We start from the raw sequence: 144,179 nt of genomic DNA on the forward strand, positions 1-144,179 counted from the left end.
AACCACTTCAAACAGTTGTGTGTGGAAGCACTTCAAACAGTTGTGTGTTCAACCACTTCAAACAGTTGTATGTGGAACAATTTCAAACTGTTGTGTGTGGAACCACTTCAAACAGTTGTCTGTGGAACCACTTCAAACAGTTGTGTGTGGAACCACTTGAAACAGTTGTGTGGAACCACTTCAAACAGGTTTGCGTGGAACCACTTCAAACTGTTGTGTGTGGAACCACTTTAAACAGTTTTTTTTGTGGAACCACTTGAAACAGTTGTGTGGATTCACGTCAAACTGTTGTGTGTGGAACAACTTCAAACTGTTGTGTGAAACCACTTCAAACAGTTGTGTGTGGAACCACTTCAAACTGTTGTGTGGAACCACTTCAAACAGTTGTGTGTGGAACCACTTCAAACAGTTGTTTGCGGAACCACTTCAAAAAGTTGTTTGTGGAACCACTTCAAACAGTTGTGTGTGGATCCACTTCAAACTGTTGTGTGGAACCACTTCAAACAGTTGTGTGCAGAACCACTTCAAACAGTTGTGTGTTCAACTACTTCAAACAGTTGTGTACGGAACCACTTCAAACAGTTGTATGTGGAACCATTTCAAACTGTTGTGTGTGGAACCACTTCAAACAGTTGTGTGTAAAACCACTTCAAACAGTTGTGTGGAACCACATCAAAGAGGTTTGTGTGGATCCACTTCAAACTGTTGTGTGTGGAACCACTTCAAACTGTTTTTTTTTATAACCACTTCAAACTGTTGTGTGTGGAACCACTTCAAACAGTTGTGTGTGGATCATCTTCAAACTGTTGTGTGGAACCACTCCAAACAGTTGTGTGTGGAACCACTTAAAACAGTTTTTTTGTGGAACCACTTGAAACAGTTGTGTGGAACCACTTCAAACTGTTGTGTGTGGAACCACTTCAAACTGTTGTGTGGATTTACTTCAAACAGTTGTGTGTGGAACCACATCAAACAGTTGTGTGCGGAACCACTTCAAACAGTTGTGTGGATTTACTTCAAACAGTTGTGTGTGGAACCACATCAAACAGTTGTGTGCGGAACCACTTCAAACAGTTGTGTGTGGAACCACTTCAAACAGTTGTATGTGGAACCATTTCAAACTGTTGTGTGTGGAACCACTTCAAACAGTTATGTGTGGAACCACTTCAAACAGTTGTGTGTGGAACCACTTGAAACAGTTGTGTGGAACCACTTCAAACTGTTTTTTGTATTACCACTTCTAACTGTTGTGTGGAACCACTTCAAACAGTTGTGTGTGAAACCACTTCAAACTGTTGTGTGCGGAATCACTTCAAACTGTTTTGTGCGGAACCACTTTAAACAGTTGCGTGTGGAACCAATTCAAACTGTTTTTTGTGGAACCACTTGAAACAGTTGTGTGGAACCACTTCAAACAGGTTTGAGTGGAACCACTTCAAACTGTTTTTGTGGAACCACTTCAAACAGTTGTGTGTGGAGCCACTTTAAACAGTTTTCTGTGGAACCACTTGAAACAGCTGTGTGGAACCACTTCAAACTGTTGTGTGTGGAACCAATTCAAACAGTTTTTTTGTATAACCAATTCAAACTGTTGTGTGGAACCACTTCAAAATGTTGTGTGGAACCACTTCAAACAGTTGTGTGTGGAACCACTTCAAACAGTTGTGTGCGGAACCACTTCAAACAGTTGCGTGTGGAACCACTTCAAACTGTTTTTTTGTGGAACCACTTGAAACAGTTGTGTGGAACCACTTCAAACAGGTTTGTGTGGAACCACTTCAAACTGTTTTTGTGGAACCACTTCAAACAGTTGTGTGTGGAACCACTTCAAACTGTTTTTTTATGGAACCACTTGAAACAGTTGTGTGGAACCACTTCAAACAGTTATGTTTGGAACCACTTGAAACAGTTGTGTGGAACCACTTCAAACAGTTGTGTGTGGAACCACTTAAAACAGTTTTTTGTGGAACCACTTGAAACAGTTGTGTGGAACCACTTCAAACTGTTGTGTGTGGAACCACTTCAAACTGTTGTGTGGATTTACTTCAAACAGTTGTGTGTGGAACCACATCAAACAGTTGTGTGCGGAACCACTTCAAACAGTTGTGTGTGGAACCACTTCAAACAGTTGTATGTGGAACCATTAAAAACTGTTGTGTTTGGAACCACTTCAAACAGTTATGTGTGGAACCACTTCAAACAGTTGTGTGTGGAACCACTTGAAACAGTTGTGTGGAACCACTTCAAACTGTTTTTTGTATAACCACTTCTAACTGTTGTGTGGAACCACTTCAAACAGTTGTGTGTGAAACCACTTCAAACTGTTGTGTGCGGAATCACTTCAAACAGTTTTGTGCGGAACCACTTTAAACAGTTGCGTGTGGAACCAATTCAAACTGTTTTTTGTGGAACCACTTGAAACAGTTGTGTGGAACCACTTCAAACAGGTTTGATTGGAACCACTTCAAACTGTTTTTGTGGAACCACTTCAAACAGTTGTGTGTGGAACCACTTTAAACAGTTTTTTGTGGAACCACTTGAAACAGCTGTGTGGAACCACTTCAAACTGTTGTGTGTGGAACCAATTCAAACAGTTTTTTTGTATAACCACTTCAAACTGTTGTGTGGAACCACTTCAAAATGTTGTGTGGAAACACTTCAAACAGTTGTGTGTGGAACCACTTCAAACTGTTTTGTGCGGAACCACTTCAAACAGTTGCGTGTGGAACCACTTCAAACAGTTTTTTTGTGGAAACACTTGAAACAGTTGTGTGGAACCACTTCAAACAGGTTTGTGTGGAACCATTTCAAACTGTTTTTGTGGAACCACTTCAAACAGTTGTGTGTGGAACCACTTCAAACTGTTTTTTTTTGGAACCACTTGAAACAGTTGTGTGGAACCACTACAAACAGTTGTGTGTGGAACCATTTCAAACAGTTGTGTGCGGAAAAACTTCAAACAGTTGCGTGTGGAACCATTTCAAACTGTTGTGTGTGGAACCACTTCAAACAGTTGTGTTTGGAACCACTTCAAACAGTTGTGTGCGGAACCACTTCAAACAGTTGCGTGTGGAACCACTTCAAACAGTTGTGTGTGGAACCACTTCAAACAGTTGTGTGTGGATCATCTTCAAACTGTTGTGTGTGGATCATCTTCAAACTGTTGTGTGGAACCACTCCAAACAGTTGTGTGAGGAACCACTTCAAACAGTTGTGTGCAGAACCACTTCAAACAGTTGTGTGTGGAACCACTTCAAACAGTTGTGTGTGGAACCACTTCAAACAGTTGTGCGTGCAACCACTTCAAACTGTTGTGTGTGCAACCACTTCAAACAGTTGTGTGGAACCACTTCAAACTGTTTTTTGTATAACCACTTCAAACTGTTATGTGCGGAATCACTTCAAACTGTTTTGTGCGGAACCACTTTAAACAGTTGCGTGTGGAACCAATTCAAACTGTTTTTTTGTGGAACCACTTGAAACAGTTGTGTGGAACCACTTCAAACAGGTTTGAGTGGAACCACTTCAAACTGTTTTTGTGGAACCACTTCAAACAGTTGTGTGTGGAACCACTTTAAACAGTTTTTTGTGGAGCCACTTGAAACAGCTGTGGAACCACTTCAAACTGTTGTGTGTGGAACCAATTCAAACTGTTTTTTTGTATAACCACTTCAAACTGTTGTGTGGAACCACTTCAAAATGTTGTGTGGAACCACTTCAAACAGTTGTGTGTGGAACCACTTCAAACAGTTGTGTGCGGAACCACTTCAAACAGTTGCGTGTGGAACCACTTCAAACTGTTTTTTTGTGGAACCACTTGAAACAGTTGTGTGGAACCACTTCAAACAGGTTTGTGTGGAACCACTTCAAACAGTTGTGTGTGGAACCACTTCAAACTGTTTTTTTTATGGAACCACTTGAAACAGTTGTGTGGAACCACTTGAAACAGTTATGTTTTGAACCACTTGAAACAGTTGTGTGGAACCACTTCAAACAGTTGTGTGTGGAACCACTTAAAACAGTTTTTTGTGGAACCACTTGAAACAGTTGTGTGGAACCACTTCAAACTGTTGTGTGTGGAACCACTTCAAACTGTTGTGTGGATTTACTTCAAACAGTTGTGTGTGGAACCACATCAAACAGTTGTGTGCGGAACCACTTCAAACAGTTGTGTGTGGAACCACTTCAAACAGTTGTATGTGGAACCATTTAAAACTGTTGTGTGTGGAACCACTTCCAACAGTTGTGTGTGGAACCATTTCAAACAGTTGTGTGCGGAAACACTTCAAACAGTTGCGTGTGGAACCATTTCAAACAGTTGTGTGTGGAACCACTTCAAACTGTTGTGTGTGGAACCACTTCAAACTGTTTTTTTGTGGAACCACTTGAAACTGTTCTGTGGAACCACTTCAAACTGTTTTTTTGTATAACCACTTCAAACTGTTGTGTGGAACAACTTCAAACTGTTGTGTGTGGAACCACTTTAAACAGTTTTTTTGTGGAACAACTTGAAACAGTTGTGTGGAACCACTTCAAACTGTTTTTTTGTATAACCACTTCAAACTGTTGTGTGGAACCACTTCAAACAGTTGTGTGTGGAACCACTTTAAACAGTTTTTTTTGTGGAACAACTTGAAACAGTTGTGTGGAACCACTTCAAACTGTTGTTTGTGGAACCACTTCAAAATGTTTTTTTTTTGTGGAACCACACAATTTCTCCTGACTATCAACCTGCTGTGATGAACACCAGCGATCAAATAGAGAAGCTTTATCTCGACCAAATTCAACAAAAGTTTGCCGCTCAGTTTTCTTTAAGTTCCTAAACTTCTGTCGATATTTTTCAGGGATCAGCTGATAGCACCTCAGAACTGATGCTTTCACCACATCGTAGTCACCGCTCTGCTCCACTGTTAGCGATAAGTAAACCTCCTGCACTCTTCCCACTAAAACGCATTGCAGGAGGAATGCCCATGCAGTTTTTGACCAATTTAAGTTGGTTGCGACACGCTCAAAGTGTGGAAAATATTTTTCCACATCTCTTTCCACAAAAGGTGCCACAAGTCGAATGTGGCGAGTGACATCAAAGGAATTAGGGCCAGAAGGAACGACGCCTTCCCTCTGGGCCTCGATTTCTAACTTTCTTAAAGCCAGTCGGTTTTCAAGTTCAGTCTCATCGGCATGTGCTTGCATATGCTCCCGCTCAAACTCAATTTGCTTCTCTTTGATATTTAACTCTCTCAATCAAATCTGCAGCTCTAATGCCTCTGTAGATACGGGAGATTATTTCTCTATAGGCAAAATGCCCTGACTAACCAAAGCAGCTTGTAAGACGGCTTTGATTGTGTCTTTGGTGCGCTTTACAGCAGAGGTGAGCTCAACTTTATAAGTTACTGCCAAATTCAGCAACTGCTCTTTCGAAAATTTAAAAAGTAACTCATTAGAGGGTTCTTTAATAAAATCTTCCCCTGGCATTATAATTAAACCGCAAAAAGGATGCTTAAGAGTGCACCAAAGTCAAGGGGGGGGAAAAAGTATATAATAAGAGAACACTTACCAAAGCAGTTTAACTGCAACAAAGCTACAGTACAAGGTAGCAAATATCTAAAGTGGTCAAACAAAAAGCACAATATAGGCTACAAATGACCACAAACTTTAATGTCCACCCACAAAATGTATTCAATACGCTCATATAATCCCAAGACGAGCGCTCACTAAATAGTCAATATGCCACAATATATCACAAGCTATACAACTAAACGAAAGGTATTCTGATAGGCAAAATGTTGTCTAACTACTCTCACTAACTATACACAAAACCAAAACAAAATCCTAAATACCTACGTATCTTCAGTGGCTTACTCAGCTCGAGGCATCCGAGTGCCCCCTCCTGAGATATCCACCAAAAATAAAATAAACCTCGACTAAACAAATAAACAGACAAACATAATTGCCTACCAGAATACTCACCAAAATGGTGTAGCTTTCAGAAGTTCAGAACCACTTCAAACAGTTGTTTGTGGAACCACTTCAAACTATTGTGTATGGAATCACTTCAAACAGTTGTGTGCCGAACCACTTCAAACAGTTGTGTGTGGAACCACTTCAAACTGTTGTGTGTGGAACCACTTCAAACTGCTGTGTGTGGAACCACTTAAAACTGCTGTGTGTGGAACCACTTCAAACAGTTGTGTGTGGAACCACTTCAAACAGTTGTGTGTGCAACCACTTCAAACAGTTGTGTATGGAACCACTTCAAACAGTTGTATGTGGAACCATTTTAAACTGTTGTGTGTGGAACCACTTCAAACAGTTGTGTGTGGAACCACTTCAAACAGTTGTGTGCAGAACCACTTCAAACAGTTGTGCGTGGAACCACGTTAAACAGTTGTGTGTTCAACCACTTCAAACAGTTGTGTACGGAACCACTTCAAACAGTTGAATGTGGAACCATTTCAAACTGTTGTGAGTGGAACCAATTCAAACAGTTGTGTGTGGAACCACTTCAAACAGTTGTGTGTGGAACCACTTGAAACAGTTGTGTGGAACCACTTCAAACAGGTTTGTTTGGATCCACCTCAAACTGTTGTGTGTGGAACCACTTCAAACTGTTTTTTTTGTATAACCACTTCAAACTGTTGTGTGGAACCACTTCAAACTGTTGTGTGAAAACTTTTCAAACAGTTGTGTGTGGAACTACTTCAAACTGTTGTGTGGAACCACTTCAAACAGTTGTGTGTGGAACCACTTCAAACAGTTGTGTGCGGAACCACTTCAAACAGTTGTGTGTGGAACCACTTCAAACAGTTGTGTGTGGATCATCTTCAAACTGTTGTGTGGAACCACTCCAAACAGTTGTGTGTGGAACCACTTCAAACAGTTGTGTGCAGAACCACTTCAAACAGTTGTGTGTGGAACCACTTCAAACAGTTGTGTGTGGAACCACTTCAAACAGTTGTGTGTGGAACCACTTCAAACTGTTGTGTGTGCAACCACTTCAAACAGTTGTGTGGAACCACTTCAAACTGTTTTTTGTATAACCACTTCAAACTGTTGTATGTGGAACCATTTCAAACTGTTGTGTGTGGAACCACTTCAAACAGTTATGTGTGGAACCACTTCAAACAGTTGTGTGTGGAACCACTTGAAACAGTTGTGTGTGGAACCACTTGAAACAGTTGTGTGGAACCACTTCAAACAGGTTTGCGTGGAACCACTTCAAACAGTTGTGTGTGGAACCACTTCAAACAGTTGTGTGTGGAACCACTTCAAACTGTTGTGTGTGCAACCACTTCAAACAGTTGTGTGGAACCACTTCAAACTGTTTTTTGTATAACCACTTCAAACTGTTGTATGTGGAACCATTTCAAACTGTTGTGTGTGGAACCACTTCAAACAGTTATGTGTGGAACCACTTCAAACAGTTGTGTGTGGAACCACTTGAAACAGTTGTGTGTGGAACCACTTGAAACAGTTGTGTGGAACCACTTCAAACAGGTTTGCGTGGAACCACTTCAAACAGTTGTGTGTGGAACCACTTTAAACAGTTTTTTTGTGGAACCACTTCAAACTGTTGTGTGGAACCACTTCAAACTGTTGTGTGGAACCACTTCAAACAGTTGTGTGTGGAACCACTTCAAACAGTTGTTTGCGGAACCACTTCAAACAGTTGTGTGTGGAACCACTTCAAACAGTTGTGTGTGGATCCACTTCAAACTGTTGTGTGGAACCACTTCAAACAGTTGTGTGCAGAACCACTTCAAACAGTTGTGTGTTCAACTACTTCAAACAGTTGTGTGTGGAACCATTTCAAACTTTTGTGTGTGGAACCACTTCAAACTGTTATGTGTGGAACCACTTGAAACAGTTGTGTGTGGAACCACTTGAAACAGTTGTGTGGAACCACTTCAAACTGTTTTTTGTATAACCACTTCTAACTGTTGTGTGGAACCACTTCAAACAGTTGTGTGTGAAACCACTTCAAATTGTTGTGTGCGGAATCACTTCAAACTGTTTTGTGCGGAACCACTTTAAACAGTTGCTTGTGGAACCAATTCAAACTGTTTTTTGTGGAACCACTTGAAACAGTTGTGTGGAAGCACTTCAAACAGGTTTGAGTGGAACCACTTTAAACTGTTTTTGTGGAACCACTTCAAACTGTTGTGTGTGGAACCACTTTAAACAGTTTTTTGTGGAACCACTTGAAAGAGCTGTGTGGAACCACTTCAAACTGTTGTGTGTGGAACCAATTCAAACTGTTTTTTTGTATAACCACTTCAAACTGTTGTGTGGAACCACTTCAAAATGTTGTGTGGAACCACTTCAAACAGTTGTGTGTGGAACCACTTCAAACAGTTGTGTGTGGAACCATTTCAAACTGTTGTGTGTGGAACCACTTCAAACAGTTGTGTGTGGAACCACTTGAAACAGTTGTGTGAAACCACTTCAAACTGTTGTGTGCGGAATCACTTCAAACAGTTTTGTGCGGAACCACTTTAAACAGTTGCGTGTGGAACCAATTCAAACTGGTTTTTGTGGAACCACTTGAAACAGTTGTGTGGAACCACTTCAAACAGGTTTGAGTGGAACCACTTCAAACTGTTTTTGTGGAACCACTTCAAACAGTTGTGTGTGGAACCACTTTAAACAGTTTTTTGTGGAACCACTTGAAAGAGCTGTGTGGAACCACTCAAACTGTTGTGTGTGGAACCAATTCAAACTGTTTTTTTTGTATAACCACTTCAAACTATTGTGTGGAACCACTTCAAACTGTTGTGTGGAACCACTTCAAACAGTTGTGTGTGGAACCACTTCAAACAGTTGTGTGCGGAACCACTTCAAACAGTTGCGTGTGGAACCACTTCAAACTGTTTTTGTGGAACCACTTCAAACAGTTGTGTGTGGAACCACTTTAAACAGTTTTTTGTGGAACCACTTGAAACAGCTGTGTGGAACCACTTCAAACTGTTGTGTGTGGAACCAATTCAAACAGTTTTTTTGTATAACCACTTCAAACTGTTGTGTGGAACCACTTCAAAATGTTGTGTGGAACCACTTCAAACAGTTGTGTGGATTTACTTCAAACAGTTGTGTGTGGAACCACATCAAACAGTTGTGTGCGGAACCACTTCAAACAGTTGTGTGTGGAACCACTTCAAACAGTTGTATGTGGAACCATTTCAAACTGTTGTGTGTGGAACCACTTCAAACAGTTATGTGTGGAACCACTTCAAACAGTTGTGTGTGGAACCACTTCAAACAGTTGTGTGGAACCACTTCAAGCTGTTTTTTGTATAACCACTTCTAACTGTTGTGTGGAACCACTTCAAACAGTTGTGTGTGAAACCACTTCAAACTGTTGTGTGCGGAATAATTTCAAACAGTTTTGTGCGGAACCACTTTAAACAGTTGCGTGTGGAACCAATTCAAACTGTTTTTTGTGGAACCACTTGAAACAGTTGTGTGGAACCACTTCAAACAGGTTTGAGTGGAACCACTTCAAACTGTTTTTGTGGAACCACTTCAAACAGTTGTGTGTGGAACAACTTTAAACAGTTTTTTGTGGAACCACTTGAAACAGCTGTGTGGAACCACTTCAAAATGTTGTGTGTGGAACCAATTCAAACTGTTTTTTTGTATAACCACTTCAAACTGTTGTGTGGAACCACTTCAAAATGTTGTGTGGAACCACTTCAAACTGTTTTTTATGGAACCACTTGAAACAGTTGTGTGGAACCACTTCAAACAGTTATTTTTGGAACCACTTGAAACAGTTGTGTGGAACCACTTCAAACAGGTTTGTGTGGAACCACTTCAAACTGTTTTTGTGGAACCACTTTAAACAGCTGTGTGTGGAACCACTTCAAACTGTTGTGTGGAACCACTTCAAACAGCTGTGTGTGGAACCACTTCAAACTGTTGTGTGGAACCACATCAGACTGTTGTCTGTGGAACCACTTCAAACAGTTGTGTGCGGAACCACTTCAAACTGTTGTGTGTGGAACCACTTCAAACAGTTGTGTTTGGAACCACTTCAAACTGTTGTGTGGAACCACTTCAAACAGTTGTGTGTGGAACCACTTCAAACAGTTGTGTGTTCAACCACTTCAAACAGTTGTATGTGGAACAATTTCAAACTGTTGTGTGTGGAACCACTTCAAACAGTTGTCTGTGGAACCACTTCAAACAGTTGCGTGTGGAACCACTTCAAACAGTTTTTTTGTGGAACCACTTGAAACAGTTGTGTGGAACCACTTCAAACAGGTTTGTGTGGAACCACTTCAAACTGTTTTTGTGGAACCACTTCAAACAGTTGTGTGTGGAACCACTTCAAACTGTTTTTTTATGGAACCACTTCAAAATGTTGTGTGTGGAACCAATTCAAACTGTTTTTTTGTATAACCACTTCAAACTGTTGTGTGGAACCACTTCAAAATGTTGTGTGGAACCACTTCAAACTGTTTTTTATGGAACCACTTGAAACAGTTGTGTGGAACCACTTCAAACAGTTATTTTTGGAACCACTTGAAACAGTTGTGTGGAACCACTTCAAACAGGTTTGTGTGGAACCACTTCAAACTGTTTTTGTGGAACCACTTTAAACAGCTGTGTGTGGAACCACTTCAAACTGTTTTTTTATGGAACCACTTGAAACAGTTTTGTGGAACCACTTCAAACTGTTGTGTGGAACCACTTCAAACAGCTGTGTGTGGAACCACTTCAAACTGTTGTGTGGAACCACATCAGACTGTTGTCTGTGGAACCACTTCAAACAGTTGTGTGCGGAACCACTTCAAACTGTTGTGTGTGGAACCACTTCAAACAGTTGTGTTTGGAACCACTTCAAACTGTTGTGTGGAACCACTTCAAACAGTTGTGTGTGGATCCACTTCAAACAGTTGTGTGTGGATCCACTTCAAACAGTTGTGTGTTCAACCACTTCAAACAGTTGTATGTGGAACAATTTCAAACTGTTGTGTGTGGAACCACTTCAAACAGTTGTCTGTGGAACCACTTCAAACAGTTGTGTGTGGAACCACTTGAAACAGTTGTGTGGAACCACTTCAAAATGTTGTGTGGAACCACTTCAAACAGTTGTGTGTGGAACCACTTTAAACAGTTGTGTGCGGAACCACTTCAAACAGTTGCGTGTGGAACCACTTCAAACAGTTTTTTTGTGGAACCACTTGAAACAGTTGTGTGGAACCACTTCAAACAGGTTTGTGTGGAACCACTTCAAACTGTTTTTGTGGAACCACTTCAAACAGTTGTGTGTGGAACCACTTCAAACTGTTTTTTTATGGAACCACTTGAAACAGTTGTGTGGAACCACTTCAAACAGTTATGTTTGGAACCACTTGAAACAGTTGTGTGGAACCACTTCAAACAGTTGTGTGTGGAACCACTTAAAACAGTTTTTTGTGGAACCACTTGAAACAGTTGTGTGGAACCACTTCAAACTGTTGTGTGGATTTACTTCAAACAGTTGTGTGTGGAACCACATCAAACAGTTGTGTGCGGAACCACTTCAAACAGTTGTGTGTGGAACCACTTCAAACAGTTGTATGTGGAACCATTTCAAACTGTTGTGTGTGGAACCACTTCAAACAGTTATGTGTGGAACCACTTCAAACAGTTGTGTGTGAAACCACTTCAAACAGTTGTGTGGAACCACTTCAAACTGTTTTTTGTATAACCACTTCTAACTGTTGTGTGGAACCACTTCAAACAGTTGTGTGTGAAACCACTTCAAACTGTTGTGTGCGGAATAATTTCAAACAGTTTTGTGCGGAACCACTTTAAACAGTTGCGTGTGGAACCAATTCAAACTGTTTTTTGTGGAACCACTTGAAACAGTTGTGTGGAACCACTTCAAACAGGTTTGAGTGGAACCACTTCAAACTGTTTTTGTGGACCCACTTCAAACAGTTGTGTGTGGAACCACTTTAAACAGTTTTTTGTGGAACCACTTGAAACAGCTGTGTGGAACCACTTCAAAATGTTGTGTGTGGAACCAATTCAAACTGTTTTTTTGTATAACCACTTCAAACTATTGTGTGGAACCACTTCAAAATGTTGTGTGGAACCACTTCAAACTGTTTTTTATGGACCCACTTGAAACAGTTGTGTGGAACCACTTCAAACAGTTATTTTTGGAACCACTTGAAACAGTTGTGTGGAACCACTTCAAACAGGTTTGTGTGGAACCACTTCAAACTGTTTTTGTGGAACCACTTTAAACAGCTGTGTGTGGAACCACTTCAAACTGTTTTTTTATGGAACCACTTGAAACAGTTTTGTGGAACCACTTCAAACTGTTGTGTGGAACCACTTCAAACAGCTGTGTGTGGAACCACTTCAAACTGTTGTGTGGAACCACATCAGACTGTTGTCTGTGGAACCACTTCAAACAGTTGTGTGCGGAACCACTTCAAACTGTTGTGTGTGGAACCACTTCAAACAGTTGTGCTTGGAACCACTTCAAACTGTTGTGTGGAACCACTTCAAACAGTTGTGTGTGGAACCACTTCAAACAGTTGTGTGTTCAACCACTTCAAACAGTTGTATGTGGAACAATTTCAAACTGTTGTGTGTGGAACCACTTCAAACAGTTGTCTGTGGAACCACTTCAAACAGTTGTGTGTGGAACCACTTGAAACAGTTGTGTGGAACCACTTCAAACAGGTTTGCGTGGAACCACTTCAAACTGTTTTGTGTGGAACCACTTTAAACAGTTTTTTTGTGGAACCACTTGAAACAGTTGTGTGGATTCACTTCAAACTGTTGTGTGTGGAACCACTTCAAACTGTTGTGTGAAACCACTTCAAACAGTTGTGTTTGCAACCACTTCAAACTGTTGTGTGGAACCACTTCAAACAGATGTGTGTGGAACCACTTGAAACAGTTGTTTGCGGAACCACTTCAAACAGTTGTTTGTGGAACCACTTCAAACTGTTGTGTGTGGATCCACTTCAAACTGTTGTGTGGAACCACTTCAAACAGTTGTGTGCAGAACCACTTCAAACAGTTGTGTGTTCAACTACTTCAAACAGTTGTGTACGGAACCACTTCAAACAGTTGTATGTGGAACCATTTCAAACTGTTGTGTGTGGAACCACTTCAAACAGTTGTGTGTGGAACCACTTCAAACAGTTGTGTGTTCAACCACTTCAAACAGTTGTATGTGGAACAATTTCAAACTGTTGTGTGTGGAACCACTTCAAACAGTTGTGTGTGGAACCACTTGAAACAGTTGTGTGGAACCACTTCAAACAGGTTTGCGTGGAACCACTTCAAACTGTTGTGTGTGGAACCACTTTAAACAGTTTTTTTGTGGAACCACTGGAAACAGTTGTGTGGATTCACTTCAAACTGTTGTGTGTGGAACCACTTCAAACTGTTGTGTGAAACCACTTCAAACAGTTGTGTGTGGAACCACTTCAAACAGTTTTTTGCGGAACCACTTCAAACAGTTGTTTGTGGAACCACTTCAAACAGTTGTGTGTGGATCCACTTCAAACTGTTGTGTGGAACCACTTCAAACAGTTGTGTGCAGAACCACTTCAAACAGTTGTGTGTTCAACTACTTCAAACAGTTGTGTACGGAACCACTTCAAACAGTTGTATGTGGAACCATTTCAAACTGTTGTGTGTGGAACCACTTCAAACAGTTGTGTGTGGAACCACTTCAAACAGTTGTGTGTGGAACCACTTCAAACAGTTGTGTGGAACCACATCAAAGAGGTTTATGTGGATCCACTTCAAACTGTTGTGTGTGGAACCACTTCAAACTGTTTTTTTTTTGTATAACCACTTCAAACTGTTGTGTGTGGAACCACTTCAAACAGTTGTGTGTGAAACCACTTCAAACAGTTGTGTGTGGATCATCTTCAAACTGTTGTGTGGAACCACTCCAAACAGTTGTGTGTGGAACCACTTAAAACAGTTTTTTTGTGGAACCACTTGAAACAGTTGTGTGGAACCACTTCAAACTGTTGTGTGTGGAACCACTTCAAACTGTTGTGTGGATTTACTTCAAACAGTTGTGTGTGGAACCACATCAAACAGTTGTGTGCGGAACCACTTCAAACAGTTGTGTGTGGAACCACTTCAAACAGTTGTATGTGGAACCATTTCAAACTGTTGTGTGTGGAACCACTTCTAACTGTTGTGTGGAACCACTTCAAACAGTTGTGTGTGAAACCACTTCAAACTGTTGTGTGCGGAATCACTTCAAACTGTTTTGTGCGGAACCACTTTAAACAGTTGCGCATGGAACCAATTCAAACTGTTTTTTGTGGAACCACTTGAAACAGTTGTGTGGAACCACTTCAAACAGGTTTGAGTGGAACCACTTCAAACTGTTTTTGTGGAACCACTTCAAACAGTTGCGTGTGGAACCACTTCAAACTGTTTTTTTGTGGAACCACTTGAAACAGTTGTGTGGAACCACTTCAAACAGGTTTGTGTGGAACCACTTCAAACTGTTTTTGTGGAACCACTTCAAACAGTTGTGTGTGGAACCACTTCAAACTGTTTTTTTATGGAACCACTTGAAACAGTTGTGTGGAACCACTTCAAACAGTTATGTTTGGAACCACTTGAAACAGTTGTGTGGAACCACTTCAAACAGTTGTGTGTGGAACCACTTAAAACAGTTTTTTGTGGAACCACTTGAAACAGTTGTGTGGAACCACTTCAAACTGTTGTGTGTGGAACCACTTCAAACTGTTGTGTGGATTTACTTCAAACAGTTGTGTGTGGAACCACATCAAACAGTTGTGTGCGGAACCACTTCAAACAGTTGTGTGTGGAACCACTTCAAACAGTTGTATGTGGAACCATTTCAAACTGTTGTGTGTGGAACCACTTCAAACAGTTATGTGTGGAACCATTTCAAACAGTTGTGTGTGGAACCACTTCAAACAGTTGTGTGGAACCACTTCAAACTGTTTTTTGTATAACCACTTCTAACTGTTGTGTGGAACCACTTCAAACAGTTGTGTGTGGAACCAATTCAAACTGTTTTTTGTGGAACCACTTGAAACAGTTGTGTGGAACCACTTCAAACAGGTTTGAGTGGAACCACTTCAAACTGCTTTTGTGGAACCACTTCAAACAGTTGTGTGTGGAACCACTTTAAACAGTTTTTTGTGGAACCACTTGAAACAGCTGTGTGGAACCACTTCAAAATGTTGTGTGTGGAACCAACTCAAACTGTTTTTTTGTATAACCACTTCAAACTGTTGTGTGGAACCACTTCAAAATGTTGTGTGGAACCACTTCAAACTGTTTTTTATGGAACCACTTGAAACAGTTGTGTGGAACCACTTCAAACAGTTATTTTTGGAACCACTTGAAACAGTTGTGTGGAACCACTTCAAACAGGTTTGTGTGGAACCACTTCAAACTGTTTTTGTGGAACCACTTTAAACAGCTGTGTGTGGAACCACTTCAAACTGTTTTTTTATGGAACCACTTGAAACAGTTTTGTGGAACCACTTCAAACTGTTGTGTGGAACCACTTCAAACAGCTGTGTGTGGAACCACTTCAAACTTGTGTGGAACCACATCAAACTGTTGTCTGTGGAACCACTTCAAACAGTTGTGTGCGGAACCACTTCAAACTGTTGTGTGTGGAACCACTTCAAACAGTTGTGTTTGGAACCACTTCAAACTGTTGTGTGGAACCACTTCAAACAGTTGTGTGTGGAAGCACTTCAAACAGTTGTGTGTTCAACAACTTCAAACAGTTGTATGTGGAACAATTTCAAACTGTTGTGTGTGGAACCACTTTAAACAGTTGTCTGTGGAACCACTTCAAACAGTTGTGTGTGGAACCACTTGAAACAGTTGTGTGGAACCACTTCAAACAGGTTTGCGTGGAACCACTTCAAACTGTTGTGTGTGGAACCACTTTAAACCGTTTTTTTTGTGGAACCACTTGAAACAGTTGTGTGGATTCACTTCAAACTGTTGTGTGTGGAACCACTTCAAACTGTTGTGTGAAACCACTTCAAACAGTTGTGTGTGGAACCACTTCAAACTGTTGTGTGGAACCACTTCAAACAGTTGTGTGTGGAACCACTTCAAACAGTTGTGTGTGGAACCACTTAAAACAGTTTTTTGTGGAACCACTTGAAACAGTTGTGTGGAACCACTTCAAACTGTTGTGTGTGGAACCACTTCAAACTGTTGTGTGGATTTACTTCAAACAGTCGTGTGTGGAACCACATCAAACAGTTGTGTGCGGAACCACTTCAAACAGTTGTGTGTGGAACCACTTCAAACAGTTGTATGTGGAACCATTTCAAACTGTTGTGTGTGGAACCACTTCAAACAGTTATGTGTGGAACCATTTCAAACAGTTGTGTGTGGAACCACTTCAAACAGTTGTGTGGAACCACTTCAAACTGTTTTTTGTATAACCACTTCTAACTGTTGTGTGGAACCACTTCAAACAGTTGTGTGTGAAACCACTTCAAACTGTTGTGTGCGGAATAATTTCAAACAGTTTCGTGCAGAACCACTTTAAACAGTTGCGTGTGGAACCAATTCAAACTGTTTTTTGTGGAACCACTTGAAACAGTTGTGTGGAACCACTTCAAACAGGTTTGAGTGGAACCACTTCAAACTGTTTTTGTGGAACCACTTTAAACAGTTGTGTGTGGAACCACTTTAAACAGTTTTTTGTGGAACCACTTGAAACAGCTGTGTGGAACCACTTCAAAATGTTGTGTGTGGAACCAATTCAAACTGTTTTTTGTATAACCACTTCAAACTGTTGTGTGGAACCACTTCAAAATGTTGTGTGGAACCACTTCAAACTGTTTTTTATGGAACCACTTGAAACAGTTGTGTGGAACCACTTCAAACAGTTGTGTGTGGAACCACTTCAAACAGTTGTGTGGAACCACTTCAAACAGTTGTGTGTGGATCATCTTCAAACTGTTGTGTGGAACCACTCCAAACAGTTGTGTGTGGAACCACTTCAAACAGTTGTGTGCAGAACCACTTCAAACAGTTGTGTGTGGAACCACTTCAAACAGTTGTGTGTGGAACCACTTCAAACAGTTGTGTGTGGAACCACTTCAAACTGTTGTGTGTGCAACCACTTCAAACAGTTGTGTGGAACCACTTCAAACTGTTTTTTGTATAACCACTTCAAACTGTTGTATGTGGAACCATTTCAAACTGTTGTGTGTGGAACCACTTCAAACAGTTATGTGTGGAACCACTTCAAACAGTTGTGTGTGGAACCACTTGAAACAGTTGTGTGGAACCACTTCAAACTGTTTTTGTGGAACCACTTTAAACAGCTGTGTGTGGAACCACTTCAAACTGTTTTTTTATGGAACCACTTGAAACAGTTTTGTGGAACCACTTCAAACTGTTGTGTGGAACCACTTCAAACCGCTGTGTGTGGAACCACTTCCAACTTGTGTGGAACCACATCAAACTGTTGTCTGTGGAACCACTTCAAACAGTTGTGTGCGGAACCACTTCAAACTGTTGTGTGTGGAACCACTTCAAACAGTTGTGTTTGGAACCACTTCAAACTGTTGTGTGGAACCACTTCAAACAGTTGTGTGTGGAAGCACTTCAAACAGTTGTGTGTTCAACCACTTCAAACAGTTGTATGTGGAACAATTTCAAACTGTTGTGTGTGGAACCACTTCAAACAGTTGTCTGTGGAACCACTTCAAACAGTTGTGTGTGGAACCACTTGAAACAGTTGTGTGGAACCACTTCAAACAGGTTTGCGTGGAACCACTTCAAACTGTTGTGTGTGGAACCACTTTAAACAGTTTTTTTTGTGGAACCACTTGAAACAGTTGTGTGGATTCACGTCAAACTGTTGTGTGTGGAACCACTTCAAACTGTTGTGTGAAACCACTTAAAACAGTTGTGTGTGGAACCACTTCAAACTGTTGTGTGGAACCACTTCAAACAGTTGTGTGTGGAACCACTTCAAACAGTTGTTTGCGGAACCACTTCAAAAAGTTGTTTGTGGAACCACTTCAAACAGTTGTGTGTGGATCCACTTCAAACTGTTGTGTGGAACCACTTCAAACAGTTGTGTGCAGAACCACTTCAAACAGTTGTGTGTTCAACTACTTCAAACAGTTGTGTACGGAACCACTTCAAACAGTTGTATGTGGAACCATTTCAAACTGTTGTGTGTGGAACCACTTCAAACAGTTGTGTGTAAAACCACTTCAAACAGTTGTGTGGAACCACTTGAAACAGTTGTGTGGAACCACATCAAAGAGGTTTGTGTGGATCCACTTCAAACTGTTGTGTGTGGAACCACTTCAAACTGTTTTTTTTGTATAACCACTTCAAACTGTTGTGTGTGGAACCACTTCAAACAGTTGTGTGTGGATCATCTTCAAACTGTTGTGTGGAACCACTCCAAACAGTTGTGTGTGGAACCACTTTAAACAGTTTTTTTGTGGAACCACTTGAAACAGTTGTGTGGAACCACTTCAAACTGTTGTGTGTGGAACCACTTCAAACTGTTTTGTGCGGAACCACTTTAAACAGTTGCGCATGGAACCAATTCAAACTGTTTTTTGTGGAACCACTTGAAACAGTTGTGTGGAACCACTTCAAACAGGTTTGAGTGGAACCACTTCAAACTGTTTTTGTGGAACCACTTCAAACTGTTGCGTGTGGAACCACTTCAAACAGTTTTTTTGTGGAACCACTTGAAACAGTTGTGTGGAACCACTTCAAACAGGTTTGTGTGGAACCACTTCAAACTGTTTTTGTGGAACCACTTCAAACTGTTGTGTGTGGAACCACTTCAAACTGTTTTTTTATGGAACCACTTGAAACAGTTGTGTGGAACCACTTCAAACAGTTATGTTTGGAACCACTTGAAACAGTTGTGTGGAACCACTTCAAACAGTTGTGTGTGGAACCACTTAAAACAGTTTTTTGTGGAACCACTTGAAACAGTTGTGTGGAACCACTTCAAACTGTTGTGTGTGGAACCACTTCAAACTGTTGTGTGGATTTACTTCAAACAGTTGTGTGTGGAACCACATCAAACAGTTGTGTGCGGAACCACTTCAAACAGTTGTGTGTGGAACCACTTCAAACAGTTGTATGTGGAACCATTTCAAACTGTTGTGTGTGGAACCACTTCAAACAGTTATGTGTGGAACCATTTCAAACAGTTGTGTGTGGAACCACTTCAAACAGTTGTGTGGAACCACGTCAAACTGTTTTTTGTATAACCACTTCTAACTGTTGTGTGGAACCACTTCAAACAGTTGTGTGTGAAACCACTTCAAACTGTTGTGTGAGGAATAATTTCAAACAGTTTCGTGCGGAACCACTTTAAACAGTTGCGTGTGGAACCAATTCAAACTGTTTTTTGTGGAACCACTTGAAACAGTTGTGTGGAACCACTTCAAACAGGTTTGAGTGGAACCACTTCAAACTGCTTTTGTGGAACCACTTCAAACAGTTGTGTGTGGAACCACTTTAAATAGTTTTTTGTGGAACCACTTGAAACAGCTGTGTGGAACCACTTCAAAATGTTGTGTGTGGAACCAACTCAAACTGTTTTTTTGTATAACCACTTCAAACTGTTTTGTGGAACCACTTCAAAATGTTGTGTGGAACCACTTCAAACTGTTTTTTATGGAACCACTTGAAACAGTTGTGTGGAACCACTTCAAACAGTTATTTTTGGAACCACTTGAAACAGTTGTGTGGAACCACTTCAAACAGGTTTGTGTGGAACCACTTCAAACTGTTTTTGTGGAACCACTTTAAACAGCTGTGTGTGGAACCACTTCAAACTGTTTTTTTATGGAACCACTTGAAACAGTTTTGTGGAACCACTTCAAACTGTTGTGTGGAACCACTTCAAACAGCTGTGTGTGGAACCACTTCAAACTTGTGTGGAACCACATCAAACTGTTGTCTGTGGAACCACTTCAAACAGTTGTGTGCGGAACCACTTCAAACTGTTGTGTGTGGAACCACTTCAAACAGTTGTGTTTGGAACCACTTCAAACTGTTGTGTGGAACCACTTCAAACAGTTGTGTGTGGAAGCACTTCAAACAGTTGTGTGTTCAACCACTTCAAACAGTTGTATGTGGAACAATTTCAAACTGTTGTGTGTGGAACCACTTCAAACAGTTGTCTGTGGAACCACTTCAAACAGTTGTGTGTGGAACCACTTGAAACAGTTGTGTGGAACCACTTCAAACAGGTTTGCGTGGAACCACTTCAAACTGTTGTGTGTGGAACCACTTTAAACCGTTTTTTTTTGTGGAACCACTTGAAACAGTTGTGTGGATTCACTTCAAACTGTTGTGTGTGGAACCACTTCAAACTGTTGTGTGAAACCACTTCAAACAGTTGTGTGTGGAACCACTTCAAACTGTTGTGTGGAACCACTTCAAACAGTTGTGTGTGGAACCACTTCAAACAGTTGTGTGTGGAACCACTTAAAACAGTTTTTTGTGGAACCACTTGAAACAGTTGTGTGGAACCACTTCAAACTGTTGTGTGTGGAACCACTTCAAACTGTTGTGTGGATTTACTTCAAACAGTTGTGTAAGGAACCACATCAAACAGTTGTGTGCGGAACCACTTCAAACAGTTGTGTGTGGAACCACTTCAAACAGTTGTATGTGGAACCATTTCAAACTGTTGTGTGTGGAACCACTTCAAACAGTTATGTGTGGAACCATTTCAAACAGTTGTGTGTGGAACCACTTCAAACAGTTGTGTGGAACCACTTCAAACTGTTTTTTGTATAACCACTTCTAACTGTTGTGTGGAACCACTTCAAACAGTTGTGTGTGAAACCACTTCAAACTGTTGTGTGCGGAATAATTTCAAACAGTTTCGTGCGGAACCACTTTAAACAGTTGCGTGTGGAACCAATTCAAACTGTTTTTTGTGGAACCACTTGAAACAGTTGTGTGGAACCACTTCAAACAGGTTTGAGTGGAACCACTTCAAACTGCTTTTGTGGAACCACTTCAAACAGTTGTGTGTGGAACCACTTTAAACAGTTTTTTGTGGAACCACTTGAAACAGCTGTGTGGAACCACTTCAAAATGTTGTGTGTGGAACCAATTCAAACTGTTTTTTTGTATAACCACTTCAAACTGTTGTGTGGAACCACTTCAAAATGTTGTGTGGAACCACTTCAAACTGTTTTTTATGGAACCACTTGAAACAGTTGTGTGGAACCACTTCAAACAGATATTTTTGGAACCACTTGAAACAGTTGTGTGGAACCACTTCAAACAGGTTTGTGTGGAACCACTTCAAACTGTTTTTGTGGAACCACTTTAAACAGCTGTGTGTGGAACCACTTCAAACTGTTTTTTTATGGAACCACTTGAAACAGTTTTGTGGAACCACTTCAAACTGTTGTGTGGAACCACTTCAAACCGCTGTGTGTGGAACCACTTCAAACTTGTGTGGAACCACATCAAACTGTTGTCTGTGGAACCACTTCAAACAGTTGTGTGCGGAACCACTTCAAACTGTTGTGTGTGGAACCACTTCAAACAGTTGTGTTTGGAACCACTTCAAACTGTTGTGTGGAACCACTTCAAACAGTTGTGTGTGGAAGCACTTCAAACAGTTGTGTGTTCAACCACTTCAAACAGTTGTATGTGGAACAATTTCAAACTGTTGTGTGTGGAACCACTTCAAACAGTTGTCTGTGGAACCACTTCAAACAGTTGTGTGTGGAACCACTTGAAACAGTTGTGTGGAACCACTTCAAACAGGTTTGCGTGGAACCACTTCAAACTGTTGTGTGTGGAACCACTTTAAACAGTTTTTTTTGTGGAACCACTTGAAACAGTTGTGTGGATTCACGTCAAACTGTTGTGTGTGGAACCACTTCAAACTGTTGTGTGAAACCACTTAAAACAGTTGTGTGTGGAACCACTTCAAACTGTTGTGTGGAACCACTTCAAACAGTTGTGTGTGGAACCACTTCAAACAGTTGTTTGCGGAACCACTTCAAAAAGTTGTTTGTGGAACCACTTCAAACAGTTGTGTGTGGATCCACTTCAAACTGTTGTGTGGAACCACTTCAAACAGTTGTGTGCAGAACCACTTCAAACAGTTGTGTGTTCAACTACTTCAAACAGTTGTGTACGGAACCACTTCAAACAGTTGTATGTGGAACCATTTCAAACTGTTGTGTGTGGAACCACTTCAAACAGTTGTGTGTAAAACCACTTCAAACAGTTGTGTGGAACCACTTGAAACAGTTGTGTGGAACCACATCAAAGAGGTTTGTGTGGATCCACTTCAAACTGTTGTGTGTGGAACCACTTCAAACTGTTTTTTTTGTATAACCACTTCAAACTGTTGTGTGTGGAACCACTTCAAACAGTTGTGTGTGGATCATCTTCAAACTGTTGTGTGGAACCACTCCAAACAGTTGTGTGTGGAACCACTTAAAACAGTTTTTTTGTGGAACCACTTGAAACAGTTGTGTGGAACCACTTCAAACTGTTGTGTGTGGAACCACTTCAAACTGTTGTGTGGATTTACTTCAAACAGTTGTGTGTGGAACCACATCAAACAGTTGTGTGCGGAACCACTTCAAACAGTTGTGTGTGGAACCACTTCAAACAGTTGTATGTGGAACCATTTCAAACTGTTGTGTGTGGAACCACTTCAAACAGTTATGTGTGGAACCACTTCAAACAGTTGTGTGTGGAACCACTTGAAACAGTTGTGTGGAACCACTTCAAACTGTTTTTTGTATTACCACTTCTAACTGTTGTGTGGAACCACTTCAAACAGTTGTGTGTGAAACCACTTCAAACTGTTGTGTGCGGAATCACTTCAAACTGTTTTGTGCGGAACCACTTTAAACAGTTGCGTGTGGAACCAATTCAAACTGTTTTTTGTGGAACCACTTGAAACAGTTGTGTGGAACCACTTCAAACAGGTTTGAGTGGAACCACTTCAAACTGTTTTTGTGGAACCACTTCAAACAGTTGTGTGTGGAACCACTTTAAACAGTTTTCTGTGGAACCACTTGAAACAGATGTGTGGAACCACTTCAAACTGTTGTGTGTGGAACCAATTCAAACAGTTTTTTTGTATAACCAATTCAAACTGTTGTGTGGAACCACTTCAAAATGTTGTGTGGAACCACTTCAAACAGTTGTGTGTGGAACCACTTCAAACAGTTGTGTGCGGAACCACTTCAAACAGTTGCGTGTGGAACCACTTCAAACTGTTTTTTTGTGGAACCACTTGAAACAGTTGTGTGGAACCACTTCAAACAGGTTTGTGTGGAACCACTTCAAACTGTTTTTGTGGAACCACTTCAAACAGTTGTGTGTGGAACCACTTCAAACTGTTTTTTTATGGAACCACTTGAAACAGTTGTGTGGAACCACTTCAAACAGTTATGTTTGGAACCACTTGAAACAGTTGTGTGGAACCACTTCAAACAGTTGTGTGTGGAACCACTTAAAACAGTTTTTTGTGGAACCACTTGAAACAGTTGTGTGGAACCACTTCAAACTGTTGTGTGTGGAACCACTTCAAACTGTTGTGTGGATTTACTTCAAACAGTTGTGTGTGGAACCACATCAAACAGTTGTGTGCGGAACCACTTCAAACAGTTGTGTGTGGAACCACTTCAAACAGTTGTATGTGGAACCATTAAAAACTGTTGTGTTTGGAACCACTTCAAACAGTTATGTGTGGAACCACTTCAAACAGTTGTGTGTGGAACCACTTGAAACAGTTGTGTGGAACCACTTCAAACTGTTTTTTGTATAACCACTTCTAACTGTTGTGTGGAACCACTTCAAACAGTTGTGTGTGAAACCACTTCAAACTGTTGTGTGCGGAATCACTTCAAACAGTTTTGTGCGGAACCACTTTAAACAGTTGTGTGTGGAACCACTTTAAACAGTTTTTTGTGGAACCACTTGAAACAGCTGTGTGGAACCACTTCAAACTGTTGTGTGTGGAACCAATTCAAACAGTTTTTTTGTATAACCACTTCAAACTGTTGTGTGGAACCACTTCAAAATGTTGTTTGGAAACACTTCAAACAGTTGTGTGTGGAACCACTTCAAACAGTTTTGTGCGGAACCACTTCAAACAGTTGCGTGTGGAACCACTTCAAACAGTTTTTTTGTGGAAACACTTGAAACAGTTGTGTGGAACCACTTCAAACAGGTTTGTGTGGAACCATTTCAAACTGTTTTTGTGGAACCACTTCAAACAGTTGTGTGTGGAACCACTTCAAACTGTTTTTTTATGGAACCACTTGAAACAGTTGTGTGGAACCACTACAAACAGTTGTGTGTGGAACCATTTCAAACAGTTGTGTGCGGAAAAACTTCAAACAGTTGCGTGTGGAACCATTTCAAACTGTTGTGTGTGGAACCACTTCAAACAGTTGTGTGTGGAACCACTTCAAACAGTTGTGTGCGGAACCACTTCAAACAGTTGCGTGTGGAACCACTTCAAACAGTTGCGTGTGGAACCACTTCAAACAGTTGTGTGAGGAACCACTTCAAACAGTTGTGTGCAGAACCACTTCAAACAGTTGTGTGTGGAACCACTTAAAACAGTTGTGTGTGGAACCACTTCAAACAGTTGTGCGTGCAACCACTTCAAACTGTTGTGTGTGCAACCACTTCAAACAGTTGTGTGGAACCACTTCAAACTGTTTTTTGTATAACCACTTCAAACTGTTATGTGCGGAATCACTTCAAACTGTTTTGTGCGGAACCACTTTAAACAGTTGCGTGTGGAACCAATTCAAACTGTTTTTTTGTGGAACCACTTGAAACAGTTGTGTGGAACCACTTCAAACAGGTTTGAGTGGAACCACTTCAAACTGTTTTTGTGGAACCACTTCAAACAGTTGTGTGTGGAACCACTTTAAACAGTTTTTTGTGGAGCCACTTGAAACAGCTGTGGAACCACTTCAAACTGTTGTGTGTGGAACCAATTCAAACTGTTTTTTTGTATAACCACTTCAAACTGTTGTGTGGAACCACTTCAAAATGTTGTGTGGAACCACTTCAAACAGTTGTGTGTGGAACCACTTCAAACAGTTGTGTGTGGAACCACTTCAAACAGTTGTGTGCGGAACCACTTCAAACAGTTGCGTGTGGAACCACTTCAAACTGTTTTTTTGTGGAACCACTTGAAACAGTTGTGTGGAACCACTTCAAACAGGTTTGTGTGGAACCACTTCAAACTGTTTTTGTGGAACCACTTCAAACAGTTGTGTGTGGAACCACTTCAAACTGTTTTTTTTATGGAACCACTTGAAACAGTTGTGTGGAACCACTTGAAACAGTTATGTTTTGAACCACTTGAAACAGTTGTGTGGAACCACTTCAAACAGTTGTGTGTGGAACCACTTAAAACAGTTTTTTGTTGAACCACTTGAAACAGTTGTGTGGAACCACTTCAAACTGTTGTGTGTGGAACCACTTCAAACTGTTGTGTGGATTTACTTCAAACAGTTGTGTGTGGAACCACATCAAACAGTTGTGTGCGGAACCACTTCAAACAGTTGTGTGTGGAACCACTTCAAACAGTTGTATGTGGAACCATTTAAAACTGTTGTGTGTGGAACCACTTCCAACAGTTGTGTGTGGAACCATTTCAAACAGTTGTGTGCGGAAACACTTCAAACAGTTGCGTGTGGAACCATTTCAAACAGTTGTGTGTGGAACCACTTCAAACTGTTGTGTGTGGAACCACTTCAAACTGTTTTTTTGTGGAACCACTTGAAACTGTTCTGTGGAACCACTTCAAACTGTTTTTTTGTATAACCACTTCAAACTGTTGTGTGGAACAACTTCAAACTGTTGTGTGTGGAACCACTTTAAACAGTTTTTTTTGTGGAACAACTTGAAACAGTTGTGTGGAACCACTTCAAACTGTTTTTTTGTATAACCACTTCAAACTGTTGTGTGGAACCACTTCAAACTGTTGTGTGTGGAACCACTTTAAACAGTTTTTTTTGTGGAACAACTTGAAACAGTTGTGTGGAACCACTTCAAACTGTTGTTTGTGGAACCACTTCAAAATGTTTTTTTTTTGTGGAACCACACAATTTCTCCTGACTATCAACCTGCTGTGATGAACACCAGCGATCAAATAGAGAAGCTTTATCTCGACCAAATTCAACAAAAGTTTGCCGCTCAGTTTTCTTTAAGTTCCTAAACTTCTGTCGATATTTTTCAGGGATCAGCTGATAGCACCTCAGAACTGATGCTTTCACCACATCGTAGTCACCGCTCTGCTCCACTGTTAGCGATAAGTAAACCTCCTGCACTCTTCCCACTAAAACGCATTGCAGGAGGAATGCCCATGCAGTTTTTGGCCAATTTAAGTTGGTTGCGACACGCTCAAAGTGTGGAAAATATTTTTCCACATCTCTTTCCACAAAAGGTGCCACAAGTCGAATGTGGCGAGTGACATCAAAGGAATTAGGGCCAGAAGGAACGACGCCTTCCCTCTGGGTCTCGATTTCTAACTTTCTTAAAGCCAGTCGGTTTTCAAGTTCAGTCTCATCGGCATGTGCTTGCATATGCTCCCGCTCAAACTCAATTTGCTTCTCTTTGATATTTAACTCTCTCAATCAAATCTGCAGCTCTAATGCCTCTGTAGATACGGGAGATTATTTCTCTATAGGCAAAATGCCCTGACTAACCAAAGCAGCTTGTAAGACGGCTTTGATTGTGTCTTTGGTGCGCTTTACAGCAGAAGTGAGCTCAACTTTATAAGTTACTGCCAAATTCAGCAACTGCTCTTTCGAAAATTAAAAAAGTAACTCATTAGAGGGTTCTTTAATAAAATCTTCCCCTGTTGCCATTTTTACACGAAACAATGGTTAAAATGCGCACCAAATTCAAGTACCAAATTTATAATTAAACCGCAAAAAGGATGCTTAAGAGTGCACCAAAGTCAAGGGGGGGAAAAAAGTATATAATAAGAGAACACTTACCAAAGCAGTTTAACTGCAACAAAGCTACAGTACAAGGTAGCAAATATCTAAAGTGGTCAAACAAAAAGCACAATATAGGCTACAAATGACCACAAACTTTAATGTCCACCCACAAAATGTATTCAATACGCTCATATAATCCCAAGACGAGCGCTCACTAAATAGTCAATATGCCACAATATATCACAAGCTATACAACTAAACGAAAGGTATTCTGATAGGCAAAATGTTGTCTAACTACTCTCACTAACTATACACAAAACCAAAACAAAATCCTAAATACCTACGTATCTTCAGTGGCTTACTCAGCTCGAGGCATCCGAGTGCCCCCTCCTGAGATATCCACCAAAAATAAAATAAACCTCGACTAAACAAATAAACAGACAAACATAATTGCCTACCAGAATACTCACCAAAATGGTGTAGCTTTCAGAAGTTCAGAACCACTTCAAACAGTTGTTTGTGGAACCACTTCAAACTATTGTGTATGGAATCACTTCAAACAGTTGTGTGCCGAACCACTTCAAACAGTTGTGTGTGGAACCACTTCAAACTGTTGTGTGTGGAACCACTTCAAACTGCTGTGTGTGGAACCACTTCAAACAGTTGTGTGTGGAACCACTTCAAACAGTTGTGTGTGCAACCACTTCAAACAGTTGTGTATGGAACCACTTCAAACAGTTGTATGTGGAACCATTTTAAACTGTTGTGTGTGGAACCACTTCAAACAGTTGTGTGTGGAACCACTTCAAACAGTTGTGTGCAGAACCACTTCAAACAGTTGTGCGTGGAACCACGTTTAACAGTTGTGTGTTCAACCACTTCAAACAGTTGTGTACGGAACCACTTCAAACAGTTGAATGTGGAACCATTTCAAACTGTTGTGAGTGGAACCAATTCAAACAGTTGTGTGTGGAACCACTTCAAACAGTTGTGTGTGGAACCACTTGAAACAGTTGTGTGGAACCACTTCAAACAGGTTTGTTTGGATCCACCTCAAACTGTTGTGTGTGGAACCACTTCAAACTGTTTTTTTTTGTATAACCACTTCAAACTGTTGTGTGGAACCACTTCAAACTGTTGTGTGAAAACTTTTCAAACAGTTGTGTGTGGAACTACTTCAAACTGTTGTGTGGAACCACTTCAAACAGTTGTGTGTGGAACCACTTCAAACAGTTGTGTGCGGAACCACTTTAAACAGTTGTGTGTGGAACCACTTCAAACAGTTGTGTGTGGATCATCTTCAAACTGTTGTGTGGAACCACTCCAAACAGTTGTGTGTGGAACCACTTTAAACAGTTGTGTGCAGAACCACTTCAAACAGTTGTGTGTTGAACCACTTCAAACAGTTGTGTGTGGAACCACTTCAAACAGTTGTGTGTGGAACCACTTCAAACTGTTGTGTGTGCAACCACTTCAAACAGTTGTGTGGAACCACTTCAAACTGTTTTTTGTATAACCACTTCAAACTGTTGTATGTGGAACCATTTCAAACTGTTGTGTGTGGAACCACTTCAAACAGTTATGTGTGGAACCACTTCAAACAGTTGTGTGTGGAACCACTTGAAACAGTTGTGTGTGGAACCACTTGAAACAGTTGTGTGGAACCACTTCAAACAGGTTTGCGTGGAACCACTTCAAACAGTTGTGTGTGGAACCACTTCAAACAGTTGTGTGTGGAACCACTTCAAACTGTTGTGTGTGCAACCACTTCAAACAGTTGTGTGGAACCACTTCAAACTGTTTTTTGTATAACCACTTCAAACTGTTGTATGTGGAACCATTTCAAACTGTTGTGTGTGGAACCACTTCAAACAGTTATGTGTGGAACCACTTCAAACAGTTGTGTGTGGAACCACTTGAAACAGTTGTGTGTGGAACCACTTGAAACAGTTGTGTGGAACCACTTCAAACAGGTTTGCGTGGAGCCACTTCAAACAGTTGTGTGTGGAACCACTTTAAACAGTTTTTTTGTGGAACCACTTCAAACTGTTGTGTGGAACCACTTCAAACTGTTGTGTGGAACCACTTCAAACAGTTGTGTGTGGAACCACTTCAAACAGTTGTTTGCGGAACCACTTCAAACAGTTGTGTGTGGAACCACTTCAAACAGTTGTGTGTGGATCCACTTCAAACTGTTGTGTGGAACCACTTCAAACAGTTGTGTGCAGAACCACTTCAAACAGTTGTGTGTTCAACTACTTCAAACAGTTGTGTGTGGAACCATTTCAAACTTTTGTGTGTGGAACCACTTCAAACTGTTATGTGTGGAACCACTTGAAACAGTTGTGTGTGGAACCACTTGAAACAGTTGTGTGGAACCACTTCAAACTGTTTTTTGTATAACCACTTCTAACTGTTGTGTGGAACCACTTCAAACAGTTGTGTGTGAAACCACTTCAAATTGTTGTGTGCGGAATCACTTCAAACTGTTTTGTGCGGAACCACTTTAAACAGTTGCGTGTGGAACCAATTCAAACTGTTTTTTGTGGAACCACTTGAAACAGTTGTGTGGAAGCACTTCAAACAGGTTTGAGTGGAACCACTTCAAACTGTTTTTGTGGAACCACTTCAAACTGTTGTGTGTGGAACCACTTTAAACAGTTTTTTGTGGAACCACTTGAAAGAGCTGTGTGGAACCATTTCAAACTGTTGTGTGTGGAACCAATTCAAACTGTTTTTTTGTATAACCACTTCAAACTGTTGTGTGGAACCACTTCAAAATGTTGTGTGGAACCACTTCAAACAGTTGTGTGTGGAATCACTTCAAACAGTTGTGTGTGGAACCATTTCAAACTGTTGTGTGTGGAACCACTTCAAACAGTTATGTGTGGAACCACTTCAAACAGTTGTGTGCGGAACCACTTGAAACAGTTGTGTGGAACCACTTCAAACTGTTTTTTGTATAACCACTTCTAACTGTTGTGTGGAACCACTTCAAACAGTTGTGTGTGAAACCACTTCAAACTGTTGTGTGCGGAATCACTTCAAACTGTTTTGTGCGGAACCACTTCAAACAGTTGTGTGTGGAACCACTTTAAACAGTTTTTTGTGGAACCACTTGAAAGAGCTGTGTGGAACCACTTCAAACTGTTGTGTGTGGAACCAATTCAAACTGTTTTTTTGTATAACCACTTCAAACTATTGTGTGGAACCACTTCAAACTGTTGTGTGGAACCACTTCAAACAGTTGTGTGTGGAACCACTTCAAACAGTTGTGTGCGGAACCACTTCAAACAGTTGCGTGTGGAACCACTTCAAACAGTTTTTTTGTGGAACCACTTGAAACAGTTGTGTGGAACCACTTGAAACAGGTTTGTGTGGAACCACTTGAAACAGGTTTGTGTGGAACCACTTCAAACTGTTTTTGTGGAACCACTTCAAACAGTTGTGTGTGGAACCATTTCAAACAGTTGTGTGCGGAAACACTTCAAACAGTTGCGTGTGGAATTATTTCAAACTGTTGTGTGTGGAACCACTTCAAACAGTTGTGTGTGGAACCACTTCAAACAGTTGTGTGCGGAACCACTTCAAACAGTTGCGTGTGGAACCACTTAAAGCTGGGCATACACTGTGCGATTTCTATGGGTTTTCAGCAAGGTTACCTACTCACACTGTACGAGTAGATCGCATGAGATGTAAAGCCAAAGCTCACGATTGATGCGCTCTCACAAGCGCGTCTTGACTGCTCACACTGTACGGGTGAAAAATGCGCAATAAAACCCGCGTGGCGACGATACCATGGTGTATTAGAGAGGTAAATGCATCAGCTATTGATATCAAGAGGATTTTGAATTTATGTATAAAATTATTATTATCATTAGAGTAGGCCTACTTTTATTATTAAATTGATATTACATTAATTTGCCCCCTCCCCCAACAATAATGCATAATCGACACGCTGCATAATAAAATAATAGATAGATTACTCCTCACTATTTAAAAACATTTAGCCCGATTAAACAAGGAATTATAGGTCTATAATTATATGATTATAATGTCAGAACACTGCAATAATAATGTCTGTCTCAATGAAAAGTAAGAGCAGATTTATCTAAAAACAACTTGTTTAACACAAAATGGGCCTACTTCTCTTCTATTTTTTTCTCACAATATTGACCAAAATAAAAATATTAAGAAAATAAATAAGAAAGAAATAGGCTACGTTATCAGTATGTTGAATTACATTTATCTCTCGTTGTCTGAGAATATGCGCCGAAAGCTTGTCAGATTTTACTTTCACTTTCTGTAGTGAATAATTGACTGGGTTTGAGACTGCGTTTAAACTGCGCATTGCGTGATATCCACTGACTCGCGTTCATGAAGAAAAAGAAAACATCGCAATATGACATTGTGTCAAGATGGACAACGGTTCCCACTTTCCGTCATAATAAGATTAAGTAGGCCTAGGCTAAATATTAATTAATATTGAAAAAATAAAAATAAAATGTGAAAGTAAAACAAGTAGGCTAAATTAATAATTAACTAGCAAAATGAATAAGATGCACTGGATATATACAACACAAACTGGAGGCACAACAGTTTACTTAATTTCTGCTATTTGATAGCTGCCTACATAATTAAAGATCTCCCTCTTTTCGTTTTCTTCCTTAATGCTTTTAAAAATTAAATGGTTGAACTTCTGCTTTTCGCGCAGGCGCAGTGAGGGGAAATAGGGCAATCAGTTCGTGGCTTTGCTTCAACTGTGCGATAACCTCACGAGGGGCGAGCAGAATTTCTGACATGCCAGAAATTCATCCGACCATCCGATTCCCGATCGTGAGAGGTTTGTCGCCCCTCGTTTCCCCCTGTACACTGCACGAACACCTCGCGACAAACGACGCACGATAAATCTGAAAATCGGCCCGACCCAAAAAAGAGTCGCACGAGTCAGAATTCGGCTCGAAATCGGACGAAAATCGCACAGTGTATCGTTACACTTAAACAGTTGTGTGTGGAACCACTTCAAACAGTTGTGTGTGGATCATCTTCAAACTGTTGTGTGGAACCACTCCAAACAGTTGTGTGTGGAACCACTTCAAACAGTTGTGTGCAGAACCACTTCAAACAGTTGTGTGTGGAACCACTTCAAACAGTTGTGTGTGGAACCACTTCAAACAGTTGTGTGTGGAACCACTTCAAACTGTTGTGTGTGCAACCACTTCAAACAGTTGTGTGGAACCACTTCAAACTGTTTTTTGTATAACCACTTCAAACTGTTGTATGTGGAACCATTTCAAACTGTTGTGTGTGGAACCACTTCAAACAGTTATGTGTGGAACCACTTCAAACAGTTGTGTGTGGAACCACTTCAAACAGTTGTGTGGAACCACTTCAAACTGTTTTTGTGGAACCACTTCAAACAGTTGTGTGTGGAACCACTTTAAACAGTTTTTTGTGGAACCACTTCAAACAGCTGTGTGGAACCACTTCAAACTGTTGTGTGTGGAACCAATTCAAACTGTTTTTTTGTATAACCACTTCAAACTGTTGTGTGGAACCACTTCAAAATGTTGTGTGGAACCACTTCAAACAGTTGTGTGTGGAACCACTTCAAACAGTTGTGTGCGGAACCACTTCAAACAGTTGCATGTGGAACCACTTCAAACTGTTTTTTTGTGGAACCACTTGAAAAAGTTGTGTGGAACCACTTCAAACAGGTTTGTGTGGAACCACTTCAAACTGTTTTTGTGGAACCACTTCAAACAGTTGTGTGTGGAACCACTTCAAACTGTTTTTTTATGGAACCACTTGAAACAGTTGTGTGGAACCACTTGGAACAGTTATGTTTGGAACCACTTGAAACAGTTGTGTGAAACCACTTCAAACAGTTGTGTGTGGAACCACTTATAACAGTTTTTTGTGGAACCACTTGAAACAGTTGTGTGGAACCACTTCAAACTGTTGTGTGTGGAACCACTTCAAACTGTTGTGTGGATTTACTTCAAACAGTTGTGTGTGGAACCACTTCAAACAGTTGTGTGCGGAACCACTTCAAACAGTTGTGTGTGGAACCACTTCAAACAGTTGTATGTGGAACCATTTAAAACTGTTGTGTGTGGAACCAATTCAAACAGTTGTGTGTGGAACCATTTCAAACAGTTGTGTGCGGAAACACTTCAAACAGTTGCGTGTGGAACCATTTCAAACAGTTGTGTGTGGAACCACTTCAAACTGTTGTGTGTGGAACCACTTGAAACTGTTTTTTTGTGGAACCACTTGAAACTGTTCTGTGGAACCACTTCAAACTGTTTTTTTGTATAACCACTTCAAACTGTTGTGTGGAACCACTTAAAACAGTTGTGTGTGGAACCAATTTAAACAGTTTTTTTTGTGGAACAACTTGAAACAGTTGTGTGGAACCACTTCAAACTGTTGTGTGTGGAACCACTTCAAACTGTTTTGTATGGAACCACTTCAAACTGTTGTGTGTGGATCCACTTCAAACTGTTTTTTTGTGGAACCCCTTGAAACAGTTGTGTGGAACCACTTCAAAATGTTGCGTGTGGAACCACTTCAAAATGTTTTTTTTTGTGGAACCACACAATTTCTCCTGACTATCAACCTGCTGTGATGAACACCAGCGATCAAATAGAGAAGCTTTATCTCGACCAAATTCAACAAAAGTTTGCAGCTCAGTTTTCTTTAAGTTCCTAAACTTCTGTCGATATTTTTCAGGGATCAGCTGATAGCACCTCAGAACTGACGCTTTCACCACATCGTAGTCACCGCTCTGCTCCACTGTTAGCGATAAGTAAACCTCCTGCACTCTTCCCACTAAAACGCATTGCAGGAGGAATGCCCATGCAGTTTTTGGCCAATTTAAGTTGGTTGCGACACGCTCAAAGTGTGGAAAATATTTTTCCACATCGCTTTCCACAAAAGGTGGCACAAGTCGAATGTGGCGAGTGACATCAAAGGAATTAGGGCCAGAAGGAACGACGCCTTCCCTCTGGGCCTCGATTTCTAACTTTCTTAAAGCCAGTCGGTTTTCAAGTTCAGTCTCACGGGCATGTGCTTGCATATGCTCCCGCTCAAACTCAATTTGCTTCTCTTTGATATTTAACTCTTTCAATCGAATCTGCAGCTCTAATGCCTCTGTAGATACGGGAGATTATTTCTCTATAGGCAAAATGCCCTGACTAACCAAAGCAGCTTGTAAGACGGCTTTGATTGTGTCTTTGGTGCGCTTTACAGCAGAAGTGAGCTCAACTTTATAAGTTACTGCCAAATTCAGCAACTGCTCTTTCGAAAATTTAAAAAGTAACTCATTAGAGGGTTCTTTAATAAAATCTTCCCCTGTTGCCATTTTTACACGAAACAATGGTTAAAATGCGCACCAAATTCAAGTACCAAAATTATAATTAAACCGCAAAAAGGATACTTAAGAGTGCACCAAAGTCAAGGGGGGAAAAAAGTATATAATAAGAGAACACTTACCAAAGCAGTTTAACTGCAACAAAGCTACAGTACAAGGTAGCAAATATCTAAAGTGGTCAAACAAAAAGCACAATATAGGCTACAAATGACCACAAACTTTAATGTCCACCCACAAAATGTATTCAATACGCTCATATAATCCCAAGACGAGCGCTCACTAAATAGTCAATATGCCACAATATATCACAAGCTATACAACTAAACGAAAGGTATTCTGATAGGCAAAATGTTGTCTAACTACTCTCACTAACTATACACAAAACCAAAACAAAATCCTAAATACCTACGTATCTTCAGTGGCTTACTCAGCTCGAGGCATCCGAGTGCCCCCTCCTGAGATATCCACCAAAAATAAAATAAACCTCGACTAAACAAATAAACAGACAAACATAATTGCCTACCAGAATACTCACCAAAATGGTGTAGCTTTCAGAAGTTCAGAACCACTTCAAACAGTTGTGTGTGGAACCACTTCAAACTATTGTGTATGGAATCACTTCAAACAGTTGTGTGCCGAACCACTTCAAACAGTTGTGTGTGGAACCACTTCAAACTGTTGTGTGTGGAACCACTTCAAACTGCTGTGTGCGGAACCACTTCAAACAGTTGTGTGTGGAACCACTTCAAACAGTTGTGTGTGCAACCACTTCAAACAGTTGTGTATGGAACCACTTCAAACAGTTGTATGTGGAACCATTTCAAACTGTTGTGTGTGGAACCACTTCAAACAATTGTGTGTGGAACCACTTCAAACAGTTGTGTGCAGAACCACTTCAAACAGTTGTGCGTGAAACCACGTTAAACAGTTGTGTGTTCAACCACTTCAAACAGTTGTGTACGGAACCACTTCAAACAGTTGTATGTGGAACCATTTCAAACTGTTGTGTGTGGAACCAATTCAAACAGTTGTGTGTGGAACCACTTCAAACAGTTGTGTGTGGAACCACTTGAAACAGTTGTGTGGAACCACTTCAAACAGGTTTGTTTGGATCCACTTTAAACAGTTTTTTGTGGAACCACTTCAAACAGCTGTGTGGAACCACTTCAAACTGTTGTGTGTGGAACCAATTCAAACTGTTTTTTTGTATAACCACTTCAAACTGTTGTGTGGAACCACTTCAAAATGTTGTGTGGAACCACTTCAAACAGTTGTGTGTGGAACCACTTCAAACAGTTGTGTGTGGAACCACTTCAAACAGTTGCATGTGGAACCACTTCAAACTGTTTTTTTGTGGAACCACTTGAAACAGTTGTGTGGAACCACTTCAAACAGGTTTGTGTGGAACCACTACAAACTGTTTTTGTGGAACCACTTCAAACTGTTGTGTGTGGAACCACTTCAAACTGTTTTTTTATGGAACCACTTCAAACTGTTGTGTGGAACCACTTCAAACAGTTATGTTTGGAACCACTTCATACTGTTTTTTTATGGAACCACTTCAAACAGTTGCGTGTGGAGCCACTTCAAACAGTTGTGTACGGAACCACTTCAAACAGTTGTATGTGGAACCATTTCAAACTGTTGTGTGTGGAACCACTTCAAACAGTTGTCTGTAAAACCACTTGAAACAGTTGTGTGGAACCACTTCAAACAGTTGCGTGTGGAACCATTTCAAACTGTTGTGTGTGGAACCACTTCAAACAGTTGTGTGTGGAACCACTTGAAACAGTTGTGTGGAACCACTTCAAACTGTTGTGTGTGGAACCACTTCAAACTGTTTTTTTGTGGAACCACTTGAAACTGTTCTGTATAACCACTTCAAACTGTTGTGTGGAACCACTTCAAACAGTTGTGTGTGGAACAGCTTTAAACAGTTTTTTTGTAGAAACCACTTGAAACAGTTGTGTGGAACCACTTCAAACAGTTGTGTGTGGAACCACTTCAAACAGTTGTGTGTGGAACCATTTCAAACAGTTGTGTGCGGAAACACTTCAAACAGTTGCGTGTGGAACCATTTCAAACTGTTGTGTGTGGAACCACTTCAAACAGTTGTGTGTGGAACCACTTCAAACTGTTGTGTGGAACCACTTCAAACTGTTGTGTGTGGAACCACTTCAAACTGTTGTGTGAAACCACTTCAAACTGTTGTATGTGGAACCATTTCAAACTGTTGTGTGTGGAACCACTTCAAACAGTTATGTGTGGAACCACTTCAAACAGTTGTGTATGGAACCACTTCAAACAGTTGTGTGTGGAACCACTTCAAACTGTTGTGTGTGGAACCACTTCAAACTGCTGTGTGTGGAACCACTTCAAACAGTTGTGTGTGGAACCACTTCAAACAGTTGTGTGCAGAACCACTTCAAACAGTTGTGCGTGGAACCACGTTAAACAATTGTGTGTTCAACAACTTCAAACAGTTGTGTACGGAACCACTTCAAACAGTTGTATGTGGAACCATTTCAAACTGTTGTGTGTGGAACCAATTCAAACAGTTGTGTGTGGAACCACTTCAAACAGTTGTGTGTGGAACCACTTGAAACAGTTGTGTGGAACCACTTAAAACAGGTTTGTTTGGATCCACTTTAAACAGTTTTTTTTGGAACCACTTCAAACAGCTGTGTGGAACCACTTCAAACTGTTGTGTGTGGAACCAATTCAAACTGTTTTTTTGTATAACCACTTCAAACTGTTGTGTGGAACCACTTCAAAATGTTGTGTGGAACCACTTCAAACAGTTGTGTGTGGAACCACTTCAAACAGTTGTGTGTGGAACCACTTCAAACAGTTGCATGTGGAACCACTTCAAACTGTTTTTTTGTGGAACCACTTGAAACAGTTGTGTGGAACCACTTCAAACAGGTTTGTGTGGAACTACTTCAAACTGTTTTTGTGGAACCACTTCAAACTGTTGTGTGTGGAACCACTTCAAACTGTTTTTTTATGGAACCACTTCAAACTGTTGTGTGGAACCACTTCAAACAGTTATGTTTGGAACCACTTAATACTGTTTTTTTTATGGAACCACTTCAAACAGTTGCGTGTGGAGCCACTTCAAACAGTTGTGTACGGAACCACTTCAAACAGTTGTATGTGGAACCATTTCAAACTGTTGTGTGTGGAACCACTTCAAACAGTTGCGTGTGGAACCATTTCAAACTGTTGTGTGTGGAACCACTTCAAACAAAACAGTTGTGTGGAACCACTTCAAACTGTTGTGTGTGGAACCACTTCAAACTGTTTTTTTGTGGAACCACTTGAAACTGTTCTGTATAACCACTTCAAACTGTTGTGTGGAACCACTTCAAACAGTTGTGTGTGGAACAGCTTTAAACAGTTTTTTTGTAGAAACCACTTGAAACAGTTGTGTGGAACCACTTCAAACAGTTGTGTGTGGAACCACTTCAAACAGTTGTATGTGGAACCATTTCAAACTGTTGTGAGTGGAACCACTTAAAACAGTTGTGTGTGGAACCATTTCAAACAGTTGTGTGCGGAAACACTTCAAACAGTTGCGTGTGGAACCATTTCAAACTGTTGTGTGTGGAACCACTTCAAACAGTTGTGTGTGGAACCATTTCAAACAGTTGTGTGGAACCACTTCAAACTGTTGTGTGTGGAACCACTTCAAACTGTTGTGTGAAACCACTTCAAACTGTTGTATGTGGAACCATTTCAAACTGTTGTGTGTGGAACCACTTCAAACAGTTATGTGTGGAACCACTTCAAACTGTTGTGTATGGAACCACTTCAAACAGTTGTATGTGGAACCATATCAAACTGTTTTTTTGTGGAACCACTTGAAACTGTTCTGTATAACCACTTCAAACTGTTGTGTGGAACCACTTCAAACAGTTGTGTGTGGAACCATTTCAAACTGTTGTGTGTGGAACCAATTCAAACAGTTGTGTGTGGAACCACTTCAAACAGTTGTGTGTGGAACCACTTGAAACAGTTGTGTGGAACCACTTCAAACAGGTTTGTTTGGATCCACTTTAAACAGTTTTTTGTGGAACCACTTCAAACAGCTGTGTGGAACCACTTCAAACTGTTGTGTGTGGAACCAATTCAAACTGTTTTTTTGTATAACCACTTCAAACTGTTGTGTGGAACCACTTCAAAATGTTGTGTGGAACCACTTCAAACAGTTGTGTGTGGAACCACTTCAAACAGTTGTGTGTGGAACCACTTCAAACAGTTGCATGTGGAACCACTTCAAACTGTTTTTTTGTGGAACCACTTGAAACAGTTGTGTGGAACCACTTCAAACAGGTTTGTGTGGAACCACTTCAAACTGTTTTTGTGGAACCACTTCAAACTGTTGTGTGTGGAACCACTTCAAACTGTTTTTTTTATGGAACCACTTCAAACTGTTGTGTGGAACCACTTCAAACAGTTATGTTTGGAACCACTTCATACTGTTTTTTTATGGAACCACTTCAAACAGTTGCGTGTGGAGCCACTTCAAACAGTTGTGTACGGAACCACTTCAAACAGTTGTATGTGGAACCATTTCAAACTGTTGTGTGTGGAACCACTTCAAACAGTTGTCTGTAAAACCACTTGAAACAGTTGTGTGGAACCACTTCAAACAGTTGCGTGTGGAACCATTTCAAACTGTTGTGTGTGGAACCACTTCAAACAGTTGCGTGTGGAACCATTTCAAACAGTTGTGTGTGGAACCACTTCAAACAGTTGTGTGCAGAACCACTTCAAACAGTTGTGCGTGGAACCACGTTAAACAGTTGTGTGTTCAACCACTTCAAACAGTTGTGTACGGAACCACTTCAAACAGTTGTATGTGGAACCATTTCAAACTGTTGTGTGTGGAACCAATTCAAACAGTTGTGTGTGGAACCACTTCAAACAGTTGTGTGTGGAACCACTTGAAACAGTTGTGTGGAACCACTTCAAACAGGTTTGTTTGGATCCACTTTAAAGTTTTTTTGTGGAACCACTTCAAACAGCTGTGTGGAACCACTTCAAACTGTTGTGTGTGGAACCAATTCAAACTGTTTTTTTGTATAACCACTTCAAACTGTTGTGTGGAACCACTTCAAAATGTTGTGTGGAACCACTTCAAACAGTTGTGTGTGGAACCACTTCAAACAGTTGTGTGTGGAACCACTTCAAACAGTTGCATGTGGAACCACTTCAAACTGTTTTTTTGTGGAACCACTTGAAACAGTTGTGTGGAACCACTTCAAACAGGTTTGTGTGGAACCACTTCAAACTGTTTTTGTGGAACCACTTCAAACTGTTGTGTGTGGAACCACTTCAAACTGTTTTTTTATGGAACCACTTCAAACTGTTGTGTGGAACCACTTCAAACAGTTATGTTTGGAACCACTTCATACTGTTTTTTTTATGGAACCACTTCAAACAGTTGCATGTGGAGCCACTTCAAACAGTTGTGTACGGAACCACTTCAAACAGTTGTATGTGGAACCATTTCAAACTGTTGTGTGTGGAACCACTTCAAACAGTTGTCTGTGGAACCACTTGAAACAGTTGTGTGGAACCACTTCAAACAGTTGCGTGTGGAACCATTTCAAACTGTTGTGTGTGGAACCACTTCAAACAGTTGTGTGTGGAACCACTTGAAACACTTGTGTGGAACCACTTCAAACAGTTGTGTGTGGAACCACTTCAAACAGTTGTGTGTGGAACCACTTCAAACAGTTGCATGTGGAACCACTTCAAACTGTTTTTTTGTGGAACCACTTGAAACAGTTGTGTGGAACCACTTCAAACAGGTTTGTGTGGAACCACTTCAAACTGTTTTTGTGGAACCACTTCAAACTGTTGTGTGTGGAACCACTTCAAACTGTTTTTTTATGGAACCACTTCAAACTGTTGTGTGGAACAACTTCAAACAGTTATGTTTGGAACCACTTCATACTGTTTTTTTTATGGAACCACTTCAAACAGTTGCATGTGGAGCCACTTCAAACAGTTGTGTACGGAACCACTTCAAACAGTTGTATGTGGAACCATTTCAAACTGTTGTGTGTGGAACCACTTCAAACAGTTGTCTGTGGAACCACTTGAAACAGTTGTGTGGAACCACTTCAAACAGTTGCGTGTGGAACCATTTCAAACTGTTGTGTGTGGAACCACTTCAAACAGTTGTGTGTGGAACCACTTGAAACACTTGTGTGGAACCACTTCAAACTGTTGTGTGTGGAACCACTTCAAACTGTTTTTTTGTGGAACCACTTGAAACTGTTCTGTATAACCACTTCAAACTGTTGTGTGGAACCACTTCAAACAGTTGTGTGTGGAACAGCTTTAAACAGTTTTTTTGTAGAAACCACTTGAAACAGTTGTGTGGAACCACTTCAAACAGTTGTGTGTGGAGCCACTTCAAACAGTTGTATGTGGAACCATTTCAAACTGTTGTGAGTGGAACCACTTCAAACAGTTGTTTGTGGAACCATTTCAAACAGTTGTGTGCGGAAACACTTCAAACAGTTGCGTGTGGAACCGTTTCAAACTGTTGTGTGTGGAACCACTTCAAACAGTTGTGTGTGGAACCACTTCAAACAGTTGTGTGGAACCACTTCAAACTGTTGTGTGTGGAACCACTTCAAACTGTTGTGTGAAACCACTTCAAACTGTTGTATGTGGAACCATTTCAAACTGTTGTGTGTGGAACCACTTCAAACAGTTATGTGTGGAACCACTTCAAACAGTTGTGTATGGAACCACTTCAAACAGTTGTATGTGGAACCATTTCAAACTGTTGTGTGTGGAACCAACAAATTCAGCAACTGCTCTTTCGAAAATTAAAAAAGTAACTCATTAGAGGGTTCTTTAATAAAATCTTCCCCTGTTGCCATTTTTACACGAAACAATGGTTAAAATGCGCACCAAATTCAAGTACCAAAATTATAATTAAACCGCAAAAAGGATACTTAAGAGTGCACCAAAGTCAAGGGGGGGAAAAAGTATATAATAAAAGAACACTTACCAAAGCAGTTTAACTGCAACAAAGCTACAGTACAAGGTAGCAAATATCTAAAGTGGTCAAACAAAAAGCACAATATAGGCTACAAATGACCACAAACTTTAATGTCCACCCACAAAATGTATTCAATACGCTCATATAATCCCAAGACGAGCGCTCCCTAAATAGTCAATATGCCACAATATATCACAAGCTATACAACTAAACGAAAGGTATTCTGATAGGCAAAATGTTGTCTAACTACTCTCACTAACTATACACAAAACCAAAACAAAATCCTAAATACCTACGTATCTTCATTGGCTTACTCAGCTCGAGGCATCCGAGTGCCCCCTCCTGAGATATCCACCAAAAATAAAATAAACCTCGACTAAACAAATAAACAGACAAACATAATTGCCTACCAGAATACTCACCAAAATGGTGTAGCTTTCAGAAGTTCAGAACCACTTCAAACAGTTGTGTGTGGAACCACTTCAAACTATTGTGTATGGAATCACTTCAAACAGTTGTGTGCCGAACCACTTCAAACAGTTGTGTGTGGAACCACTTCAAACTGTTGTGTGTGGAACCACTTCAAACTGCTGTGTGTGGAACCACTTCAAACAGTTGTGTGTGGAACCACTTCAAACAGTTGTGTGTGCAACCACTTCAAACAGTTGTGTATGGAACCACTTCAAACAGTTGTATGTGGAACCATTTCAAACTGTTGTGTGTGGAACCACTTCAAACAGTTGTGTGTGGAACCACTTCAAACAGTTGTGTGCAGAACCACTTCAAACAGTTGTGCGTGGAACCACGTTAAACAGTTGTGTGTTCAACCACTTCAAACAGTTGTGTACGGAACCACTTCAAACTGTTGTATGTGGATCCATTTCAAACTGTTGTGTGTGGAACCAATTCAAACAGTTGTGTGTGGAACCACTTCAAACAGTTGTGTGTGGAACCACTTGAAACAGTTGTGTGGAACCACTTCAAACAGGTTTGTTTGGATCCACTTTAAACAGTTTTTTGTGGAACCACTTCAAACAGCTGTGTGGAACCACTTCAAACTGTTGTGTGTGGAACCAATTCAAACTGTTTTTTTGTATAACCACTTCAAACTGTTGTGTGGAACCACTTCAAAATGTTGTGTGGAACCACTTCAAACAGTTGTGTGTGGAACCACTTCAAACAGTTGTGTGTGGAACCACTTCAAACAGTTGCATGTGGAACCACTTCAAACTGTTTTTTTGTGGAACCACTTGAAACAGTTGTGTGGAACCACTTCAAACAGGTTTGTGTGGAACCACTTCAAACTGTTTTTGTGGAACCACTTCAAACTGTTGTGTGTGGAACCACTTCAAACTGTTTTTTTTATGGAACCACTTCAAACTGTTGTGTGGAACCACTTCAAACAGTTATGTTTGGAACCACTTCATACTGTTTTTTTATGGAACCACTTCAAACAGTTGCGTGTGGAGCCACTTCAAACAGTTGTGTACGGAACCACTTCAAACAGTTGTATGTGGAACCATTTCAAACTGTTGTGTGTGGAACCACTTCAAACAGTTGTCTGTAAAACCACTTGAAACAGTTGTGTGGAACCACTTCAAACAGTTGCGTGTGGAACCATTTCAAACTGTTGTGTGTGGAACCACTTCAAACAGTTGCGTGTGGAACCATTTCAAACAGTTGTGTGTGGAACCACTTCAAACAGTTGTGTGCAGAACCACTTCAAACAGTTGTGCGTGGAACCACGTTAAACAGTTGTGTGTTCAACCACTTCAAACAGTTGTGTACGGAACCACTTCAAACAGTTGTATGTGGAACCATTTCAAACTGTTGTGTGTGGAACCAATTCAAACAGTTGTGTGTGGAACCACTTCAAACAGTTGTGTGTGGAACCACTTGAAACAGTTGTGTGGAACCACTTCAAACAGGTTTGTTTGGATCCACTTTAAACAGTTTTTTTGTGGAACCACTTCAAACAGCTGTGTGGAACCACTTCAAACTGTTGTGTGTGGAACCAATTCAAACTGTTTTTTTGTATAACCACTTCAAACTGTTGTGTGGAACCACTTCAAAATGTTGTGTGGAACCACTTCAAACAGTTGTGTGTGGAACCACTTCAAACAGTTGTGTGTGGAACCACTTCAAACAGTTGCATGTGGAACCACTTCAAACTGTTTTTTTGTGGAACCACTTGAAACAGTTGTGTGGAACCACTTCAAACAGGTTTGTGTGGAACCACTTCAAACTGTTTTTGTGGAACCACTTCAAACTGTTGTGTGTGGAACCACTTCAAACTGTTTTTTTATGGAACCACTTCAAACTGTTGTGTGGAACCACTTCAAACAGTTATGTTTGGAACCACTTCATACTGTTTTTTTTATGGAACCACTTCAAACAGTTGCGTGTGGAGCCACTTGAAACAGTTGTGTGGAACCACTTCAAACAGTTGCGTGTGGAACCATTTCAAACTGTTGTGTGTGGAACCACTTCAAACAGTTGTGTGTGGAACCACTTGAAACACTTGTGTGGAACCACTTCAAACTGTTGTGTGTGGAACCACTTCAAACTGTTTTTTTTTGTGGAACCACTTGAAACTGTTCTGTATAACCACTTCAAACTGTTGTGTGGAACCACTTCAAACAGTTGTGTGTGGAACAGCTTTAAACATTTTTTTTGTGGAAACCACTTGAAACAGTTGTGTGGAACCACTTCAAACAGTTGTGTGTGGAGCCACTTCAAACAGTTGTATGTGGAACCATTTCAAACTGTTGTGTGGAACCACTTCAAACTGTTGTGTGTGGAACCACTTCAAACTGTTGTGTGAAACCACTTCAAACTGTTGTATGTGGAACCATTTCAAACTGTTGTGTGTGGAACCACTTCAAACAGTTATGTGTGGAACCACTTCAAACAGTTGTGTATGGAACCACTTCAAACAGTTGTGTGTGGAACCACTTCAAACTGTTGTGTGTGGAACCACTTCAAACTGCTGTGTGTGGAACCACTTCAAACAGTTGTGTGTGGAACCACTTCAAACAGTTGTGTGCAGAACCACTTCAAACAGTTGTGCGTGGAACCACGTTAAACAATTGTGTGTTCAACAACTTCAAACAGTTGTGTACGGAACCACTTCAAACAGTTGTATGTGGAACCATTTCAAACTGTTGTGTGTGGAACCAATTCAAACAGTTGTGTGTGGAACCACTTCAAACAGTTGTGTGTGGAACCACTTGAAACAGTTGTGTGGAACCACTTAAAACAGGTTTGTTTGGATCCACTTTAAACAGTTTTTTTTGGAACCACTTCAAACAGCTGTGTGGAACCACTTCAAACTGTTGTGTGTGGAACCAATTCAAACTGTTTTTTTGTATAACCACTTCAAACTGTTGTGTGGAACCACTTCAAAATGTTGTGTGGAACCACTTCAAACAGTTGTGTGTGGAACCACTTCAAACAGTTGTGTGTGGAACCACTTCAAACAGTTGCATGTGGAACCACTTCAAACTGTTTTTTTGTGGAACCACTTGAAACAGTTGTGTGGAACCACTTCAAACAGGTTTGTGTGGAACTACTTCAAACTGTTTTTGTGGAACCACTTCAAACTGTTGTGTGTGGAACCACTTCAAACTGTTTTTTTATGGAACCACTTCAAACTGTTGTGTGGAACCACTTCAAACAGTTATGTTTGGAACCACTTAATACTGTTTTTTTTATGGAACCACTTCAAACAGTTGCGTGTGGAGCCACTTCAAACAGTTGTGTACGGAACCACTTCAAACAGTTGTATGTGGAACCATTTCAAACTGTTGTGTGTGGAACCACTTCAAACAGTTGCGTGTGGAACCATTTCAAACTGTTGTGTGTGGAACCACTTCAAACAAAACAGTTGTGTGGAACCACTTCAAACTGTTGTGTGTGGAACCACTTCAAACTGTTTTTTTGTGGAACCACTTGAAACTGTTCTGTATAACCACTTCAAACTGTTGTGTGGAACCACTTCAAACAGTTGTGTGTGGAACAGCTTTAAACAGTTTTTTTGTAGAAACCACTTGAAACAGTTGTGTGGAACCACTTCAAACAGTTGTGTGTGGAACCACTTCAAACAGTTGTATGTGGAACCATTTCAAACTGTTGTGAGTGGAACCACTTAAAACAGTTGTGTGTGGAACCATTTCAAACAGTTGTGTGCGGAAACACTTCAAACAGTTGCGTGTGGAACCATTTCAAACTGTTGTGTGTGGAACCACTTCAAACAGTTGTGTGTGGAACCATTTCAAACAGTTGTGTGGAACCACTTCAAACTGTTGTGTGTGGAACCACTTCAAACTGTTGTATGTGGAACCATTTCAAACTGTTGTGTGTGGAACCACTTCAAACAGTTATGTGTGGAACCACTTCAAACTGTTGTGTATGGAACCACTTCAAACAGTTGTATGTGGAACCATATCAAACTGTTTTTTTGTGGAACCACTTGAAACTGTTCTGTATAACCACTTCAAACTGTTGTGTGGAACCACTTCAAACAGTTGTGTGTGGAACCATTTCAAACTGTTGTGTGTGGAACCAATTCAAACAGTTGTGTGTGGAACCACTTCAAACAGTTGTGTGTGGAACCACTTGAAACAGTTGTGTGGAACCACTTCAAACAGGTTTGTTTGGATCCACTTTAAACAGTTTTTTGTGGAACCACTTCAAACAGCTGTGTGGAACCACTTCAAACTGTTGTGTGTGGAACCAATTCAAACTGTTTTTTTGTATAACCACTTCAAACTGTTGTGTGGAACCACTTCAAAATGTTGTGTGGAACCACTTCAAACAGTTGTGTGTGGAACCACTTCAAACAGTTGTGTGTGGAACCACTTCAAACAGTTGCATGTGGAACCACTTCAAACTGTTTTTTTGTGGAACCACTTGAAACAGTTGTGTGGAACCACTTCAAACAGGTTTGTGTGGAACCACTTCAAACTGTTTTTGTGGAACCACTTCAAACTGTTGTGTGTGGAACCACTTCAAACTGTTTTTTTTATGGAACCACTTCAAACTGTTGTGTGGAACCACTTCAAACAGTTATGTTTGGAACCACTTCATACTGTTTTTTTATGGAACCACTTCAAACAGTTGCGTGTGGAGCCACTTCAAACAGTTGTGTACGGAACCACTTCAAACAGTTGTATGTGGAACCATTTCAAACTGTTGTGTGTGGAACCACTTCAAACAGTTGTCTGTAAAACCACTTGAAACAGTTGTGTGGAACCACTTCAAACAGTTGCGTGTGGAACCATTTCAAACTGTTGTGTGTGGAACCACTTCAAACAGTTGCGTGTGGAACCATTTCAAACAGTTGTGTGTGGAACCACTTCAAACAGTTGTGTGCAGAACCACTTCAAACAGTTGTGCGTGGAACCACGTTAAACAGTTGTGTGTTCAACCACTTCAAACAGTTGTGTACGGAACCACTTCAAACAGTTGTATGTGGAACCATTTCAAACTGTTGTGTGTGGAACCAATTCAAACAGTTGTGTGTGGAACCACTTCAAACAGTTGTGTGTGGAACCACTTGAAACAGTTGTGTGGAACCACTTCAAACAGGTTTGTTTGGATCCACTTTAAAGTTTTTTTGTGGAACCACTTCAAACAGCTGTGTGGAACCACTTCAAACTGTTGTGTGTGGAACCAATTCAAACTGTTTTTTTGTATAACCACTTCAAACTGTTGTGTGGAACCACTTCAAAATGTTGTGTGGAACCACTTCAAACAGTTGTGTGTGGAACCACTTCAAACAGTTGTGTGTGGAACCACTTCAAACAGTTGCATGTGGAACCACTTCAAACTGTTTTTTTGTGGAACCACTTGAAACAGTTGTGTGGAACCACTTCAAACAGGTTTGTGTGGAACCACTTCAAACTGTTTTTGTGGAACCACTTCAAACTGTTGTGTGTGGAACCACTTCAAACTGTTTTTTTATGGAACCACTTCAAACTGTTGTGTGGAACCACTTCAAACAGTTATGTTTGGAACCACTTCATACTGTTTTTTTTATGGAACCACTTCAAACAGTTGCATGTGGAGCCACTTCAAACAGTTGTGTACGGAACCACTTCAAACAGTTGTATGTGGAACCATTTCAAACTGTTGTGTGTGGAACCACTTCAAACAGTTGTCTGTGGAACCACTTGAAACAGTTGTGTGGAACCACTTCAAACAGTTGCGTGTGGAACCATTTCAAACTGTTGTGTGTGGAACCACTTCAAACAGTTGTGTGTGGAACCACTTGAAACACTTGTGTGGAACCACTTCAAACAGTTGTGTGTGGAACCACTTCAAACAGTTGTGTGTGGAACCACTTCAAACAGTTGCATGTGGAACCACTTCAAACTGTTTTTTTGTGGAACCACTTGAAACAGTTGTGTGGAACCACTTCAAACAGGTTTGTGTGGAACCACTTCAAACTGTTTTTGTGGAACCACTTCAAACTGTTGTGTGTGGAACCACTTCAAACTGTTTTTTTATGGAACCACTTCAAACTGTTGTGTGGAACCACTTCAAACAGTTATGTTTGGAACCACTTCATACTGTTTTTTTTATGGAACCACTTCAAACAGTTGCATGTGGAGCCACTTCAAACAGTTGTGTACGGAACCACTTCAAACAGTTGTATGTGGAACCATTTCAAACTGTTGTGTGTGGAACCACTTCAAACAGTTGTCTGTGGAACCACTTGAAACAGTTGTGTGGAACCACTTCAAACAGTTGCGTGTGGAACCATTTCAAACTGTTGTGTGTGGAACCACTTCAAACAGTTGTGTGTGGAACCACTTGAAACACTTGTGTGGAACCACTTCAAACTGTTGTGTGTGGAACCACTTCAAACTGTTTTTTTGTGGAACCACTTGAAACTGTTCTGTATAACCACTTCAAACTGTTGTGTGGAACCACTTCAAACAGTTGTGTGTGGAACAGCTTTAAACAGTTTTTTTGTAGAAACCACTTGAAACAGTTGTGTGGAACCACTTCAAACAGTTGTGTGTGGAGCCACTTCAAACAGTTGTATGTGGAACCATTTCAAACTGTTGTGAGTGGAACCACTTCAAACAGTTGTTTGTGGAACCATTTCAAACAGTTGTGTGCGGAAACACTTCAAACAGTTGCGTGTGGAACCGTTTCAAACTGTTGTGTGTGGAACCACTTCAAACAGTTGTGTGTGGAACCACTTCAAACAGTTGTGTGGAACCACTTCAAACTGTTGTGTGTGGAACCACTTCAAACTGTTGTGTGAAACCACTTCAAACTGTTGTATGTGGAACCATTTCAAACTGTTGTGTGTGGAACCACTTCAAACAGTTATGTGTGGAACCACTTCAAACAGTTGTGTATGGAACCACTTCAAACAGTTGTATGTGGAACCATTTCAAACTGTTGTGTGTGGAACCAACAAATTCAGCAACTGCTCTTTCGAAAATTAAAAAAGTAACTCATTAGAGGGTTCTTTAATAAAATCTTCCCCTGTTGCCATTTTTACACGAAACAATGGTTAAAATGCGCACCAAATTCAAGTACCAAAATTATAATTAAACCGCAAAAAGGATACTTAAGAGTGCACCAAAGTCAAGGGGGGGAAAAAGTATATAATAAAAGAACACTTACCAAAGCAGTTTAACTGCAACAAAGCTACAGTACAAGGTAGCAAATATCTAAAGTGGTCAAACAAAAAGCACAATATAGGCTACAAATGACCACAAACTTTAATGTCCACCCACAAAATGTATTCAATACGCTCATATAATCCCAAGACGAGCGCTCCCTAAATAGTCAATATGCCACAATATATCACAAGCTATACAACTAAACGAAAGGTATTCTGATAGGCAAAATGTTGTCTAACTACTCTCACTAACTATACACAAAACCAAAACAAAATCCTAAATACCTACGTATCTTCATTGGCTTACTCAGCTCGAGGCATCCGAGTGCCCCCTCCTGAGATATCCACCAAAAATAAAATAAACCTCGACTAAACAAATAAACAGACAAACATAATTGCCTACCAGAATACTCACCAAAATGGTGTAGCTTTCAGAAGTTCAGAACCACTTCAAACAGTTGTGTGTGGAACCACTTCAAACTATTGTGTATGGAATCACTTCAAACAGTTGTGTGCCGAACCACTTCAAACAGTTGTGTGTGGAACCACTTCAAACTGTTGTGTGTGGAACCACTTCAAACTGCTGTGTGTGGAACCACTTCAAACAGTTGTGTGTGGAACCACTTCAAACAGTTGTGTGTGCAACCACTTCAAACAGTTGTGTATGGAACCACTTCAAACAGTTGTATGTGGAACCATTTCAAACTGTTGTGTGTGGAACCACTTCAAACAGTTGTGTGTGGAACCACTTCAAACAGTTGTGTGCAGAACCACTTCAAACAGTTGTGCGTGGAACCACGTTAAACAGTTGTGTGTTCAACCACTTCAAACAGTTGTGTACGGAACCACTTCAAACTGTTGTATGTGGATCCATTTCAAACTGTTGTGTGTGGAACCAATTCAAACAGTTGTGTGTGGAACCACTTCAAACAGTTGTGTGTGGAACCACTTGAAACAGTTGTGTGGAACCACTTCAAACAGGTTTGTTTGGATCCACTTTAAACAGTTTTTTGTGGAACCACTTCAAACAGCTGTGTGGAACCACTTCAAACTGTTGTGTGTGGAACCAATTCAAACTGTTTTTTTGTATAACCACTTCAAACTGTTGTGTGGAACCACTTCAAAATGTTGTGTGGAACCACTTCAAACAGTTGTGTGTGGAACCACTTCAAACAGTTGTGTGTGGAACCACTTCAAACAGTTGCATGTGGAACCACTTCAAACTGTTTTTTTGTGGAACCACTTGAAACAGTTGTGTGGAACCACTTCAAACAGGTTTGTGTGGAACCACTTCAAACTGTTTTTGTGGAACCACTTCAAACTGTTGTGTGTGGAACCACTTCAAACTGTTTTTTTTATGGAACCACTTCAAACTGTTGTGTGGAACCACTTCAAACAGTTATGTTTGGAACCACTTCATACTGTTTTTTTATGGAACCACTTCAAACAGTTGCGTGTGGAGCCACTTCAAACAGTTGTGTACGGAACCACTTCAAACAGTTGTATGTGGAACCATTTCAAACTGTTGTGTGTGGAACCACTTCAAACAGTTGTCTGTAAAACCACTTGAAACAGTTGTGTGGAACCACTTCAAACAGTTGCGTGTGGAACCATTTCAAACTGTTGTGTGTGGAACCACTTCAAACAGTTGCGTGTGGAACCATTTCAAACAGTTGTGTGTGGAACCACTTCAAACAGTTGTGTGCAGAACCACTTCAAACAGTTGTGCGTGGAACCACGTTAAACAGTTGTGTGTTCAACCACTTCAAACAGTTGTGTACGGAACCACTTCAAACAGTTGTATGTGGAACCATTTCAAACTGTTGTGTGTGGAACCAATTCAAACAGTTGTGTGTGGAACCACTTCAAACAGTTGTGTGTGGAACCACTTGAAACAGTTGTGTGGAACCACTTCAAACAGGTTTGTTTGGATCCACTTTAAACAGTTTTTTTGTGGAACCACTTCAAACAGCTGTGTGGAACCACTTCAAACTGTTGTGTGTGGAACCAATTCAAACTGTTTTTTTGTATAACCACTTCAAACTGTTGTGTGGAACCACTTCAAAATGTTGTGTGGAACCACTTCAAACAGTTGTGTGTGGAACCACTTCAAACAGTTGTGTGTGGAACCACTTCAAACAGTTGCATGTGGAACCACTTCAAACTGTTTTTTTGTGGAACCACTTGAAACAGTTGTGTGGAACCACTTCAAACAGGTTTGTGTGGAACCACTTCAAACTGTTTTTGTGGAACCACTTCAAACTGTTGTGTGTGGAACCACTTCAAACTGTTTTTTTATGGAACCACTTCAAACTGTTGTGTGGAACCACTTCAAACAGTTATGTTTGGAACCACTTCATACTGTTTTTTTTATGGAACCACTTCAAACAGTTGCGTGTGGAGCCACTTGAAACAGTTGTGTGGAACCACTTCAAACAGTTGCGTGTGGAACCATTTCAAACTGTTGTGTGTGGAACCACTTCAAACAGTTGTGTGTGGAACCACTTGAAACACTTGTGTGGAACCACTTCAAACTGTTGTGTGTGGAACCACTTCAAACTGTTTTTTTTGTGGAACCACTTGAAACTGTTCTGTATAACCACTTCAAACTGTTGTGTGGAACCACTTCAAACAGTTGTGTGTGGAACAGCTTTAAACATTTTTTTTGTGGAAACCACTTGAAACAGTTGTGTGGAACCACTTCAAACAGTTGTGTGTGGAGCCACTTCAAACAGTTGTATGTGGAACCATTTCAAACTGTTGTGAGTGGAACCACTTCAAACAGTTGTGTGTGGAACCATTTCAAACAGTTGTGTGCGGAAACACTTCAAACAGTTGCGTGTGGAACCATTTCAAACTGTTGTGTGTGGAACCACTTCAAACAGTTGTGTGTGGAACCACTTCAAACAGTTGTGTGGAACCACTTCAAACTGTTGTGTGTGGAACCACTTCAAACTGTTGTGTGAAACCACTTCAAACTGTTGTATGTGGAACCATTTCAAACTGTTGTGTGTGGAACCACTTCAAACAGTTATGTGTGGAACCACTTCAAACAGTTGTGTATGGAACCACTTCAAACAGTTGTATGTGGAACCATTTCAAACTGTTGTGTGTGGAACCAACAAATTCAGCAACTGCTCTTTCGAAAATTAAAAAAGTAACTCATTAGAGGGTTCTTTAATAAAATCTTCCCCTGTTGCCATTTTTACACGAAACAATGGTTAAAATGCGCACCAAATTCAAGTACCAAAATTATTATTAAACCGCAAAAAGGATACTTAAGAGTGCACCAAAGTCAAGGGGGGGAAAAAGTATATAATAAAAGAACACTTACCAAAGCAGTTTAACTGCAACAAAGCTACAGTACAAGGTAGCAAATATCTAAAGTGGTCAAACAAAAAGCACAATATAGGCTACAAATGACCACAAACTTTAATGTCCACCCACAAAATGTATTCAATACGCTCATATAATCCCAAGACGAGCGCTCACTAAATAGTCAATATGCCACAATATATCACAAGCTATACAACTAAACGAAAGGTATTCTGATAGGCAAAATGTTGTCTAACTACTCTCACTAACTATACACAAAACCAAAACAAAATCCTAAATACCTACGTATCTTCAGTGGCTTACTCAGCTCGAGGCATCCGAGTGCCCCCTCCTGAGATATCCACCAAAAATAAAATAAACCTCGACTAAACAAATAAACAGACAAACATAATTGCCTACCAGAATACTCACCAAAATGGTGTAGCTTTCAGAAGTTCAGAACCACTTCAAACAGTTGTGTGTGGAACCACTTCAAACTATTGTGTATGGAATCACTTCAAACAGTTGTGTGCCGAACCACTTCAAACAGTTGTGTGTGGAACCACTTCAAACTGTTGTGTGTGGAACCACTTCAAACTGCTGTGTGTGGAACCACTTCAAACAGTTGTGTGTGGAACCACTTCAAACAGTTGTGTGTGCAACCACTTCAAACAGTTGTGTATGGAACCACTTCAAACAGTTGTATGTGGAACCATTTCAAACTGTTGTGTGTGGAACCACTTCAAACAGTTGTGGGTGGAACCACTTCAAACAGTTGTGTGCAGAACCACTTCAAACAGTTGTGCGTGGAACCACGTTAAACAGTTGTGTGTTCAACCACTTCAAACAGTTGTGTACGGAACCACTTCAAACTGTTGTATGTGGATCCATTTCAAACTGTTGTGTGTGGAACCAATTCAAACAGTTGTGTGTGGAACCACTTCAAACAGTTGTGTGTGGAACCACTTGAAACAGTTGTGTGGAACCACTTCAAACAGGTTTGTTTGGATCCACTTTAAACAGTTTTTTGTGGAACCACTTCAAACAGCTGTGTGGAACCACTTCAAACTGTTGTGTGTGGAACCAATTCAAACTGTTTTTTTGTATAACCACTTCAAACTGTTGTGTGGAACCACTTCAAAATGTTGTGTGGAACCACTTAAAACAGTTGTGTGTGGAACCACTTCAAACAGTTGTGTGTGGAACCACTTCAAACAGTTGCATGTGGAACCACTTCAAACTGTTTTTTTGTGGAACCACTTGAAACAGTTGTGTGGAACCACTTCAAACAGGTTTGTGTGGAACCACTTCAAACTGTTTTTGTGGAACCACTTCAAACTGTTGTGTGTGGAACCACTTCAAACAGTTGTCTGTGGAACCACTTGAAACAGTTGTGTGGAACCACTTCAAACAGTTGCATGTGGAACCATTTCAAACTGTTGTGTGTGGAACCACTTCAAACAGTTGTGTGTGGAACCACTTGAAACAGTTGTGTGGAACCACTTCAAACTGTTGTGTGTGGAACCACTTCAAACTGTTTTTATGTGGAACCACTTGAAACTGTTCTGTATAACCACTTCAAACTGTTGTGTGGAACCACTTCAAACAGTTGTGTGTGGAACAGCTTTAAACAGTTTTTTTGTAGAAACCACTTGAAACAGTTGTGTGGAACCACTTCAAACAGTTGTGTGTGGAACCACTTCAAACAGTTGTATGTGGAACCATTTCAAACTGTTGTGTGTGGAACCACTTCAAACAGTTGTGTGTGGAACCATTTCAAACTGTTGTGTGTGGAACCACTTCAAACAGTTGTGTGTGGAACCACTTCAAACAGTCGTGTGGAACCACTTCAAACTGTTGTGTGTGGAACCACTTCAAACTGTTGAGTGAAACCACTTCAAACTGTTGTATGTGGAACCATTTCAAACTGTTGTGTGTGGAACCACTTTAAACAGTTATGTGTGGAACCACTTCAAACAGTTGTGTATGGAACCACTTCAAACAGTTGTGTGTGGAACCACTTCAAACTGTTGTGTGTGGAACCACTTCAAACTGCTGTGTGTGGAACCACTTCAAACAGTTGTGTGTGGAACCACTTCAAACAGTTGTGTGTGCAACCACTTCGAACAGTTGTGTATGGAACCACTTCAAACAGTTGTATGTGGAACTATTTCAAACTGTTGTGTGTGGAACCCACTTCAAACAGTTGTGTGTGGAACCACTTCAAACAGTTGTGTGCAGAACCACTTCAAACAGTTCTGCGTGGAACCACGTTAAACAGTTGTGTGTTCAACCACTTCAAACGGAACCACGGAACCACTTCAAACAGTTGTATGTGGAACCATTTCAAACTGTTGTGTGTGGAACCAATTCAAACAGTTGTGTGTGGAACCACTTCAAACAGTTGTGTGTGGAACCACTTGAAACAGTTGTGTGGAACCACTTCAAACTGGTTTGTTTGGATCCACTTTAAACAGTTTTTTGTGGAACCACTTCAAACAGCTGTGTGGAACCACTTCAAACTGTTGTGTGTGGAACCAATTCAAACTGTTTTTTTGTATAACCACTTCAAACTGTTGTGTGGAACCACTTCAAAATGTTGTGTGGAACCACTTCAAACAGTTGTGTGTGGAACCACTTCAAACAGTTGCATGTGGAACCACTTCAAACTGTTTTTTTGTGGAACCACTTGAAACAGTTGTGTGGAACCACTTCAAACAGTTGTGTGTGGAACCACTTCAAACAGTTGTGTGTGGAACCACTTCAAACAGTTGCATGTGGAACCACTTCAAACTGTTTTTTTGTGGAACCACTTGAAACAGTTGTGTGGAACCACTTCAAACAGGTTTGTGTGGAACCACTTCAAACTGTTTTTGTGGAACCACTTCAAACTGTTGTGTGTGGAACCACTTCAAACTGTTTTTTTATGGAACCACTTCAAACTGTTGTGTGGAACAACTTCAAACAGTTATGTTTGGAACCACTTCATACTGTTTTTTTATGGAACCACTTCAAACAGTTGCGTGTGGAGTCACTTCAAACAGTTGTGTACGGAACCACTTCAAACAGTTGTATGTGGAACCATTTCAAACTGTTGTGTGTGGAACCACTTCAAACAGTTGTCTGTGGAACCACTTGAAACAGTTGTGTGGAACCACTTCAAACAGTTGCGTGTGGAACCATTTCAAACTGTTGTGTGTGGAACCACTTCAAACAGTTGTGTGTGGAACCACTTGAAACAGTTGTGTGGAACCACTTCAAACTGTTGTGTGTGGAACCACTTCAAACTGTTTTTATGTGGAACCACTTGAAACTGTTCTGTATAACCACTTCAAACTGTTGTGTGGAACCACTTCAAATAGTTGTGTGTGGAACAGCTTTAAACAGTTTTTTGTAGAAACCACTTGAAACAGTTGTGTTGAACCACTTCAAACAGTTGTGTGTGGAACCACTTCAAACAGTTGTATGTGGAACCATTTCAAACTGTTGTGTGTGGAACCACTTCAAACAGTTGTGTGTGGAACCATTTCAAACAGTTGTGTGCGGAAACACTTCAAACAGTTGTCTGTGGAACCACTTGAAACAGTTGTGTGGAACCACTTCAAACAGTTGCGTGTGGAACCATTTCAAACTGTTGTGTGTGGAACCAATTCAAACAGTTGTGTGTGGAACCACTTCAAACAGTTGTGTGTGGAACCACTTGAAACAGTTGTGTGGAACCACTTCAAACAGGTTTGTTTGGATCCACTTTAAACAGTTTTTTGTGGAACCACTTCAAACAGCTGTGTGGGACCACTTCAAACTGTTGTGTGTGGAACCAATTCAAACTGTTTTTTTGTATAACCACTTCAAACTGTTGTGTGGAACCACTTCAAAATGTTGTGTGGAACCACTTCAAACAGTTGTGTGTGGAACCACTTCAAACAGTTGTGTGTGGAACCACTTCAAACAGTTGCATGTGGAACCACTTCAAACTGTTTTTTTGTGGAACCACTTGAAACAGTTGTGTGGAACCACTTCAAACAGGTTTGTGTGGAACAACTTCAAACTGTTTTTGTGGAACCACTTCAAACTGTTGTGTGTGGAACCACTTCAAACTGTTTTTTTATGGAACCACTTCAAACTGTTGTGTGGAACCACTTCAAACAGTTATGTTTGGAACCACTTCATACTGTTTTTTTTATGGAACCACTTCAAACTGTTGCGTGTGGAGCCACTTTAAACAGTTGTGTACGGAACCACTTCAAACAGTTGTATGTGGAACCATTTCAAACTGTTGTGTGTGGAACCACTTCAAACAGTTGTCTGTGGAACCACTTGAAACAGTTGTGTGGAACCACTTCAAACAGTTGCGTGTGGAACCATTTCAAACTGTTGTGTGTGGAACCACTTCAAACAGTTGTGTGTGGAACCACTTGAAACAGGTTTGTGTGGAACCACTTCAAACAGGTTTTTGTGGAACCACTTCAAACTGTTGTGTGTGGAACCACTTCAAACTGTTTTTTTATGGAACCACTTCAAACTGTTGTGTGGAACAACTTCAAACAGTTATGTTTGGAACCACTTCATACTGTTTTTTTATGGAACCACTTCAAACAGTTGCGTGTGGAGCCACTTCAAACAGTTGTGTACGGAACCACTTCAAACAGTTGTATGTGGAAACATTTCAAACTGTTGTGTGTGGAACCACTTGAAACAGTTGTCTGTGGAACCACTTGAAACAGTTGTGTGGAACCACTTCAAACAGTTGCGTGTGGAACCATTTCAAACTGTTGTGTGTGGAACCACTTCAAACAGTTGTGTGTGGAACCACTTGAAACAGTTGTGTGGAACCACTTCAAACTGTTGTGTGTGGAACCACTTCAAACTGTTTTTATGTGGAACCACTTGAAACTGTTCTGTATAACCACTTCAAACTGTTGTGTGGAACCACTTCAAACAGTTGTGTGTGGAACAGCTTTAAACAGTTTTTTTGTAGAAACCACTTGAAACAGTTGTGTGGAACCACTTCAAACAGTTGTGTGTGGAACCACTTCAAACAGTTGTATGTGGAACCATTTCAAACTGTTGTGTGTGGAACCACTTCAAACAGTTGTGTGTGGAACCATTTCAAACTGTTGTGTGTGGAACCACTTCAAACAGTTGTGTGTGGAACCACTTCAAACAGTCGTGTGGAACCACTTCAAACTGTTGTGTGTGGAACCACTTCAAACTGTTGAGTGAAACCACTTCAAACTGTTGTATGTGGAACCATTTCAAACTGTTGTGTGTGGAACCACTTTAAACAGTTATGTGTGGAACCACTTCAAACAGTTGTGTATGGAACCACTTCAAACAGTTGTGTGTGGAACCACTTCAAACTGTTGTGTGTGGAACCACTTCAAACTGCTGTGTGTGGAACCACTTCAAACAGTTGTGTGTGGAACCACTTCAAACAGTTGTGTGTGCAACCACTTCGAACAGTTGTGTATGGAACCACTTCAAACAGTTGTATGTGGAACCATTTCAAACTGTTGTGTGTGGAACCCACTTCAAACAGTTGTGTGTGGAACCACTTCAAACAGTTGTGTGCAGAACCACTTCAAACAGTTCTGCGTGGAACCACGTTAAACAGTTGTGTGTTCAACCACTTCAAACGGAACCACGGAACCACTTCAAACAGTTGTATGTGGAACCATTTCAAACTGTTGTGTGTGGAACCAATTCAAACAGTTGTGTGTGGAACCACTTCAAACAGTTGTGTGTGGAACCACTTGAAACAGTTGTGTGGAACCACTTCAAACTGGTTTGTTTGGATCCACTTTAAACAGTTTTTTGTGGAACCACTTCAAACAGCTGTGTGGAACCACTTCAAACTGTTGTGTGTGGAACCAATTCAAACTGTTTTTTTGTATAACCACTTCAAACTGTTGTGTGGAACCACTTCAAAATGTTGTGTGGAACCACTTCAAACAGTTGTGTGTGGAACCACTTCAAACAGTTGCATGTGGAACCACTTCAAACTGTTTTTTTGTGGAACCACTTGAAACAGTTGTGTGGAACCACTTCAAACAGTTGTGTGTGGAACCACTTCAAACAGTTGTGTGTGGAACCACTTCAAACAGTTGCATGTGGAACCACTTCAAACTGTTTTTTTGTGGAACCACTTGAAACAGTTGTGTGGAACCACTTCAAACAGGTTTGTGTGGAACCACTTCAAACTGTTTTTGTGGAACCACTTCAAACTGTTGTGTGTGGAACCACTTCAAACTGTTTTTTTATGGAACCACTTCAAACTGTTGTGTGGAACAACTTCAAACAGTTATGTTTGGAACCACTTCATACTGTTTTTTTATGGAACCACTTCAAACAGTTGCGTGTGGAGTCACTTCAAACAGTTGTGTACGGAACCACTTCAAACAGTTGTATGTGGAACCATTTCAAACTGTTGTGTGTGGAACCACTTCAAACAGTTGTCTGTGGAACCACTTGAAACAGTTGTGTGGAACCACTTCAAACAGTTGCGTGTGGAACCATTTCAAACTGTTGTGTGTGGAACCACTTCAAACAGTTGTGTGTGGAACCACTTCAAACAGTTGTGTGGAACCACTTCAAACTGTTGTGTGTGGAACCACTTCAAACTGTTTTTATGTGGAACCACTTGAAACTGTTCTGTATAACCACTTCAAACTGTTGTGTGGAACCACTTCAAATAGTTGTGTGTGGAACAGCTTTAAACAGTTTTTTGTAGAAACCACTTGAAACAGTTGTGTTGAACCACTTCAAACAGTTGTGTGTGGAACCACTTCAAACAGTTGTATGTGGAACCATTTCAAACTGTTGTGTGTGGAACCACTTCAAACAGTTGTGTGTGGAACCACTTCAAACAGTTGTGTGCGGAACCACTTCAAACAGTTGAGTGTGGAACCACTTGAAACAGTTGTGTGGAACCACTTCAAACAGTTGCGTGTGGAACCATTTCAAACTGTTGTGTGTGGAACCAATTCAAACAGTTGTGTGTGGAACCACTTCAAACAGTTGTGTGTGGAACCACTTGAAACAGTTGTGTGGAACCACTTCAAACAGGTTTGTTTGGATCCACTTTAAACAGTTTTTTGTGGAACCACTTCAAACAGCTGTGTGGGACCACTTCAAACTGTTGTGTGTGGAACCAATTCAAACTGTTTTTTTGTATAACCACTTCAAACTGTTGTGTGGAACCACTTCAAAATGTTGTGTGGAACCACTTCAAACAGTTGTGTGTGGAACCACTTCAAACAGTTGTGTGTGGAACCACTTCAAACAGTTGCATGTGGAACCACTTCAAACTGTTTTTTTGTGGAACCACTTGAAACAGTTGTGTGGAACCACTTCAAACAGGTTTGTGTGGAACAACTTCAAACTGTTTTTGTGGAACCACTTCAAACTGTTGTGTGTGGAACCACTTCAAACTGTTTTTTTATGGAACCACTTCAAACTGTTGTGTGGAACCACTTCAAACAGTTATGTTTGGAACCACTTCATACTGTTTTTTTTATGGAACCACTTCAAACAGTTGCGTGTGGAGCCACTTTAAACAGTTGTGTACGGAACCACTTCAAACAGTTGTATGTGGAACCATTTCAAACTGTTGTGTGTGGAACCACTTCAAACAGTTGTCTGTGGAACCACTTGAAACAGTTGTGTGGAACCACTTCAAACAGTTGCGTGTGGAACCATTTCAAACTGTTGTGTGTGGAACCACTTCAAACAGTTGTGTGTGGAACCACTTGAAACAGGTTTGTGTGGAACCACTTCAAACAGGTTTGAGTGGAACCACTTCAAACTGTTTTTGTGGAACCACTTCAAACTGTTGTGTGTGGAACCACTTCAAACTGTTTTTTTATGGAACCACTTCAAACTGTTGTGTGGAACAACTTCAAACAGTTATGTTTGGAACCACTTCATACTGTTTTTTTATGGAACCACTTCAAACAGTTGCGTGTGGAGCCACTTCAAACAGTTGTGTACGGAACCACTTCAAACAGTTGTATGTGGAACCATTTCAAACTGTTGTGTGTGGAACCACTTCAAACAGTTGTCTGTGGAACCACTTGAAACAGTTGTGTGGAACCACTTCAAACAGTTGCGTGTGGAACCATTTCAAACTGTTGTGTGTGGAACCACTTCAAACAGTTGTGTGTGGAACCACTTGAAACAGTTGTGTGGAACCACTTCAAACTGTTGTGTGTGGAACCACTTCAAACTGTTTTTATGTGGAACCACTTGAAACTGTTCTGTATAACCACTTCAAACTGTTGTGTGGAACCACTTCAAATAGTTGTGTGTGGAACAGCTTTAAACAGTTTTTTGTAGAAACCACTTGAAACAGTTGTGTGGAACCACTTCAAACAGTTGTGTGTGGAACCACTTCAAACAGTTGTATGTGGAACCATTTCAAACTGTTGTGTGTGGAACCACTTCAAACAGTTGTGTGTGGAACCATTTCAAACAGTTGTGTGCGGAAACACTTCAAACAGTTGCGTGTGGAACCATTTCAAACTGTTGTGTGTGGAACCACTTCAAACAGTTGTGTGTGGAACCACTTCAAACAGTCGTGTGGAACCACTTCAAACTGTTGTGTGTGGAACCACTTCAAACTGTTGTGTGAAACCACTTCAAACTGTTGTATGTGGAACCATTTCAAACTGTTGTGTGTGGAACCACTTTAAACAGTTATGTGTGGAACCACTTCAAACAGTTGTGTATGGAACCACTTCAAACAGTTGTGTGTGGAACCACTTCAAACTGTTGTGTGTGGAACCACTTCAAACTGCTGTGTGTGGAACCACTTCAAACAGTTGTGTGTGCAACCACTTCAAACAGTTGTGTCTGGAACCACTTCAAACAGTTGTATGTGGAACCATTTCAAACTGTTGTGTGTGGAACCACTTCAAACAGTTGTGTGTGGAACCACTTCAAACAGTTGTGTGCAGAACCACTTCAAACAGTTGTGCGTGGAACCACGTTAAACAGTTGTGTGTTCAACCACTTCAAACAGTTGTGTACGGAACCACTTCAAACAGTTGTATGTGGAACCATTTCAAACTGTTGTGTGTGGAACCAATTCAAACAGTTGTGTGTGGAACCACTTCAAACAGTTGTGTGTGGAACCACTTGAAACAGTTGTGTGGAACCACTTCAAACAGGTTTGTTTGGATCCACTTTAAACAGTTTTTTGTGGAACCACTTCAAACAGCTGTGTGGAACCACTTCAAACTGTTGTGTGTGGAACCAATTCAAACTGTTTTTTTGTATAACCACTTCAAACTGTTGTGTGGAACCATTTCAAACAGTTGTGTGTGGAACCACTTCAAACAGTTGTGTGTGGAACCACTTCAAACAGTTGCATGTGGAACCACTTCAAACTGTTTTTTTGTGGAACCACTTGAAACAGTTGTGTGGAACCACTTCAAACAGGTTTGTGTGGAACAACTTCAAACTGTTTTTGTGGAACCACTTCAAACTGTTGTATGTGGAACCACTTCAAACTGTTTTTTTATGGAACCACTTCAAACTGTTGTGTGGAACCACTTCAAACAGTTATGTTTGGAACCACTTCATACTGTTTTTTTTATGGAACCACTTCAAACAGTTGCGTGTGGAGCCACTTCAAACAGTTGTGTACGGAACCACTTCAAACAGTTGTATGTGGAACCATTTCAAACTGTTGTGTGTGGAACCACTTCAAACAGTTGTCTGTGGAACCACTTGAAACAGTTGTGTGGAACCACTTCAAACAGTTGCGTGTGGAACCATTTCAAACTGTTGTGTGTGGAACCACTTCAAACAGTTGTGTGTGGAACCACTTCAAACAGTTGTGTGGAACCACTTCAAACTGTTGTGTGTGGAACCACTTCAAACTGTTTTTTTGTGGAACCACTTGAAACTGTTCTGTATAACCACTTCAAACTGTTGTGTGGAACCACTTCAAACAGTTGTGTGTGGAACAGCTTTAAACAGTTTTTTGTAGAAACCACTTGAAACAGTTGTGTGGAACCACTTCAAACAGTTGTGTGTGGAACCACTTCAAACAGTTGTATGTGGAACCATTTCAAACTGTTGTGAGTGGAACCACTTCAAACAGTTGTGTGTGGAACCATTTCAAACAGTTGTGTGCGGAAACACTTCAAACAGTTGTGTGTGGAACCACTTCAAACAGTCGTGTGGAACCACTTCAAACTGTTGTGTGAAACCACTTCAAACTGTTGTATGTGGAATTATTTCAAACTGTTGTGTGTGGAACCACTTTAAACAGTTATGTGTGGAACCACTTCAAACAGTTGTGTATGGAACCACTTCAAACTGTTGTGTGTGGAACCACTTCAAACTGCTATGTGTGGAACCACTTCAAACTGTTTTTGTGGAACCACTTCAAACTGTTGTGTGTGGAACCACTTCAAACTGTTTTTTTATGGAACCACTTCAAACTGTTGTTTGGAACCACTTCATACTGTTTTTTTTATGGAACCACTTCAAACAGTTGCGTGTGGAGCCACTTCAAACAGTTGTGTACGGAACCACTTCAAACAGTTGTATGTGGAACCATTTCAAACTGTTGTGTGTGGAACCACTTCAAACAGTTGTCTGTGGAACCACTTGAAACAGTTGTGTGGAACCACTTCAAACAGTTGCGTGTGGAACCATTTCAAACTGTTGTGTGTGGAACCACTTCAAACAGTTGTGTGTGGAACCAATTGAAACAGTTGTGTGGAACCACTTCAAACTGTTGTGTGTGGAACCACTTCAAACTGTTTTTTTGTGGAACCACTTGAAACTGTTCTGTATAACCACTTCAAACTGTTGTGTGGAACCACTTCAAACAGTTGTGTGTGGAACCACTTAAAACAGTTTTTTGTGGAACCACTTGAAACAGTTGTGTGGAACCACTTCAAACTGTTGTGTGTGGAACCACTTCAAACTGTTGTGTGGATTTACTTCAAACAGTTGTGTGTGGAACCACATCAAACTGTTGTGTGCGGAACCACTTCAAACAGTTGTGTGTGGAACCACTTCAAACAGTTGTGTGTGGAACCACTTCAAACAGTTGTGTGTGGAACCATTTCAAACTGTTGTGTGTGGAACCACTTCAAACAGTTATGTGTGGAACCACTTCAAAGAGTTGTGTGTGGAACCACTTGAAACTGTTGTGTGGAACCACTTCAAACTGTTTTTTGTATAACCACTTCTAACTGTTGTGTGGAACCACTTTAAACAGTTGTGTGTGAAACCACTTCAAACTGTTGTGTGCGGAATCACTTCAAACAGTTTTGTGCGGAACCATTTTAAACAGTTGCGTGTGGAACCATTTCAAACTGTTTTTTGTGGAACCACTTGTAACAGTTGTGTGGAACCACTTCAAACAGGTTTGAGTGGAACCACTTCAAACTGTTTTTGTGGAACCACTTCAAACAGTTGTGTGTGGAACCACTTTAAACATTTTGTGGAACCACTTGAAAGAGCTATGTGGAACCACTTCAAACTGTTGTGTGTGGAACCAATTCAAACTGTTTTTTGTATAACCACTTCAAACTGTTGTGTGGAACCACTTCAAAATGTTGTGTGGAACAGCTTCAAACAGTTGTGTGTGGAACCACTTCAAACAGTTGTGTGCGGAACCACTTCAAACAGTTGCGTGTGGAACCACTTCAAACAGTTTTTTTGTGGAACCACTTGAAACAGTTGTGTGGAACCACTTGAAACAGGTTTGTGTGGAACCACTTCAAACAGGTTTGTGTGGAACCACTTCAAACTGTTTTTGTGGAACCACTTGAAACAGTTGTGTGGAACCACTTCAAACAGTTATGTTTGGAACCACTTGAAACAGTTGTGTGTGGAACAGCTTTAAACAGTTTTTTTTGTGGAACCACTTGAAACAGTTGTGTGGAACCACTTCAAACTGTTGTGTGTGGAACCACTTCAAACTGTTGTATGTGGAACCATTTCAAACTGTTGTGTGTGGAACCACTTCAAACAGTTGTGTGTGGAACCATTTGAAACAGTTGTGTGGAACCACTTCAAACTGTTGTGTGTGGAACCACTTCAAACTGTTGTGTGAAATCACTTCAAACTGTTGTATGTGGAACCATTTCAAACTGTTGTGTGTGGAACCACTTGAAACAGTTATGTGTGGAACCACTTCAAACAGTTGTGTGTGGAACCACTTGAAACAGTTGTGTGGAACCACTTCAAACTGTTGTGCGTGGACCCACTTCAAACTGTTGTGTGAAACCACTTCAAACTGTTGTATGTGGAACCATTTGAAACAGTTGTGTGGAACCACTTCAAACAGTTGCGTGTGGAACCATTTCAAACTGTTGTGTGTGGAACCACTTCAAACAGTTGTGTGTGGAACCACTTGAAACAGGTTTGTGTGGAACCACTTCAAACAGGTTTTTGTGGAACCACTTCAAACTGTTGTGTGTGGAACCACTTCAAACTGTTTTTTTATGGAACCACTTCAAACTGTTGTGTGGAACAACTTCAAACAGTTATGTTTGGAACCACTTCATACTGTTTTTTTATGGAACCACTTCAAACAGTTGCGTGTGGAGCCACTTCAAACAGTTGTGTACGGAACCACTTCAAACAGTTGTATGTGGAAACATTTCAAACTGTTGTGTGTGGAACCACTTGAAACAGTTGTCTGTGGAACCACTTGAAACAGTTGTGTGGAACCACTTCAAACAGTTGCGTGTGGAACCATTTCAAACTGTTGTGTGTGGAACCACTTCAAACAGTTGTGTGTGGAACCACTTGAAACAGTTGTGTGGAACCACTTCAAACTGTTGTGTGTGGAACCACTTCAAACTGTTTTTATGTGGAACCACTTGAAACTGTTCTGTATAACCACTTCAAACTGTTGTGTGGAACCACTTCAAACAGTTGTGTGTGGAACAGCTTTAAACAGTTTTTTTGTAGAAACCACTTGAAACAGTTGTGTGGAACCACTTCAAACAGTTGTGTGTGGAACCACTTCAAACAGTTGTATGTGGAACCATTTCAAACTGTTGTGTGTGGAACCACTTCAAACAGTTGTGTGTGGAACCATTTCAAACTGTTGTGTGTGGAACCACTTCAAACAGTTGTGTGTGGAACCACTTCAAACAGTCGTGTGGAACCACTTCAAACTGTTGTGTGTGGAACCACTTCAAACTGTTGAGTGAAACCACTTCAAACTGTTGTATGTGGAACCATTTCAAACTGTTGTGTGTGGAACCACTTTAAACAGTTATGTGTGGAACCACTTCAAACAGTTGTGTATGGAACCACTTCAAACAGTTGTGTGTGGAACCACTTCAAACTGTTGTGTGTGGAACCACTTCAAACTGCTGTGTGTGGAACCACTTCAAACAGTTGTGTGTGGAACCACTTCAAACAGTTGTGTGTGCAACCACTTCGAACAGTTGTGTATGGAACCACTTCAAACAGTTGTATGTGGAACCATTTCAAACTGTTGTGTGTGGAACCCACTTCAAACAGTTGTGTGTGGAACCACTTCAAACAGTTGTGTGCAGAACCACTTCAAACAGTTCTGCGTGGAACCACGTTAAACAGTTGTGTGTTCAACCACTTCAAACGGAACCACGGAACCACTTCAAACAGTTGTATGTGGAACCATTTCAAACTGTTGTGTGTGGAACCAATTCAAACAGTTGTGTGTGGAACCACTTCAAACAGTTGTGTGTGGAACCACTTGAAACAGTTGTGTGGAACCACTTCAAACTGGTTTGTTTGGATCCACTTTAAACAGTTTTTTGTGGAACCACTTCAAACAGCTGTGTGGAACCACTTCAAACTGTTGTGTGTGGAACCAATTCAAACTGTTTTTTTGTATAACCACTTCAAACTGTTGTGTGGAACCACTTCAAAATGTTGTGTGGAACCACTTCAAACAGTTGTGTGTGGAACCACTTCAAACAGTTGCATGTGGAACCACTTCAAACTGTTTTTTTGTGGAACCACTTGAAACAGTTGTGTGGAACCACTTCAAACAGTTGTGTGTGGAACCACTTCAAACAGTTGTGTGTGGAACCACTTCAAACAGTTGCATGTGGAACCACTTCAAACTGTTTTTTTGTGGAACCACTTGAAACAGTTGTGTGGAACCACTTCAAACAGGTTTGTGTGGAACCACTTCAAACTGTTTTTGTGGAACCACTTCAAACTGTTGTGTGTGGAACCACTTCAAACTGTTTTTTTATGGAACCACTTCAAACTGTTGTGTGGAACAACTTCAAACAGTTATGTTTGGAACCACTTCATACTGTTTTTTTATGGAACCACTTCAAACAGTTGCGTGTGGAGTCACTTCAAACAGTTGTGTACGGAACCACTTCAAACAGTTGTATGTGGAACCATTTCAAACTGTTGTGTGTGGAACCACTTCAAACAGTTGTCTGTGGAACCACTTGAAACAGTTGTGTGGAACCACTTCAAACAGTTGCGTGTGGAACCATTTCAAACTGTTGTGTGTGGAACCACTTCAAACAGTTGTGTGTGGAACCACTTCAAACAGTTGTGTGGAACCACTTCAAACTGTTGTGTGTGGAACCACTTCAAACTGTTTTTATGTGGAACCACTTGAAACTGTTCTGTATAACCACTTCAAACTGTTGTGTGGAACCACTTCAAATAGTTGTGTGTGGAACAGCTTTAAACAGTTTTTTGTAGAAACCACTTGAAACAGTTGTGTTGAACCACTTCAAACAGTTGTGTGTGGAACCACTTCAAACAGTTGTATGTGGAACCATTTCAAACTGTTGTGTGTGGAACCACTTCAAACAGTTGTGTGTGGAACCATTTCAAACAGTTGTGTGCGGAAACACTTCAAACAGTTGTCTGTGGAACCACTTGAAACAGTTGTGTGGAACCACTTCAAACAGTTGCGTGTGGAACCATTTCAAACTGTTGTGTGTGGAACCAATTCAAACAGTTGTGTGTGGAACCACTTCAAACAGTTGTGTGTGGAACCACTTGAAACAGTTGTGTGGAACCACTTCAAACAGGTTTGTTTGGATCCACTTTAAACAGTTTTTTGTGGAACCACTTCAAACAGCTGTGTGGGACCACTTCAAACTGTTGTGTGTGGAACCAATTCAAACTGTTTTTTTGTATAACCACTTCAAACTGTTGTGTGGAACCACTTCAAAATGTTGTGTGGAACCACTTCAAACAGTTGTGTGTGGAACCACTTCAAACAGTTGTGTGTGGAACCACTTCAAACAGTTGCATGTGGAACCACTTCAAACTGTTTTTTTGTGGAACCACTTGAAACAGTTGTGTGGAACCACTTCAAACAGGTTTGTGTGGAACAACTTCAAACTGTTTTTGTGGAACCACTTCAAACTGTTGTGTGTGGAACCACTTCAAACTGTTTTTTTATGGAACCACTTCAAACTGTTGTGTGGAACCACTTCAAACAGTTATGTTTGGAACCACTTCATACTGTTTTTTTTATGGAACCACTTCAAACAGTTGCGTGTGGAGCCACTTTAAACAGTTGTGTACGGAACCACTTCAAACAGTTGTATGTGGAACCATTTCAAACTGTTGTGTGTGGAACCACTTCAAACAGTTGTCTGTGGAACCACTTGAAACAGTTGTGTGGAACCACTTCAAACAGTTGCGTGTGGAACCATTTCAAACTGTTGTGTGTGGAACCACTTCAAACAGTTGTGTGTGGAACCACTTGAAACAGGTTTGTGTGGAACCACTTCAAACAGGTTTGAGTGGAACCACTTCAAACTGTTTTTGTGGAACCACTTCAAACTGTTGTGTGTGGAACCCCTTCAAACTGTTTTTTTATGGAACCACTTCAAACTGTTGTGTGGAACAACTTCAAACAGTTATGTTTGGAACCACTTCATACTGTTTTTTATGGAACCACTTCAAACAGTTGCGTGTGGAGCCACTTCAAACAGTTGTGTACGGAACCACTTCAAACAGTTGTATGTGGAACCATTTCAAACTGTTGTGTGTGGAACCACTTCAAACAGTTGTCTGTGGAACCACTTGAAACAGTTGTGTGGAACCACTTCAAACAGTTGCGTGTGGAACCATTTCAAACTGTTGTGTGTGGAACCACTTCAAACAGTTGTGTGTGGAACCACTTGAAACAGTTGTGTGGAACCACTTCAAACTGTTGTGTGTGGAACCACTTCAAACTGTTTTTATGTGGAACCACTTGAAACTGTTCTGTATAACCACTTCAAACTGTTGTGTGGAACCACTTCAAATAGTTGTGTGTGGAACAGCTTTAAACAGTTTTTTGTAGAAACCACTTGAAACAGTTGTGTGGAACCACTTCAAACAGTTGTGTGTGGAACCACTTCAAACAGTTGTATGTGGAACCATTTCAAACTGTTGTGTGTGGAACCACTTCAAACAGTTGTGTGTGGAACCATTTCAAACAGTTGTGTGCGGAAACACTTCAAACAGTTGCGTGTGGAACCATTTCAAACTGTTGTGTGTGGAACCACTTCAAACAGTTGTGTGTGGAACCACTTCAAACAGTCGTGTGGAACCACTTCAAACTGTTGTGTGTGGAACCACTTCAAACTGTTGTGTGAAACCACTTCAAACTGTTGTATGTGGAACCATTTCAAACTGTTGTGTGTGGAACCACTTTAAACAGTTATGTGTGGAACCACTTCAAACAGTTGTGTATGGAACCACTTCAAACAGTTGTGTGTGGAACCACTTCAAACTGTTGTGTGTGGAACCACTTCAAACTGCTGTGTGTGGAACCACTTCAAACAGTTGTGTGTGCAACCACTTCAAACAGTTGTGTATGGAACCACTTCAAACAGTTGTATGTGGAACCATTTCAAACTGTTGTGTGTGGAACCACTTCAAACAGTTGTGTGTGGAACCACTTCAAACAGTTGTGTGCAGAACCACTTCAAACAGTTGTGCGTGGAACCACGTTAAACAGTTGTGTGTTCAACCACTTCAAACAGTTGTGTACGGAACCACTTCAAACAGTTGTATGTGGAACCATTTCAAACTGTTGTGTGTGGAACCAATTCAAACAGTTGTGTGTGGAACCACTTCAAACAGTTGTGTGTGGAACCACTTGAAACAGTTGTGTGGAACCACTTCAAACAGGTTTGTTTGGATCCACTTTAAACAGTTTTTTGTGGAACCACTTCAAACAGCTGTGTGGAACCACTTCAAACTGTTGTGTGTGGAACCAATTCAAACTGTTTTTTTGTATAACCACTTCAAACTGTTGTGTGGAACCACTTCAAACAGTTGTGTGTGGAACCACTTCAAACAGTTGCATGTGGAACCACTTCAAACTGTTTTTTTGTGGAACCACTTGAAACAGTTGTGTGGAACCACTTCAAACAGGTTTGTGTGGAACAACTTCAAACTGTTTTTGTGGAACCACTTCAAACTGTTGTATGTGGAACCACTTCAAACTGTTTTTTTATGGAACCACTTCAAACTGTTGTGTGGAACCACTTCAAACAGTTATGTTTGGAACCACTTCATACTGTTTTTTTTATGGAACCACTTCAAACAGTTGCGTGTGGAGCCACTTCAAACAGTTGTGTACGGAACCACTTCAAACAGTTGTATGTGGAACCATTTCAAACTGTTGTGTGTGGAACCACTTCAAACAGTTGTCTGTGGAACCACTTGAAACAGTTGTGTGGAACCACTTCAAACAGTTGCGTGTGGAACCATTTCAAACTGTTGTGTGTGGAACCACTTCAAACAGTTGTGTGTGGAACCACTTCAAACAGTTGTGTGGAACCACTTCAAACTGTTGTGTGTGGAACCACTTCAAACTGTTTTTTTGTGGAACCACTTGAAACTGTTCTGTATAACCACTTCAAACTGTTGTGTGGAACCACTTCAAACAGTTGTGTGTGGAACAGCTTTAAACAGTTTTTTGTAGAAACCACTTGAAACAGTTGTGTGGAACCACTTCAAACAGTTGTGTGTGGAACCACTTCAAACAGTTGTATGTGGAACCATTTCAAACTGTTGTGAGTGGAACCACTTCAAACAGTTGTGTGTGGAACCATTTCAAACAGTTGTGTGCGGAAACACTTCAAACAGTTGTGTGTGGAACCACTTCAAACAGTCGTGTGGAACCACTTCAAACTGTTGTGTGAAACCACTTCAAACTGTTGTATGTGGAATTATTTCAAACTGTTGTGTGTGGAACCACTTTAAACAGTTATGTGTGGAACCACTTCAAACAGTTGTGTATGGAACCACTTCAAACTGTTGTGTGTGGAACCACTTCAAACTGCTATGTGTGGAACCACTTCAAACTGTTTTTGTGGAACCACTTCAAACTGTTGTGTGTGGAACCACTTCAAACTGTTTTTTTATGGAACCACTTCAAACTGTTGTGTGGAACCACTTCAAACAGTTATGTTTGGAACCACTTCATACTGTTTTTTTTATGGAACCACTTCAAACAGTTGCGTGTGGAGCCACTTCAAACAGTTGTGTACGGAACCACTTCAAACAGTTGTATGTGGAACCATTTCAAACTGTTGTGTGTGGAACCACTTCAAACAGTTGTCTGTGGAACCACTTGAAACAGTTGTGTGGAACCACTTCAAACAGTTGCGTGTGGAACCATTTCAAACTGTTGTGTGTGGAACCACTTCAAACAGTTGTGTGTGGAACCAATTGAAACAGTTGTGTGGAACCACTTCAAACTGTTGTGTGTGGAACCACTTCAAACTGTTTTTTTGTGGAACCACTTGAAACTGTTCTGTATAACCACTTCAAACTGTTGTGTGGAACCACTTCAAACAGTTGTGTGTGGAACCACTTAAAACAGTTTTTTGTGGAACCACTTGAAACAGTTGTGTGGAACCACTTCAAACTGTTGTGTGTGGAACCACTTCAAACTGTTGTGTGGATTTACTTCAAACAGTTGTGTGTGGAACCACATCAAACTGTTGTGTGCGGAACCACTTCAAACAGTTGTGTGTGGAACCACTTCAAACAGTTGTGTGTGGAACCACTTCAAACAGTTGTGTGTGGAACCATTTCAAACTGTTGTGTGTGGAACCACTTCAAACAGTTATGTGTGGAACCACTTCAAAGAGTTGTGTGTGGAACCACTTGAAACTGTTGTGTGGAACCACTTCAAACTGTTTTTTGTATAACCACTTCTAACTGTTGTGTGGAACCACTTTAAACAGTTGTGTGTGAAACCACTTCAAACTGTTGTGTGCGGAATCACTTCAAACAGTTTTGTGCGGAACCATTTTAAACAGTTGCGTGTGGAACCATTTCAAACTGTTTTTTGTGGAACCACTTGTAACAGTTGTGTGGAACCACTTCAAACAGGTTTGAGTGGAACCACTTCAAACTGTTTTTGTGGAACCACTTCAAATAGTTGTGTGTGGAACCACTTTAAACATTTTGTGGAACCACTTGAAAGAGCTATGTGGAACCACTTCAAACTGTTGTGTGTGGAACCAATTCAAACTGTTTTTTGTATAACCACTTCAAACTGTTGTGTGGAACCACTTCAAAATGTTGTGTGGAACAGCTTCAAACAGTTGTGTGTGGAACCACTTCAAACAGTTGTGTGCGGAACCACTTCAAACAGTTGCGTGTGGAACCACTTCAAACAGTTTTTTTGTGGAACCACTTGAAACAGTTGTGTGGAACCACTTGAAACAGGTTTGTGTGGAACCACTTCAAACAGGTTTGTGTGGAACCACTTCAAACTGTTTTTGTGGAACCACTTGAAACAGTTGTGTGGAACCACTTCAAACAGTTATGTTTGGAACCACTTGAAACAGTTGTGTGTGGAACAGCTTTAAACAGTTTTTTTTGTGGAACCACTTGAAACAGTTGTGTGGAACCACTTCAAACTGTTGTGTGTGGAACCACTTCAAACTGTTGTATGTGGAACCATTTCAAACTGTTGTGTGTGGAACCACTTCAAACAGTTGTGTGTGGAACCATTTGAAACAGTTGTGTGGAACCACTTCAAACTGTTGTGTGTGGAACCACTTCAAACTGTTGTGTGAAATCACTTCAAACTGTTGTATGTGGAACCATTTCAAACTGTTGTGTGTGGAACCACTTGAAACAGTTATGTGTGGAACCACTTCAAACAGTTGTGTGTGGAACCACTTGAAACAGTTGTGTGGAACCACTTCAAACTGTTGTGCGTGGACCCACTTCAAACTGTTGTGTGAAACCACTTCAAACTGTTGTATGTGGAACCATTTCAAACTGTTGTGTGTGGAACCACTTCAAACAGTTATGTGTGGAACCACTTCAAACAGTTGTGTGTGGAAACACTTGAAACAGTTGTGTGGAACCACTTCAAACTTTTTTTTGTATAACCACATCTAACTGTTGTGTGGAACCACTTCAAACAGTTGTGTGTGAAACCACTTCAAACTGTTGTGTGCAGAATCACTTCAAACAGTTTTGTGCGGAACCACTTTAAACAGTTGCGTGTGGAACCAATTCAAACTGTTTTTTTGTGGAACCACTTGAAACAGTTGTGTGGAACCACTTCAAACAGTTTTTTGTGGAACCACTTGAAACAGCTGTGTGGAACCACTTCAAACTGTTGTGTGTGGAACCAATTCAAACAGTTTTTTTTTATAACCACTTCAAACTGTTGTGTGGAACCACTTCAAAATGTTGTGTGGAACCACTTCAAACTGTTTTTTATGGAACCACTTGAAACAGTTGTGTGGAACCACTTCAAACAGTTATGTTTGGAACCACTTGAAACAGTTGTGTGGAACCACTTCAAACAGGTTTGTGTGGAACCACTTCAAACTGTTTTTGTGGAACCACTTTAAACAGCTGTGTGTGGAACCACTTCAAACTGTTTTTTATGGAACCACTTGAAACAGTTTTGTGGAACCACTTCAAACTGTTGTGTGGAACCACTTCAAACAGCTGTGTGTGGAAACACTTCAAACTGTTGTGTGGAACCACATCAAACTGTTGTCTGTGGAACCACTTCAAACAGTTGTGTGAAACCACTTCAAACAGTTGTGTGTGGAACCACTTCAAACAGTTGTGTTTGAAACCACTTCAAACTGTTGTGTGGAACCACTTCAAACAGTTGTGTGTGGAACCACTTCAAACAGTTGTGTGTTCAACCACTTCCAACAGTTGTGTACGGAACCACTTCAAACAATTGTATGTGGAACAATTTCAAACTGTTGTGTGTGGAACCACTTCAAACTGTTGTGTGGAACCACTTCAAACAGTTGTGTGTGGAACCACTTCAAACAGTTGTTTGCGGAACCACTTCAAAGAGTTGTGTGTGGAACCACTTCAAACAGTTGTGTGTGGATCCACTTCAAACTGTTGTGTGGAACCACTTCAAACAGTTGTGTGCAGAACCACTTCAAACAGTTGTGTGTTCAACTACTTCAAACAGTTGTGTACGGAACCACTTCAAACAGTTGTATGTGGAACCATTTCTAACTGTTGTGTGTGGAACCACTTCAAACAGTTGTGTGTGGAACCGCTTCAAACAGCTGTGTGTGGAACCACTTGAAACAGTTGTGTGGAACCACATCAAACAGGTTTGTGTGGATCCACTTCAAACTGTTGTGTGTGGAACCACTTCAAACTGTTTTTATTTGTAGAACCACTTCAAACTGTTGTGTGTGGAACCACTTCAAACAGTTGTGTGTGGAACCACTTCAAACAGTTGTGTGTGGATCATCTTCAAACTGTTGTGTGGAACCACTCCAAACATTTGTGTGTGGAACCACTTAAAACAGTTTTTTGTGGAACCACTTGAAACAGTTGTGTGGAACCACTTCAAACTGTTGTGTGTGGAACCACTTCAAACTGTTGTGTGGATTTACTTCAAACAGTTGTGTGTGGAACCACATCAAACTGTTGTGTGCGGAACCACTTCAAACAGTTGTGTGTGGAACCACTTCAAACTGTTGTGTGTGGAACCATTTCAAACTGTTGTGTGTGGAACCACTTCAAACAGTTATGTGTGGAACCACTTCAAACAGTTGTGTGTGGAAACACTTGAAACAGTTGTGTGGAACCACTTCAAACTGTTTTTTGTATAACCACTTCTAACTGTTGTGTGGAACCACTTCAAACAGTTGTGTGTGAAACCACTTCAAACTGTTGTGTGCGGAATCACTTCAAACAGTTTTGTGCGGAACCACTTTAAACAGTTGCGTGTGGAACCAATTCAAACTGTTTTTTGTGGAACCACTTGAAACAGTTGTGTGGAACCACTTCAAACAGGTTTGAGTGGAATCACTTCAAACTGTTTTTGTGGAACCACTTCAAACAGTTGTGTGTGGAACCACTTGAAAGAGCTGTGTGGAACCACTTCAAACTGTTGTGTGTGGAACCAATTCAAACTGTTTTTTTGTATAACCACTTCAAAATGTTGTGTGGAACCACTTCAAACAGTTGTGTGTGGAACCACTTCAAACAGTTGTGTGCGGAACCACTTCAAACAGTTGCGTGTGGAACCACTTCAAACAGTTTTTTTTGTGAAACACCTTGAAACAGTTGTGTGGAACCACTTGAAACAGGTTTGTGTGGAACCACTTCAAACAGGTTTGTGTGGAACCACTTCAAACTGTTTTTGTGGAACCACTTCAAACAGTTGTGTGTGAAACCACTTCAAACTGTTTTTTTATGGAACCACTTGAAACAGTTGTGTGGAACCACTTCAAACAGTTATGTTTGGAACCACTTGAAACAGTTGTGTGGAACCACTTCAAACAGTTGTGTGTGGAACCACTTAAAACTGTTGTGTGGATTTACTTCAAACAGTTGTGTGGAACCACTTCAAACAGTTGTGTGTGGAACCACTTCAAATAGTTGTGTGTGGAACCACTTCAAACAGTTGTGTGTGGAACCATTTCAAACAGTTGTGTGCGGAAACACTTCAAACAGTTGCGTGTGGAATTATTTCAAACTGTTGTGTGTGGAACCACTTCAAACAGTTGTGTGTGGAACCACTTCAAACAGATGTGTGCGGAACCACTTCAAACAGTTGCATGTGGAACCACTTCAAACTGTTTTTTTATGGAACCACTTCAAACAGTTGTGTGTGGAACCACATCAAACTGTTGTGTGCGGAACCACTTCAAACTGTTGTGTGTGGAACCACTTCAAACTGTTTTTTTATGGAACCACTTCAAACTGTTGTGTGGAACCACTTCAAACAGTTATGTTTGGAACCACTTCATACTGTTTTTTTTATGGAACCACTTCAAACAGTTGCGTGTGGAGCCACTTCAAACAGTTGTGTACGGAACCACTTCAAACAGTTGTATGTGGAACCATTTCAAACTGTTGTGTGTGGAACCACTTCAAACAGTTGTCTGTGGAACCACTTGAAACAGTTGTGTGGAACCACTTCAAACAGTTGCGTGTGGAACCATTTCAAACTGTTGTGTGTGGAACCACTTCAAACAGTTGTGTGTGGAACCACTTGAAACAGTTGTGTGGAACCACTTCAAACTGTTGTGTGTGGAACCACTTCAAACTGTTTTTTTGTGGAACCACTTGAAACTGTTCTGTATAACCACTTCAAACTGTTGTGTGGAACCACTTCAAACAGTTGTGTGTGGAACAGCTTTAAACAGTTTTTTTGTAGAAACCACTTGAAACAGTTGTGTGGAACCACTTCAAACAGTTGTGTGTGGAACCATTTCAAACTGTTGTGAGTGGAACCACTTCAAACAGTTGTGTGTGGAACCATTTCAAACAGTTGTGTGCGGAAACACTTCAAACAGTTGCGTGTGGAACCATTTCAAACTGTTGTGTGTGGAACCACTTCAAACAGTTGTGTGTGGAACCACTTCAAACAGTTGTGTGGAACCACTTCAAACTGTTGTGTGTGGAACCACTTCAAACTGTTGTGTGAAACCACTTCAAACTGTTGTATGTGGAACCATTTCAAACTGTTGTGTGTGGAACCACTTCAAACAGTTATGTGTGGAACCACTTCAAACTGTTGTGTATGGAACCACTTCAAACAGTTGTATGTGGAACCACTTCAAACTGTTTTTTTGTGGAACCACTTGAAACTGTTCTGTATAACCACTTCAAACTGTTGTGTGGAACCACTTCAAACAGTTGTGTGTGGAACCATTTCAAACTGTTGTGTGTGGAACCAATTCAAACAGTTGTGTGTGGAACCACTTCAAACAGTTGTGTGTGGAACCACTTGAAACAGTTGTGTGGAACCACTTCAAACAGGTTTGTTTGGATCCACTTTAAACAGTTTTTTGTGGAACCACTTCAAACAGCTGTGTGGAACCACTTCAAACTGTTGTGTGTGGAACCAATTCAAACTGTTTTTTTGTATAACCACTTCAAACTGTTGTGTGGAACCACTTCAAAATGTTGTGTGGAACCACTTCAAACAGTTGTGTGTGGAACCACTTCAAACAGTTGTGTGTGGAACCACTTCAAACAGTTGCATGTGGAACCACTTCAAACTGTTTTTTTGTGGAACCACTTGAAACAGTTGTGTGGAACCACTTCAAACAGGTTTGTGTGGAACCACTTCAAACTGTTTTTGTGGAACCACTTCAAACTGTTGTGTGTGGAACCACTTCAAACTGTTTTTTTTTATGGAACCACTTCAAACTGTTGTGTGGAACCACTTCAAACAGTTATGTTTGGAACCACTTCATACTGTTTTTTTATGGAACCACTTCAAACAGTTGCGTGTGGAGCCACTTCAAACAGTTGTGTACGGAACCACTTCAAACAGTTGTATGTGGAACCATTTCAAACTGTTGTGTGTGGAACCACTTCAAACAGTTGTCTGTAAAACCACTTGAAACAGTTGTGTGGAACCACTTCAAACAGTTGCGTGTGGAACCATTTCAAACTGTTGTGTGTGGAACCACTTCAAACAGTTGCGTGTGGAACCATTTCAAACAGTTGTGTGTGGAACCACTTCAAACAGTTGTGTGCAGAACCACTTCAAACAGTTGTGCGTGGAACCACGTTAAACAGTTGTGTGTTCAACCACTTCAAACAGTTGTGTACGGAACCACTTCAAACAGTTGTATGTGGAACCATTTCAAACTGTTGTGTGTGGAACCAATTCAAACAGTTGTGTGTGGAACCACTTCAAACAGTTGTGTGTGGAACCACTTGAAACAGTTGTGTGGAACCACTTCAAACAGGTTTGTTTGGATCCACTTTAAACAGTTTTTTTGTGGAACCACTTCAAACAGCTGTGTGGAACCACTTCAAACTGTTGTGTGTGGAACCACTTCAAACTGTTTTTTTGTATAACCACTTCAAACTGTTGTGTGGAACCACTTCAAAATGTTGTGTGGAACCACTTCAAACAGTTGTGTACGGAACCACTTCAAACAGTTGTATGTGGAACCATTTCAAACTGTTGTGTGTGGAACCAATTCAAACAGTTGTGTGTGGAACCACTTCAAACAGTTGTGTGTGGAACCACTTGAAACAGTTGTGTGGAACCACTTCAAACAGGTTTGTTTGGATCCACTTTAAACAGTTTTTTTGTGGAACCACTTCAAACAGCTGTGTGGAACCACTTCAAACAGTTGTGTGCAGAACCACTTCAAACAGTTGTGTGTTCAACTACTTCAAACAGTTGTGTACGGAACCACTTCAAACAGTTGTATGTGGAACCATTTCTAACTGTTGTGTGTGGAACCACTTCAAACAGTTGTGTGTGGAACCACTTCAAACAGCTGTGTGTGGAACCACTTGAAACAGTTGTGTGGAACCACATCAAACAGGTTTGTGTGGATCCACTTCAAACTGTTGTGTGTGGAACCACTTCAAACTGTTTTTTTTTGTAGAACCACTTCAAACTGTTGTGTGTGGAACCACTTCAAACAGTTGTGTGTGGAACCACTTCAAACAGTTGTGTGTGGATCATCTTCAAACTGTTGTGTGGAACCACTCCAAACATTTGTGTGTGGAACCACTTAAAACAGTTTTTTGTGGAACCACTTGAAACAGTTGTGTGGAACCACTTCAAACTGTTGTGTGTGGAACCACTTCAAACTGTTGTGTGGATTTACTTCAAACAGTTGTGTGTGGAACCACATCAAACTGTTGTGTGCGGAACCACTTCAAACAGTTGTGTGTGGAACCACTTCAAACTGTTGTGTGTGGAACCATTTCAAACTGTTGTGTGTGGAACCACTTCAAACAGTTATGTGTGGAACCACTTCAAACAGTTGTGTGTGGAAACACTTGAAACAGTTGTGTGGAACCACTTCAAACTGTTTTTTGTATAACCACTTCTAACTGTTGTGTGGAACCACTTCAAACAGTTGTGTGTGAAACCACTTCAAACTGTTGTGTGCGGAATCACTTCAAACAGTTTTGTGCGGAACCACTTTAAACAGTTGCGTGTGGAACCAATTCAAACTGTTTTTTGTGGAACCACTTGAAACAGTTGTGTGGAACCACTTCAAACAGGTTTGAGTGGAATCACTTCAAACTGTTTTTGTGGAACCACTTCAAACAGTTGTGTGTGGAACCACTTGAAAGAGCTGTGTGGAACCACTTCAAACTGTTGTGTGTGGAACCAATTCAAACTGTTTTTTTGTATAACCACTTCAAAATGTTGTGTGGAACCACTTCAAACAGTTGTGTGTGGAACCACTTCAAACAGTTGTGTGCGGAACCACTTCAAACAGTTGCGTGTGGAACCACTTCAAACAGTTTTTTTTGTGAAACACCTTGAAACAGTTGTGTGGAACCACTTGAAACAGGTTTGTGTGGAACCACTTCAAACAGGTTTGTGTGGAACCACTTCAAACTGTTTTTGTGGAACCACTTCAAACAGTTGTGTGTGAAACCACTTCAAACTGTTTTTTTATGGAACCACTTGAAACAGTTGTGTGGAACCACTTCAAACAGTTATGTTTGGAACCACTTGAAACAGTTGTGTGGAACCACTTCAAACAGTTGTGTGTGGAACCACTTAAAACTGTTGTGTGGATTTACTTCAAACAGTTGTGTGGAACCACTTCAAACAGTTGTGTGTGGAACCACTTCAAATAGTTGTGTGTGGAACCACTTCAAACAGTTGTGTGTGGAACCATTTCAAACAGTTGTGTGCGGAAACACTTCAAACAGTTGCGTGTGGAATTATTTCAAACTGTTGTGTGTGGAACCACTTCAAACAGTTGTGTGTGGAACCACTTCAAACAGATGTGTGCGGAACCACTTCAAACAGTTGCATGTGGAACCACTTCAAACTGTTTTTTTATGGAACCACTTCAAACAGTTGTGTGTGGAACCACATCAAACTGTTGTGTGCGGAACCACTTCAAACTGTTGTGTGTGGAACCACTTCAAACTGTTTTTTTATGGAACCACTTCAAACTGTTGTGTGGAACCACTTCAAACAGTTATGTTTGGAACCACTTCATACTGTTTTTTTTATGGAACCACTTCAAACAGTTGCGTGTGGAGCCACTTCAAACAGTTGTGTACGGAACCACTTCAAACAGTTGTATGTGGAACCATTTCAAACTGTTGTGTGTGGAACCACTTCAAACAGTTGTCTGTGGAACCACTTGAAACAGTTGTGTGGAACCACTTCAAACAGTTGCGTGTGGAACCATTTCAAACTGTTGTGTGTGGAACCACTTCAAACAGTTGTGTGTGGAACCACTTGAAACAGTTGTGTGGAACCACTTCAAACTGTTGTGTGTGGAACCACTTCAAACTGTTTTTTTGTGGAACCACTTGAAACTGTTCTGTATAACCACTTCAAACTGTTGTGTGGAACCACTTCAAACAGTTGTGTGTGGAACAGCTTTAAACAGTTTTTTTGTAGAAACCACTTGAAACAGTTGTGTGGAACCACTTCAAACAGTTGTGTGTGGAACCACTTCAAACAGTTGTATGTGGAACCATTTCAAACTGTTGTGAGTGGAACCACTTCAAACAGTTGTGTGTGGAACCATTTCAAACAGTTGTGTGCGGAAACACTTCAAACAGTTGCGTGTGGAACCATTTCAAACTGTTGTGTGTGGAACCACTTCAAACAGTTGTGTGTGGAACCACTTCAAACAGTTGTGTGGAACCACTTCAAACTGTTGTGTGTGGAACCACTTCAAACTGTTGTGTGAAACCACTTCAAACTGTTGTATGTGGAACCATTTCAAACTGTTGTGTGTGGAACCACTTCAAACAGTTATGTGTGGAACCACTTCAAACTGTTGTGTATGGAACCACTTCAAACAGTTGTATGTGGAACCACTTCAAACTGTTTTTTTGTGGAACCACTTGAAACTGTTCTGTATAACCACTTCAAACTGTTGTGTGGAACCACTTCAAACAGTTGTGTGTGGAACCATTTCAAACTGTTGTGTGTGGAACCAATTCAAACAGTTGTGTGTGGAACCACTTCAAACAGTTGTGTGTGGAACCACTTGAAACAGTTGTGTGGAACCACTTCAAACAGGTTTGTTTGGATCCACTTTAAACAGTTTTTTGTGGAACCACTTCAAACAGCTGTGTGGAACCACTTCAAACTGTTGTGTGTGGAACCAATTCAAACTGTTTTTTTGTATAACCACTTCAAACTGTTGTGTGGAACCACTTCAAAATGTTGTGTGGAACCACTTCAAACAGTTGTGTGTGGAACCACTTCAAACAGTTGTGTGTGGAACCACTTCAAACAGTTGCATGTGGAACCACTTCAAACTGTTTTTTTGTGGAACCACTTGAAACAGTTGTGTGGAACCACTTCAAACAGGTTTGTGTGGAACCACTTCAAACTGTTTTTGTGGAACCACTTCAAACTGTTGTGTGTGGAACCACTTCAAACTGTTTTTTTTTATGGAACCACTTCAAACTGTTGTGTGGAACCACTTCAAACAGTTATGTTTGGAACCACTTCATACTGTTTTTTTATGGAACCACTTCAAACAGTTGCGTGTGGAGCCACTTCAAACAGTTGTGTACGGAACCACTTCAAACAGTTGTATGTGGAACCATTTCAAACTGTTGTGTGTGGAACCACTTCAAACAGTTGTCTGTAAAACCACTTGAAACAGTTGTGTGGAACCACTTCAAACAGTTGCGTGTGGAACCATTTCAAACTGTTGTGTGTGGAACCACTTCAAACAGTTGCGTGTGGAACCATTTCAAACAGTTGTGTGTGGAACCACTTCAAACAGTTGTGTGCAGAACCACTTCAAACAGTTGTGCGTGGAACCACGTTAAACAGTTGTGTGTTCAACCACTTCAAACAGTTGTGTACGGAACCACTTCAAACAGTTGTATGTGGAACCATTTCAAACTGTTGTGTGTGGAACCAATTCAAACAGTTGTGTGTGGAACCACTTCAAACAGTTGTGTGTGGAACCACTTGAAACAGTTGTGTGGAACCACTTCAAACAGGTTTGTTTGGATCCACTTTAAACAGTTTTTTTGTGGAACCACTTCAAACAGCTGTGTGGAACCACTTCAAACTGTTGTGTGTGGAACCAATTCAAACTGTTTTTTTGTATAACCACTTCAAACTGTTGTGTGGAACCACTTCAAAATGTTGTGTGGAACCACTTCAAACAGTTGTGTGTGGAACCACTTCAAACAGTTGTGTGTGGAACCACTTCAAACAGTTGCATGTGGAACCACTTCAAAATGTTTTTTTGTGGAACCACTTGAAACAGTTGTGTGGAACCACTTCAAACAGGTTTGTGTGGAACCACTTCAAACTGTTTTTGTGGAACCACTTCAAACTGTTGTGTGTGGAACCACTTCAAACTTTTTTTTTATGGAACCACTTCAAACTGTTGTGTGGAACCACTTCAAACAGTTATGTTTGGAACCACTTCATACTGTTTTTTTTATGGAACCACTTCAAACAGTTGCGTGTGGAGCCACTTCAAACAGTTGTGTACGGAACCACTTCAAACAGTTGTATGTGGAACCATTTCAAACTGTTGTGTGTGGAACCACTTCAAACAGTTGTCTGTGGAACCACTTGAAACAGTTGTGTGGAACCACTTCAAACAGTTGCGTGTGGAACCATTTCAAACTGTTGTGTGTGGAACCACTTCAAACAGTTGTGTGTGGAACCACTTGAAACACTTGTGTGGAACCACTTCAAACTGTTGTGTGTGGAACCACTTCAAATTGTTTTTTTGTGGAACCACTTGAAACTGTTCTGTATAACCACTTCAAACTGTTGTGTGGAACCACTTCAAACAGTTGTGTGTGGAACAGCTTTAAACAGTTTTTTTGTAGAAACCACTTGAAACAGTTGTGTGGAACCACTTCAAACAGTTGTGTGTGGAGCCACTTCAAACAGTTGTATGTGGAACCATTTCAAACTGTTGTGAGTGGAACCACTTCAAACAGTTGTGTGTGGAACCATTTCAAACAGTTGTGTGCGGAAACACTTCAAACAGTTGCGTGTGGAACCATTTCAAACTGTTGTGTGTGGAACCACTTCAAACAGTTGTGTGTGGAACCACTTCAAACAGTTGTGTGGAACCACTTCAAACTGTTGTGTGTGGAACCACTTCAAACTGTTGTGTGAAACCACTTCAAACTGTTGTATGTGGAACCATTTCAAACTGTTGTGTGTGGAACCACTTCAAACAGTTATGTGTGGAACCACTTCAAACAGTTGTGTATGGAACCACTTCAAACAGTTGTATGTGGAACCATTTCAAACTGTTGTGTGTGGAACCAACAAATTCAGCAACTGCTCTTTCGAAAATTAAAAAAGTAACTCATTAGAGGGTTCTTTAATAAAATCTTCCCCTGTTGCCATTTTTACACGAAACAATGGTTAAAATGCGCACCAAATTCAAGTACCAAAATTATAATTAAACCGCAAAAAGGATACTTAAGAGTGCACCAAAGTCAAGGGGGGGAAAAAGTATATAATAAAAGAACACTTACCAAAGCAGTTTAACTGCAACAAAGCTACAGTACAAGGTAGCAAATATCTAAAGTGGTCAAACAAAAAGCACAATATAGGCTACAAATGACCACAAACTTTAATGTCCACCCACAAAATGTATTCAATACGCTCATATAATCCCAAGACGAGCGCTCACTAAATAGTCAATATGCCACAATATATCACAAGCTATACAACTAAACGAAAGGTATTCTGATAGGCAAAATGTTGTCTAACTACTCTCACTAACTATACACAAAACCAAAACAAAATCCTAAATACCTACGTATCTTCAGTGGCTTACTCAGCTCGAGGCATCCGAGTGCCCCCTCCTGAGATATCCACCAAAAATAAAATAAACCTCGACTAAACAAATAAACAGACAAACATAATTGCCTACCAGAATACTCACCAAAATGGTGTAGCTTTCAGAAGTTCAGAACCACTTCAAACAGTTGTGTGTGGAACCACTTCAAACTATTGTGTATGGAATCACTTCAAACAGTTGTGTGCCGAACCACTTCAAACAGTTGTGTGTGGAACCACTTCAAACTGTTGTGTGTGGAACCACTTCAAACTGCTGTGTGTGGAACCACTTCAAACAGTTGTGTGTGGAACCACTTCAAACAGTTGTGTGTGCAACCACTTCAAACAGTTGTGTATGGAACCACTTCAAACAGTTGTATGTGGAACCATTTCAAACTGTTGTGTGTGGAACCACTTCAAACAGTTGTGTGTGGAACCACTTCAAACAGTTGTGTGCAGAACCACTTCAAACAGTTGTGCGTGGAACCACGTTAAACAGTTGTGTGTTCAACCACTTCAAACAGTTGTGTACGGAACCACTTCAAACTGTTGTATGTGGATCCATTTCAAACTGTTGTGTGTGGAACCAATTCAAACAGTTGTGTGTGGAACCACTTCAAACAGTTGTGTGTGGAACCACTTGAAACAGTTGTGTGGAACCACTTCAAACAGGTTTGTTTGGATCCACTTTAAACAGTTTTTTGTGGAACCACTTCAAACAGCTGTGTGGAACCACTTCAAACTGTTGTGTGTGGAACCAATTCAAACTGTTTTTTTGTATAACCACTTCAAACTGTTGTGTGGAACCACTTCAAAATGTTGTGTGGAACCACTTCAAACAGTTGTGTGTGGAACCACTTCAAACAATTGTGTGTGGAACCACTTCAAACAGTTGCATGTGGAACCACTTCAAACTGTTTTTTTGTGGAACCACTTGAAACAGTTGTGTGGAACCACTTCAAACAGGTTTGTGTGGAACCACTTCAAACTGTTTTTGTGGAACCACTTCAAACTGCTGTGTGTGGAACCACTTCAAACTGTTTTTTTTATGGAACCCATTCAAACTATTGTGTATGGAATCACTTCAAACAGTTGTGTGCCGAACCACTTCAAACAGTTGTGTGTGGAACCACTTCAAACTGTTGTGTGTGGAACCACTTCAAACTGCTGTGTGTGGAACCACTTCAAACAGTTGTGTGTGGAACCACTTCAAACAGTTGTGTGTGCAACCACTTCAAACAGTTGTGTATGGAACCACTTCAAACAGTTGTATGTGGAACCATTTCAAACTGTTGTGTGTGGAACCACTTCAAACAGTTGTGTGTGGAACCACTTCAAACAGTTGTGTGCAGAACCACTTCAAACAGTTGTGCGTGGAACCACGTTAAACAGTTGTGTGTTCAACCACTTCAAACAGTTGTGTACGGAACCACTTCAAACTGTTGTATGTGGATCCATTTCAAACTGTTGTGTGTGGAACCAATTCAAACAGTTGTGTGTGGAACCACTTCAAACAGTTGTGTGTGGAACCACTTGAAACAGTTGTGTGGAACCACTTCAAACAGGTTTGTTTGGATCCACTTTAAACAGTTTTTTGTGGAACCACTTCAAACAGCTGTGTGGAACCACTTCAAACTGTTGTGTGTGGAACCAATTCAAACTGTTTTTTTGTATAACCACTTCAAACTGTTGTGTGGAACCACTTCAAAATGTTGTGTGGAACCACTTCAAACAGTTGTGTGTGGAACCACTTCAAACAGTTGTGTGTGGAACCACTTCAAACAGTTGCATGTGGAACCACTTCAAACTGTTTTTTTGTGGAACCACTTGAAACAGTTGTGTGGAACCACTTCAAACAGGTTTGTGTGGAACCACTTCAAACTGTTTTTGTGGAACCACTTCAAACTGTTGTGTGTGGAACCACTTCAAACTGTTTTTTTTATGGAACCACTTCAAACTGTTGTGTGGAACAACTTCAAACAGTTATGTTTGGAACCACTTCATACTGTTTTTTTATGGAACCACTTCAAACAGTTGCGTGTGGAGCCACTTCAAACAGTTGTGTACGGAACCACTTCAAACAGTTGCGTGTGGAACCATTTCAAACTGTTGTGTGTGGAACCACTTCAAACAGTTGTGTGTGGAACCACTTCAAACAGTCGTGTGGAACCACTTCAAACTGTTGTGTGTGGAACCACTTGAAACTGTTTTTTTGTGGAACCACTTGAAACTGTTCTGTATAACCACTTCAAACTGTTGTGTGGAACCACTTCAAATAGTTGTGTGTGGAACAGCTTTAAACAGTTTTTTGTAGAAACCACTTGAAACAGTTGTGTGGAACCACTTCAAACAGTTGTGTGTGGAACCACTTCAAACAGTTGTATGTGGAACCATTTCAAACTGTTGTGAGTGGAACCACTTCAAACAGTTGTGTGTGGAACCATTTCAAACAGTTGTGTGCGGAAACACTTCAAACAGTTGCGTGTGGAACCATTTCAAACTGTTGTGTGTGGAACCACTTCAAACAGTTGTGTGTGGAACCACTTCAAACAGTTGTGTGGAACCACTTCAAACTGTTGTGTGTGGAACCACTTCAAACTGTTGTGTGAAACCACTTCAAACTGTTGTATGTGGAACCATTTCAAACTGTTGTGTGTGGAACCACTTCAAACAGTTATGTGTGGAACCACTTCAAACTGTTGTGTATGGAACCACTTCAAACAGTTGTATGTGGAACCACTTCAAACTGTTTTTTTGTGGAACCACTTGAAACTGTTCTGTATAACCACTTCAAACTGTTGTGTGGAACCACTTCAAACAGTTGTGTGTGGAACCATTTCAAACTGTTGTGTGTGGAACCAATTCAAACAGTTGTGTGTGGAACCACTTCAAACAGTTGTGTGTGGAACCACTTGAAACAGTTGTGTGGAACCACTTCAAACAGGTTTGTTTGGATCCACTTTAAACAGTTTTTTGTGGAACCACTTCAAACAGCTGTGTGGAACCACTTCAAACTGTTGTGTGTGGAACCAATTCAAACTGTTTTTTTGTATAACCACTTCAAACTGTTGTGTGGAACCACTTCAAAATGTTGTGTGGAACCACTTCAAACAGTTGTGTGTGGAACCACTTCAAACAGTTGTGTGTGGAACCACTTCAAACAGTTGCATGTGGAACCACTTCAAACTGTTTTTTTGTGGAACCACTTGAAACAGTTGTGTGGAACCACTTCAAACAGGTTTGTGTGGAACCACTTCAAACTGTTTTTGTGGAACCACTTCAAACTGTTGTGTGTGGAACCACTTCAAACTGTTTTTTTTTATGGAACCACTTCAAACTGTTGTGTGGAACCACTTCAAACAGTTATGTTTGGAACCACTTCATACTGTTTTTTTATGGAACCACTTCAAACAGTTGCGTGTGGAGCCACTTCAAACAGTTGTGTACGGAACCACTTCAAACAGTTGTATGTGGAACCATTTCAAACTGTTGTGTGTGGAACCACTTCAAACAGTTGTCTGTAAAACCACTTGAAACAGTTGTGTGGAACCACTTCAAACAGTTGCGTGTGGAACCATTTCAAACTGTTGTGTGTGGAAACACTTCAAACAGTTGCGTGTGGAACCATTTCAAACAGTTGTGTGTGGAACCACTTCAAACAGTTGTGTGCAGAACCACTTCAAACAGTTGTGCGTGCAACCACGTTAAACAGTTGTGTGTTCAACCACTTCAAACAGTTGTGTACGGAACCACTTCAAACAGTTGTATGTGGAACCATTTCAAACTGTTGTGTGTGGAACCAATTCAAACAGTTGTGTGTGGAACCACTTCAAACAGTTGTGTGTGGAACCACTTGAAACAGTTGTGTGGAACCACTTCAAACAGGTTTGTTTGGATCCACTTTAAACAGTTTTTTGTGGAACCACTTCAAACAGCTGTGTGGAACCACTTCAAACTGTTGTGTGTGGAACCAATTCAAACTGTTTTTTTGTATAACCACTTCAAACTGTTGTGTGGAACCACTTCAAAATGTTGTGTGGAACCACTTCAAACAGTTGTGTGTGGAACCACTTCAAACAGTTGTGTGTGGAACCACTTCAAACAGTTGCATGTGGAACCACTTCAAACTGTTTTTTGTGGAACCACTTGAAACAGTTGTGTGGAACCACTTCAAACAGGTTTGTGTGGAACCACTTCAAACTGTTTTTGTGGAACCACTTCAAACTGTTGTGTGTGGATCCACTTCAAACTGTTTTTTTTATGGAACCACTTCAAACTGTTGTGTGGAACCACTTCAAACAGTTATGTTTGGAACCACTTCATACTGTTTTTTTATGGAACCACTTCAAACAGTTGCGTGTGGAGCCACTTCAAACAGTTGTGTACGGAACCACTTCAAACAGTTGTATGTGGAACCATTTCAAACTGTTGTGTGTGGAACCACTTCAAACAGTTGTCTGTAAAACCACTTGAAACAGTTGTGTGGAACCACTTCAAACAGTTGCGTGTGGAACCATTTCAAACTGTTGTGTGTGGAACCACTTCAAACAGTTGCGTGTGGAACCATTTCAAACAGTTGTGTGTGGAACCACTTCAAACAGTTGTGTGCAGAACCACTTCAAACAGTTGTGCGTGGAACCACGTTAAACAGTTGTGTGTTCAACCACTTCAAACAGTTGTGTACGGAACCACTTCAAACAGTTGTATGTGGAACCATTTCAAACTGTTGTGTGTGGAACCAATTCAAACAGTTGTGTGTGGAACCACTTCAAACAGTTGTGTGTGGAACCACTTGAAACAGTTGTGTGGAACCACTTCAAACAGGTTTGTTTGGATCCACTTTAAACAGTTTTTTTGTGGAACCACTTCAAACAGCTGTGTGGAACCACTTCAAACTGTTGTGTGTGGAACCAATTCAAACTGTTTTTTTGTATAACCACTTCAAACTGTTGTGTGGAACCACTTCAAAATGTTGTGTGGAACCACTTCAAACAGTTGTGTGTGGAACCACTTCAAACAGTTGTGTGTGGAACCACTTCAAACAGTTGCATGTGGAACCACTTCAAAATGTTTTTTTGTGGAACCACTTGAAACAGTTGTGTGGAACCACTTCAAACAGGTTTGTGTGGAACCACTTCAAACTGTTTTTGTGGAACCACTTCAAACTGTTGTGTGTGGAACCACTTCAAACTGTTTTTTTATGGAACCACTTCAAACTGTTGTGTGGAACCACTTCAAACAGTTATGTTTGGAACCACTTCATACTGTTTTTTTTATGGAACCACTTCAAACAGTTGCGTGTGGAGCCACTTCAAACAGTTGTGTACGGAACCACTTCAAACAGTTGTATGTGGAACCATTTCAAACTGTTGTGTGTGGAACCACTTCAAACAGTTGTCTGTGGAACCACTTGAAACAGTTGTGTGGAACCACTTCAAACAGTTGCGTGTGGAACCATTTCAAACTGTTGTGTGTGGAACCACTTCAAACAGTTGTGTGTGGAACCACTTGAAACACTTGTGTGGAACCACTTCAAACTGTTGTGTGTGGAACCACTTCAAATTGTTTTTTTGTGGAACCACTTGAAACTGTTCTGTATAACCACTTCAAACTGTTGTGTGGAACCACTTCAAACAGTTGTGTGTGGAACAGCTTTAAACAGTTTTTTTGTAGAAACCACTTGAAACAGTTGTGTGGAACCACTTCAAACAGTTGTGTGTGGAGCCACTTCAAACAGTTGTATGTGGAACCATTTCAAACTGTTGTGAGTGGAACCACTTCAAACAGTTGTGTGTGGAACCATTTCAAACAGTTGTGTGCGGAAACACTTCAAACAGTTGCGTGTGGAACCATTTCAAACTGTTGTGTGTGGAACCACTTCAAACAGTTGTGTGTGGAACCACTTCAAACAGTTGTGTGGAACCACTTCAAACTGTTGTGTGTGGAACCACTTCAAACTGTTGTGTGAAACCACTTCAAACTGTTGTATGTGGAACCATTTCAAACTGTTGTGTGTGGAACCACTTCAAACAGTTATGTGTGGAACCACTTCAAACAGTTGTGTATGGAACCACTTCAAACAGTTGTATGTGGAACCATTTCAAACTGTTGTGTGTGGAACCAACAAATTCAGCAACTGCTCTTTCGAAAATTAAAAAAGTAACTCATTAGAGGGTTCTTTAATAAAATCTTCCCCTGTTGCCATTTTTACACGAAACAATGGTTAAAATGCGCACCAAATTCAAGTACCAAAATTATAATTAAACCGCAAAAAGGATACTTAAGAGTGCACCAAAGTCAAGGGGGGGGAAAAGTATATAATAAAAGAACACTTACCAAAGCAGTTTAACTGCAACAAAGCTACAGTACAAGGTAGCAAATATCTAAAGTGGTCAAACAAAAAGCACAATATAGGCTACAAATGACCACAAACTTTAATGTCCACCCACAAAATGTATTCAATACGCTCATATAATCCCAAGACGAGCGCTCACTAAATAGTCAATATGCCACAATATATCACAAGCTATACAACTAAACGAAAGGTATTCTGATAGGCAAAATGTTGTCTAACTACTCTCACTAACTATACACAAAACCAAAACAAAATCCTAAATACCTACGTATCTTCAGTGGCTTACTCAGCTCGAGGCATCCGAGTGCCCCCTCCTGAGATATCCACCAAAAATAAAATAAACCTCGACTAAACAAATAAACAGACAAACATAATTGCCTACCAGAATACTCACCAAAATGGTGTAGCTTTCAGAAGTTCAGAACCACTTCAAACAGTTGTGTGTGGAACCACTTCAAACTATTGTGTATGGAATCACTTCAAACAGTTGTGTGCCGAACCACTTCAAACAGTTGTGTGTGGAACCACTTCAAACTGTTGTGTGTGGAACCACTTCAAACTGCTGTGTGTGGAACCACTTCAAACAGTTGTGTGTGGAACCACTTCAAACAGTTGTGTGTGCAACCACTTCAAACAGTTGTGTATGGAACCACTTCAAACAGTTGTATGTGGAACCATTTCAAACTGTTGTGTGTGGAACCACTTCAAACAGTTGTGTGTGGAACCACTTCAAACAGTTGTGTGCAGAACCACTTCAAACAGTTGTGCGTGGAACCACGTTAAACAGTTGTGTGTTCAACCACTTCAAACAGTTGTGTACGGAACCACTTCAAACTGTTGTATGTGGATCCATTTCAAACTGTTGTGTGTGGAACCAATTCAAACAGTTGTGTGTGGAACCACTTCAAACAGTTGTGTGTGGAACCACTTGAAACAGTTGTGTGGAACCACTTCAAACAGGTTTGTTTGGATCCACTTTAAACAGTTTTTTGTGGAACCACTTCAAACAGCTGTGTGGAACCACTTCAAACTGTTGTGTGTGGAACCAATTCAAACTGTTTTTTTGTATAACCACTTCAAACTGTTGTGTGGAACGACTTCAAAATGTTGTGTGGAACCACTTCAAACAGTTGTGTGTGGAACCACTTCAAACAGTTGTGTGTGGAACCACTTCAAACAGTTGCATGTGGAACCACTTCAAACTGTTTTTTTGTGGAACCACTTGAAACAGTTGTGTGGAACCACTTCAAACAGGTTTGTGTGGAACCACTTCAAACTGTTTTTGTGGAACCACTTCAAACTGCTGTGTGTGGAACCACTTCAAACTGTTTTTTTTATGGAACCCATTCAAACTATTGTGTATGGAATCACTTCAAACAGTTGTGTGCCGAACCACTTCAAACAGTTGTGTGTGGAACCACTTCAAACTGTTGTGTGTGGAACCACTTCAAACTGCTGTGTGTGGAACCACTTCAAACAGTTGTGTGTGGAACCACTTCAAACAGTTGTGTGTGCAACCACTTCAAACAGTTGTGTATGGAACCACTTCAAACAGTTGTATGTGGAACCATTTCAAACTGTTGTGTGTGGAACCACTTCAAACAGTTGTGTGTGGAACCACTTCAAACAGTTGTGTGCAGAACCACTTCAAACAGTTGTGCGTGGAACCACGTTAAACAGTTGTGTGTTCAACCACTTCAAACAGTTGTGTACGGAACCACTTCAAACTGTTGTATGTGGATCCATTTCAAACTGTTGTGTGTGGAACCAATTCAAACAGTTGTGTGTGGAACCACTTCAAACAGTTGTGTGTGGAACCACTTGAAACAGTTGTGTGGAACCACTTCAAACAGGTTTGTTTGGATCCACTTTAAACAGTTTTTTGTGGAACCACTTCAAACAGCTGTGTGGAACCACTTCAAACTGTTGTGTGTGGAACCAATTCAAACTGTTTTTTTGTATAACCACTTCAAACTGTTGTGTGGAACCACTTCAAAATGTTGTGTGGAACCACTTCAAACAGTTGTGTGTGGAACCACTTCAAACAGTTGTGTGTGGAACCACTTCAAACAGTTGCATGTGGAACCACTTCAAACTGTTGTATGTGGAACCATTTCAAACTGTTGTGTGGAACCACTTCAAACAGGTTTGTGTGGAACCACTTCAAACTGTTTTTGTGGAACCACTTCAAACTGTTGTGTGTGGAACCACTTCAAACTGTTTTTTTTATGGAACCACTTCAAACTGTTGTGTGGAACAACTTCAAACAGTTATGTTTGGAACCACTTCATACTGTTTTTTTATGGAACCACTTCAAACAGTTGCGTGTGGAGCCACTTCAAACAGTTGTGTACGGAACCACTTCAAACAGTTGCGTGTGGAACCATTTCAAACTGTTGTGTGTGGAACCACTTCAAACAGTTGTGTGTGGAACCACTTCAAACAGTCGTGTGGAACCACTTCAAACTGTTGTGTGTGGAACCACTTGAAACTGTTTTTTTGTGGAACCACTTGAAACTGTTCTGTATAACCACTTCAAACTGTTGTGTGGAACCACTTCAAACAGTTGTGTGTGGAACAGCTTTAAACAGTTTTTTTGTAGAAACCACTTGAAACAGTTGTGTGGAACCACTTCAAACAGTTGTGTGTGGAACCACTTCAAACAGTTGTATGTGGAACCATTTCAAACTGTTGTGAGTGGAACCACTTCAAACAGTTGTGTGTGGAACCATTTCAAACAGTTGTGTGCGGAAACACTTCAAACAGTTGCGTGTGGAACCGTTTCAAACTGTTGTGTGTGGAACCACTTCAAACAGTTGTGTGTGGAACCACTTCAAACAGTTGTGTGGAACCACTTCAAACTTTTGTGTGTGGAACCACTTCAAACTGTTGTGTGAAACCACTTCAAACTGTTGTATGTGGAACCATTTCAAACTGTTGTGTGTGGAACCACTTCAAACAGTTATGTGTGGAACCACTTCAAACTGTTGTGTATGGAACCACTTCAAACAGTTGTATGTGGAACCACTTCAAACTGTTTTTTTATGGAACCACTTCAAACTGTTGTGTGGAACAACTTCAAACAGTTATGTTTGGAACCACTTCATACTGTTTTTTTATGGAACCACTTCAAACAGTTGCGTGTGGAGCCACTTCAAACAGTTGTGTACGGAACCACTTCAAACAGTTGCGTGTGGAACCATTTCAAACTGTTGTGTGTGGAACCACTTCAAACAGTTGTGTGTGGAACCACTTCAAACAGTCGTGTGGAACCACTTCAAACTGTTGTGTGTGGAACCACTTGAAACTGTTTTTTTGTGGAACCACTTGAAACTGTTCTGTATAACCACTTCAAACTGTTGTGTGGAACCACTTCAAACAGTTGTGTGTGGAACAGCTTTAAACAGTTTTTTTGTAGAAACCACTTGAAACAGTTGTGTGGAACCACTTCAAACAGTTGTGTGTGGAACCACTTCAAACAGTTGTATGTGGAACCATTTCAAACTGTTGTGAGTGGAACCACTTCAAACAGTTGTGTGTGGAACCATTTCAAACAGTTGTGTGCGGAAACACTTCAAACAGTTGCGTGTGGAACCGTTTCAAACTGTTGTGTGTGGAACCACTTCAAACAGTTGTGTGTGGAACCACTTCAAACAGTTGTGTGGAACCACTTCAAACTTTTGTGTGTGGAACCACTTCAAACTGTTGTGTGAAACCACTTCAAACTGTTGTATGTGGAACCATTTCAAACTGTTGTGTGTGGAACCACTTCAAACAGTTATGTGTGGAACCACTTCAAACTGTTGTGTATGGAACCACTTCAAACAGTTGTATGTGGAACCACTTCAAACTGTTTTTTTGTGGAACCACTTGAAACTGTTCTGTATAACCACTTCAAACTGTTGTGTGGAACCACTTCAAACAGTTGTGTGTGGAACCATTTCAAACTGTTGTGTGTGGAACCAATTCAAACAGTTGTGTGTGGAACCACTTCAAACAGTTGTGTGTGGAACCACTTGAAACAGTTGTGTGGAACCACTTCAAACAGTTTTGTTTGGATCCACTTTAAACAGTTTTTTGTGGAACCACTTCAAACAGCTGTGTGGAACCACTTCAAACTGTTGTGTGTGGAACCAATTCAAACTGTTTTTTTGTATAACCACTTCAAACTGTTGTGTGGAACCACTTCAAAATGTTGTGTGGAACCACTTCAAACAGTTGTGTGTGGAACCACTTCAAACAGTTGTGTGTGGAACCACTTCAAACAGTTGCATGTGGAACCACTTCAAACTGTTTTTTTGTGGAACCACTTGAAACAGTTGTGTGGAACCACTTCAAACAGGTTTTGTGTGGAACCACTTCAAACTGTTTTTGTGGAACCACTTCAAACTGTTGTGTGTGGAACCACTTCAAACTGTTTTTTTTTATGGAACCACTTCAAACTGTTGTGTGGAACCACTTCAAACAGTTATGTTTGGAACCACTTCATACTGTTTTTTTATGGAACCACTTCAAACAGTTGCGTGTGGAGCCACTTCAAACAGTTGTGTACGGAACCACTTCAAACAGTTGTATGTGGAACCATTTCAAACTGTTGTGTGTGGAACCACTTCAAACAGTTGTCTGTAAAACCACTTGAAACAGTTGTGTGGAACCACTTCAAACAGTTGCGTGTGGAACCATTTCAAACTGTTGTGTGTGGAACCACTTCAAACAGTTGCGTGTGGAACCATTTCAAACAGTTGTGTGTGGAACCACTTCAAACAGTTGTGTGCAGAACCACTTCAAACAGTTGTGCGTGCAACCACGTTAAACAGTTGTGTGTTCAACCACTTCAAACAGTTGTGTACGGAACCACTTCAAACAGTTGTATGTGGAACCATTTCAAACTGTTGTGTGTGGAACCAATTCAAACAGTTGTGTGTGGAACCACTTCAAACAGTTGTGTGTGGAACCACTTGAAACAGTTGTGTGGAACCACTTCAAACAGGTTTGTTTGGATCCACTTTAAACAGTTTTTTTGTGGAACCACTTCAAACAGCTGTGTGGAACCACTTCAAACTGTTGTGTGTGGAACCAATTCAAACTGTTTTTTTGTATAACCACTTCAAACTGTTGTGTGGAACCACTTCAAAATGTTGTGTGGAACCACTTCAAACAGTTGTGTGTGGAACCACTTCAAACAGTTGTGTGTGGAACCACTTCAAACAGTTGCATGTGGAACCACTTCAAAATGTTTTTTTGTGGAACCACTTGAAACAGTTGTGTGGAACCACTTCAAACAGGTTTGTGTGGAACCACTTCAAACTGTTTTTGTGGAACCACTTCAAACTGTTGTGTGTGGAACCACTTCAAACTGTTTTTTTATGGAACCACTTCAAACTGTTGTGTGGAACCACTTCAAACAGTTATGTTTGGAACCACTTCATACTGTTTTTTTTAATGGAACCACTTCAAACAGTTGCGTGTGGAGCCACTTCAAACAGTTGTGTACGGAACCACTTCAAACAGTTGTATGTGGAACCATTTCAAACTGTTGTGTGTGGAACCACTTCAAACAGTTGTCTGTGGAACCACTTGAAACAGTTGTGTGGAACCACTTCAAACAGTTGCGTGTGGAACCATTTCAAACTGTTGTGTGTGGAACCACTTCAAACAGTTGTGTGTGGAACCACTTGAAACACTTGTGTGGAACCACTTCAAACTGTTGTGTGTGGAACCACTTCAAATTGTTTTTTTGTGGAACCACTTGAAACTGTTCTGTATAACCACTTCAAACTGTTGTGTGGAACCACTTCAAACAGTTGTGTGTGGAACAGCTTTAAACAGTTTTTTTGTAGAAACCACTTGAAACAGTTGTGTGGAACCACTTCAAACAGTTGTGTGTGGAGCCACTTCAAACAGTTGTATGTGGAACCATTTCAAACTGTTGTGAGTGGAACCACTTCAAACAGTTGTGTGTGGAACCATTTCAAACAGTTGTGTGCGGAAACACTTCAAACAGTTGCGTGTGGAACCATTTCAAACTGTTGTGTGTGGAACCACTTCAAACAGTTGTGTGTGGAACCACTTCAAACAGTTGTGTGGAACCACTTCAAACTGTTGTGTGTGGAACCACTTCAAACTGTTGTGTGAAACCACTTCAAACTGTTGTATGTGGAACCATTTCAAACTGTTGTGTGTGGAACCACTTCAAACAGTTATGTGTGGAACCACTTCAAACAGTTGTGTATGGAACCACTTCAAACAGTTGTATGTGGAACCATTTCAAACTGTTGTGTGTGGAACCAACAAATTCAGCAACTGCTCTTTCGAAAATTAAAAAAGTAACTCATTAGAGGGTTCTTTAATAAAATCTTCCCCTGTTGCCATTTTTACACGAAACAATGGTTAAAATGCGCACCAAATTCAAGTACCAAAATTATAATTAAACCGCAAAAAGGATACTTAAGAGTGCACCAAAGTCAAGGGGGGGAAAAAGTATATAATAAAAGAACACTTACCAAAGCAGTTTAACTGCAACAAAGCTACAGTACAAGGTAGCAAATATCTAAAGTGGTCAAACAAAAAGCACAATATAGGCTACAAATGACCACAAACTTTAATGTCCACCCACAAAATGTATTCAATACGCTCATATAATCCCAAGACGAGCGCTCACTAAATAGTCAATATGCCACAATATATCACAAGCTATACAACTAAACGAAAGGTATTCTGATAGGCAAAATGTTGTCTAACTACTCTCACTAACTATACACAAAACCAAAACAAAATCCTAAATACCTACGTATCTTCAGTGGCTTACTCAGCTCGAGGCATCCGAGTGCCCCCTCCTGAGATATCCACCAAAAATAAAATAAACCTCGACTAAACAAATAAACAGACAAACATAATTGCCTACCAGAATACTCACCAAAATGGTGTAGCTTTCAGAAGTTCAGAACCACTTCAAACAGTTGTGTGTGGAACCACTTCAAACTATTGTGTATGGAATCACTTCAAACAGTTGTGTGCCGAACCACTTCAAACAGTTGTGTGTGGAACCACTTCAAACTGTTGTGTGTGGAACCACTTCAAACTGCTGTGTGTGGAACCACTTCAAACAGTTGTGTGTGGAACCACTTCAAACAGTTGTGTGTGCAACCACTTCAAACAGTTGTGTATGGAACCACTTCAAACAGTTGTATGTGGAACCATTTCAAACTGTTGTGTGTGGAACCACTTCAAACAGTTGTGTGCAGAACCACTTCAAACAGTTGTGCGTGGAACCACGTTAAACAGTTGTGTGTTCAACCACTTCAAACAGTTGTGTACGGAACCACTTCAAACTGTTGTATGTGGATCCATTTCAAACTGTTGTGTGTGGAACCAATTCAAACAGTTGTGTGTGGAACCACTTCAAACAGTTGTGTGTGGAACCACTTGAAACAGTTGTGTGGAACCACTTCAAACAGGTTTGTTTGGATCCACTTTAAACAGTTTTTTGTGGAACCACTTCAAACAGCTGTGTGGAACCACTTCAAACTGTTGTGTGTGGAACCAATTCAAACTGTTTTTTTGTATAACCACTTCAAACTGTTGTGTGGAACCACTTCAAAATGTTGTGTGGAACCACTTCAAACAGTTGTGTGTGGAACCACTTCAAACAGTTGTGTGTGGAACCACTTCAAACAGTTGCATGTGGAACCACTTCAAACTGTTTTTTTGTGGAACCACTTGAAACAGTTGTGTGGAACCACTTCAAACAGGTTTGTGTGGAACCACTTCAAACTGTTTTTGTGGAACCACTTCAAACAGTTGTGTGTGGAGCCACTTCAAACAGTTGTATGTGGAACCATTTCAAACTGTTGTGAGTGGAACCACTTCAAACAGTTGTGTGTGGAACCATTTCAAACAGTTGTGTGCGGAAACACTTCAAACAGTTGCGTGTGGAACCATTTCAAACTGTTGTGTGTGGAACCACTTCAAACAGTTGTGTGTGGAACCACTTCAAACAGTTGTGTGGAACCACTTCAAACTGTTGTGTGTGGAACCACTTCAAACTGTTGTGTGAAACCACTTCAAACTGTTGTATGTGGAACCATTTCAAACTGTTGTGTGTGGAACCACTTCAAACAGTTATGTGTGGAACCACTTCAAACAGTTGTGTATGGAACCACTTCAAACAGTTGTATGTGGAACCATTTCAAACTGTTGTGTGTGGAACCAACAAATTCAGCAACTGCTCTTTCGAAAATTAAAAAAGTAACTCATTAGAGGGTTCTTTAATAAAATCTTCCCCTGTTGCCATTTTTACACGAAACAATGGTTAAAATGCGCACCAAATTCAAGTACCAAAATTATAATTAAACCGCAAAAAGGATACTTAAGAGTGCACCAAAGTCAAGGGGGGGAAAAAGTATATAATAAAAGAACACTTACCAAAGCAGTTTAACTGCAACAAAGCTACAGTACAAGGTAGCAAATATCTAAAGTGGTCAAACAAAAAGCACAATATAGGCTACAAATGACCACAAACTTTAATGTCCACCCACAAAATGTATTCAATACGCTCATATAATCCCAAGACGAGCGCTCACTAAATAGTCAATATGCCACAATATATCACAAGCTATACAACTAAACGAAAGGTATTCTGATAGGCAAAATGTTGTCTAACTACTCTCACTAACTATACACAAAACCAAAACAAAATCCTAAATACCTACGTATCTTCAGTGGCTTACTCAGCTCGAGGCATCCGAGTGCCCCCTCCTGAGATATCCACCAAAAATAAAATAAACCTCGACTAAACAAATAAACAGACAAACATAATTGCCTACCAGAATACTCACCAAAATGGTGTAGCTTTCAGAAGTTCAGAACCACTTCAAACAGTTGTGTGTGGAACCACTTCAAACTATTGTGTATGGAATCACTTCAAACAGTTGTGTGCCGAACCACTTCAAACAGTTGTGTGTGGAACCACTTCAAACTGTTGTGTGTGGAACCACTTCAAACTGCTGTGTGTGGAACCACTTCAAACAGTTGTGTGTGGAACCACTTCAAACAGTTGTGTGTGCAACCACTTCAAACAGTTGTGTATGGAACCACTTCAAACAGTTGTATGTGGAACCATTTCAAACTGTTGTGTGTGGAACCACTTCAAACAGTTGTGTGCAGAACCACTTCAAACAGTTGTGCGTGGAACCACGTTAAACAGTTGTGTGTTCAACCACTTCAAACAGTTGTGTACGGAACCACTTCAAACTGTTGTATGTGGATCCATTTCAAACTGTTGTGTGTGGAACCAATTCAAACAGTTGTGTGTGGAACCACTTCAAACAGTTGTGTGTGGAACCACTTGAAACAGTTGTGTGGAACCACTTCAAACAGGTTTGTTTGGATCCACTTTAAACAGTTTTTTGTGGAACCACTTCAAACAGCTGTGTGGAACCACTTCAAACTGTTGTGTGTGGAACCAATTCAAACTGTTTTTTTGTATAACCACTTCAAACTGTTGTGTGGAACCACTTCAAAATGTTGTGTGGAACCACTTCAAACAGTTGTGTGTGGAACCACTTCAAACAGTTGTGTGTGGAACCACTTCAAACAGTTGCATGTGGAACCACTTCAAACTGTTTTTTTGTGGAACCACTTGAAACAGTTGTGTGGAACCACTTCAAACAGGTTTGTGTGGAACCACTTCAAACTGTTTTTGTGGAACCACTTCAAACTGTTGTGTGTGGAACCACTTCAAACTGTTTTTTTTATGGAACCCATTCAAACTATTGTGTATGGAATCACTTCAAACAGTTGTGTGCCGAACCACTTCAAACAGTTGTGTGTGGAACCACTTCAAACTGTTGTGTGTGGAACCACTTCAAACTGCTGTGTGTGGAACCACTTCAAACAGTTGTGTGTGGAACCACTTCAAACAGTTGTGTGTTCAACCACTTCAAACAGTTGTGTATGGAACCACTTCAAACAGTTGTATGTGGAACCATTTCAAACTGTTGTGTGTGGAACCACTTCAAACAGTTGTGTGTGGAACCACTTCAAACAGTTGTGTGCAGAACCACTTCAAACAGTTGTGCGTGGAACCACGTTAAACAGTTGTGTGTTCAACCACTTCAAACAGTTGTGTACGGAACCACTTCAAACTGTTGTATGTGGATCCATTTCAAACTGTTGTGTGTGGAACCAATTCAAACAGTTGTGTGTGGAACCACTTCAAACAGTTGTGTGTGGAACCACTTGAAACAGTTGTGTGGAACCACTTCAAACAGGTTTGTTTGGATCCACTTTAAACAGTTTTTTGTGGAACCACTTCAAACAGCTGTGTGGAACCACTTCAAACTGTTGTGTGTGGAACCAATTCAAACTGTTTTTTTGTATAACCACTTCAAACTGTTGTGTGGAACCACTTCAAAATGTTGTGTGGAACCACTTCAAACAGTTGTGTGTGGAACCACTTCAAACAGTTGTGTGTGGAACCACTTCAAACAGTTGCATGTGGAACCACTTCAAACTGTTTTTTTGTGGAACCACTTGAAACAGTTGTGTGGAACCACTTCAAACAGGTTTGTGTGGAACCACTTCAAACTGTTTTTGTGGAACCACTTCAAACTGTTGTGTGTGGAACCACTTCAAACTGTTTTTTTTATGGAACCACTTCAAAATGTTGTGTGGAACAACTTCAAACAGTTATGTTTGGAACCACTTCATACTGTTTTTTTATGGAACCACTTCAAACAGTTGCGTGTGGAGCCACTTCAAACAGTTGTGTACGGAACCACTTCAAACAGTTGTATGTGGAACCATTTCAAACTGTTGTGTGTGGAACCACTTCAAACAGTTGTCTGTGGAACCACTTGAAACAGTTGTGTGGAACCACTTCAAACAGTTGCGTGTGGAACCATTTCAAACTGTTGTGTGTGGAACCACTTCAAACAGTTGTGTGTGGAACCACTTGAAACAGTTGTGTGGAACCACTTCAAACTGTTGTGTGTGGAACCACTTCAAACTGTTTTTATGTGGAACCACTTGAAACTGTTCTGTATAACCACTTCAAACTGTTGTGTGGAACCACTTCAAACAGTTGTGTGTGGAACAGCTTTAAACAGTTTTTTTTGTAGAAACCACTTGAAACAGTTGTGTGGAACCACTTCAAACAGTTGTGTGTGGAACCACTTCAAACAGTTGTATGTGGAACCATTTCAAACTGTTGTGTGTGGAACCACTTCAAACAGTTGTGTGTGGAACCATTTCAAACAGTTGTGTGCGGAAACACTTCAAACAGTTGCGTGTGGAACCATTTCAAACTGTTGTGTGTGGAACCACTTCAAACAGTTGTGTGTGGAACCACTTCAAACAGTCGTGTGGAACCACTTCAAACTGTTGTGTGTGGAACCACTTCAAACTGTTGAGTGAAACCACTTCAAACTGTTGTATGTGGAACCATTTCAAACTGTTGTGTGTGGAACCACTTTAAGCAGTTATGTGTGGAACTACTTCAAACAGTTGTGTATGGAACCACTTCAAACAGTTGTGTGTGGAACCACTTCAAACTGTTGTGTGTGGAACCACTTCAAACTGCTGTGTGTGGAACCACTTCAAACAGTTGTGTGTGGAACCACTTCAAACAGTTGTGTGTGCAACCACTTCGAACAGTTGTGTATGGAACCACTTCAAACAGTTGTATGTGGAACCATTTCAAACTGTTGTGTGTGGAACCACTTCAAACAGTTGTGTGTGGAACCACTTCAAACAGTTGTGTGCAGAACCACTTCAAACAGTTGTGCGTGGAACCACGTTAAACAGTTGTGTGTTCAACCACTTCAAACAGTTGTGTACGGAACCACTTCAAACAGTTGTATGTGGAACCATTTCAAACTGTTGTGTGTGGAACCAATTCAAACAGTTGTGTGTGGAACCACTTCAAACAGTTGTGTGTGGAACCACTTCAAACAGTTGTGTGTGCAACCACTTCAAACAGTTGTGTATGGAACCACTTCAAACAGTTGTATGTGGAACCATTTCAAACTGTTGTGTGTGGAACCACTTCAAACAGTTGTGTGTGGAACCACTTCAAACAGTTGTGTGCAGAACCACTTCAAACAGTTGTGCGTGGAACCACGTTAAACAGTTGTGTTCAACCACTTCAAACAGTTGTGTACGGAACCACTTCAAACAGTTGTATGTGGATCCATTTCAAACTGTTGTGTGTGGAACCACTTGAAACAGTTGTGTGTGGAACCACTTCAAACAGTTGTGTGTGGAACCACTTGAAACAGTTGTGTGGAACCACTTCAAACAGGTGTGTTTGGATCCACTTTAAACAGTTTTTTGTGGAACCACTTCAAACAGCTGTGTGGAACCACTTCAAATTGTTGTGTGTGGAACCACTTCAAACAGTTGTGTGTGAAACCACGTCAAACAGTTGTGTGTGGAACCATTTCAAACTGTTGTGTGTGGAACCACTTAAAACAGTTTTAGTGTGGAACCACTTCAAACAGTTGTGTGTGGAACCACTTGAAACTCTTGTGTGTGGAACCACTTCAAACAGTTGTGTGTGGAACCATTTCAAACTGTTGTGTGTGGAACCACTTCAAACAGTTATGTGTGGAACCACTTCAAACAGTTGTGTGTGGAACCACTTGAAACTGTTGTGTGGAACCACTTCAAACTGTTTTTTGTATAACCACTTCTAACTGCTGTGTGGAACCACTTCAAACAGTTGTGTGTGAAACCACTTCAAACTGTTGTGTGCGGAATCACTTCAAACAGTTTTGTGCGGAACCACTTTAAACAGTTGCGTGTGGAACCATTTCAAACTGTTTTTTGTGGAACCACTTGAAACAGTTGTGTGGAACCACTTCAAACAGGTTTGAGTGGAACCACTTCAAACTGTTTTTGTGGAACCACTTCAAACAGTTGTGTGTGGAACCACTTTAAACATTTTGTGGAACCACTTGAAAGAGCTGTGTGGAACCACTTCAAACTGTTTTTTTGTATAACCACTTCAAACTGTTGTGTGGAACCACTTCAAAATGTTGTGTGGAACAGCTTCAAACAGTTGTGTGTGGAACCACTTCAAACAGTTGTGTGCGGAACCACTTCAAACAGTTGCGTGTGGAACCACTTGAAACAGTTTTTTTGTGGAACCACTTGAAACAGTTGTGTGGAACCACTTGAAACAGGTTTGTGTGGAACCACTTCAAACAGGTTTGTGTGGAACCACTTCAAACTGTTTTTGTGGAACCACTTCAAACTGTTGTGTGTGGAACCACTTCAAACTGTTTTTTTGTGGAACCACTTGAAACAGTTGTGTGGAACCACTTCAAACAGTTATGTTTGGAACCACTTGAAACAGTTGTGTGTGGAACAGCTTTAAACAGTTTTTTTTGTGGAACCACTTGAAACAGTTATGTGTGGAACCACTTGAAACAGTTGTGTGGAACCACTTCAAACTGTTGTGCGTGGAACCACTTCAAACTGTTGTGTGAAACCACTTCAAACTGTTGTATGTGGAACCATTTCAAACTGTTGTGTGTGGAACCACTTCAAACAGTTATGTGTGGAACCACTTCAAACAGTTGTGTGTGGAACCACTTGAAACAGTTGTGTGGAACCACTTCAAACTGTTTTTTGTATAACCACTTCTAACTGTTGTGTGGAACCACTTCAAACAGTTGTGTGTGAAACCACTTCAAACTGTTGTGTGCGGAATCACTTCAAACAGTTTTGTGTGGAACCACTTTAAACAGTTGCGTGTGGAACCAATTCAAACTGTTTTTTTGTGGAACCACTTGAAACAGTTGTGTGGAACCACTTCAAACAGGTTTGAGTGGAACCACTTCAAACTGTTTTTGTGGAACCACTTCAAACAGTTGTGTGTGGAACCACTTTAAACAGTTTTTTGTGGAACCACTTGAAACAGCTGTGTGGAACCACTTCAAACTGTTGTGTGTGGAACCAATTCAAACAGTTTTTTTGTATAACCACTTCAAACTGTTGTGTGGAACCACTTCAAAATGTTGTGTGGAACCACTTCAAACTGTTTTTTATGGAACCACTTGAAACAGTTGTGTGGAACCACTTCAAACAGTTATGTTTGGAACCACTTGAAACAGTTGTGTGGAACCACTTCAAACAGGTTTGTGTGGAACCACTTCAAACTGTTTTTGTGGAACCACTTTAAACAGCTGTGTGTGGAACCACTTCAAACTGTTTTTTTATGGAACCACTTGAAACAGTTTTGTGGAACCACTTCAAACTGTTGTGTGGAACCACTTCAAACAGCTGTGTGTGGAAACACTTCAAACTGTTGTGTGGAACCACATCAAACTGTTGTCTGTGGAACCACTTCAAACAGTTGTGTGAAACCACTTCAAACAGTTGTGTGTGGAACCACTTCAAACAGTTGTGTTTGAAACCACTTCAAACTGTTGTGTGGAACCACTTCAAACAGTTGTGTGTGGAACCACTTCAAACAGTTGTGTGTTCAACCACTTCAAACAGTTGTGTACGGAACCACTTCAAACAATTGTATGTGGAACAATTTCAAACTGTTGTGTGTGGAACCACTTCAAACTGTTGTGTGGAACCACTTCAAACAGTTGTGTGTGGAACCACTTCAAACAGTTGTTTGCGGAACCACTTCAAACAGTTGTGTGTGGAACCACTTCAAACAGTTGTGTGTGGATCCACTTCAAACTGTTGTGTGGAACCACTTCAAACAGTTGTGTGCAGAACCACTTCAAACAGTTGTGTGTTCAACTACTTCAAACAGTTGTGTACGGAACAACTTCAAACAGTTGTATGTGGAACCACTTCAAACAGTTGTATGTGGAACCATTTCAAACTGTTGTGTGTGGAACCACTTCAAACAGTTGTGTGTGGAACCACTTCAAACAGTTGTGTGTGGAACCACTTGAAACAGTTGTGTGGAACCACATCAAACAGGTTTGTGTGGATCCACTTCAAACTGTTGTGTGTGGAACCACTTCAAACTGTTTTTTTTGTATAACCACTTCAAACTGTTGTGTGTGGAACCACTTCAAACAGTTGTGTGTGGAACCACTTCAAACAGTTGTGTGTGGAACCACTTCAAACAGTTGTGTGTGGAACCACTTCAAACAGTTGTGTGTGGATCATCTTCAAACTGTTGTGTGGAACCACTCCAAACAGTTGTGTGTGGAACCACTTAAAACTGTTTTTTGTGGAACCACTTGAAACAGTTGTGTGGAACCACTTCAAACTGTTGTGTGTGGAACCACTTCAAACTGTTGTGTGGATTTACTTCAAACAGTTGTGTGTGGAACCACATCAAACTGTTGTGTGCGGAACCACTTCAAACAGTTGTGTGTGGAACCACTTCAAACAGTTGTGTGTGGAACCATTTCAAACTGTTGTGTGTGGAACCACTTCAAACAGTTATGTGTGGAACCACTTCAAACAGTTGTGTGCAGAACCACTTCAAACAGTTGTGCGTGGAACCACGTTAAACAGTTGTGTGTTCAACCACTTCAAACAGTTGTGTGTGGAACCACTTCAAACAGTTGTATGTGGAACCATTTCAAACTGTTGTGTGTGGAACCAATTCAAACAGTTGTGTGTGGAACCACTTCAAACAGTTGTGTGTGGAACCACTTGAAACAGTTGTGTGGAACCACTTCAAACAGGTTTGAGTGGAACCACTTCAAACTGTTTTTGTGGAACCACTTCAAACAGTTGTGTGTGGAACCACTTTAAACATTTTGTGGAACCACTTGAAAGAGCTGTGTGGAACCACTTCAAACTGTTTTTTTGTATAACCACTTCAAACTGTTGTGTGGAACCACTTCAAAATGTTGTGTGGAACAGCTTCAAACAGTTGTGTGTGGAACCACTTCAAACAGTTGTGTGCGGAACCACTTCAAACAGTTGCGTGTGGAACCACTTGAAACAGTTTTTTTGTGGAACCACTTGAAACAGTTGTGTGGAACCACTTGAAACAGGTTTGTGTGGAACCACTTCAAACAGGTTTGTGTGGAACCACTTCAAACTGTTTTTGTGGAACCACTTCAAACTGTTGTGTGTGGAACCACTTCAAACTGTTTTTTTGTGGAACCACTTGAAACAGTTGTGTGGAACCACTTCAAACAGTTATGTTTGGAACCACTTGAAACAGTTGTGTGTGGAACAGCTTTAAACAGTTTTTTTTGTGGAACCACTTGAAACAGTTATGTGTGGAACCACTTGAAACAGTTGTGTGGAACCACTTCAAACTGTTGTGCGTGGAACCACTTCAAACTGTTGTGTGAAACCACTTCAAACTGTTGTATGTGGAACCATTTCAAACTGTTGTGTGTGGAACCACTTCAAACAGTTATGTGTGGAACCACTTCAAACAGTTGTGTGTGGAACCACTTGAAACAGTTGTGTGGAACCACTTCAAACTGTTTTTTGTATAACCACTTCTAACTGTTGTGTGGAACCACTTCAAACAGTTGTGTGTGAAACCACTTCAAACTGTTGTGTGCGGAATCACTTCAAACAGTTTTGTGTGGAACCACTTTAAACAGTTGCGTGTGGAACCAATTCAAACTGTTTTTTTGTGGAACCACTTGAAACAGTTGTGTGGAACCACTTCAAACAGGTTTGAGTGGAACCACTTCAAACTGTTTTGGTGGAACCACTTCAAACAGTTGTGTGTGGAACCACTTTAAACAGTTTTTTGTGGAACCACTTGAAACAGCTGTGTGGAACCACTTCAAACTGTTGTGTGTGGAACCAATTCAAACAGTTTTTTTGTATAACCACTTCAAACTGTTGTGTGGAACCACTTCAAAATGTTGTGTGGAACCACTTCAAACTGTTTTTTATGGAACCACTTGAAACAGTTGTGTGGAACCACTTCAAACAGTTATGTTTGGAACCACTTGAAACAGTTGTGTGGAACCACTTCAAACAGGTTTGTGTGGAACCACTTCAAACTGTTTTTGTGGAACCACTTTAAACAGCTGTGTGTGGAACCACTTCAAACTGTTTTTTTATGGAACCACTTGAAACAGTTTTGTGGAACCACTTCAAACTGTTGTGTGGAACCACTTCAAACAGCTGTGTGTGGAAACACTTCAAACTGTTGTGTGGAACCACATCAAACTGTTGTCTGTGGAACCACTTCAAACAGTTGTGTGAAACCACTTCAAACAGTTGTGTGTGGAACCACTTCAAACAGTTGTGTTTGAAACCACTTCAAACTGTTGTGTGGAACCACTTCAAACAGTTGTGTGTGGAACCACTTCAAACAGTTGTGTGTTCAACCACTTCAAACAGTTGTGTACGGAACCACTTCAAACAATTGTATGTGGAACAATTTCAAACTGTTGTGTGTGGAACCACTTCAAACTGTTGTGTGGAACCACTTCAAACAGTTGTGTGTGGAACCACTTCAAACAGTTGTTTGCGGAACCACTTCAAACAGTTGTGTGTGGAACCACTTCAAACAGTTGTGTGTGGATCCACTTCAAACTGTTGTGTGGAACCACTTCAAACAGTTGTGTGCAGAACCACTTCAAACAGTTGTGTGTTCAACTACTTCAAACAGTTGTGTACGGAACAACTTCAAACAGTTGTATGTGGAACCACTTCAAACAGTTGTATGTGGAACCATTTCAAACTGTTGTGTGTGGAACCACTTCAAACAGTTGTGTGTGGAACCACTTCAAACAGTTGTGTGTGGAACCACTTGAAACAGTTGTGTGGAACCACATCAAACAGGTTTGTGTGGATCCACTTCAAACTGTTGTGTGTGGAACCACTTCAAACTGTTTTTTTTGTATAACCACTTCAAACTGTTGTGTGTGGAACCACTTCAAACAGTTGTGTGTGGAACCACTTCAAACAGTTGTGTGTGGAACCACTTCAAACAGTTGTGTGTGGAACCACTTCAAACAGTTGTGTGTGGATCATCTTCAAACTGTTGTGTGGAACCACTCCAAACAGTTGTGTGTGGAACCACTTAAAACTGTTTTTTGTGGAACCACTTGAAACAGTTGTGTGGAACCACTTCAAACTGTTGTGTGTGGAACCACTTCAAACTGTTGTGTGGATTTACTTCAAACAGTTGTGTGTGGAACCACATCAAACTGTTGTGTGCGGAACCACTTCAAACAGTTGTGTGTGGAACCACTTCAAACAGTTGTGTGTGGAACCATTTCAAACTGTTGTGTGTGGAACCACTTCAAACAGTTATGTGTGGAACCACTTCAAACAGTTGTGTGCAGAACCACTTCAAACAGTTGTGCGTGGAACCACGTTAAACAGTTGTGTGTTCAACCACTTCAAACAGTTGTGTGTGGAACCACTTCAAACAGTTGTATGTGGAACCATTTCAAACTGTTGTGTGTGGAACCAATTCAAACAGTTGTGTGTGGAACCACTTCAAACAGTTGTGTGTGGAACCACTTGAAACAGTTGTGTGGAACCACTTCAAACAGGTTTGTTTGGATCCACTTTAAACAGTTTTTTGTGGAACCACTTCAAACAGCTGTGTGGAACCACTTCAAACTGTTGTGTGTGGAACCAATTCAAACTGTTTTTTTGTATAACCACTTCAAACTGTTGTGTGGAACCACTTCAAAATGTTGTGTGGAACCACTTCAAACAGTTGCATGTGGAACCACTTCAAACTGTTTTTTTGTGGAACCACTTGAAACAGTTGTGTGGAACCACTTCAAACAGGTTTGTGTGGAACCACTTCAAACTGTTTTTGTGGAACCACTTCAAACTGTTGTGTGTGGAACCACTTCAAACAGTTGTATGTGGAACCATTTCAAACTGTTGTGTGTGGAACCAATTCAAACAGTTGTGTGTGGAACCACTTCAAACAGTTGTGTGTGGAACCACTTGAAACAGTTGTGTGGAACCACTTCAAACAGGTTTGTTTGGATCCACTTTAAACAGTTTTTTGTGGAACCACTTCAAACAGCTGTGTGGAACCACTTCAAACTGTTGTGTGTGGAACCAATTCAAACTGTTTTTTTGTATAACCACTTCAAACTGTTGTGTGGAACCACTTCAAAATGTTGTGTGGAACCACTTCAAACAGTTGTATGTGGAACCATTTCAAACTGTTGTGTGTGGAACCACTTCAAACAGTTGTGTGTGGAACCACTTCAAACAGTTGTATGTGGAACAATTTCAAACTGTTGTGTGTGGAACCACTTCAAACAGTTGTCTGTGGAACCACTTCAAACAGTTGTGTGTGGAACCACTTGAAACAGTTGTGTGGAACCACTTCAAACAGGTTTGCGTGGAACCACTTCAAACAGTTGTGTGTGGAACCACTTTAAACAGTTTTTTTGTGGAACCACTTGAAACAGTTGTGTGGATCCACTTCAAACTGTTGTGTGTGTAACCACTTCAAACTGTTGTGTGAAACCACTTCAAACAGTTGTGTGTGGAACCACTTCAAACTGTTGTGTGGAACCACTTCAAACAGTTGTGTGTGGAACCACTTCAAACAGTTGTTTGCGGAACCACTTCAAACAGTTGTGTGTGGAACCACTTCAAACAGTTGTGTGTGGATCCACTTCAAACTGTTGTGTGGAACCACTTCAAACAGTTGTGTGCAGAACCACTTCAAACAGTTGTGTGTTCAACTACTTCAAACAGTTGTGTACGGAACCACTTCAAACAGTTGTATGTGGAACCACTTCAAACAGTTGTATGTGGAACCATTTCAAACTGTTGTGTGTGGAACCACTTCAAACTGTTGTGTGTGGAACCACTTCAAACAGTTGTGTGTGGAACCACTTGAAACAGTTGTGTGGAACCACATCAAACAGGTTTGTGTGGATCCACTTCAAACTGTTGTGTGTGGAACCACTTCAAACTGTTTTTTTTTTGTATAACCACTTCAAACTGTTGTGTGTGGAACCACTTCAAACAGTTGCATGTGGAACCACTTCAAACTGTTTTTTTGTGGAACCACTTGAAACAGTTGTGTGGAACCACTTCAAACAGGTTTGTGTGGAACCACTTCAAACTGTTTTTGTGGCACCACTTCAAACTGTTGTGTGTGGAACCACTTCAAACTGTTTTTTTATGGAACCACTTCAAACTGTTGTGTGGAACCACTTCAAACAGTTATGTTTGGAACCACTTCATACTGTTTTTTTATGGAACCACTTCAAACAGTTGCGTGTGGAGCCACTTCAAACAGTTATGTACGGAACCACTTCAAACAGTTGTATGTGGAACCATTTCAAACTGTTGTGTGTGGAACCACTTCAAATAGTTGTCTGTGGAACCACTTGAAACAGTTGTGTGGAACCACTTCAAACTGTTGTGTGTGGAACCACTTCAAACTGTTTTTTTGTAAAAACCACTTCAAACTGTTGTGTGGAACCACTTCAAACAGTTGTGTGTGGAACCACTTAAAACAGTTTTTTGTGGAACCACTTGAAACAGTTGTGTGGAACCACTTCAAACTGTTGTGTGTGGAACCACTTCAAACTGTTTTTTTTAACCATTTCAAACTGTTGTGTGTGGAACCACTTCAAACCGTTGTGTGTGGAACCACTTCAAACTGTTGTGTGTGGAACCACTTCAAACAGTTGTGTGTGGAACCACTTCAAACAGTTGTATGTGGAACCATTTCAAACTGTTGTGTGTGGAACCACTTCAAACAGTTGTGTGTGGAACCATTTCAAACAGTTGTGTGCGGAAACACTTCAAACAGTTGCGTGTGGAACCACTTCAAACAGTTGTATGTGGAACCATTTCAAACTGTTGTGTGTGGAACCACTTCAAACAGCTGTGTGTGGAAACACTTCAAACTGTTGTGTGGAACCACATCAAACTGTTGTCTGTGGAACCACTTCAAACTGTTGTGTGAAACCACTTCAAACAGTTGTGTGTGGAACCACTTCAAACAGTTGTGTTTGGAACCACTTCAAACTGTTGTGTGGAACCACTTCAAACAGTTGTGTGTGGAACCACTTCAAACAGTTGTGTGTGGAACCACTTCAAACAGTTGTGTGTTCAACCACTTCCAACAGTTGTGTACGGAACCACTTCAAACAGTTGTATGTGGAACAATTTCAAACTGTTGTGTGTGGAACCACTTCAAACAGTTGTCTGTGGAACCACTTCAAACAGTTGTGTGTGGAACCACTTGAAACAGTTGTGTGGAACCACTTCAAACAGGTTTGCGTGGAACCACTTCAAACAGTTGTGTGTAGAACCACTTTAAACCGTTTTTTTGTGGAACCACTTGAAACAGTTGTGTGGATCCACTTCAAACTGTTGTGTGTGTAACCACTTCAAACTGTTGTGTGAAACCACTTCAAACAGTTGTGTGTGGAACCACTTCAAACTGTTGTGTGGAACCACTTCAAACAGTTGTGTGTGGAACCACTTCAAACAGTTGTTTGCGGAACCACTTCAAACAGTTGTGTGTGGAACCACTTCAAACAGTTGTGTGTGGATCCACTTCAAACTGTTGTGTGGAACCACTTCAAACAGTTGTGTGCAGAACCACTTCAAACAGTTGTGTGTTCAACTACTTCAAACAGTTGTGTACGGAACCACTTCAAACAGTTGTATGTGGAACCACTTCAAACAGTTGTATGTGGAACCATTTCAAACTGTTGTGTGTGGAACCACTTCAAACAGTTGTGTGTGGAACCACTTCAAACAGTTGTGTGTGGAACCACTTGAAACAGTTGTGTGGAACCACATCAAACAGGTTTGTGTGGATCCACTTCAAACTGTTGTGTGTGGAACCACTTCAAACTGTTTTTTTTTGTATAACCACTTCAAACTGTTGTGTGTGGAACCACTTCAAACAGTTGTGTGTGGAACCACTTCAAACAGTTGTGTGTGGATCATCTTCAAACTGTTGTGTGGAACCACTCCAAACAGTTGTGTGTGGAACCACTTAAAACAGTTTTTTGTGGAACCACTTGAAACAGTTGTGTGGAACCACTTCAAACTGTTGTGTGTGGAACCACTTCAAACTGTTGTGTGGATTTACTTCAAACAGTTGTGTGTGGAACCACATCAAACTGTTGTGTGCGGAACCACTTCAAACAGTTGTGTGTGGAACCACTTCAAACAGTTGTGTGTGGAACCATTTCAAACTGTTGTGTGTGGAACCACTTCAAACAGTTATGTGTGGAACCACTTCAAACAGTTGTGTGCAGAACCACTTCAAACAGTTGTGCGTGGAACCACGTTAAACAGTTGTGTGTTCAACCACTTCAAACAGTTGTGTGTGGAACCACTTCAAACAGTTGTATGTGGAACCATTTCAAACTGTTGTGTGTGGAACCAATTCAAACAGTTGTGTGTGGAACCACTTCAAACAGTTGTGTGTGGAACCACTTGAAACAGTTGTGTGGAACCACTTCAAACAGGTTTGTTTGGATCCACTTTAAACAGTTTTTTGTGGAACCACTTCAAACAGCTGTGTGGAACCACTTCAAACTGTTGTGTGTGGAACCAATTCAAACTCTTTTTTTGTATAACCACTTCAAACTGTTGTGTGGAACCACTTCAAAATGTTGTGTGGAACCACTTCAAACAGTTGTGTGTGGAACCACTTCAAACAGTTGCATGTGGAACCACTTCAAACTGTTTTTTTGTGGAACCACTTGAAACAGTTGTGTGGAACCACTTCAAACAGGTTTGTGTGGAACCACTTCAAACTGTTTTTGTGGAACCACTTCAAACTGTTGTGTGTGGAACCACTTCAAACTGTTTTTTTATGGAACCACTTCAAACTGTTGTGTGGAACCACTTCAAACAGTTATGTTTGGAACCACTTCATACTGTTTTTTTATGGAACCACTTCAAACAATTGCGTGTGGAGCCACTTCAAACAGTTATGTACGGAACCACTTCAAACAGTTGTATGTGGAACCATTTCAAACTGTTGTGTGTGGAACCACTTCAAATAGTTGTCTGTGGAACCACTTGAAACAGTTGTGTGGAACCACTTCTAACTGTTGTGTGTGGAACCACTTCAAACTGTTTTTTTGTAAAAACCACTTCAAACTGTTGTGTGGAACCACTTCAAACAGTTGTGTGTGGAACCACTTAAAACAGTTTTATGTGGAACCACTTGAAACAGTTGTGTGGAACCACTTCAAACTGTTGTGTGTGGAACCACTTCAAACTGTTTTTTTTGTATAACCACTTCAAACTGTTGTGTGGAACCACTTCAAACCGTTGTGTGTAGAACCACTTCAAACTGTTGTGTGAAACCACTTCAAACAGTTGTGTGTGGAACCACTTCAAACAGTTGTGTTTGGAACCACTTCAAACTGTTGTGTGGAACCACTTCAAACAGTTGTGTGTGGAACCACTTCAAACAGTTGTGTGTGGAACCACTTCAAACAGTTGTGTGTTCAACCACTTCCAACAGTTGTGTACGGAACCACTTCAAACAGTTGTATGTGGAACAATTTCAAACTGTTGTGTGTGGAACCACTTCAAACAGTTGTCTGTGGAACCACTTCAAACAGTTGTGTGTGGAACCACTTGAAACAGTTGTGTGGAACCACTTCAAACAGGTTTGCGTGGAACCACTTCAAACAGTTGTGTGTAGACTCACTTTAAACAGTTTTTTTGTGGAACAACTTGAAACAGTTGTGTGGATCCACTTCAAACTGTTGTGTGTGTAACCACTTCAAACTGTTGTGTGAAACCACTTCAAACAGTTGTGTGTGGAACCACTTCAAACTGTTGTGTGGAACCACTTCAAACAGTTGTGTGTGGAACCACTTCAAACAGTTGTTTGCGGAACCACTTCAAACAGTTGTGTGTGGAACCACTTCAAACAGTTGTGTGTGGATCCACTTCAAACTGTTGTGTGGAACCACTTCAAACAGTTGTGTGCAGAACCACTTCAAACAGTTGTGTGTTCAACTACTTCAAACAGTTGTGTACGGAACCACTTCAAACAGTTGTATGTGGAACCACTTCAAACAGTTGTATGTGGAACCATTTCAAACTGTTGTGTGTGGAACCACTTCAAACAGTTGTGTGTGGAACCACTTCAAACAGTTGTGTGTGGAACCACTTGAAACAGTTGTGTGGAACCACATCAAACAGGTTTGTGTGGATCCACTTCAAACTGTTGTGTGTGGAACCACTTCAAACTGTTTTTTTTTGTATAACCACTTCAAACTGTTGTGTGTGGAACCACTTCAAACAGTTGTGTGTGGAACCACTTCAAACAGTTGTGTGTGGATCATCTTCAAACTGTTGTGTGGAACCACTCCAAACAGTTGTGTGTGAAACCACTTAAAACAGTTTTTTGTGGAACCACTTGAAACAGTTGTGTGGAACCACTTGAAACAGTTGTGTGGAACCACTTCAAACTGTTGTGTGTGGAACCACTTCAAACTGTTGTGTGGATTTACTTCAAACAGTTGTGTGTGGAACCACATCAAACTGTTGTGTGCGGAACCACTTCAAACAGTTGTGTGCAGAACCACTTCAAACAGTTGTGCGTGGAACCACGTTAAACAGTTGTGTGTTCAACCACTTCAAACAGTTGTGTGTGGAACCACTTCAAACAGTTGTATGTGGAACCATTTCAAACTGTTGTGTGTGGAACCAATTCAAACAGTTGTGTGTGGAACCACTTCAAACAGTTGTGTGTGGATCATCTTCAAACTGTTGTGTGGAACCACTCCAAACAGTTGTGTGTGGAACCACTTAAAACAGTTTTTTGTGGAACCACTTGAAACAGTTGTGTGGAACCACTTGAAACAGTTGTGTGGAACCACTTCAAACTGTTGTGTGTGGAACCACTTCAAACTGTTGTGTGGATTTACTTCAAACAGTTGTGTGTGGAACCACATCAAACTGTTGTGTGCGGAACCACTTCAAACAGTTGTGTGCAGAACCACTTCAAACAGTTGTGCGTGGAACCACGTTAAACAGTTGTGTGTTCAACCACTTCAAACAGTTGTGTGTGGAACCACTTCAAACAGTTGTATGTGGAACCATTTCAAACTGTTGTGTGTGGAACCAATTCAAACAGTTGTGTGTGGAACCACTTCAAACAGTTGTGTGTGGAACCACTTGAAACAGTTGTGTGGAACCACTTCAAACAGGTTTGTTTGGATCCACTTTAAACAGTTTTTTGTGGAACCACTTCAAACAGCTGTGTGGAACCACTTCAAACTGTTGTGTGTGGAACCAATTCAAACTGTTTTTTTGTATAACCACTTCAAACTGTTGTGTGGAACCACTTCAAAATGTTGTGTGGAACCACTTCAAACAGTTGTGTGTGGAACCACTTCAAACAGTTGTGTGTGGAACCACTTCAAACAGTTGTATGTGGAACCATTTCAAACTGTTGTGTGTGGAACCACTTCAAATAGTTGTCTGTGGAACCACTTGAAACAGTTGTGTGGAACCACTTCAAACTGTTGTGTGTGGAACCACTTCAAACTGTTTTTTTGTAAAAACCACTTCAAACTGTTGTGTGGAACCACTTCAAACAGTTGTGTGTGGAACCACTTAAAACAGTTTTTTGTGGAACCACTTGAAACAGTTGTGTGGAACCACTTCAAACTGTTGTGTGTGGAACCACTTCAAACTGTTTTTTTTGTATAATCACTTCAAACTGTTGTGTGGAACCACTTCAAACCGTTGTGTGTGGAACCACTTCAAACTGTTGTGTGTGGAACCACTTCAAACAGTTGTGTGTGGAACCACTTCAAACTGTTGTATGTGGAACCATTTCAAACTGTTGTGTGTGGAACCACTTCAAACAGTTGTGTGTGGAACCATTTCAAACAGTTGTGTGCGGAAACACTTCAAACAGTTGCGTGTGGAACCACTTCAAACAGTTGTATGTGGAACCATTTCAAACTGTTGTGTGTGGAACCACTTCAAACAGTTGTGTGTGGAACCACTTGAAACAGATGTGTGGAACCACTTCAAACTGTTGTGTGTGGAACCACTTCAAACTGTTTTTTTGTGGAACCACTTGAAACTGTTCTGTGGAACCACTTCAAACTGTTTTTTGTATAACCACTTCAAACTGTTGTGTGGAACCACTTCAAACAGTTGTGTGTGGAACCACTTTAAACAGTTTTTTTTTTGTGGAACCACTTGAAACTGTTCTGTGGAACCATTTCAAACTGTTGTGTGTGGAACCAATTCAAACAGTTGTGTGTGGAACCACTTCAAACAGTTGTGTGTGGAACCACTTGAAACAGTTGTGTGGAACCACTTCAAACAGGTTTGTTTGGATCCACTTTAAACAGTTTTTTGTGGAACCACTTCAAACAGCTGTGTGGAACCACTTCAAACTGTTGTGTGTGGAACCAATTCAAACTGTTTTTTTGTATAACCACTTCAAACTGTTGTGTGGAACCACTTCAAAATGTTGTGTGGAACCACTTCAAACAGTTGTGTGTGGAACCACTTCAAACAGTTGCATGTGGAACCACTTCAAACTGTTTTTTTGTGGAACCACTTGAAACAGTTGTGTGGAACCACTTCAAACAGGTTTGTGTGGAACCACTTCAAACTGTTTTTGTGGAACCACTTCAAACTGTTGTGTGTGGAACCACTTCAAACTGTTTTTTTATGGAACCACTTCAAACTGTTGTGTGGAACCACTTCAAACAGTTATGTTTGGAACCACTTCATACTGTTTTTTATGGAACCACTTCAAACAATTGCGTGTGGAGCCACTTCAAACAGTTATGTACGGAACCACTTCAAACAGTTGTATGTGGAACCATTTCAAACTGTTGTGTGTGGAACCACTTCAAATAGTTGTCTGTGGAACCACTTGAAACAGTTGTGTGGAACCACTTCAAACTGTTGTGTGTGGAACCACTTCAAACTGTTTTTTTGTAAAAACCACTTCAAACTGTTGTGTGGAACCACTTCAAACAGTTGTGTGTGGAACCACTTAAAACAGTTTTTTGTGGAACCACTTGAAACAGTTGTGTGGAACCACTTCAAACTGTTGTGTGTGGAACCACTTCAAACTGTTTTTTTTGTATAATCACTTCAAACTGTTGTGTGGAACCACTTCAAACCGTTGTGTGTGGAACCACTTCAAACTGTTGTGTGTGGAACCACTTCAAACAGTTGTGTGTGGAACCACTTCAAACTGTTGTATGTGGAACCATTTCAAACTGTTGTGTGTGGAACCACTTCAAACAGTTGTGTGTGGAACCATTTCAAACAGTTGTGTGCGGAAACACTTCAAACAGTTGCGTGTGGAACCACTTCAAACAGTTGTATGTGGAACCATTTCAAACTGTTGTGTGTGGAACCACTTCAAACAGTTGTGTGTGGAACCACTTGAAACAGTTGTGTGGAACCACTTCAAACTGTTGTGTGTGGAACCACTTCAAACTGTTTTTTTGTGGAACCACTTGAAACTGTTCTGTGGAACCACTTCAAACTGTTTTTTGTATAACCACTTCAAACTGTTGTGTGGAACCACTTCAAACAGTTGTGTGTGGAACCACTTTAAACAGTTTTTTTTTTGTGGAACCACTTGAAACAGTTGTGTGGAACCACTTCAAACTGTTGTGTGTGGAACCACTTCAAACTGTTTTGTATGGAACCACTTCAAACTATTGTGTGTGGATCCACTTCAAACTGTTTTTTGTGGAACCCCTTGAAACAGTTGTGTGGAACCACTTCAAAATGTTGCGTGTGGAACCACTTCAAAATGTTTTTTTTTGTGGAACCACACAATTTCTCCTGACTATCAACCTGCTGTGATGAACACCAGCGATCAAATAGAGAAGCTTTATCTCGACCAAATTCAACAAAAGTTTGCAGCTCAGTTTTCTTTAAGTTCCTAAACTTCTGTCGATATTTTTCAGGGATCAGCTGATAGCACCTCAGAACTGACGCTTTCACCACATCGTAGTCACCGCTCTGCTCCACTGTTAGCGATAAGTAAACCTCCTGCACTCTTCCCACTAAAACGCATTGCAGGAGGAATGCCCATGCAGTTTTTGGCCAATTTACGTTGGTTGCGACACACTCAAAGTGTTGAAAATATTTTTCCACATCTCTTTCCACAAAAGGTGGCACAAGTCGAATGTGGCGAGTGACATCAAAGGAATTAGGGCCAGAAGGAACGACGCCTTCCCTCTGGGCCTCGATTTCTAACTTTCTTAAAGCCAGTCAGTTTTCAAGTTCAGTCTCACGGGCATGTGCTTGCATATGCTCCCGCTCAAACTCAATTTGCTTCTCTTTGATATTTAACTCTCTCAATCGAATCTGCAGCTCTAATGCCTCTGTAGATACAGGAGATTATTTCTCTATAGGTAAAATGCCCTGACTAACCAAAGCAGCTTGTAAGACGGCTTTGATTGTGTCTTTGGTGCGCTTTACAGCAGAAGTGAGCTCAACTTTATAAGTTACTGCCAAATTCAGCAACTGCTCTTTCGAAAATTTAAAAAGTAACTCATTAGAGGGTTCTTTAATAAAATCTTCCCCTGTTGCCATTTTTACACGAAACAATGGTTAAAATGCGCACCAAATTCAAGTACCAAATTTATAATTAAACCGCAAAAAGGATGCTTAAGAGTGCACCAAAGTCAAGGGGGAAAAAAAGTATATAATAAGAGAACACTTACCAAAGCAGTTTAACTGCAACAAAGCTACAGTACAAGGTACCAAATATCTAAAGTGGTCAAACAAAAAGCACAATATAGGCTACAAATGACCACAAACTTTAATGTCAACCCACAAAATGTATTCAATACGCTCATATAATCCCAAGACGAGCGCTCACTAAATAGTCAATATGCCACAATATATCACAAGCTATACAACTAAACGAAAGGTATTCTGATAGGCAAAATGTTGTCTAACTACTCTCACTAACTATACACAAAACTAAAACAAAATCCTAAATACCTACGTATCTTCAGTGGCTTACTCAGCTCGAGGCATCCGAATGCCCTCTCCTGAGATATCCACCAAAAATAAAATAAACCTCGACTAAACAAATAAACAGACAAACATAATTGCCTACCAGAATACTCACCAAAAAGGTGTAGCTTTCAGAAGTTCAGAACCACTTCAAACAGTTTTGTGTTCAACCACTTCAAACAGTTGTGTATGGAACCACTTCAAACAGTTGTATGTGGAACCATTTCAAAGTGTTGTGTGTGGAACCACTTCAAACTGTTATGTGTGGAACCACTTCAAACAGTTGTGTGCAGAACTACTTCAAACAGTTGTGTGTGGAACCACTTCAAACAGTTGTGCGTGGAACCACGTTAAACAGTTGTGTTTTCAACCACTTCAAACAGTTGTGTACGGAACCACTTCAAACAGTTGTATGTGGAATCATTTCAAACTGTTGTGTGTGGAACCAATTCAAACAGTTGTGTGTGGAACCACTTCAAACAGTTGTGTGTGGAACCACTTGAAACAGTTGTGTGGAACCACTTCAAACAGGTTTGTGTGGATCCACCTTAAACTGTTGTGTGTGGAACAACTTCAAACTGTTTTTTTTTGTATAACCACTTCAAACTGTTGTGTGGAACCACTTCAAACAGTTGTGTTTGGAACCACTTCAAACTGTTGTGTGGAACCACTTCAAACAGTTGTGTGTGGAACCACTTCAAACAGTTGTGTGTTCAACCACTTCCAACAGTTGTGTACGGAACCACTTCAAACAGTTGTATGTGGAACAATTTCAAACTGTTGTGTGTGGAACCACTTCAAACAGTTGTCTGTGGAACAACTTCAAACAGTTGTGTGTGGAACCACTTGAAACAGTTGTGTGGAACCACTTCAAACAGGTTTGTGTGGAACCACTTCAAACAGTTGTGTGTGGAACCACTTTAAACAGTTTTTTTGTGGAACTACTTGAAACAGTTGTGTGGATCCACTTCAAACTGTTGTGTGTGGAACCACTTCAAACTGTTGTGTGGAACCACTTCAAACAGTTGTGTGTGGAACCACTTCAAACAGTTGTTTGCGGAACCACTTCAAACAGTTGTGTGTGGAACCACTTCAAACAGTTGTGTGTGGATCCACTTCAAACTGTTGTGTGGAACCACTTCAAACAGTTGTGTGCAGAACCACTTCAAACAGTTGTGTGTTCAACTACTTCAAACAGTTGTGTATGGAACCACTTCAAACAGTTGTATGTGGAACCACTTCAAACAGTTGTATGTGGAACCATTTCAAACTGTTGTGTGTGGAACCACTTCAAACAGTTGTGTGTGGAACCACTTCAAACAGTTGTGTGTGGAACCACTTGAAACAGTTGTGTGGAACCACATCAAACAGGTTTGTGTGGATCCACTTCAAACTGTTGTGTGTGGAACCACTTCAAACTGTTTTTTTTTGTATAACCACTTCAAACTGTTGTGTGTGGAACCACTTCAAACAGTTGTGTGTGGAACCACTTCAAACAGTTGTGTGTGGATCATCTTCAAACTGTTGTGTGGAACCACTCCAAACAGTTGTGTGTGAAACCACTTAAAACAGTTTTTTGTGGAACCACTTGAAACAGTTGTGTGGAACCACTTGAAACAGTTGTGTGGAACCACTTCAAACTGTTGTGTGTGGAACCACTTCAAACTGTTGTGTGGATTTACTTCAAACAGTTGTGTGTGGAACCACATCAAACTGTTGTGTGCGGAACCACTTCAAACAGTTGTGTGCAGAACCACTTCAAACAGTTGTGCGTGGAACCACGTTAAACAGTTGTGTGTTCAACCACTTCAAACAGTTGTGTGTGGAACCACTTCAAACAGTTGTATGTGGAACCATTTCAAACTGTTGTGTGTGGAACCAATTCAAACAGTTGTGTGTGGAACCACTTCAAACAGTTGTGTGTGGATCATCTTCAAACTGTTGTGTGGAACCACTCCAAACAGTTGTGTGTGGAACCACTTAAAACAGTTTTTTGTGGAACCACTTGAAACAGTTGTGTGGAACCACTTGAAACAGTTGTGTGGAACCACTTCAAACTGTTGTGTGTGGAACCACTTCAAACTGTTGTGTGGATTTACTTCAAACAGTTGTGTGTGGAACCACATCAAACTGTTGTGTGCGGAACCACTTCAAACAGTTGTGTGCAGAACCACTTCAAACAGTTGTGCGTGGAACCACGTTAAACAGTTGTGTGTTCAACCACTTCAAACAGTTGTGTGTGGAACCACTTCAAACAGTTGTATGTGGAACCATTTCAAACTGTTGTGTGTGGAACCAATTCAAACAGTTGTGTGTGGAACCACTTCAAACAGTTGTGTGTGGAACCACTTGAAACAGTTGTGTGGAACCACTTCAAACAGGTTTGTTTGGATCCACTTTAAACAGTTTTTTGTGGAACCACTTCAAACAGCTGTGTGGAACCACTTCAAACTGTTGTGTGTGGAACCAATTCAAACTGTTTTTTTGTATAACCACTTCAAACTGTTGTGTGGAACCACTTCAAAATGTTGTGTGGAACCACTTCAAACAGTTGTGTGTGGAACCACTTCAAACAGTTGTGTGTGGAACCACTTCAAACAGTTGTATGTGGAACCATTTCAAACTGTTGTGTGTGGAACCACTTCAAATAGTTGTCTGTGGAACCACTTGAAACAGTTGTGTGGAACCACTTCAAACTGTTGTGTGTGGAACCACTTCAAACTGTTTTTTTGTAAAAACCACTTCAAACTGTTGTGTGGAACCACTTCAAACAGTTGTGTGTGGAACCACTTAAAACAGTTTTTTGTGGAACCACTTGAAACAGTTGTGTGGAACCACTTCAAACTGTTGTGTGTGGAACCACTTCAAACTGTTTTTTTTGTATAATCACTTCAAACTGTTGTGTGGAACCACTTCAAACCGTTGTGTGTGGAACCACTTCAAACTGTTGTGTGTGGAACCACTTCAAACAGTTGTGTGTGGAACCACTTCAAACTGTTGTATGTGGAACCATTTCAAACTGTTGTGTGTGGAACCACTTCAAACAGTTGTGTGTGGAACCATTTCAAACAGTTGTGTGCGGAAACACTTCAAACAGTTGCGTGTGGAACCACTTCAAACAGTTGTATGTGGAACCATTTCAAACTGTTGTGTGTGGAACCACTTCAAACAGTTGTGTGTGGAACCACTTGAAACAGATGTGTGGAACCACTTCAAACTGTTGTGTGTGGAACCACTTCAAACTGTTTTTTTGTGGAACCACTTGAAACTGTTCTGTGGAACCACTTCAAACTGTTTTTTGTATAACCACTTCAAACTGTTGTGTGGAACCACTTCAAACAGTTGTGTGTGGAACCACTTTAAACAGTTTTTTTTTTGTGGAACCACTTGAAACTGTTCTGTGGAACCATTTCAAACTGTTGTGTGTGGAACCAATTCAAACAGTTGTGTGTGGAACCACTTCAAACAGTTGTGTGTGGAACCACTTGAAACAGTTGTGTGGAACCACTTCAAACAGGTTTGTTTGGATCCACTTTAAACAGTTTTTTGTGGAACCACTTCAAACAGCTGTGTGGAACCACTTCAAACTGTTGTGTGTGGAACCAATTCAAACTGTTTTTTTGTATAACCACTTCAAACTGTTGTGTGGAACCACTTCAAAATGTTGTGTGGAACCACTTCAAACAGTTGTGTGTGGAACCACTTCAAACAGTTGCATGTGGAACCACTTCAAACTGTTTTTTTGTGGAACCACTTGAAACAGTTGTGTGGAACCACTTCAAACAGGTTTGTGTGGAACCACTTCAAACTGTTTTTGTGGAACCACTTCAAACTGTTGTGTGTGGAACCACTTCAAACTGTTTTTTTATGGAACCACTTCAAACTGTTGTGTGGAACCACTTCAAACAGTTATGTTTGGAACCACTTCATACTGTTTTTTATGGAACCACTTCAAACAATTGCGTGTGGAGCCACTTCAAACAGTTATGTACGGAACCACTTCAAACAGTTGTATGTGGAACCATTTCAAACTGTTGTGTGTGGAACCACTTCAAATAGTTGTCTGTGGAACCACTTGAAACAGTTGTGTGGAACCACTTCAAACTGTTGTGTGTGGAACCACTTCAAACTGTTTTTTTGTAAAAACCACTTCAAACTGTTGTGTGGAACCACTTCAAACAGTTGTGTGTGGAACCACTTAAAACAGTTTTTTGTGGAACCACTTGAAACAGTTGTGTGGAACCACTTCAAACTGTTGTGTGTGGAACCACTTCAAACTGTTTTTTTTGTATAATCACTTCAAACTGTTGTGTGGAACCACTTCAAACCGTTGTGTGTGGAACCACTTCAAACTGTTGTGTGTGGAACCACTTCAAACAGTTGTGTGTGGAACCACTTCAAACTGTTGTATGTGGAACCATTTCAAACTGTTGTGTGTGGAACCACTTCAAACAGTTGTGTGTGGAACCATTTCAAACAGTTGTGTGCGGAAACACTTCAAACAGTTGCGTGTGGAACCACTTCAAACAGTTGTATGTGGAACCATTTCAAACTGTTGTGTGTGGAACCACTTCAAACAGTTGTGTGTGGAACCACTTGAAACAGTTGTGTGGAACCACTTCAAACTGTTGTGTGTGGAACCACTTCAAACTGTTTTTTTGTGGAACCACTTGAAACTGTTCTGTGGAACCACTTCAAACTGTTTTTTGTATAACCACTTCAAACTGTTGTGTGGAACCACTTCAAACAGTTGTGTGTGGAACCACTTTAAACAGTTTTTTTTTTGTGGAACCACTTGAAACAGTTGTGTGGAACCACTTCAAACTGTTGTGTGTGGAACCACTTCAAACTGTTTTGTATGGAACCACTTCAAACTATTGTGTGTGGATCCACTTCAAACTGTTTTTTGTGGAACCCCTTGAAACAGTTGTGTGGAACCACTTCAAAATGTTGCGTGTGGAACCACTTCAAAATGTTTTTTTTTGTGGAACCACACAATTTCTCCTGACTATCAACCTGCTGTGATGAACACCAGCGATCAAATAGAGAAGCTTTATCTCGACCAAATTCAACAAAAGTTTGCAGCTCAGTTTTCTTTAAGTTCCTAAACTTCTGTCGATATTTTTCAGGGATCAGCTGATAGCACCTCAGAACTGACGCTTTCACCACATCGTAGTCACCGCTCTGCTCCACTGTTAGCGATAAGTAAACCTCCTGCACTCTTCCCACTAAAACGCATTGCAGGAGGAATGCCCATGCAGTTTTTGGCCAATTTACGTTGGTTGCGACACACTCAAAGTGTTGAAAATATTTTTCCACATCTCTTTCCACAAAAGGTGGCACAAGTCGAATGTGGCGAGTGACATCAAAGGAATTAGGGCCAGAAGGAACGACGCCTTCCCTCTGGGCCTCGATTTCTAACTTTCTTAAAGCCAGTCAGTTTTCAAGTTCAGTCTCACGGGCATGTGCTTGCATATGCTCCCGCTCAAACTCAATTTGCTTCTCTTTGATATTTAACTCTCTCAATCGAATCTGCAGCTCTAATGCCTCTGTAGATACAGGAGATTATTTCTCTATAGGTAAAATGCCCTGACTAACCAAAGCAGCTTGTAAGACGGCTTTGATTGTGTCTTTGGTGCGCTTTACAGCAGAAGTGAGCTCAACTTTATAAGTTACTGCCAAATTCAGCAACTGCTCTTTCGAAAATTTAAAAAGTAACTCATTAGAGGGTTCTTTAATAAAATCTTCCCCTGTTGCCATTTTTACACGAAACAATGGTTAAAATGCGCACCAAATTCAAGTACCAAATTTATAATTAAACCGCAAAAAGGATGCTTAAGAGTGCACCAAAGTCAAGGGGGAAAAAAAGTATATAATAAGAGAACACTTACCAAAGCAGTTTAACTGCAACAAAGCTACAGTACAAGGTACCAAATATCTAAAGTGGTCAAACAAAAAGCACAATATAGGCTACAAATGACCACAAACTTTAATGTCAACCCACAAAATGTATTCAATACGCTCATATAATCCCAAGACGAGCGCTCACTAAATAGTCAATATGCCACAATATATCACAAGCTATACAACTAAACGAAAGGTATTCTGATAGGCAAAATGTTGTCTAACTACTCTCACTAACTATACACAAAACTAAAACAAAATCCTAAATACCTACGTATCTTCAGTGGCTTACTCAGCTCGAGGCATCCGAATGCCCTCTCCTGAGATATCCACCAAAAATAAAATAAACCTCGACTAAACAAATAAACAGACAAACATAATTGCCTACCAGAATACTCACCAAAAAGGTGTAGCTTTCAGAAGTTCAGAACCACTTCAAACAGTTTTGTGTTCAACCACTTCAAACAGTTGTGTATGGAACCACTTCAAACAGTTGTATGTGGAACCATTTCAAAGTGTTGTGTGTGGAACCACTTCAAACTGTTATGTGTGGAACCACTTCAAACAGTTGTGTGCAGAACTACTTCAAACAGTTGTGTGTGGAACCACTTCAAACAGTTGTGCGTGGAACCACGTTAAACAGTTGTGTTTTCAACCACTTCAAACAGTTGTGTACGGAACCACTTCAAACAGTTGTATGTGGAATCATTTCAAACTGTTGTGTGTGGAACCAATTCAAACAGTTGTGTGTGGAACCACTTCAAACAGTTGTGTGTGGAACCACTTGAAACAGTTGTGTGGAACCACTTCAAACAGGTTTGTGTGGATCCACCTTAAACTGTTGTGTGTGGAACAACTTCAAACTGTTTTTTTTTGTATAACCACTTCAAACTGTTGTGTGGAACCACTTCAAACAGTTGTGTTTGGAACCACTTCAAACTGTTGTGTGGAACCACTTCAAACAGTTGTGTGTGGAACCACTTCAAACAGTTGTGTGTTCAACCACTTCCAACAGTTGTGTACGGAACCACTTCAAACAGTTGTATGTGGAACAATTTCAAACTGTTGTGTGTGGAACCACTTCAAACAGTTGTCTGTGGAACAACTTCAAACAGTTGTGTGTGGAACCACTTGAAACAGTTGTGTGGAACCACTTCAAACAGGTTTGTGTGGAACCACTTCAAACAGTTGTGTGTGGAACCACTTTAAACAGTTTTTTTGTGGAACTACTTGAAACAGTTGTGTGGATCCACTTCAAACTGTTGTGTGTGGAACCACTTCAAACTGTTGTGTGAAACCACTTCAAACAGTTGTGTGTGGAACCACTTCAAACTGTTGTGTGGAACCACTTCAAACAGTTGTGTGTGGAACCACTTCAAACTGTTGTTTGCGGAACCACTTCAAACTGTTGTGTGTGGAACCACTTCAAACAGTTGTGTGTGGATCCACTTCAAACTGTTGTGTGGAACCACTTCAAACAGTTGTGTGTGGAACCACTTCAAACAGTTGTGTGCGGAACCACTTCAAACAGTTGTGTGTTCAACCACTTCAAACAGTTGTGTACGGAACCACTTCAAACAGTTGTATGTGGAACCATTTCAAACTGTTGTGTGTGGAACCACTTCAAACAGTTGTGTGTGGAACCACTTCAAACAGTTGTGTGGAACCACATCAAACAGGTTTGTGTGGATCCACTTCAAACTGTTGTGTGTGGAACCACTTCAAACTGTTTTTTTGTATAACCACTTCAAACTGTTGCGTGGAACCACTTCAAACAGTTGTGTGTGGAACCACTTCAAACTGTTGTGGGGAACCACTTCAAACAGTTGTGTGTGGAACTACTTCAAACAGTTGTGTGCGGAACCACTTCAAACAGTTGTGTGTGGATCCACTTCAAACAGTTGTGTGGAACCACTTCAAACAGTTGTGTGTGGAACAACTTCAAACAGTTGTGTGTGGAACCACTTCAAACTGTTGTGTGTGCAACCACTTCAAACAGTTGTGTGGAACCACTTCAAACAGTTGTGTGTGAAATCACTTCAAACTGTTGTGTGCAGAATCACTTCAAACTGTTTTGTGCGGAACCACTTCAAACAGTTGCATGTGGAACCACTTCAAAAAGTTTTTTTGTGGAACCACTTGAAACAGTTGTGTGGAACCACTTCAAACAGGTTTGTGTGGAACCACTTCAAACTGTTTTTGTGGAACCACTTCAAACAGTTGTGTGTGGAACCACTTCAAACTGTTTTTTTATGGAACCACTTGAAACAGTTGTGTGGAACCACTTCAAACAGTTATGTTTGGAACCACTTCAAACTGTTTTTTTATGGAACCACTTCAAACAGGTTTGTGTGGAACCACTTCAAACTGTTTTTGTGGAACCACTTCAAACTGCTGTGTGTGGAACCACTTCAAACAGTTGTGTGTGGAAACACTTCAAACAGTTGTGTGCAGAACCACTTCAAACAGTTGTGTGTTCAACCACTTCAAACAGTTGTGTACGGAACCACTTCAAACAGTTGTATGCGGAACCATTTCAAACTGTTGTGTGTGGAACCACTTCAAACAGTTGTGTGTGGAACCACTTCAAACAGTTGTGTGTGGAACCACTTGAAACAGTTGTGTGGAACCACATCAAACAGGTTTGTGTCGATACACTTCAAACTGTTGTGTGTGGAACCACTTCAAACTGTTTTTTTTGTATAACCACTTCAAACTGTTGTGTGGAACCACTTCAAACAGTTGTGTGTGGAACCACTTCAAACTGTTGTGTGGAACCACTTCAAACAGTTGTGTGTGGAACCACTTCAAACAGTTGTGTGCGGAACCTCTTCAAACTGTTGTGTGCGGAACCACTTCAAACAGTTGTGTGTGGATCCACTTCAAACTGTTGTGTGGAACCACTTCAAACAGTTGTGTGTGGAACCACTTCAAACAGTTGTCTGTGGAACCACTTCAAACTGTTGTGTGTGCAACCACTTCAAACAGTTGTGTGGAACCACTTCAAACAGTTGTGTGTGAAACCACTTCAAACAGTTGTGTGTGAAACCACTTCAAACAGTTGTGTGCGGAATCACTTCAAACAGTTTTGTGCGGAACCACTTTAAACAGTTGCGTGTGGAACCAATTCAAACTGTTTTTTGTGGAAACACTTGAAACAGTTGTGTGGAACCACTTCAAACAGGTTTGAGTGGAACCACTTCAAACTGTTTTTGTGGAACCACTTCAAACAGTTGTGTGTGGAACCACTTTAAACAGTTTTTTGTGGAACCACTTGAAACAGCTGTGTGGAACCACTTCAAACTGTTGTGTGTGGAACCAATTCAAACTGTTTTTTTGTATAACCACTTCAAACTGTTGTGTGGAACCACTTCAAAACGTTGTGTGGAACCACTTCAAACAGTTGTGTGTGGAACCACTTCAAACAGTTGTGTGCGGAACCACTTCAAAGAGTTGCGTGTGGAACCACTTCAAACAGTTGTGTGTGGAGCCACTTCAAACAGTTGTGTGTGGATCATCTTCAAACTGTTGTGTGGAACCACTACAAACAGTTGTGTGTGGAACCACTTCAAACAGTTGTGTGCAGAACCACTTCAAACAGTTGTGTGTGGAACCACTTCAAACAGTTGTGTGTGGAACCACTTCAAACTGTTGTGTGTGCAACCACTTCAAACAGTTGTGTGGAACCACTTCAAACTGTTTTTTGTATAACCACTTCAAACTGTTGTATGTGGAACCATTTCAAACTGTTGTGTGTGGAACCACTTCAAACAGTTATGTGTGGAAACACTTCAAACAGTTGTGTGTGGAACCACTTGAAACAGTTGTGTGGAACCACTTCAAACAGTTTTGTGGAACCACTTCAAACAGTTGTGTGTGAAACCACTTCAAACAGTTGTGTGTGAAACCACTTCAAACAGTTGTGTGCGGAATCACTTCAAACTGTTTTGTGCGGAACCACTTTAAACAGTTGCGTGTGGAACCAATTCAAACTGTTTTTTGTGGAAACACTTGAAACAGTTGTGTGGAACCAATTCAAACAGGTTTGAGTGGAACCACTTCAAACTGTTTTTGTGGAACCACTTCAAACAGTTGTGTGTGGAACCACTTTAAACAGTTTTTTGTGGAACCACTTGAAACAGCTGTGTGGAACCACTTCAAACTTTTGTGTGTGGAACCAATTCAAACTGTTTTTTTTGTATAACCACTTCAAACTTTTGTGTGGAACCACTTCAAAACGTTGTGTGGAACCACTTCAAACAGTTGTGTGTGGAACCACTTCAAACAGTTGTGTGCGGAACCACTTCAAAGAGTTGCGTGTGGAACCACTTCAAACAGTTGTGTGTGGAGCCACTTCAAACAGTTGTGTGTGGATCATCTTCAAACTGTTGTGTGGAACCACTACAAACAGTTGTGTGTGGAACCACTTCAAACAGTTGTGTGCAGAACCACTTCAAACAGTTGTGTGTGGAACCACTTCAAACAGTTGTGTGTGGAACCACTTCAAACTGTTGTGTGTGCAACCATTTCAAACAGTTGTGTGGAACCACTTCAAACTGTTTTTTGTATAACCACTTCAAACTGTTGTATGTGGAACCATTTCAAACTGTTGTGTGTGGAACCACTTCAAACAGTTATGTGTGGAACCACTTCAAACAGTTGTGTATGGAACCACTTGAAACAGTTGTGTGGAACCACTTCAAACTGTTTTTTGTATAACCACTTCTAACTGTTGTGTGGAACCACTTCAAACAGTTGTGTGTGAAACCACTTCAAACTGTTGTGTGCGGAATCACTTCAAACAGTTTTGTGCGGAACTACTTTAAACAGTTGCGTGTGGAACCAACTCAAACTGTTTTTTGTGGAACCACTTGAAACAGTTGTGTGGAACCACTTCAAACAGGTTTGAGTGGAACCACTTCAAACTGTTTTTGTGGAACTACTTCAAACAGTTGTGTGTGGAACCACTTTAAACAGTTTTTTGTGGAACCACTTGAAACAGCTGTGTGGAACCACTTCAAACTGTTGTGTGCGGAACCAATTCAAACTGTTTTTTTGTATAACCACTTCAAACTGTTGTGTGGAACCACTTCTTCAAACAGTTGTGTGCGGAACCACTTCAAACAGTTGCGTGTGGAACCACTTCAAACTGTTTTTTTGTGGAACCACTTGAAACAGTTGTGTGGAACCACTTCAAACAGTTGTGTGTGGAACCACTTCAAACTGTTGTGTGGAACAACTTCAAACAGTTGTGTGTGGAACCACTTCAAACAGTTGTGTGCGGAACCACTTCAAACAGTTGTGTGCGGAACCACTTCAAACAGTTGTGTGCGGAACCACTTCAAACAGTTGTGTGTGGATCCACTTCAAACTGTTGTGTGGAACCACTTCAAACAGTTGTGTGTGGAACCACTTCAAACAGTTGTGTGTGGAACCACTTCAAACTGTTGTGTGTGCAACCACTTCAAACAGTTGTGTGGAACCACTTCAAACAGTTGTGAATGGAATTACTTCAAACAGTTGAGTGCCGAACCACTTCAAACAGTTGTGTGTGGAACCACTTCAAACTGTTGTGTGTGGAACCACTTCAAACTGCTGTGTGTGGAACCACTTCAAACAGTTGTGTATGGAACCACTTCAAACAGTTGTGTGTGCAACCACTTCAAACAGTTGTGTATGGAACCACTTCAAACAGTTGTATGTGGAACCATTTCAAACTGTTGTGTGTGGAACCACTTTAAACAGTTTTTTTGTGGAACCACTTGAAACAATTATGTGTGGAACCACTTTAAACAGTTTTTTTGTGGAAACACTTGAAACAGTTGTGTGGAACCACTTCAAACTGTTGTGTGTGGAACCACTTCAAACTGTTGTGTGGAACCACTTCAAACAGTTGTGTGTGGAACCACTTCAAACAGTTGTGTACGGAACCACTTAAACAGTTGTATGTGGAACCATTTCAAACTGTTGTGTGTGGAACCACTGCAAACAGTTATGTGTGGAACCACTTCAAACAGTTGTGTGTGGAACCACTTCAAACAGTTGTGTGGAACCACTTCGAACTGTTGTGTGGAACCACTTCAAACAGTTGTGTGCGGAACCACTTCAAACAGTTGCATGTGGAACCACTTCAAACTGTTTTTTTGTGGAACCACTTGAAACAGTTGTGTGGAACCACTTCAAACAGGTTTGTGTGGAACCACTTCAAACTGTTTTTGTGGAACCACTTCAAACAGTTGTGTGTGGAACCACTTCAAACTGTTTTTTTTATGGAACCACTTGAAACAGTTGTGTGGAACCACTTCAAACAGTTATGTTTGGAACCACTTCAAACTGTTTTTTATGGAACCACTTCAAACAGGTTTGTGTGGAACCACATCCAACTGTTTTTGTGGAACCACTTTAAACAGCTGTGTGTGGAACCACTTCAAACTGTTTTTTTATGGAACCACTTCAAACAGTTTTGTGAAACCACTTCAAACTGTTGTGTGTGGAACCACTTCAAACTGTTTTTTGTATAACAACTTCAAACTGTTGTGTTGAACCACTTCAAACAGTTGTGTGTGGAACCACTTCAAACTTTTGTGTGGAACCACTTCAAAACGTTGTGTGGAACCACTTCAAACAGTTGTGTGTGGAACCACTTCAAACAGTTGTGTGCGGAACCACTTCAAAGAGTTGCGTGTGGAACCACTTCAAACAGTTGTGCGTGGAGCCACTTCAAACAGTTGTGTGTGGATCATCTTCAAACTGTTGTGTGGAACCACTACAAACAGTTGTGTGTGGAACCACTTCAAACAGTTGTGTGCAGAACCACTTCAAACAGTTGTGTGTGGAACCACTTCAAACAGTTGTGTGTGGAACCACTTCAAACTGTTGTGTGTGCAACCATTTCAAACAGTTGTGTGGAACCACTTCAAACTGTTTTTTGTATAACCACTTCAAACTGTTGTATGTGGAACCACTTCAAACAGTTGTGTGTGGAACCACTTCAAACTGTTTTTTTATGGAACCACTTGAAACAGTTGTGTGGAACCACTTCAAACAGTTATGTTTGGAACCACTTCAAACTGTTTTTTTATGGAACCACTTCAAACAGGTTTGTGTGGAACCACTTCAAACTGTTTTTGTGGAACCACTTCAAACAGTTGTGTGGAACCACTTTAAACAGTTGTGTGTGAAACCACTTCAAACAGTTGTGTGTGAAACCACTTCAAACAGTTGTGTGCGGAATCACTTCAAACAGTTTTGTGCGGAACCACTTTAAACAGTTGCGTGTGGAACCAATTCAAGTTGTTTTTTGTGGAAACACTTGAAACAGTTGTGTGGAACCACTTCAAACAGGTTTGAGTGGAACCACTTCAAACTGTTTTTGTGGAACCACTTCAAACAGTTGTGTGTGGAACCACTTTAAACAGTTTTTGTGGAACCACTTGAAACAGCTGTGTGGAACCACTTCAAACTGTTGTGTGTGGAACCAATTCAAACAGTTTTTTTGTATAACCACTTCAAACTGTTATGTGGAACCACTTCAAAACGTTGTGTGGAACCACTTCAAACAGTTGTGTGCGGAACCACTTCAAAGAGTTGCGTGTGGAACCACTTCAAACAGTTGTGTGTGGAGCCATTTCAAACAGTTGTGTGTGGATCATCTTCAAACTGTTGTGTGGAACCACTACAAACAGTTGTGTGTGGAACCACTTCAAACAGTTGTGTGCAGAACCACTTCAAACAGTTGTGTGTGGAACCACATCAAACAGTTGTGTGTGGAACCACTTCAAACTGTTGTGTGTGCAACCACTTCAAACAGTTGTGTGGAACCACTTCAAACTGTTTTTTGTACAACCACTTCAAACTGTTGTATGTGGAACCATTTCAAACTGTTGTGTGTGGAACCACTTCAAACAGTTATGTGTGGAACCACTTCAAACAGTTGTGTGTGGAACCACTTCAAACAGTTGTGTGGAACCACTTCAAACTGTTTTTTGTATAACCACTTCTAACTGTTGTGTGGAACCACTTCAAACAGTTGTGTGTGAAACCACTTCAAACTGTTGTGTGCGGAATCACTTCAAACAGTTTTGTGCGGAACCACTTTAAACAGTTGCGTGTGGAACCAACTCAAACTGTTTTTTGTGGAACCACTTGAAACAGTTGTGTGGAACCACTTCAAACAGGTTTGAGTGGAACCACTTCAAAATGTTTTTGTGGAACTACTTCAAACAGTTGTGTGTGGAACCACTTTAAACAGTTTTTTGTGGAACCACTTGAAACAGCTGTGTGGAACCACTTCAAACTGTTGTGTGTGGAACCAATTCAAACTGTTTTTTTGTATAACCACTTCAAACTGTTGTGTGGAACCACTTCTTCAAACAGTTGTGTGCGGAACCACTTCAAACAGTTGCGTGTGGAACCACTTCAAACAGTTTTTTTGTGGAACCACTTGAAACAGTTGTGTAGAACCACTTCAAACAGGTTTGTGTGGAACCACTTCAAACTGTTTTTGTGGAACCACTTCAAACAGTTGTGTGTGGAACCACTTCAAACTGTTTTTTTTATGGAACCACTTGAAACAGTTGTGTGGAACCACTTCAAACAGTTATGTTTGGAACCACTTGAAACAGTTGTGTGGAACCACTTCAAACAGTTGTGTGTGGAACCATTTCAAACTGTTGTGTGTGGAACCACTTCAAACAGTTGTGTGTGGAACCACTTGAAACAGTTGTGTGGAACCACTTCAAATTGTTGTGTGTGGAACCACTTCAAACTGTTTTTTTGTGGAACCACTTGAAACAGTTGCGTGGAACCACTTCAAACTGTTGTGTGGAACCACTTCAAACTGTTTTTTTTTGTATAACCACTTCAAACTGTTGTGTGTGGAACCACTTTAAACAGTTTTTTTGTGGAACCACTTGAAACAGTTGTGTGGAACCACTTCAAACTGTTTTGTATGGAACCACTTCAAACTGTTGTGTGTGGATCCACTTCAAACAGTTTTTTGTGGAACCCCTTGAAACAGTTGTGTGGAACCACTTCAAAATGTTGCGTGTGGAACCACTTAAAAATGTTTTTTTGTGGAACCACACAATTTCTCCTGACTATCAACCTGCTGTGATGAACACCAGCGATCAAATAGAGCAGCTTTATCTCGACCAAATTCAACAAAAGTTTGCCGCTCAGTTTTCTTTAAGTTCCTAAACTTCTGTCGATATTTTTCAGGGATCAGCTGATAGCACCTCAGAACTGACGGTTTCACCACATCGTAGTCACCGCTCTGCTCCACTGTTAGCGATAAGTAAACCTCCTGCACTCTTCCCACTAAAACACATTGCAGGAGGAATGCCCATGCAGTTTTTGGCCAATTTAAGTTGGTTGCGACACGCTCAAAGTGTGGAAAATATTTTTCCACATCTCTTTCCACAAAAGGTGGCACAAGTCGAATGTGACGAGTGACATCAAAGGAATTAGGGCCAGAAGGAACGACGCCTTCCCTCTGGGCCTCGATTTCTAACTTTCTTAAAGCCAGTCGGTTTTCAAGTTCAGTCTCACGGGCATGTGCTTGCATATGCTCCCGCTCGAACTCAATTTGCTTCTCTTTGATATTTAACTCTCTCAATCGAATCTGCAGCTCTAATGCCTCTGTAGATACGGGAGATTATTTCTCTATAGGCAAAATGCCCTGACTAACCAAAGCAGCTTGTAAGACGGCTTTGATTGTGTCTTTGGTGTGCTTTACAGCAGAAGTGAACTCAACTTTATAATTTACTGCCAAATTCAGCAACTGCTCTTTCGAAAATTTAAAAAGTAACTCATTAGAGGGTTCTTTAATAAAATCTTCCCCTGTTGCCATTTTAACACGAAAACAATGGTTAAAACGCGCACCAAATTCAAGTACCAAAATTATAATTAAACCGCAAAAGGATGCTTAAGAGTGCACCAAAGTCAAGGGGGGAAAAAAGTATATAATAAGAGAAAACTTACCAAAGCAGTTTAACTCTAACAAAGCTACAGTACAAGGTAGCAAATATCTAAAGTGGTCAAACAAAAAGCACAATATAGGCTACAAACGACCACAAACTTTAATGTCCACCCACAAAATGTATTCAATACGCTCATATAATCCCAAGACAAGCGCTCACTAAATAGTCAATATGCCACAATATATCACAAGCTATACAACTAAACGAAAGGTATTCTGATAGGCAAAATGTTTTCTAACTACTCTCACTAACTATACACAAAACCAAAACAAAATCCTAAATACCTACGTATCTTCAGTGGCTTACTCAGCTCGAGGCATCCGAGTGCCCCCTCCTGAGATATCCACCAAAAATAAAATAAACCTCGACTAAACAAATAAACAGACAAACATAATTGCCCACCAGAATATTCACCAAAATGGTGTAGCTTTCAGAAGTTCAGAACCACTTCAAACACTTGTGTGTGGAACCACTTCAAACTATTGTGAATGGAATTACTTCAAACAGTTGAGTGCCGAACCACTTCAAACAGTTGTGTGTGGAACCACTTCAAACTGTTGTGTGTGGAACCACTTCAAACTGCTGTGTGTGGAACCACTTCAAACAGTTGTGTATGGAACCACTTCAAACAGTTGTGTGTGCAACCACTTCAAACAGTTGTGTATGGAACCACTTCAAACAGTTGTATGTGGAACCATTTCAAACTGTTGTGTGTGGAACCACTTTAAACAGTTTTTTTGTGGAACCACTTGAAAAAATTATGTGTGGAACCACTTTAAACAGTTTTTTTGTGGAAACACTTGAAACAGTTGTGTGGAACCACTTCAAACTGTTGTGTGTGGAACCACTTCAAACTGTTGTGTGAAACCACTTCAAACAGTTGTGTGTGGAACCACTTCAAACAGTTGTGTACGGAACCACTTAAACAGTTGTATGTGGAACCATTTCAAACTGTTGTGTGTGGAACCACTTCAAACAGTTATGTGTGGAACCACTTCAAACAGTTGTGTGTGGAACCACTTCAAACAGTTGTGTGGAACCACTTCGAACTGTTGTGTGTGGAACCACTTCAAACTGTTTTTTGTATAACCACATCAAACTGTTGTGTGGAACCACTTCAAACAGTTGTGTGCGGAACCACTTCAAACAGTTGCATGTGGAACCACTTCAAACTGTTTTTTTGTGGAACCACTTGAAACAGTTGTGTGGAACCACTTCAAACAGGTTTGTGTGGAACCACTTCAAACTGTTTTTGTGGAACCACTTCAAACAGTTGTGTGTGGAACCACTTCAAACTGTTTTTTTATGGAACCACTTGAAACAGTTGTGTGGAACCACTTCAAACAGTTATGTTTGGAACCACTTCAAACTGTTTTTTATGGAACCACTTCAAACAGGTTTGTGTGGAACCACATCAAACTGTTTTTGTGGAACCACTTTAAACAGCTGTGTGTGGAACCACTTCAAACTGTTTTTTTATGGAACCACTTCAAACAGTTTTGTGAAACCACTTCAAACTGTTGTGTGTGGAACCACTTCAAACTGTTTTTTTTGTATAACAACTTCAAACTGTTGTGTTGAACCACTTCAAACAGTTGTGTGTGGAACCACTTCAAACTGTTGTGTGGAATCACTAAAAACAGTTGTGTGTGGAACCACTTCAAACAGTTGTGTGTGGAACCACTTCAAACTGTTGTGTGGAACTACTTCAAACAGTTGTGTGTGGAAACACTTCAAACAGTTGTGTGCGGAACCACTTCAAACAGTTGAGTGTGGAACCACTTCAAAAAGTTGTATGTGGAACCATTTCAAACTGTTGTGTGTGGAACCACTTCAAACAGTTGTGTGTGGAACCATTTCAAACTGTTGTGTGCGGAACCACTTCAAACAGTTGTATGTGGAACCCTTTCAAACTGTTGTGTGTGGAACCACTTCAAACAGTTGTCTGTGGAACCACTTGAAACAGTTGTGTGGAACCACTTCAAACTGTTGTGTGTGGAACCACTTCAAACTGTTGTGTGTGGAATCACTTAAAACAGTTTTTTGTGGAACCACTTGAAACAGTTGTGTGGAACCACATCAAACTGTTTTTGTGGAACCACTTTAAACAGCTGTGTGTGGAACCACTTCAAACTGTTTTTTTATGGAACCACTTCAAACAGTTTTGTGAAACCACTTGAAACAGTTGTGTGGAACCACTTCAAACTGTTGTGTGTGGAACCACTTCAAACTGTTTTTTTGTGGAACCACTTGAAACTGTTCTGTGGAACCACTTCAAACTGTTTTTTGTATAACCACTTCAAACTGTTGTGTGGAACCACTTCAAACAGTTGTGTGTGGAACCACTTTAAACAGTTTTTTTTTGTGGAACCACTTGAAACTGTTCTGTGGAACCATTTCAAACTGTTGTGTGTGGAACCAATTCAAACAGTTGTGTGTGGAACCACTTCAAACAGTTGTGTGTGGAACCACTTGAAACAGTTGTGTGGAACCACTTCAAACAGGTTTGTTTGGATCCACTTTAAACAGTTTTTTGTGGAACCACTTCAAACAGCTGTGTGGAACCACTTCAAACAGTTGTGTGTGGATCATCTTCAAACTGTTGTGTGGAACCACTACAAACAGTTGTGTGTGGAACCACTTCAAACAGTTGTGTGCAGAACCACTTCAAACAGTTGTGTGTGGAACCACTTCAAACAGTTGTGTGTGGAACCACTTCAAACTGTTGTGTGTGCAACCATTTCAAACAGTTGTGTGGAACCACTTCAAACTGTTTTTTGTATAACCACTTCAAACTGTTGTATGTGGAACCACTTCAAACAGTTGTGTGTGGAACCACTTCAAACTGTTTTTTTATGGAACCACTTGAAACAGTTGTGTGGAACCACTTCAAACAGTTATGTTTGGAACCACTTCAAACTGTTTTTTTATGGAACCACTTCAAACAGGTTTGTGTGGAACCACTTCAAACTGTTTTTGTGGAACCACTTCAAACAGTTGTGTGGAACCACTTTAAACAGTTGTGTGTGAAACCACTTCAAACAGTTGTGTGTGAAACCACTTCAAACAGTTGTGTGCGGAATCACTTCAAACAGTTTTGTGCGGAACCACTTTAAACAGTTGCGTGTGGAACCAATTCAAGTTGTTTTTTGTGGAAACACTTGAAACAGTTGTGTGGAACCACTTCAAACAGGTTTGAGTGGAACCACTTCAAACTGTTTTTGTGGAACCACTTCAAACAGTTGTGTGTGGAACCACTTTAAACAGTTTTTGTGGAACCACTTGAAACAGCTGTGTGGAACCACTTCAAACTGTTGTGTGTGAAACCAATTCAAACAGTTTTTTTGTATAACCACTTCAAACTGTTATGTGGAACCACTTCAAAACGTTGTGTGGAACCACTTCAAACAGTTGTGTGCGGAACCACTTCAAAGAGTTGCGTGTGGAACCACTTCAAACAGTTGTGTGTGGAGCCATTTCAAACAGTTGTGTGTGGATCATCTTCAAACTGTTGTGTGGAACCACTACAAACAGTTGTGTGTGGAACCACTTCAAACAGTTGTGTGCAGAACCACTTCAAACAGTTGTGTGTGGAACCACATCAAACAGTTGTGTGTGGAACCACTTCAAACTGTTGTGTGTGCAACCACTTCAAACAGTTGTGTGGAACCACTTCAAACTGTTTTTTGTACAACCACTTCAAACTGTTGTATGTGGAACCATTTCAAACTGTTGTGTGTGGAACCACTTCAAACAGTTATGTGTGGAACCACTTCAAACAGTTGTGTGTGGAACCACTTGAAACAGTTGTGTGGAACCACTTCAAACTGTTTTTTGTATAACCACTTCTAACTGTTGTGTGGAACCACTTCAAACAGTTGTGTGTGAAACCACTTCAAACTGTTGTGTGCGGAATCACTTCAAACAGTTTTGTGCGGAACCACTTTAAACAGTTGCGTGTGGAACCAACTCAAACTGTTTTTTGTGGAACCACTTGAAACAGTTGTGTGGAACCACTTCAAACAGGTTTGAGTGGAACCACTTCAAAATGTTTTTGTGGAACTACTTCAAACAGTTGTGTGTGGAACCACTTTAAACAGTTTTTTGTGGAACCACTTGAAACAGCTGTGTGGAACCACTTCAAACTGTTGTGTGTGGAACCAATTCAAACTGTTTTTTTGTATAACCACTTCAAACTGTTGTGTGGAACCACTTCTTCAAACTGTTGTGTGCGGAACCACTTCAAACAGTTGCGTGTGGAACCACTTCAAACAGTTTTTTTGTGGAACCACTTGAAACAGTTGTGTAGAACCACTTCAAACAGGTTTGTGTGAAACCACTTCAAACTGTTTTTGTGGAACCACTTCAAACAGTTGTGTGTGGAACCACTTCAAACTGTTTTTTTTATGGAACCACTTGAAACAGTTGTGTGGAACCACTTCAAACAGTTATGTTTGGAACCACTTGAAACAGTTGTGTGGAACCACTTCAAACAGTTGTGTGTGGAACCATTTCAAACTGTTGTGTGTGGAACCACTTCAAACAGTTGTGTGTGGAACCACTTGAAACAGTTGTGTGGAACCACTTCAAATTGTTGTGTGTGGAACCACTTCAAACTGTTTTTTTGTGGAACCACTTGAAACAGTTGCGTGGAACCACTTCAAACTGTTGTGTGGAACCACTTCAAACTGTTTTTTTTTTGTATAACCACTTCAAACTGTTGTGTGTGGAACCACTTTAAACAGTTTTTTTGTGGAACCACTTGAAACAGTTGTGTGGAACCACTTCAAACTGTTTTGTATGGAACCACTTCAAACTGTTGTGTGTGGATCCACTTCAAACAGTTTTTTGTGGAACCCCTTGAAACAGTTGTGTGGAACCACTTCAAAATGTTGCGTGTGGAACCACTTAAAAATGTTTTTTTGTGGAACCACACAATTTCTCCTGACTATCAACCTGCTGTGATGAACACCAGCGATCAAATAGAGCAGCTTTATCTCGACCAAATTCAACAAAAGTTTGCCGCTCAGTTTTCTTTAAGTTCCTAAACTTCTGTCGATATTTTTCAGGGATCAGCTGATAGCACCTCAGAACTGACGGTTTCACCACATCGTAGTCACCGCTCTGCTCCACTGTTAGCGATAAGTAAACCTCCTGCACTCTTCCCACTAAAACACATTGCAGGAGGAATGCCCATGCAGTTTTTGGCCAATTTAAGTTGGTTGCGACACGCTCAAAGTGTGGAAAATATTTTTCCACATCTCTTTCCACAAAAGGTGGCACAAGTCGAATGTGACGAGTGACATCAAAGGAATTAGGGCCAGAAGGAACGACGCCTTCCCTCTGGGCCTCGATTTCTAACTTTCTTAAAGCCAGTCGGTTTTCAAGTTCAGTCTCACGGGCATGTGCTTGCATATGCTCCCGCTCGAACTCAATTTGCTTCTCTTTGATATTTAACTCTCTCAATCGAATCTGCAGCTCTAATGCCTCTGTAGATACGGGAGATTATTTCTCTATAGGCAAAATGCCCTGACTAACCAAAGCAGCTTGTAAGACGGCTTTGATTGTGTCTTTGGTGTGCTTTACAGCAGAAGTGAACTCAACTTTATAATTTACTGCCAAATTCAGCAACTGCTCTTTCGAAAATTTAAAAAGTAACTCATTAGAGGGTTCTTTAATAAAATCTTCCCCTGTTGCCATTTTAACACGAAAACAATGGTTAAAACGCGCACCAAATTCAAGTACCAAAATTATAATTAAACCGCAAAAGGATGCTTAAGAGTGCACCAAAGTCAAGGGGGGAAAAAAGTATATAATAAGAGAAAACTTACCAAAGCAGTTTAACTCTAACAAAGCTACAGTACAAGGTAGCAAATATCTAAAGTGGTCAAACAAAAAGCACAATATAGGCTACAAACGACCACAAACTTTAATGTCCACCCACAAAATGTATTCAATACGCTCATATAATCCCAAGACAAGCGCTCACTAAATAGTCAATATGCCACAATATATCACAAGCTATACAACTAAACGAAAGGTATTCTGATAGGCAAAATGTTTTCTAACTACTCTCACTAACTATACACAAAACCAAAACAAAATCCTAAATACCTACGTATCTTCAGTGGCTTACTCAGCTCGAGGCATCCGAGTGCCCCCTCCTGAGATATCCACCAAAAATAAAATAAACCTCGACTAAACAAATAAACAGACAAACATAATTGCCCACCAGAATATTCACCAAAATGGTGTAGCTTTCAGAAGTTCAGAACCACTTCAAACACTTGTGTGTGGAACCACTTCAAACTATTGTGAATGGAATTACTTCAAACAGTTGAGTGCCGAACCACTTCAAACAGTTGTGTGTGGAACCACTTCAAACTGTTGTGTGTGGAACCACTTCAAACTGCTGTGTGTGGAACCACTTCAAACAGTTGTGTATGGAACCACTTCAAACAGTTGTGTGTGCAACCACTTCAAACAGTTGTGTATGGAACCACTTCAAACAGTTGTATGTGGAACCATTTCAAACTGTTGTGTGTGGAACCACTTTAAACAGTTTTTTTGTGGAACCACTTGAAAAAATTATGTGTGGAACCACTTTAAACAGTTTTTTTGTGGAAACACTTGAAACAGTTGTGTGGAACCACTTCAAACTGTTGTGTGTGGAACCACTTCAAACTGTTGTGTGAAACCACTTCAAACAGTTGTGTGTGGAACCACTTCAAACAGTTGTGTACGGAACCACTTAAACAGTTGTATGTGGAACCATTTCAAACTGTTGTGTGTGGAACCACTTCAAACAGTTATGTGTGGAACCACTTCAAACAGTTGTGTGTGGAACCACTTCAAACAGTTGTGTGGAACCACTTCGAACTGTTGTGTGTGGAACCACTTCAAACTGTTTTTTGTATAACCACATCAAACTGTTGTGTGGAACCACTTCAAACAGTTGTGTGCGGAACCACTTCAAACAGTTGCATGTGGAACCACTTCAAACTGTTTTTTTGTGGAACCACTTGAAACAGTTGTGTGGAACCACTTCAAACAGGTTTGTGTGGAACCACTTCAAACTGTTTTTGTGGAACCACTTCAAACAGTTGTGTGTGGAACCACTTCAAACTGTTTTTTTATGGAACCACTTGAAACAGTTGTGTGGAACCACTTCAAACAGTTATGTTTGGAACCACTTCAAACTGTTTTTTATGGAACCACTTCAAACAGGTTTGTGTGGAACCACATCAAACTGTTTTTGTGGAACCACTTTAAACAGCTGTGTGTGGAACCACTTCAAACTGTTTTTTTATGGAACCACTTCAAACAGTTTTGTGAAACCACTTCAAACTGTTGTGTGTGGAACCACTTCAAACTGTTTTTTTTGTATAACAACTTCAAACTGTTGTGTTGAACCACTTCAAACAGTTGTGTGTGGAACCACTTCAAACTGTTGTGTGGAATCACTAAAAACAGTTGTGTGTGGAACCACTTCAAACAGTTGTGTGTGGAACCACTTCAAACTGTTGTGTGGAACTACTTCAAACAGTTGTGTGTGGAAACACTTCAAACAGTTGTGTGCGGAACCACTTCAAACAGTTGAGTGTGGAACCACTTCAAAAAGTTGTATGTGGAACCATTTCAAACTGTTGTGTGTGGAACCACTTCAAACAGTTGTGTGTGGAACCATTTCAAACTGTTGTGTGCGGAACCACTTCAAACAGTTGTATGTGGAACCCTTTCAAACTGTTGTGTGTGGAACCACTTCAAACAGTTGTCTGTGGAACCACTTGAAACAGTTGTGTGGAACCACTTCAAACTGTTGTGTGTGGAACCACTTCAAACTGTTGTGTGTGGAATCACTTAAAACAGTTTTTTGTGGAACCACTTGAAACAGTTGTGTGGAACCACATCAAACTGTTTTTGTGGAACCACTTTAAACAGCTGTGTGTGGAACCACTTCAAACTGTTTTTTTATGGAACCACTTCAAACAGTTTTGTGAAACCACTTGAAACAGTTGTGTGGAACCACTTCAAACTGTTGTGTGTGGAACCACTTCAAACTGTTTTTTTGTGGAACCACTTGAAACTGTTCTGTGGAACCACTTCAAACTGTTTTTTGTATAACCACTTCAAACTGTTGTGTGGAACCACTTCAAACAGTTGTGTGTGGAACCACTTTAAACAGTTTTTTTTTGTGGAACCACTTGAAACTGTTCTGTGGAACCATTTCAAACTGTTGTGTGTGGAACCAATTCAAACAGTTGTGTGTGGAACCACTTCAAACAGTTGTGTGTGGAACCACTTGAAACAGTTGTGTGGAACCACTTCAAACAGGTTTGTTTGGATCCACTTTAAACAGTTTTTTGTGGAACCACTTCAAACAGCTGTGTGGAACCACTTCAAACTGTTGTGTGTGGAACCAATTCAAACTGTTTTTTTGTATAACCACTTCAAACTGTTGTGTGGAACCACTTCAAAATGTTGTGTGGAACCACTTCAAACAGTTGTGTGTGGAACCACTTCAAACAGTTGCATGTGGAACCACTTCAAACTGTTTTTTTGTGGAACCACTTGAAACAGTTGTGTGGAACCACTTCAAACAGGTTTGTGTGGAACCACTTCAAACTGTTTTTGTGGAACCACTTCAAACTGTTGTGTGTGGAACCACTTCAAACTGTTTTTTTATGGAACCACTTCAAACTGTTGCGTGGAACCACTTCAAACAGTTATGTTTGGAACCACTTCATACTGTTTTTTATGGAACCACTTCAAACAATTGCGTGTGGAGCCACTTCAAACAGTTATGTACGGAACCACTTCAAACAGTTGTATGTGGAACCATTTCAAACTGTTGTGTGTGGAACCACTTCAAATAGTTGTCTGTGGAACCACTTGAAACAGTTGTGTGGAACCACTTCAAACTGTTGTGTGTGGAACCACTTCAAACTGTTTTTTTGTAAAAACCACTTCAAACTGTTGTGTGGAACCACTTCAAACAGTTGTGTGTGGAACCACTTAAAACAGTTTTTTGTGGAACCACTTGAAACAGTTGTGTGGAACCACTTCAAACTGTTGTGTGTGGAACCACTTCAAACTGTTTTTTTTGTATAATCACTTCAAACTGTTGTGTGGAACCACTTCAAACCGTTGTGTGTGGAACCACTTCAAACTGTTGTGTGTGGAACCACTTCAAACAGTTGTGTGTGGAACCACTTCAAACTGTTGTATGTGGAACCATTTCAAACTGTTGTGTGTGGAACCACTTCAAACAGTTGTGTGTGGAACCATTTCAAACAGTTGTGTGCGGAAACACTTCAAACAGTTGCGTGTGGAACCACTTCAAACAGTTGTATGTGGAACCATTTCAAACCGTTGTGTGTGGAACCACTTCAAACAGTTGTGTGTGGAACCACTTGAAACAGTTGTGTGGAACCACTTCAAACTGTTGTGTGTGGAACCACTTCAAACTGTTTTTTTGTGGAACCACTTGAAACTGTTCTGTGGAACCACTTCAAACTGTTTTT

This window comes from Pseudorasbora parva, chromosome 6 (assembly GCF_024679245.1).
Source record: "Pseudorasbora parva isolate DD20220531a chromosome 6, ASM2467924v1, whole genome shotgun sequence".
Lineage (NCBI taxonomy): Eukaryota > Metazoa > Chordata > Actinopteri > Cypriniformes > Gobionidae > Pseudorasbora > Pseudorasbora parva.